The sequence below is a fragment of the Phoxinus phoxinus genome (genome assembly GCF_949152265.1).
Source record: "Phoxinus phoxinus genome assembly, chromosome: 20".
Lineage (NCBI taxonomy): Eukaryota > Metazoa > Chordata > Actinopteri > Cypriniformes > Leuciscidae > Phoxinus > Phoxinus phoxinus.
In genome coordinates, this window is record NC_136895.1 from 27,813,897 (window position 1) to 27,950,558 (window position 136,662).

General features: G+C 38.7%; 4 protein-coding genes and 1 long non-coding RNA gene across 32 annotated transcripts; 3 read left to right on the top strand and 2 right to left on the bottom strand.

The window, feature by feature from the left end:
- Nucleotides 1-875: 875 nt before the first annotated feature.
- LOC306988010 (CD276 antigen homolog) lies at nt 876-6,900 on the top strand. Its single transcript, XM_079592708.1, has 4 exons — nt 876-1,076; nt 5,244-5,284; nt 6,111-6,437; nt 6,624-6,900. Exons 1-4 carry the CDS (start codon nt 988-990, stop codon nt 6,749-6,751), a joined length of 585 nt encoding a protein of 194 aa, XP_079448834.1. The 5' UTR covers nt 876-987; the 3' UTR covers nt 6,752-6,900.
- A 140-nt stretch (nt 6,901-7,040) lies between these two features.
- LOC306987968 (myosin IXB) lies at nt 7,041-64,676 on the bottom strand. Of its 27 annotated transcripts, none has more exons than XM_079592621.1 (44): nt 64,332-64,676; nt 51,073-51,969; nt 40,700-40,794; nt 33,160-33,222; nt 31,545-31,644; nt 31,058-31,158; nt 29,449-29,578; nt 28,146-28,235; nt 27,961-28,077; nt 27,086-27,220; nt 26,893-27,014; nt 26,677-26,818; nt 25,361-25,556; nt 25,001-25,076; nt 24,044-24,136; nt 23,173-23,286; nt 22,117-22,156; nt 21,493-21,609; nt 20,900-20,980; nt 20,616-20,726; nt 20,385-20,504; nt 20,136-20,285; nt 19,886-20,043; nt 18,732-19,790; nt 18,571-18,634; nt 18,224-18,349; nt 17,428-17,546; nt 16,722-16,828; nt 16,462-16,640; nt 14,653-14,760; nt 14,077-14,247; nt 13,908-13,949; nt 13,714-13,825; nt 13,559-13,632; nt 11,757-11,949; nt 11,479-11,607; nt 11,295-11,400; nt 11,078-11,209; nt 10,866-10,989; nt 10,603-10,650; nt 9,115-9,230; nt 8,907-9,034; nt 8,740-8,801; nt 7,041-8,180 (listed from the first exon to the last, which is right to left on the bottom strand). In XM_079592621.1, the coding sequence occupies exons 2-43, from the start codon at nt 51,907-51,909 to the stop codon at nt 8,743-8,745; spliced, it is 6,384 nt and encodes a 2,127-aa protein (XP_079448747.1). In that variant the 5' UTR covers nt 51,910-51,969; nt 64,332-64,676; the 3' UTR covers nt 7,041-8,180; nt 8,740-8,742. The 27 variants fall into 27 exon arrangements, 24 of the variants coding, with proteins under 24 accessions (XP_079448747.1, XP_079448757.1, XP_079448765.1 ...); XR_013795294.1 differs by having other exon boundaries at nt 7,043-8,180; nt 8,895-9,034; XM_079592620.1 differs by having other exon boundaries at nt 7,061-8,301.
- Nucleotides 64,677-69,918: 5,242 nt separating this feature from the next.
- s1pr4 (sphingosine-1-phosphate receptor 4) lies at nt 69,919-73,055 on the top strand. The gene is made up of 2 exons (XM_079592685.1): nt 69,919-69,992; nt 71,356-73,055. The coding sequence occupies exon 2, from the start codon at nt 71,488-71,490 to the stop codon at nt 72,655-72,657; it is 1,170 nt and encodes a 389-aa protein (XP_079448811.1). The 5' UTR covers nt 69,919-69,992; nt 71,356-71,487; the 3' UTR covers nt 72,658-73,055.
- Nucleotides 73,056-103,410: 30,355 nt separating this feature from the next.
- Nucleotides 103,411-105,095, bottom strand: LOC306988014. Of its 2 annotated transcripts, XR_013795301.1 has the most exons (5): nt 104,995-105,095; nt 104,528-104,610; nt 104,250-104,310; nt 103,875-103,980; nt 103,411-103,534 (listed from the first exon to the last, which is right to left on the bottom strand). It is a non-coding gene; the product is annotated as an uncharacterized lncRNA (long non-coding RNA). The 2 variants fall into 2 exon arrangements; XR_013795302.1 differs by lacking the exon at nt 104,995-105,095 and having other exon boundaries at nt 104,528-104,664.
- A 17,652-nt stretch (nt 105,096-122,747) lies between these two features.
- LOC306987982 (GTPase IMAP family member 8-like) lies at nt 122,748-134,264 on the top strand. The gene is made up of 5 exons (XM_079592663.1): nt 122,748-122,850; nt 127,821-128,411; nt 128,798-129,355; nt 129,986-131,954; nt 132,453-134,264. Exons 2-4 carry the CDS (start codon nt 127,835-127,837, stop codon nt 130,591-130,593), a joined length of 1,743 nt encoding a protein of 580 aa, XP_079448789.1. The 5' UTR covers nt 122,748-122,850; nt 127,821-127,834; the 3' UTR covers nt 130,594-131,954; nt 132,453-134,264.
- Nucleotides 134,265-136,662: the final 2,398 nt, after the last annotated feature.

Sequence of the window (136,662 nt, forward strand, 5' to 3'; positions counted from 1 at the left end):
GCATATATTTGCATATGATTACATATGAGATCTCTTGTTTCTGCATCATCTGCGCATGTGTTCTGGTCAGGAGATTACTTTTTCAGAAGATGTGTAATAGCGCCCCCTATCCATCAATGGCAAAAAATCCATAAATGGCAGGGAAAGAGTTAATAGTAAATGGTATTTTCCCAGCTTTTTCTGCATATTTCCCCCCTTTTATTTTTTTATATATAAAGTATTAAATGAAGTCATGACATGAGACATCAAATGTGCTTTGATCTTTTTACATATAAGAAGTCTTTGTACCATTAAAACATCATGCAGGTTTCTTATAGACAAAGCGTTTATTTAATCAAGCAAAAAGTTATAAATCCAATAAACTGCACTTGTTCAATATTTCCATGCTTCTTATGATTGTAATTTTTTTTTAAATCTATATAAATATAGTCTACAACCTTTTAGTTGTACAGCTTTGTAAATTGTATTTTTTTAATATGTAATTCAATATAGCCTATATATAGACCATATTACTGAACACATTGGTAAAGTCAATATTTTTTTTTATCATTTATCATTTAAAATTCGTATTTTTTTATGCATTGAAATTAGTAAACAAATATGATTGTAAGAAAAAAATGTAAATGAAATTCAGAAACTTTTGAGAAGAGCAAATCAACTTTCAAACACATTTATGATGATTTATGAAGTTATTTAATGCAAATAGTGTTAATTATAGGTTTGATTGAGTATATTAGGATAAATGTTGTTATTTAGCTGATGTTTACCTATTCAGTTTGCTGTAACTTACTTGACTGTATGTTTGTTTGGGTCAACCGTTGAATCACTTACCGGTAGCCTACTTTAAAAACGTTTGTTTTCAAATGTAAAAAATTACTCCAGGGGGCGGGGTTTGACGTCATCCCCGCACCTGTGCGAATCACCTGCTACTAAAGGCGGTGCAACATTCATGACTTTAACTTTTACAGAGAAGGCGGCTTTTTTAAAATGAGTTTTTACCAGAGATGCAGTATGACTATGTTATTAGCGGCTAATTCTGAGAATATCCCTCACACACAGTACAACAAGTACCGACGGTAAGACTGCTTTCTCAACTTAAACTGCACGATGTAGAGTTAAATATCATCATTCCTTTTCAGTGTACAATGTATTTAGATTTGGAAGGGTATTTAGGCGTGTGATATTGAATGAATGTTTCAGTTATGTTTTAAAGTGCAATGTGTGATAGAATGACCCTTTTATAATGTTGTTGTATGTAGGCTAAATGTGCAATATAATGTTTTTTAAAGAAACAACTCTATTCATAGGGACATTTTTGAATGAAATAAGTCAAAAGTATGTTTCATGGCCTGTTTCAATTCAACACTCGTTGAAAATTAACGAATGTGCATAACAATCCAACCGTCTCCATTGACTTTGCATTGCGAGAGGCTGCCTCCTCGTCATTTATGGCTAATAACAAAAGACAGAAAATGCCTAAAAGCTGCTGTGTGACAGTACAGCAAACAAGCAAACAAAAGCGTCTGTCTTTTGTTAGAAGCAAGAAATGACAAGGAGGCAGCCTTCATTCATGCACATTCATTCATTCCATTGAACAAAATAGCTGTCAGTCAGTAACTAACTTGCTTGGACCAAGCAGCCAATCAAGTTTCCCCTCAGCTAGGCTACACCTCTGGGCTACACCCAAAATAGGCGGTAGGCCTTTTTTAAAAATGTTGCCAGTGTTGCCAGATTGGGGGTTCCCGGGCTTTTTTTGATCGGGTCGGTCCGGAAAAAAAATGCATTTAGCGAGTGGACAAAAATTGGGCTGGTCTTTAAAAATAAAACGCAGCTGTTTTTTCTTCGCTTTTATGTTTAGTCATGTAGGCTACTTTAATAGATAGCCATGGGCGTCAGTTTGGTTTGAAATGTGCTGGGGACAGAGACGCATTCGGAAGTGCATTTTCAGAAGTGCTGGGTACAATGACGCATTCATTTTTTTTTTATCTTTCGCTTAGGTCATGTTTTGAAAGACGATGTCCTGAAGCTTACTAATGTAAGCTCTGCAAGCTACTAGCAGTGGCGGCGTTTCACAAAAACCTAGTATGGCATTCCGTCTGGCAGAGGCGGCAATTGCCTGGGACCCCGCATTTTAAGGGGCCCCCGAGGGCTGATCATTTAAACAATCAGAAATATTAATATAAAGACGCAGCAACATCAGTGGGGCCCCTCGCTACTGCTTTTACCCTTTTCAAACTGGTGCAGCGCTTATACTCGCAGGAGGTAGAAAATGCATGATTTGATTTGTTAAACATGAAAAGGACTTATCCGTCTGGCATGGCAGCTCGCTCTAACTTTAACCTAGATAAATGTTCGCTATTAGCCTATATGGATATTAGGTGCATATCCAAAGTGTGTGTGCGGAGTGTGCGCGCACTGCATGGCACGCGTCGGAGCGAACACTTGCATTTTCCTAGAGGAAACAACTTTAAATACTCAATATTTTTTGAGGTCCAAAAGGAATAACGCATCAGTCGCAAGTAGCCTTCTTTTATTTGGGTAAACTCACAATTACAAGAAAACGTTGTGCTTTTGTAAAATAAAATAAAACAAACAGGGCGCGCTATAGCCTAATTATCTCCATGGCGTGAACTGGAGCGCGTCTCAATAATGAACTGAAATACAGTGTATAGCCTCAAAAACGTGATGAATATTTCTATATAAAGCTCGAAATATCCACTTTTAAACGAAAAAATTTGAATCGAAAGCAAATACCGGCTGATTAGGCTGTAGGCCTAGTCCATATGAAAGGTGCATTTCTCTCTAAAGGCGCATCCACTTACAGCAGAGATGTATATAGATATGTTTGGAGCCGACACTGATTTAGAAATATATATTTTATTAATAAACAATAAAAATGCCTCATTATTTTTCAGACATATATCATTAGCCTGCTTTTGCGGCAAGATTTATGCATGCGCTTGAGCGCGGATTAGGCTATATTCCTCCATGCACTCAGTATTTAATCAGAAATTAATATAAACGTGAGAAAAAAATAAAACGAGCTCCACAGAACATAAAATATTAATTTTATTAATCATTTTATTTAGTTCGCATTTATGAGGAAAAAACAATGTTACGGACGTGACCGCTCTGAAATCGGCACTAAAAGATGCTTTAAAACTTTCACAGACCTCAATCAGAAAGCACAAAGCCTTTCTTTAAAGTGAATTTCGTTTTGTATTAATTGTATCTTAATTTTAATCAATGTTTCATCAACCAATTGCCTGGATTTAATAAATAATAAGTAACGCAGATAATAGCCTAGATATCACGACGACACGGAGGCGCCCTGCGCATGAACTGGAGCTCGTCTCATAAATGAACCGAAACTCAGCACAGCCTATGCCTCATAGACCTGAGAAATATATATATTATCTACAGAACGCTTTAAATCATACTTTTTAAACATAACAATTCAAAACGAAAGAAAACTATGTAATCCGTATGAAATGTGCATTTCTCTCTGCCGCGTTCATCGTCAACTTCATCTTTGCAGCGACACAGAAAACACTTGTTTATTAATAAAAATGTCTCCTTGCTATATTTGACATATTCAGATTACTTTTGCCAGTTCTTTGTGGCAGCTTTTAGGTGCTTTATTGGCAGCGCCACCCTTATGGTGCGTTCACACCATATGTTACATGAACGGGTCACCACTGCATCAGCACCGAATTTCTTTTTATTTTATTTTTAAATCCCCCAAAAAATCGTGATACGAAGCGAATCGTGGGTTTGGTGTATCGTTAAAGCCCTACTAGCAACCCTAAAAAGTGGTGGGTACAAAATGACTCATGACGAAATCTGGTGGGTACGCGTCCCCCCCGTCCCCCCCGAAATCGACGCCTATGTAGATAGCCTACGAACAGTGGTGTAGTCTACGTGATACGCAGGTATACGCCGTATACCCACTAGGAAATGCCAAGTATTTCCGTATACCCACTAAAAAAAGCTTGAGGATACGTAACAACTTCATTTTGTGACAGAACGTTCACCCTTTTATTCATAAATTCACCGCGTCTGTGTTTGCAATGGACACAGATCAAATCGCGGAATCCACTCGCACTGTATTAAAGCAGAACGTCACGGAATTTGGTCATTTTTTTTAATGAATAAATCAAAAGTAGGGCTGTACAATGAATCAAATCGCGACTAGTGTCTGTGAATATTAAAAACTCAAAGAGACTGCAGTTCTTCAACGCGTCTCTGGGAATGAGCGCTCAATGTGTGCTCTACTACACACACACACTGAAGCGCGCGTGACTTCGCGCTCGTGGTGTTTTCAGCGCTTCACTGTAGCTATGAGGACATGATGTAGGCTACACATGTGAACTTCATCACAGAGCTGCTATGAGAGTCACTTCATGACAATTTCACCATTTCATTTGATAAAACTATCGTCATTCATTCGTAGCCTATCATACACACACAGAAACTGTAATGTCTTTACGACAACCTGTCAGAATAAAAGTTCGATATAAACTCAAAGAAATTATGAAAGAAATTGCACAGTAAAATGTTCTGTAAAATGATAATAATAATTAAATCTATTACAACTTATTTTAAAAAGGAATATCACACAAATTTTCATACATGTTTTAATTTAAACAGTAAACTTGCCAAAACAATAACACCATTTTCTTTCAAAAGCACCATTTCTAAAAGTAAATTTGTTTTTGTGCCTATAATGTTTTTTTATTTATTATTAGTATTGTCAGCTGATAAAACCTGTGCTTCAGGGACCATATTCATATAACATCTAAGGCTAAATGTAGCTCTTAACTGGCTGAGATAAATGGTGATTAACAATAAACAGTAGAAAACCAGTCCAGTCTCCTCCGCTGTAAATGTCATTGGCTGTTAAAGTCTTGTGTTGCTTATAATAAATTGACATGTTGATAACACTTAGTCTCATAATGCTCTCAATTACATGTCGTTGCATACTGTATGCATTAGTGAGTGTGGTGGTGCTTATGGGGTGATGAGACAGGTTAGGCGGGGGGGGGGGGGGGGGGGGGGGGGGGGGGGTCACAGTATACTCACTACAAAAAACTAGACTACACCACTGCCTACGAACACGTGTAAATAAAGCATCACAGATACTGGAGCTCGCCCATCCAATCTGGCAACAATCATATCGTTGATTTTTGGACTTGACGTTGCTCAGCATAATTGTTATTAAAATGTTCCCTCTTGATTTTCAGATGTTATTTCATCTATCTGTTGGTTCTGTTGATAGATACAGGTAAGAACAGAGCAAATACTGTAAGCCTAGTTGCCCATTTGTAAAATAAAAATAAAAAATATATATAGGCTATATATATTATTATTTTTTACTTTTTAAAATTGTTTTATTTGTGGATCTTTATTTATTTGTAAATTAGATTTTTTTTGTGTGAATCCTTACATTTATTTGTGAATCTCAATCTATTTATTTGGAATAATGCAACATTTCAAACCTCAGAAAATAGCTGTCTCAACATTAACCTCTTTGGGTAAAATAAGTCATTTTAATAATAGTAGTACTAGGAATTTAAGATAGAACAGATTAGGATAGACAGGCAGATGATAGATGAGAAAGACAGATGCCATAAGAAAGATGGATGACAAAGGTGACTAAATATATGACATAAGATAGACGACTTGATGTATATAGATGAGAAATGTAGATGACAAAAGATATATATTAGATAGATGAATTCAATGAAACATTTGCAATGGGTTTGTAGAAGCTGTCTTTATGCATGTTTGGCATAGTTTGTTGCATTTACACTGTTCTGACCAGCAGAGGTCGCCAGAGTGTGGAGATTCGAACGCTTCGAAACATTGAATCATTTTGAAAAACATTTCCAGCATGATTTAAAAAGTTCCAAAGAACATTTTACATTTCAATGATCTGACTGTACAAAGTCACGGATCAATGCAGATTTTTAAGCAACACTTGATTTCGGATCTAGAAATTCTGAAATAATTGTAATATAAAATATTTGAGAAAAAACTCAGATATTTAATGTGGTTTCAGACTTTTGGACCTTACTGTATAATAATAGTGAACGATTAATGTTTTCTAGCCTCTCTGCATCCGGTAGTTGAAGGCGTTGAAGGAGGCTCTGTTGTTTTGTCGTGCAGTCCCAGAAGCATTGCATTTGAAGAAAAACACCTGACAGTCTACTGGAGACACAACGACAACAGGAATGTATACGATATTATCCATGGAAAAGTTTCAGTTAAGGAACAAGACCCAGCGTACAAGAACAGAGCAGAAGTTTTACCTGAAGAGCTCAAGAAGGGCCAGATCGTTCTCAAACTCACCGATCTTCAGCTCTCCGATGGAGGAACGTACATCTGCTTCGTTCCAGATGTGGGATTAGATCACAGTACACAACTGCTGGTCAAAGGTGTGTTGTAATGCCGGCTAATTTAATACATTTGGAGTTTCTTTGTGATTGCAATCTAAAGAGTTGGTATAAATAGTCAAACATGTTGAACAAGATTGTTTTGCATGCCAAACATTTTGCTCTATTAGCAAAATATCTAATAGTTTTCAAAGAGTTTAATTTTACTCCTAATTTTTGCCTTCACAGAACAGCCAGTAATTGAACACAGAGCAGCTCAAGTAAGAAGCCATGGCACAGAAACAAGCCTGGGAACAACTCTGCAACTCCTGCTTTTACCTGCATTCATTCTGCATTTGATTCTGCCCGTTCTGTAGTTCCATTGATGTTTATATTTGACGTGTTTAAATGTTGTTTATAGATTTGCTTTACTACTTTTTTTTTACACTACACAAATGAAAAGTGTTTTTTTACATTTACTCAGGCATTTTTGAATAAAACACTACAGCTTTAAATAATGAATTAATGGTTTTTGTGTTCATTAATTTAAGGTTCTGTGTTCATTCATTGAAAGGTGATAATTAGGAATATCGATTATAAAGAACAGGCAGAGAATGACAGATGGTCAGTGATGCCTCTGGAGTAAAAATGAAGCCACAAAGAATTATGGGAAAGACACACAAGTTTGCGGCCAGTACAAATTGTATTGTAAGAAAATAATTAGTTTCATTTCTCCAATAAATGCGTAAAACATCACTGAGGACTCAAAAACAGCGATACTAATAGGCACATACGGTCCACATGACGCAAAACAATTGACATCATAAACATCCAGCCGGCATTCGTTCCATACTTTTCAATCATGACAACATTCAACAGCAGACGTATCGCTTGACTTTAGTATTAAACATAATGGCTTGGCCACTAACTGTATTTAGTCCTACACAAAGCTATTCTGAATAGACATCCACGCAGATCCAAAGTGTCATATCGCTTATCAGAATAAAAAAAAGAAAAAAAAAGAAGAGTTCGCGTTATTATGGGAAATGGCATTCTGGTCCAAGAGGAAAGTGTCTAGTGCTGCATCTTTCCCCCTAAAGTCAAAACTTGTCCATTGAGTGTTTGTGCAGAACTTTAAGGAGAATCTACAGCTTAAAAGTCTTTTAAGATGAACCAAACATCAAGGTGATAATCCTCATGGTTGAATTAATTTTTCCTGTTCGTTAAGGACACAAAAAGGTGCAGGACTGTTTTTTCTTGATGCTAAAAAGTAAAATAAAATTAAAAAAAATCAAGCAACAAACATTGACATGTCAATGCCTGTATGCAGCACAAATCTGAGTCTTAAAAAAAAGTCTCTTAAAATCCAATATATTATTAGTATGGAAAAGTGCTAGGTGAGACAATTCTCTTTATCAGTCACTATGACCGTGGCAAAGCAGTCGCCTCCAATGGCGTCAACCAATCGAAACGTTCTTTCGAGAGCAGGCAAGCTTTGCAACTCAAACAGTGTCGTTTACGAAAGCAAGGTCCGGGTCGGAGAATCGTCGGGAGGAGGTCTGGAGCTCCTGTGTGCTGGAGGTGTCTGAGGACCCGGTTGAGGACGGGAAGAGGAGATCTGCTCCTGCTGTGATGTAGAGGGACTGGATGCTGTCTTTGCGACGGCCGGGTTGCTCGCGCCGCGGGACGAGGGTGAGCGACAGGGATTTTCGGGGAGGGAGAGACCGTACAGTCGGGTGGCACAGGACTCCTGGGGGAAGTTTGACCGTTCCCGGGATGATAGGGTGGCGACGCTGGAGCTGAAGCCTGGGAGAAGACAGTGAAGGAAGAGAGGAGCTGTCAGCCCGTGTGCTGCCTCCCTGGGCCAGGACGACAGACTTAGGAAGGCAAGCTGGCTTGGATAATCTTGGCACTACCATTGGTTGTCCTACAATAGGGAGACAGAACCAATCAACCCCAAAGCAGGAGAAAACCCAATGCAGAACCCAAGACATGCCACCAACAGTCATAAAAGAAGACAACATGCAGTGTCTCATTCACCATACACCCTTTCTAAATGTTATAATCATTTGTTAACAAACAAGTATTCATTACTTCAATGAGCTTATTGTTTCTGCATTCAATTATTACATTATTCACCCTTTTAGCTAACTGTGATTTTGTATATGTACATTTCTGAAATACATAACTTAGACAGGTACCTCTGATAACAGTCACTCGAAATTGTAATGTGGACTCATGCATTTTCTGTAAAGTTGCTTTGAAATGATGTGTGAAAAGGGCTATACAAATAAACGTGAATTGAATCCCGTCACCGCAAACATGCACATAACACCGAAACACTTGGGTTAGAAGAGATCACAACCTGCTACAGAGTGGATGGCACCGCCACCCTCTTTAAATGCGCCAGGAACATCCCGTCCAGACCTGCGCTACACACAACAGGGACAGGACCCACACATGGGTGACTACTGCAGAGGAGAGGAAAGGAGATTGGTCCGAAACGGAGGGAGTCTGTACCTTAATACTGACCTTCCGTGTCCGAACAAACTGCTCGCTCGTCCAGTAGACTCTCAGAGCTGACGGACGCCTCCGAGTCCAGGTTCTCTTGGTCAGAACCGGGCTGGTCTAGTTCAGGAAGCCTGCAGGCGATGTCCTCTCTGAAAGACAAACACCACTCAAGAGTCATGCAATCCGTCTCGAATGATCCAAGTGGTCTTGTGAGATTTCTTCTACATACTTTTCTTGCTTGATGGACTTGATCCGTTCCATCAGGCTTCGCTCAGCTTCCGCGTCTGAATCCAGGGTCTCGTTCTCAGGTACAACGCGAAGGTCGGAAGCTGGCTTCTCCCGAACCTAGAGTCCAAATAGATCGCTAATTTAATGAGATTTACATGAAAGATTCTTCCCTCATTGCCACAAAAAGGGAAACACCGAAAGGAGGTTCTTCAGTGAAAGGTCTACAGTACTAAATCATAGGAATCTATTATGTTCCCGTTCAGTTAGTCTATGGCCCTGTTTACACCTTATATTAAGATGCGTTTTGGTGGATCGGATCACAAGTAGACACATACCCTTTTACACCTGGTGTTTTAATCCGTCTCTTTTGTCCACTTTCAACCACTTCTGTCCTGATTTCTTCAAGGGGAGAGTCTATGGGCGTGTAAATGTATGGGCTTTTTCAGATCTTTCGATCTAATGTACAAAATAAGCTTGCACAATTTACATATGAACGCAAAAGGAGTTAGTAGAGCAGCAACTTTTGTTTCTGCTTTGAGAGCCGCAAGACCAGCCGAACGCTGTGAGTGTGTTCGAAATCAGGAATGGTGAGAAAACATTGTGCTCGGTACGTTGTTCGTCTTCAAATCAAACTTGGGTCTTCAGTCGACAAAGTTTAAACCCTTTCTGGCTAGCGCGAATTCCATAATGTTTACGCATTAGATCAGTAGGCGGAGATTAGACGGTCTTTTGTGGCTGTTCGAATGCATTTAACCACATGAGCCTTTACACTACGAAAGCAGTCCGATCTAATGTGCTTTTTGACTACCTCTGGAAGTGGTGGAAATGGACAAGCTAAAAATGTTTTCGACCCCGTATACACCTGTACACCCGCTTACACCTGTCCACTTGTGATCGAATTGACGAAATTGCTTTAGGTTTTTAAGTGTGGCACAACCATCCCTTTTGAAGTGGAAATGAAGAGTGCTAGAGATGTTTCATAAAAGTAAGTCTGGAAGAAGGAAAGGTTCAACCGTTTGGATGGATGTTAAAGGAACTAAATACAAGTCAAGTCTGGAAGTTTCCATGGCATGAGATGCAAAGGTTTGTAGGAATCAAAAACAAAAGAAAGCCTAACAGTCAAACTTTACAACTTATTTGTCTTCATGCTGTTTACTATTAATGTTGAAGAAAATGTTTAATTAAACAAAAATTGCCTGTTGCCTAGTATACAAACGGCATGGGTATTGCTTAAGAGCATGGGTATTGCTTAATATTCAGCTCAACTGATTTCACATAACTTTGTAATTCATGCCATTCACTGCAGTGACCACCCAAAACCAGCACACTACACCCACACCCTCTTGAATGTCTACAGGTCTAAAGTGACACTAACACATGCAGTGGGTTTAGTTAGTATTAGTAGGGTATGACTTCTGCGCTGCATGCACACTGGATGCATGAACATGCCACACTACTGGGGTTCACAATACCACAGGGGCATACGTACCGCCACTTCTTTGTAAGGAGTGATAAATCTGAGAGGTAAATGCCAGCACTACAGAGACATTAAAAAAAAGAGAAGCAAAAAAATTGTTGCGACAGTTACTCTCTGTTGGTGCCTTATGGAAGGTTGCGGACTGTTGGGGAAAGTAGTTGTTCAGGGGGGGGAATATGGGGATTTTTCACAGGCATCTAGAAACAAACCACTTCCAAATAATGGCGAAATGCATTCTGCTAAACGTCAGGTAAGGCAAGGTAAGTCAAGTTTACCGTGTTTTGTCTTTTTAGCTTGAGCTGATTGACAGCCAATGCCTCAGCGTATTCCAGGTGCTCGATCTCCTCCATTTTAACGTTGTATCTCCGGATCTGTTCGTGAAGTATCATCTCCACACAACTGAGGATTGTAAAGATTCAGTCTTGAGACTTCACTTTAAAACAACAGATTCTTTTGAAGGACACACTATAACTTGCAGTGTTCTTACGTGGTGGTTTTGGCAACATCCTTCATGCTCATGAGCGGGTCGGCGCTGTCCGGACAGCGGAGAATGCAGGGGGCAAAAACAATGGCCAGGGAGTTTGGCGTCATCCGATTGCTCTTCTCCTCCTTCGCAACCCTGAAATCAAACCAGAGCATTAACACGTGACTGCTGCATGGTTTTCTACACACAGCGTTTGTGTACGGAATAAACTCATCTGTACCTGACAAGGTGGAAAATGAGTCTCTCTAAGGTGTTGAAGTTTGCTGTTGGAAGCTGTTCTAAAACTCTGTAAATGGCTTGCAATTGCTCTAGCTTCTCAGGCAGTTCTATGAAAGACAACAAAAGCGTTATAGCAAGCCTGAGGGATACCATAAGGGCGAGAGAAAGGTGTCATGGGGACCAACCTATGGCACGGAGGAAGTCATTGTAGTGGGTGAAGGTCATGAGAGGTTCGGGCAACTCCCTTAGCCACTGTTTGACCAAGCCAGTGACCGCATGGATGGGGTAATCCTCCAGACAAACATTCTCTGGGCCTTCACAAGTCATTAAACAAAGTTATCAAAGTGGGCAGAGTTAGCTACTAAACCTCATGCCAACAGTCAAAAGTCTGGCTATGTGAGACTACAAAGAGGTCGTCTTCCCAATGTGCCATTGAGTTCTAGTAATATCCATGATGACTCACCTGCTTCCAACAGCTGGTGTAGCTCCTTCATGCGATTGGCTGAGCCGGACTTCCTATAAATGCCCTCTGTGTACAGGCCGTTCATTTCCACGTGTTCCATCATTATCTCCAGAACCACTGGCACAGGGGTCTTGTTATTGACCAGGTGGCACACGCGCACACCAAAGTGTTGTGATCCAGACTCATCATCACACTAGACCCAGAGCACACAAAGATCAACAAGACGCTAAAATGTGACCCGCCACGGAAAGTAAGGACACAAGTCGGCAGCACAACTTTTGAGCAAAATGAGAAAGAAGCGTTTTTTTTTTCAAAACTGGTGATTTTCGCTTTTTTGCAGAATCTGTTAGTTGAGATCACGAAGAAGCCTCTCCATGTTTTAGATATCAATATTGGTATATTTAAAATCGTACATTTTTAGGTTGAAATCGGCTTGTTTTGTGAGATTCTAGCTCGCAGTAGGGGCGTGTCATTGTCTGTGTGTATTTCCATACTGGATAAGCCGGCTTTTGTTTCTTTTGTTATTGCCCCCGCGCCCTCCAAGGGAACAGCGTGGTAGGGCTGGGCGATATAATATTGATAGAAAAAATATATATTGATATATTTTTTAAATGGGATATGGAATTAGACCATATCGCATCGATATAGTTCAAAGTTGCGCTGTGATCCTTGCTGCAAGCTGCTGCATGCTTTTGTAGCAGTCTGCGTCTCAACAGCCCAGTGTACAACGCGACAAATACTCACATTAAATGTTTACGCAGAGGAACAGGACACTGCAGTTCTCAAAAGTTCATTATTTGCATGTGCTTTAAAGCCTTGCCGTTTAAACATGTCATTCGCTGCTGAAGCGCTGTTCTAATGCGCTTTTCTGCGCGCAAACAGCCGACGCGCGCATGCACTAAAAGCCTGTCTAACAGCGCCTGGATACTGGACTAAGTTATCTTTCAAGTCTTTTTGAGCGAATACTGTCAAATACACTCAAGGTTTACATAAAGAAAGTTGGTTATGTCTAAATTGAGAGAAATCTGCGTGTCATATTATGCGTACATATTAGACGCGTTGCTTTCAGGTCTTAAAGAGACAGTAGCTCTAATAGTAAACATGCAGCCACTTGTCCTTAAAGGGATTGTTCACCCAAAAATAAACATTTTGTCATTCTTTACTCACTCTAATGTTGTTCCAAACCTGTATTTATTTATTTCTTGTGCTGAACACAAAAGAAGATATTTGGAAGAATGTGGGTAACCAGACAGTTGCTGGTCCCTATTGACTTCCATAGGAAATACATATAGAAGTCACTGGGGAACATCAACTGTTTGGTTACCCACATTCTTCCAAATAACTTCAACAGAATAAAGAAACATATTCAGGTTTAAAACAACTTGAGAGAGTAAATGATGACAATTAACTAAACATTTGGGGAGAACTATACATTTAATGTTAATAAAACAACATGTGTTTTACAGCTTTACAGGGGGAGCTTTACAGGGGGTATGGCTTATCTAAATGAGATGTAAATGAGCCCTATTGTCACTCCCAGCAGCAGAGAGAGGTGAGAACTGCTCAATCTTTAGAGGCAGATTTCTCCACTTTTAATTTTTTTGAGTGCCTACCTTCAAATGGCCACAACTTCTCCAAATATTATCAGATTACCATGTGTTACACATCGATGGAAAGCTTGGAGACTACACTTTCAGAATCTGTGAATAACTCAAAATGCTCCAGAACCGACTTGTGTCCCTACTTTCCGTGACCGGTCACAAATAACAGCTTCTCCAAAACGCTTAGGATTGGATTCTTACCTTCTTGGAGGAGAATGTAGAGCAATCTATGACGATTTTACTAATGCACTTCTTATGGCAAACCATTTTGCAATCTGAAAAAAAAAATTGTTCGTCATCAATATCGTCAGCCCGATTGAAGGTGAATCAATAGGGTACATATCAGAGATACTCACAACTGCACATGTAGGCCTTCTCCATACCCCAGATGTATGAGGGGCACTGATCACAAGACTGCATGATATTGACTTGGTAGTTTGTAAACACATGGTCCAATGGATTCTCCAACTAATTCCAGACAAAATGTTTACATTTATTCACATTGCAGAGTCAGTCTGAGAGAATTGATGGTTGGATAAAAAATACTTACGCTTTTAACCTTCTTCCTTCTCATCTTACGACCTTTGGGGGGCTAAGAGGAATTTTTCCCAAGGGAAGTTAAAAAGTTAGCATGTATTCTAGTTATCAACACTAATAACTGTTATTTAAATCGGATAATGAAAGTCTTGAGGGCTAATGGGGGATGCATGAACTTTCACCTTGGCTGGTTCGGCCTCTTCTTTTTTGATCTCCGCTCTGATGAAGCCGTCCAGAACTGACTGGAAGAGATTGACCACCAGCGGTACCTCACCCTTCTGCTTTTCTCCAGCCAGACTGATCACTTTATTCTGGTAGCAATTCATCAAACCCTTATACCCGATTTGTGATTTCTGTAGATGCATGAAGAAGAAATAAATAACTAGATGTTTAAGTATTCTGAATATAAGTTGTGTTTGCCCATGCAACGCTCGGATGATGTAGGCAATTTCCAGGGCTTTGCTTTCTGGTTGCAAAGATGCTTTTGTGCACATTGCTGTTAGCATAATGTGAGCAGTTTCTTGCAAGCCCAAGTCAAAAGATCTCAAGTCCCTCTATCAATGAAAATATCATTAAGACATGCAATAAGATTAAGACATATCTTTCATGTCCATTGTACAAATGGTTTGTTATATTCCTAAGTTTAAAACTCAATGATTTGAGCAAACTTGTAATGAGCAATAATAATGACTGACAGGATGTAGAGTATGTGGTCTACTGCAGTTTTGGGTTGTGTTGGTTGCATTAGCTCTACTCACAGAGATTGAGTACATCCCCTTGATGTTTTCTCTAAACTCCACAGTGGCTGTAATGAAGATGTGCTCTGTTCCTGAGAGCTGTTTTCCCCGTGAGCGCAGGTCATTCACCTACACCGCAAGAGGGAAAGAACAAGTCTGAGTGGATGCAAAGTCTGTCAGAAATTGTAAATATTATAAACAGTTTTTTTCTTGTTAACACTCTTCAATCACTGCAATAACCATACAATCAATCAAAACTTTTATTACAGACTCAAGGTCCAAATCTTACCCACAACAATACATAAATACACATCCATAAATGCACATGCATACCTACACATATATATATATAAAAAAAAGAAAAAAAGAAAGAAAAAGAGAATCATTGTTCTACCAGGAGACAATTATACCAGTGTTTCCACATACAGGATTGGTAGCGTATAGTACTTAGCCGTATGTTAGTTAAGCCCATTATTATTTTATTTTGTGACCTCAGCCGGCACATAAATTTAAACATTAGGTTTCTTAAAAGAGCATGAAAGGTCTTCACTCTTGCAACCACAAACATCTCACTTGCACTACACCATCTTGGTCTTGTGAGTAACATTCTCATTACGTCATATGCTACTTTCAATTTTAAAAGACTTGCTTTTCTATAATTTGACCACAAGTGCGCAGTATATATATGGCAAGCCGTTTTAGCTTTTATTCATTTCCAGGATATGAATTCTTGATATCAACAATTACATTTTCACTAGTTAAAATGATAGTTATTGATATCAGGAATTAGATTTATACTAGTAACAATGGCAATTTTTGATATCAGGAATTACATTTCCACTAGTAAAAATGCGAATTTTTGATATCAACAATTACATTTTACTAGTTAAAATGTTAATTCTAGATATCAATAATTGAATTTTTGATATCAAGAATTTAATTCTTGATATCTGTAATTGTATTTTCACTAGTGAAATGTCACCCTAGGCTGCCATTCAAAATCAATTGTTGATATCAAGAATTGATTTCTTACTAGTTGAAATTCCAATTTCACATATCAGAAATACAATTCTTACTAGTAAAAACCTTTATTTTTGATATCAATAATTCAGTTGTCACTAGTTGAGATGTCTATTCCTGATATCAACAATTGAATTGCTACTAGTAACAATGTTCATTTTTGATATCAATAATTCCATTTTCACTAGTGACAATGTTAATTTCTGATATCATGAATGTGATTGTTACTAGTAAGAAAGCCATTTTAGATATCTGAAATAATATTGATATCAGAAATACATTTTCAGATATCAAAAATGAAAAATGTTACTAGTAGCAATTCAATTGTTGATATCAAGAATAGACACTTCAACTAGTGACAATTGAATTATTGATATCAATAATTGGCATTTTTACTAGTAACAATGTAATTATTGATATCAAGAATTACATTTTTACTAGTAAGAAATCAATTCTTGATATCAACAATTGATTTTGAATGGCAGCCTATGGTGACATTTCACTAGTGAAAATACAATTACAGATATCAACAATTAAATTGTTGATAAGAACAATTACATTTTTTATATCAACAATTGCAATTTTGATATCAAGAATTCAATTGTTGATATCAAAAATGTAATAGTTGATATCAAGAATTCATATCCTGGAAATGAATAAAAGCTAAAACGGCTTGCCATAGTATATAACGGTGTGCAATATGCTTTGAACAGAGATATCTTTACACCAGCCGTACATGCCCTACATTTACGTAAGAGAATATTAGCTTGTGCCAATCAAACATCTTGCAGTCATATCCGTTCTTCATACCTGATTGCCCAGGAACTCATCGAGGTTGCGTAGCTCATTCGTGTTGGTGATCACACGGTTTAGCGAGGCGTTCCACTGCTCAGAGGCCCGAGTCGTCGAGTGACTGATCATGATGCTGGGCGTCCGACCTAATCGGCCCGCATAAGTCTTTGAATTGTGTGAGCGTGATGGAGAAGTGGCTATGAAAAAGAACAATAGAATGAATGAAGGAAGAATACATTGATCTAAATGAATCACCATGTTATCTTTGCATTACGCACCTTCTCTTTGATCCAAAAAGGAAGCCATGCTCAGGTCTCCATCTTCTGGGGTTTGAGCTTCTTTATGCGGACGCTTCTTCAGGATCTTTCTGAAAAACCCTGTTGTCCTATGGAACAAAAAAAATATCATTTCATAAAGTTAGCCGTTACAAGGCTTTGGATTGTATTAATAAACACCCTGGGAGGTCCCGTTAGGCAAGGGATTTGACACAAAACACAAGAAATCACACACCTCTGCACAAAGTAAGGAATTTTAGGAATCTCCCCATCTCATAGCAGATGCCTTGCATCCATATAAAGGAGTATGTAACCTATGCCAGGAGTCAGACAAATGACTACCACTGATGTGAGCCAGTGGCCTTGTTTTCCCATGAGTTCAAATGAGTCAGATTTCCTGTGTGACCATGGTCTACTACTGATAAGAGTATACATTTGGGTTGGGTCAATTATCTCTTTATTTTGAGTCGTGCAAATAAAGCAACAGCCTGACATGTGTTGCAAATATGTGAAAAAAAGTTTCTAGCTATGCTCAGTTTCACGCATTTGAAATGTGTCAAAATGTAGGTCATAACACAATGCAAGTACATTATCAAGGGATGCTCTAGAGGACGCTAGAATAAACCGTTCTCTTCTACAGTCTGATTTGTCTTGAAGAAACAGTTTGAAAAGAATAAAATGTAGTTAATACTGGTAGGTAGGACAGTACCTCTCTGGGGTCGATGGCTGGAGAGGCGATACTTCTTGCAGGCTTTGGCTGTCGTGAACTTTTTCCTTCAACGTGTTGGCCTTTGTTCTATCCGGACCAGCACCAGTGCTGGACTGTGTCTACACCAAAATTAATGAGCACAGTAAATGTATTAGTTTAATGCAGCACAGTCTAGTGTACAGTAACAACCGTTTTTGCTGATTAGATAATGGCATAATGGGCAGTCTATAAAGGTTCCTTCTTCCTGTGTAGATAACACCTTAAAGGAAGTTAAAGTGTAAATGCATCCCTTTATTTATCCCAAACCGAGGAATTACAAAGTGATTATTTACTTAGAAAAAAAAAAAAGAATCAAGAATGGAGTTTTGAAAGACACAATATGGGAAAGATAGAAGAAATAATAAAGTAAACCAAAGTCTAAATGTTCTGCCATTACTAGTTGAGGTTTTAGTCTGTTATCCCATAAGCCCAGTTGCAAAACCCACTGAGCTGTCAGAATAAAAACTGCAGTGCAATGTGTTTTATTCAATAAGAGCAAGCTCTACTGTGTTGGCAGTTTCACAATAGGTCGCTCATTTAAATCTGACAGTACAGCACTTCGAATGCTGTGTCCTAAAAACTCTGCCTATTTGATAACAGACTAAAGGTCTTCAGGATCATTTGTTTTATTTATGTCAGTGTAGCAAAAGTTCAAGATATCTGCAATCCCTCCCATGATTCCAAGCGCTTAATCCACAAGCAACCAGCACACCACAGCTCCCTGGACGGCATCTAATATCAGGCTGCAATACAACACCTCAAATTGACTCATAGGGGGCAAAGGAATAGGCCAGTACTCTGCATCCTCCATTTCAACACTTTTAATGGGCAAACATATACGTGCAAGGGCGAGCCGCGGCCTGCGTCTTGGACGAGCTTTTCCCTAAATCAGCCAGAGAAGCATAATCACTCAAATTTAAGTGATTGTTTCATTTATAATCCTAAATAACCACAGCAGCAGTAAAAACAGCAGATTTCATGGTTGAAAACAGACAAATTAGCCGCTATGGGAAGCTTGCAGTGAAACTTAATTTCAAGGCACAGAATCAATATATCCCTTCATGTTTACCATTGTATTAACCAGCTGAATCAAGTAAACGTTACCTGTGATGAGCCAGCTGAACCTATTTTGGATACATCATCTAGTGACATAGAGATCCCGCGATTCCTGGTAAAGTTTGGAAAACCAGATGGAAATATATTGTTAGACTCATAATAGGAGATGGAGAAAAGTATAAAAGGTAGAAGAACATAAGAAGCCATACTGGAGACATTTGACGTTCCTCTCCTCCAGACTGCGGGGTCCTGCCATGAGGTTTTCTGGCTGAGTGTTGCTTCTCGATGGCTCCTTTCTCCTGTTGGCCTCTTCTTTGACAAGAGCAGATTGAGCAGCGATGGCCAGGTCGCTGTAGCCATTTCTTCCAGGCCCAGAAGTAGGGATATCTAAGGGTAAGGTGGAGGGTCGAACAAGTTCAGGTGGAACATCTTTAGCGTCCTTTTTGCTCTTGTCCCCTTTCCAAGCCACAAAGGTGTACTGATCCAACTCTTTGCTGTCGGACCGCTCCTTCAACTTGCCCTCTGCTTTTCCAGGACTCTCTAGAGTTATGCTCTTGAAAGGAGTATCGTCTTTCCCAGCCGAAGCCGCCCGCTCACTTTCTCTCTGGCTGTGCTCTAGGCCACGTTGTCTCCTCAGCTCCCGTTTTTCCTGACTTCTGGATACTGGTAGTTTGGAAAGCGGAGGAGCTCTGTTTTGGATCTGTCCAGTCTGGGTTTCGGGAGACATGGGTTTACCTTGTGTCCTTTCATCTCTGGGAAGTGCGGATGCTTCTTTCTCAGGTTGCTTCTGTTGCTCCTTGACATCAAGGGGAGGACCAGCCTCCACTTGAGGGATCTTCTCAGAATTATTTAGCTTTTTTGGGACAGAAACATCATCAACATGGGCCCTGCCCTTACCTTCAATCTCAACATCCACAGGAGCATTATTGTGCTCCAGCACTAGTGTCTTCTCATCACCAGGCTGCTTGCCTGATGTTGGAACGGTTGGTGGTTGTAGTGGCGTCTTCTCCTGCCGCTCAGCCTCCAAAGCAAGCCGGGCTTCCCTTTCCTCTTGCTCTTTCTGTCTTCTAACCGCTTCCTCTTCCTCTCTGGCTTTCCTGGCTGTCTCTTCTTCCTCTTTGAGTCGCCTGGCTGCCTCCTCAACTTCTTTAGCTCGCCTAGCGGCCTCTTCTGCTTCCTTGGCTCGTCGAGCTGCTTCCTCTTCCTCTTTTCTCCTCCGAGCTTCTTCTTCCTCTTGCTTCCTTTTCTCTTCCTTTAGGAAGTAGTACCTAACCAGATCAAATCCAAAACTTACTGAATCATGTTCAATAATCTAAAAATATGTATTAAGGTGATTTCATGTTGACTTGTGTGAGGTCTATACCGTTTGCGAGCAGATTGCCCCCTTGCAAGTGCCTGTATCTTTGTGATGGAGGCTCGTGTTTTTCGATATTCAGCTCTTTGTTTGGAACCTCGCCATGCTGTCTGGATCATAACCACGGCTTGGTAGAACTTCTCTTTGCGGAACCTACGCCATGAGCGCTGCAGAAAAGGTCAATCAAATATTAGACATGACTAGATTGCCAAACAAGACAACTGCAAGAATACTACCCAAACACAAGGTTTGGATTTACCTGGATCACGATGGCTGCCTCTCTCATTCTAATAAAGTCCATCCTCTCAATTTTGCCTCTAAACCAGCGCTGCAAGAAAATAATTTTGTGCATGACATCCTTGTGCAGGATGTCCTGAAGCTTTTGCCTTTCAAGCTCTTTGAGATACACCTGTAGAAGTGGAACAATACCAGACATAATAGTTAAGAGTCAATAACTAGAGACATTGTCATTTAAAACTTTTTAGGGAACCCAGAAAAAAAATGTAACCTTGGTTTTTCCAATCTGGCAGGTAGTGTGGTCAAAGCCAAGCTTGTGCAACAGAGATGATATTTCCTCCAGAGACGTAGCGTTCTTTGGCAGCAATACACGAAATTGCTCAGTAAACTCCTGTAATGTAGAAAAGTAGCTTTGCTTTTTCAGACAAACCATGTTACACATTTAGTTTAACTTGTAGGGTTAGGGCTTCTTTCAAATCACTAGGTCAAATCTATGCATTACCTGAAAGGTGTATTTGGCTCCATAACCCGACCGTCTGATGCGCACTGTTTCCAACATGCCTGTGTACCGCAGTTGCTGCACAATGAGCGCCTCATCAAAACACATTTCCCTCTGAATGTGAAATATAAAATAACAGACAAAATAACTTTAGTTAAAAGAGACAGATCTCATATTAAATAATTTCTAAAGACTAATGAGCATAGATGAACATTTTAAATTAAGACCAGGATTGTGTATTGTCAAATTGACAAATTGATTAGTGAACAAGGATGTGTTATTTGCACCTTCTCAGCATTGGAGCGGAGGCATCGAATGAAGAATGGTTCTGCCTTCCCCAGCGTTTCCAGAAGCTTACTTAGAGATGTCTACACGATAGAGAGATTTCACAATATAGAGAGGAAGACCAAAAGAGAACCACACATGAGGCCTTCAGCCTATTACATCCATTGGATAATAATATTCTAAGCATCCTCTGATGCTAGAAATGTAAGACCTTCTTTTTAAAGCTGTTCCAAAACATAGTGAGATTTCTGTTATTCCTTTCGGTCTACTGCCCTACATAAGCAGCTGTTTTTTTATTCTGTCACACCAATAGCACGTGGCATGTTTGTTAGCATCTCGCTAAGCTAACAGCATGTTACACGAAGCATAAAAATACATAGGAAAAATATTATTTGAATTCATATTTGTTTGCTATGTAGACTGAACAGTTGTACTGATCATTTTTCAGCACTGAATGACATATGTTTACGCACAAGCTTGGTGCTTATGATGCATTTCAATGCTACCTCCACTAGGTTTTATAAGAGCATTTGTTTTTAGGCAGAACCACCAAGCTTGGCATGAACAGCCAGGCTAATCTAATATCGTTTTTTACTTGAAACTGGGCGCTGATGCTGGGAGGACGTTTCTTCTTGTGGAGATGAAGCAAAGACTTGGTGGTGCGGTCATGGAGGCCCACTATGAACTTCAGCGAACGAGAGTCCAACAGGCTCTGCTCAAACACACAAAAACAGAAAGTGAATTTCTCTCACACAGAGACTTTCTTTTGCCACATGAGTGCCATGGGAACATGACGGCATGGAAACTCTCATTCCAGACAGAGCCTAAGCTGTAGAGTCTTCAAAACATTTACCCTACACAGCACATGTGACGGAAAGTCATAAACAATCAAATGGTGCTGGAAATGAGAATGTACCAGCTGGGCTGCAAATGCTCACAGGTTAAAGGTGCTGTAAGTGTTTTTTTGAAGGGCCACACACACAAATTGTCTATGCAGGACAAAAGCATTATCAAAGGAGCTCCCTATCTTGTATATAAAGCAGTTTGCAGAGTAGACTATGTTTTTCTGCTTGCATACTGATGTTTTTGATACATTGACGTTACTCTAAGTCTGGCTGAAGTTATCAAACCAGCAGAAATTACTTGACTGTCAAAACAAAACATAGACTTTGTTATTTTAAATATGCACAGTTTGATCAATTCAGAAAGCGATGTATACCTTGGGAATGAGTTGCTTGGTCTTGGTGTTCTTGTTTTTCCTGTAAGGAGGAAGAGGAAGGTTGATGGTTTGTTGAGATAAGAAGTGAATGGATACAACGTGTTAGTAGAGTGAGTCATGCTTATGCTTGTGCGACATGAGTAACACACTTGAGAAGCTCTGATGGAGCATTTGACGAAGAAGAATGTGTAAGATTTGTTTACGCAATGGTGTGGAATATGCCGGGTCCACATTTGAGCCCAATCAGTTGTCTAACATCCCCATTGAAATGAAAGGATTCACAGTGTTCTTGGATGCTAAATCTGGCATGTAGACAGAGGAAGATGCAAGATTTGTTGCAATGGTGTGGGTCCACATTCCAGCACTTGAGTTTGTCAACCATCTCCATTGAAATCCATGGATTCATAGTTTTCTCTATGGTTAAATCTAGCATGTAGACGACATAGCAGCAAAGATCGTTTCAACGGAGATAGGAACGTCACGGGAGGGAGGAATGTTGAACCTAATCTACGGGAGAGGCATTCCCTCTTTAGGGTGGACGACAGCTAGGATGTAAAAGGTTTAGCATTCAAGTGTTCAAGTCGATGTCTGTGGTCTTTGTAAGCAGTGATTCTGCAGCTTTCCACACCTCATAAAACATTACAGACTTAATGGGTGGGTCTCGAGAACCAATAAGCTCATGCAGCATGTTAGCATGTGGATTCCATTCCAAACTAGAGTTAATGAAGATCACACTGCTTTCAGCTCATAAACTCTGCATTCCTCTTAAATACACCGCTAGGGAGCCATCTAAAAAAATAATTGAAATACTTGTTAGATGGGTATTAATAGAGCAGGGTTAAAGGGTGGTTTGAGTTACGCAGTAAATCTCTAGGTTAGCTGACAAGTAATGCTGCAGATTTGGGAAAGTTTGGGAGCAGGGGCTGTTTTGCGAAGATTTCTCACAACTAAGCTTAGCAGAGAGCCAAAAGCATTGGCTTCAATGCCAAGGCATGAAGGGTCGGCAAGGTGGACCCATCCATTCCATGCCAGAGAGGAGTCAGTGGTCAAACTCACTGGAGGACGTGACGCGGGAACCGTAGACGACCCCAGGACTGAAGCAGCTTACGTGGATCTTCCCCATCCAACTGCAAGTCCTTAATGGAGTTGATGATTTGGGCATGCATGTCCCTGATTCAGCCCGGTGGAAAGGTGTGAGAGTGGGGGGAGGAGACAGAGGGAGTAGGTAAGATTGGCGGGGAAAGGTAAGTACAGGAACCCAACACCAATGTTGTTAACAGACTTCAGGGAAAGCAAACGCCCTCCACCACACACAAAAAAAAAGGAACCCATAATGTGGACATGAACAAACGCAGGCAAGTGTGTTAAATTTGAAATTAAAAGACCCTTAATTTGGTGAACTGTCCCTTTAAGCTTCAGTGGTGATTCCATGCTGTTGTTACTCTGGTTTTGACCTGACGGGGTGTTAAATGGGGGTCGGCACCCCATTCAGCGAAGGCCTGGATTCATGCACTGGTTCACTTACCCCACGGATCAGAACAACAGGAGGTCAAACAGGTAGGATTGGCACTGGGGGCTGGGGACGCACTTCTAACAGCTCTTCCACAAACCAGGATGTGAACCCGCTTCTATAAAGGGCATTTTATTGTTTCCTTCCCACTTTGGAGCACTTAGAGGTAATAAACCTCACTAGGTCCCAACAGGGATTTATGAGAGTATGCTGTGGATTGCGCATTGCTTTGAACAAACCAGGTTAAATACAAACTCTGGCTTGGCCTTTGCTCACGTAGATAAAGAACAGCTTGCATAGTTAGTTTCTGGATTCTGCGAATGTGGTATTTGAGTTTGCTCACAATACCGGAAACCCAGCCTTCCCAAGCCGCCAAACTCTCCGTCTGACCTCAATGTTCTGCTTAAGTCCACTTACTTCTTACTCTCATAACTAGAAAAGATGTCCTCAAAAGCCTCTAGAGGGCGCTCCTCTGAATGATCAAAGGAGAAATCAAGCATAGGAGCATGGCTGTAGAAAATAAACACCACACACACAGTCACTCGAGGGCCGACGCCACCAGCAGGTGCCGATCTATGACCAGCTTTGTTGCCCATACGGGTTAAACTTTAGTGAAACTGATCACAGGTCAGTAACTGAGGGGAAACCCTTGACATACACCAGAGGAAAAGACCAGGGACATTGCAGGGATATACTTGATAATTCTCACAAAATATCTGTTAAGAACATGTTATATTTCATCCAAAAAGAAAAAGTAAGGGATTTGCATTTTGCATAAATTATACAGACGTGATCACCATTATTGTGGTCATGACATTTTAATGAAAAGTAAAATGTGAACTTTTTTAATGAAAAGTAACGCGTCCCACCCAACTTTCATTGGTGTCAATTAAAATAACATTAAATTGTCTGTCATTTACGGTGATTAGCATGAAATAATTGATACAGTGGTATTTAAATATATAAAATCTTTAAAGTGTAGTGTCGATTGTGTTTTTTTTTTTTTGTAAAATGAAAAGCTTTCAAATTATTTCTTCATGCAAAATATAATGTCCTATTTTTGTTCTTTTGATTTTGAGATGAAATATGAACTGGACGTGTTTTTGTGACATTCACGCAATATATACTGTGTTATATTGTGTAGTTGCATTAATACTCAAGACCAAAAAAATAGGACGAAGTGTATGAGATTACAGTGAGAATCGGCCTGCAATGTGCCTTTGTGGAGAGACCGTGGTCACATGATCACCTGCCGCACAAAGGCAACGAAAGGACAGGAAGAGATCAAGTTCCTCACAATACCCCCCCCCCCCTCCCCCCTCCCCCCTCCCCCCCTCTCTCTTTTAGTCACACCAGCCTGAGTCCAAAGCTTACCGATACATCCTCTCAATGGGCACGTTGGATCTCTGCAGCTCTCCTAGAGGAACTCTGGAGTTTGGTCTGACCACACCTGTACACATTCACACACACACACACACAGACAAACACAAACAGAGTTGACGACGTTATTTCAACATGCGACGAGACACCCCACCCAAAATGTCTTGCAAACATCCTTACTCATTTATTTGTATTATCCCTTCCTAGTTTAATCATTCCGAAATCCTTCTAAATATGACTGTTTGCGTCACCAGGCAGCTTTCTCACATGCAGGCTATAAATAACCTTCTTAGACCCTGAGAATCCAAAGTTTGGGGCTAATCTGAAACTAATCCATAATGCTTTGTGGGTTACCCGCAGTTTTGGCTGCCCAGCGGCGTCCGGCCTCGTTGAAGGCGGCCAGTGCGCGGACGCTGGCACGGAGGATCCCCCATCGGAACATGGCCACCGGGTCCATCCCGATCAGCTGCCGGACATACGCTCGGTCACTGCTCCGCAGGAGAGCCACGATATCCGGACGCATGTGATCCGTGTTCTTCTCACGGAAATCCTGTCGCAGACAATATACACGATGAACGTTAGCAGAGTCATTCTATGAAACTGGTGTTAATATTTATTGGTTAAAACAATAATAGATTAAAAGATAATAAAAGCAATTTTATTTTTATTAGCATTTATACATTTATTAATCAATCATTTTACTAGGTGTCATTTTGATAAGACATTTTGTAAATATTAACAATTTTATTTTGTTGCCAGATTTAAAAAAAAAATCAATTAAACTATTAAATGTTAGTATTAATACATATTAATATGAATAAATACTTTGATAAAATGAATACCCCGTTATACTTTAATGACACATAGTACAATTATAAACTGTTAAAGGCATTTTGTATATATTATATACAAATATACACACAATACAGCTTTAACAAATAATAATTTTACTATGTGTCATTAAAGAAAGAAAAAAACAAATTTATATGAATAGTTGTTAAAGTTATAATAGGAAGCATTTTATTATATTTATTCATATCAATATTTAACCAATTAATGAAAATAAATTTGTTTTTAACAGATATTAAATGTCTTTAATGACACACAGCAAAATTAGTAATTGTTAAAGTTGTAATAAAAAGTATTAAAATTTTACTGTGTGTCATTAAAGGCATTTGGTAAAGATCAAGAAAGTATTCTCATTATTATTATTAAATTTTTTTTTTAATTAAATACCAATTATTATATATTCTAATTTTTTTTTTTGATATAGTACACATAGTACAATTATTAATTATTAAAGCCATTATTTGTACATACATTTAGAATAATACATTATACAATATATTTTTTTTATTTATATATAACAACTTTTTTAATTGTTCATGTAATACTTAGTATATTAATACTTTTTATTATATAGTAAAATTAAATGACCATATTTTGATATAGTAAAATTATAACTTGTAAACCATTTTTATTGTGTATACTAATATTTAGTATATTACATTTTTTTAGGCCAAATAATGAAAAAACATTTTTTTATGTTTACAAAATGCCTTTAATGAGACAAAGTAAAAAATATTAATTGTTAAAGGCATTTTGTACATTTGATTTTAACTTTAAATTAATTTCATGCATGATATAGTCTTCTCCTCAGTCGCCGTTACCTTAATCTGGTATTTGACCTTCCCAGCGAAATGGAGGATGACGAAAGCAGGCTCCATCACTGGCGTCGCCACAAAGTATTGGTTCTGCTGGTGCTGCTGTTTGAACTTGGCCAGCAAGGTTTTATCAGTGGCGTGAGGAAAGCTACAAAGAAAAAGAGTTATAAATACACTTTGGCAACGCTGAGCAAATGACCAGCGAGAGATGAATGCTCGTACTTGCTCTCCTCGTCCAGTAAATAGAGGAGTCCAGTGGGCTTCTTGCTGATGAGGTGAATACATCCCACGTTATCGGTGTAGTCGATGTTGTGCCAGGTGATGCCCTCGGACTGATACTCCTCCTGCCGGGGGAGCAAACGCACGTCACACACAGATCGCCACTGGAGGACGAGGCTGCGAAACCCGCACTGACCTGTTCAAGTTTAAAGATGTGCTGGTTGAAGTAATACTGAAGCTGCTCGTTGGCGTAGTTGATGCAGAATTGTTCAAAGCTGTTGGTCTCAAAGTCTTCGAAGCCGAAGATATCAAGCACACCGATAGACAAGCACTGAAAAACAACATGAGACCTTGAATTCAACACTGCGTACGTTTACATGCAACCAAACAATCCGTTAGTAACCGGATTGACGACTCAATGGGACTGAAAAACATCGATCCGATTGAGCTCGATCTGAATAACAAAGGTTTTTACAGAAGGATTTGTTCATATATCATTCATATTCTGATTTATACAACATTTTATACCTAAAAACAGTACTGTGTACTGTTGGATTTTGTATGTGTGAATGGATACAAAATGGATTTTGTATGTGTGATAAAAAGAGATATCCAAAATCCCCTCTGTAAAAACTTTTGACTCTAATATGGTAACAAAATGAAACAAGCATTTTGACTCTGGCTTTATCCCATGTTCAAATCTCTCTTCTGGAAATGTATGCAAATTAGCGCATATTTAATGAGATAATACCTAATTTGCATATTTAAACAAATATTCTAAAAATGTGTAATACAAAAGATATTTGTTTTTAAGATATGTCATTTTTGTTTCCTATTCATCTGGGGTGTCTCCCCTTAAAACTAATAAAGAACCAATGTAGGAGAATGGTTATATCTGGAAACTCTGTATATTTGTGCATGTAAAAAAAACAAAAAAACAATCCCGATATGAAGCTTGTGACATAAACGCGCACATCAACCCGATCACATGTTTAGCGCTCATATACAATACATTCAGATTCATCAATCAGAATGAATTCAGTCAACAGCTGTGCATGTAAAGCATCTCACCGAGACAGACTCCTCCATGTCTTTCTTGTTGAGCAGCGCGTGATTGATCCGCAGGACGATCCAGTCGAACAGGGCGCTGTACAGGGACTTGGCCATGGAGTCCCGCGCCGTGATCGCCTGGAGGAACGACACTGGTTTAGCTAGTGAACATCTGGCAGATGTGTGAGTGTTTGGTGCTCGCGTACCTCGCTGTGGCTGTAGGGCAGAATCAGCTTGTCGTTTACAGTCACCGTTTTCCTCTTGGTCAGAGCCTCCACCAACAGCTCCTCCTTCACCTGCAGACAAACACACACGAGAACGCTTGAGGAACGACACACTACAGAGAGCACGACACACACGTGACCAGATAACCACAGGAATGAAGGAAGAAATTTTTTTCTGTAAAAAATATTTAATAATAATTAATTATAATGGAAAATATTTATGAAATTATGTATAAAATAATAATAGAAAATATTATTAAAAAAATACATAAAATAAAAATAATATTTATATTTAAATAAAAAATAAACAAAAAAATGAATATATTAGTATATATTACTATAGCAATAATGCTATTGTAATGTAAAACATTTATTATTTAATAATCATTATTATTCCAATAATACAATATTATTATTCTTATTCAAACTCTTTTTGTTAATATTTAATTTATTTTATTATTGGAAATATACAAATTTAACTCAATTAATAAATATATTAATACTATAATGATACTATTGTACTGTATACTAATAGAAAACATTATTTATAAAATGATGTATACAAAGCTAAAATAATTTATAAAATATATAAAATATTTACAACAAAAATATAATTTATTAAAATTACAAAAAAAGAAAAAAGGAATGTATTAGTATATATTACTATTGCAATAATATTATTTGTACAATAATACTATTGTACACAATGTATTCATAATTATTATTATATAAAATACTAATTGTTAATGTTATTCATTTTATTATTTGAATTATGAAAATAGATTAAGAACGATTAATATCGCAATCATATATTTATTGAACTGTAAATTTAAAAAAAATTGCACTTATTTTATTGTACAGAGCAACAATAAAAATAAAATGTAATATTTATGGCAGTATAGAGCTTTTATTTGGTGTAAAACCGCGAGGAGACCTTAAAGCGTCTCTTTCGTTGACAACAAATCTATAAACAATTCTCATTACAAATTTGGGAAAGAATCCATGCATTAAATACATGTATATTAAATGCATTTGAAAACACAGCAATTTCTTTTCTCCCTGGATTTACACAATTCACTTTGGTCATACTTCCGGTCAAAACAAAAAAAATCTGCATAAAAAAGGAGAAAGAAAGAAAGAAAGAAAGAAAGAAAGAAAGAAAGAAAGAAAGAAAGAAAGAAAGAAAGAAAGAAAGAAAGAAAGAAAGAAAGAAAGAAAGAAAGAAAGAAAGAAAGAAAGAAAGAAAGAAAGAAAGATAGATTGTACGTTGGAAAAGCACACACACCTTGAGCAGGTCTGAGAGAGTGGACAGCACCTCCGGAGGCCCGACGTCAAGCCCTTCCTCTCTGCCCGACGACTTCTGACTGTACGTCACGTTACCCAGGTACAAGATGGCCGACAGCACCGAGAATATCCTACAAGGAACGCAACAACCAACCAAAGCTCTCAGAGACGAGTCTACAAACACATTTGTTTTTGTTTTTTGGTTGCTCTTAACAATTTTTTGCTTAAAGGATTAGTTCACTTTCAAAAACTTTTTTGCTGATCATTTACCCCATGTCTTCCAAAGTGTCCATGTCTGTCTTTCTTCAGTTGAAAAGAAATTACATTTCTTGAGGAAAACATTCCAGGATTTTTCTCCATATAATGGACTTCAATGGCAACCAACGGTTTGAAGGTCCAAATGACCGTCTCAATCATAGTCTCAATGCAGCTTCAAAGTCTCGACACGATCCCAGTCGAGGAATAAGAGTCTTATCTAGCGAAACCATCGGTCATTTTCTAAATTTTTTTAAATAATTATATACTTTTTAACCACAAATGCCCGTCTTGTACCATCTCTGAGCCACGCATTACGTCATCACGTTGGAAAGATCACGCAAGACGTGTTTACAAAGCGAACGGGCAAAGACTAATACACGTACCAATAATGATATGCACACGTGAGGACGATTTTAAACAATAAACTGACACATTCAACACACAAACACTGGGTCGGTACTTCCGACTACGTCTTGCGTGAGCTTTCCAACATGATGACGTAATACGAGCCGCATCTCAGAGATGGTACAAGACGGGCATTTGTGGTTAAAAAGTATATAATTTCTATTTTTTTAAATGAAAATGACCGATGGTTTCGCTAGATAAGACTCTTATTCCTCGACTGGGATCGTGTCGAGACTTTGAAGCTGCATTGAGACCTATGAGTGAGACTCACATTTGGACCTTCAAACCGTTGGTTGCCATTGAAGTCCATTATGTGGAGAAAAATCCTGGAATGTTTTCCTCAAGAAACGTAATTTCTTTTCGACTGAAGAAAGACAGACATGGACATCTTGGATGACATGGGGGGTGAGTAAATGATAAACTAATCCTTTAATTTCTGTGTATTTTTATTACTATTGTTGAACAGCACTTTGGTCTTTTTAAATGTGCTCAAGAAATAATCCAACTTAAAGGAACCGTATGTAAGATTGTGGCCAAAACTGGTACTGCAATCACTTTTAAATTACTGTAGAGCGGTGTATCCCCCCTGACTCGAGGTTGCCAGATAGGCTGCTATTGTTTTTATCCGACTAGAGTTAGAGCAGACTAGAGCAGAGCTGGCAACCCGGATGCCGAAACACTACTGACTTCGTGATTGGTAGATAGGTGGAGGGTGGCGCTTCAGGCCAAAACACAACATGACAACATCAACATCAGCTGAGGACAGCAACTTCACTTTTAAATGACAATATCCTGGCCGGACTGTTGTCAGTGATATAAGTGTTTGAAATTAACATGATTTCTTAATGTCTACTGACATATCAGGGCCATGTTATGATTAATTGCAATACATTTCTTACATACGGTTCCTTTAAACTCGAGCCTGTCAGGTGTGACGGGAGACTCACTGTGTTTTGGTGGCGGGCAGGAAGCCCACCATCTCCATGGCCTGCTGCAGTCGCTCGAAGTCGTGCCGGAGGTCATCCGCATCTTCGATCGCGAAGTTTTGCTGCAAGTGGAAGAGCAAGTGGATGCTAATGTAGGCTAAGTGGATGCTAATGTGGGCTAAGTGGATGCTAATGTGGGCTAAGTGGATGCTAATGTGGGCTAAGTGGATGCTAATGTGGGCTAAGTGGATGCTAATGTGGGCTAAGTGGATGCTAATGTGGGCTAAGTGGATGCTAATGTGGGCTAAGTGGATGCTAATGTGGGCTAAGTGGATGCTAATGTGGGCTAAGTGGATGCTAATGTGGGCTAAGTGGATGCTAATGTGGGCTAAGTGGATGCTAATGTGGGCTAAGTGGATGCTAATGTGGGCTAAGTGGATGCTAATGTAGGCTAATTGGATGTTGTGTATTTGAACAGCGGTCCTGAGGGACTTTAAATGAGCCTCACCTGTTTGAGGTAGAAGTATTCTTCAGGCTGCAGGAGTTTGAACTCTCGCCGCTCGTCCTCCGACGCGCCCACCAGCAGATAGTAAAACACGTGGTAGTTCCTGCGCGAAGAGGAAACGCCAATGAACAACAGTCAATCCGGCACTTTGAAAAGCTAGTTAGCAACAAGCTGCTAACCAAAGGAAGCTAACGAGACTGAAGCTACTGAAGGAGATGAGAGGACCAATTCATGAACCGTACCGTTCACTGTAGAGAATCACAATGCTACGTGCTACTCCTAGCTTGTTACTGAAAAAGCTGGTTTACTGTACATTATTGTAGAACCAGCTGCTCTATATTAATTTTGAAGGAGATTAAATCTTGTTTTTGGAACCATTCATTTACATGAACTATTTGAATGATTATATGAATATGAATTATTTATACTGATGTAAATTAGTGCTGTCAAACAGATTAAATCGCATCTAACATAAAAGTTAAAAAAAAGAAAAAAAAAGTGTGTATACCGTACATATATACACACAGATTATATATTTACAAACTTTTATGTTAGATGCGATTAATTAATTAGACAAAAAAGGACCCCCCCCCACCAAAAAAAAAAACGTTTTATTTTAATTTGAAGGATGTGATGTTTTAACTAATTTACATTTACCATTTGAATAAATCAATCAATTAATTCACAAACTATAGTACCACTTATGTTGAATTAAATGAAAATACTCATTGAGTTTTTTTTATTACCTCAATTTATGTATTAAAGTGTATCAATATATACAATTTGAAGAAGTTGATATCTTGTTTTTTTTTTGGACCGAATCAATGAATTATTATAACATGGTCATATTAATTTATCATGGATATATTTATTCACAAACATTACATTTCAAGGGAGGTGATATCTTGCTTTTTGGACCAAATCATTTACATTATAAAATCTAATTAATCAATTCATAAAAGACGGTCATATTTAATTATACAGATTTTTATTCAAAACCTGTATTTATTTATTTTAAAAAAAAAAGTGTTAACATATATTTAATTTATTTAAATGTATTCATATTTTACTTATTTATTTATTACATTTGAAAGAGGTGATACCTTGTTTTTGGATCACACTCATTTACACGAACCATTTAAATAATTTTGTTTTATTATAATACAGTTTGTACCCCAAAATATAATACATTTATGTTATTCAATTGATATATTCAATGTATTTATACATTGAATCTGAAAGTGACATCTTGTTTTTGGACCAATTTTTTTCACCTAAACCGTCCGAATGAATGAATGAATGGGTTCACTAAGGGAAAGCCAAAAGCAAGTTAGCTTGTTACTCAGAAAGATATTTTACAATATTTTGGAAACATCTGAGCTTGAAAAATGTTGCCAAGTTTGTAGCGTCACTATTTTTAGCCCTACCAGTGAGTGCAGGGTCTGTTTTTCGAGTTCTGCAACCTGATTATCTTCCACAGCGATCTGATAATAATGAGGTTAGCGCTGCAGAAATGAGTGTGTGAGCGATGGCTCGACAGATACACACACTCCTCTGTGGGAACCATCTGTCTCTAAACCAAGCCTGGTGTGTTTCGTAGTGAACTAGAAGCGTTTACCTCTCGTTCTTCTCTCTGGAGACCAAGCGGGATTTCTCCAGCAGATATTTCTCAACCACAGCCCTGAAACACAACGAGAAACATTACAAACGTCAGATGCCAGCAGCTCTTTGTCATAAATCTGGCCTTCAGAAGCACACAGATGTCAATCAAAGCGCCAGATGGCCTAAACAAAACTCTCAATGCAGAGCAACAGTGAACGCCCACTTTATCCCCATTCATTTTCATCAAAAAGATATCCGATAAAACGTTCTGAGACTTGAACAAAACCATCCAGATCTGGGATGAATCCAATACTACAAACTTTGATTTGAAACAAAAGACTGTGTGCTAGTGTCTAGTGTCCACTTAATGACCGTCATCCAATGAAGTAGTCCCCAGTGCACTGGGCCGGAGAACAATAGTGCCACTGAGAGCATCCGTACGGCTTTATTGACGTCTCTCAGCCTCTCTATAGAGCAGCGCGAGTAAAGTACCGCCATCAGGGGGTAGTTATAGGAGCTAGTCAGCAGGGGTGACGGCGTAACTCGCCGCTTTACTACCGTAGTACGATGCATCATTCATTGCAGAAATCAACTAGCCCGTCACGCCTGTTTCCCGAAACCATATGTCGTAAATTGGTTGTTCAACCACGTTGGTTACTGATGTAATGAAGCCGTTTGAGATTTAATTAATGCTAGATGTTGAAGCAATAAGCCCCGCGTCGTTGTGCCTAACAACGCCACTTAGCTGTTCTAAATCCACTGTAAAACACGGCTCCAAGGGGCTTATTGCTTTTATAAAACGGCTACTCCATAAAAATGTTCATTTTAATATTTATTTATTCATAAAATAAACACCAGCAACAACGTTATAAGACATTTATTCCTCCGCCAAGCAATGTAGTTTCAAAGAGGTTGCTAAGCAACACATGCAGCAATAAAGAGTCACAAACGGCAGTTGTGCAGTAACACTAATGTAATGCGGACACAGGTGTGTGTTTGTGTAACACTAATGTAATGCGGACACAGGTGTGTGTTTGTGTAACACTAATGTAATGCGGTCACAGATGTGTGTTTGTGTAACACTAATGTAATGCGGTCACAGATGTGTGTTTGTGTAACACTAATGTAATGCGGTCACAGGTGTGTGTTTGTGTAACACTAATGTAATGCGGACACAGGTGTGTGTTTGTGTAACACTAATGTAATGCGGACACAGGTGTGTGTTTGTGTAACACTAATGTAATGCAGACACAGGTGTGTGTTTGTGTAACACTAATGTAATGCAGTCACAGATGTGTGTTTGTGTAACACTAATGTAATGCAGACACAGGTGTGTGTTTGTGTAACACTAATGTAATGCGGACACAGGTGTGTGTTTGTGTAACACTAATGTGTGTGTGTTTGTGTAACACTAATGTAATGCGGACACAGATGTGTGTTTGTGTAACACTAATGTGTGTGTGTTTGTGTAACACTAATGTAATGCGGACACAGGTGTGTGTTTGTGTAACACTAATGTAATGCGGACACAGGTGTGTGTTTGTGTAACACTAATGTAATGCGGACACAGGTGTGTGTTTGTGTAACACTAATGTGTGTGTGTTTGTGTAACACTAATGTAATGCGGACACAGATGTGTGTTTGTGTAACACTAATGTGTGTGTGTTTGTGTAACACTAATGTAATGCGGACACAGATGTGTGTTTGTGTAACACTAATGTGTGTGTGTTTGTGTAACACTAATGTAATGCGGACACAGGTGTGTGTTTGTGTAACACTAATGTGTGTGTGTTTGTGTAACACTAATGTAATGCGGTCACAGGAGTGTGTTTGTGTAACACTAATGTGTGTGTGTGTGTTTGTGTAACACTAATGTAATGCGGTCACAGATGTGTGTATGTGTAACACTAATGTGTGTGTGTTTGTGTAACACTAATGTAATGCGGTCACAGATGTGTGTATGTGTAACACTAATGTGTGTGTGTTTGTGTAACACTAATGTAATGCGGTCACAGGAGTGTGTATGTGTAACACTAATGTGTGTGTGTTTGTGTAACACTAATGTAATGCGGTCACAGGAGTGTGTTTGTGTAACACTAATGTGTGTGTGTGTTTGTGTAACACTAATGTAATGCGGTCACAGGAGTGTGTTTGTGTAACACTAATGTGTGTGTGTTTGTGTAACACTAATGTAATGCGGTCACAGGAGTGTGTTTGTGTAACACTAATGTGTGTGTGTGTTTGTGTAACACTAATGTAATGCGGTCACAGATGTGTGTATGTGTAACACTAATGTGTGTGTGTTTGTGTAACACTAATGTAATGCGGTCACAGATGTGTGTTTGTGTAACACTAATGTGTGTGTGTTTGTGTAACACTAATGTAATGCGGTCACAGGAGTGTGTTTGTGTAACACTAATGTGTGTGTGTGTGTTTGTGTAACACTAATGTAATGCGGTCACAGATGTGTGTATGTGTAACACTAATGTGTGTGTGTTTGTGTAACACTAATGTAATGCGGTCACAGATGTGTGTATGTGTAACACTAATGTGTGTGTGTTTGTGTAACACTAATGTAATGCGGTCACAGGAGTGTGTATGTGTAACACTAATGTGTGTGTGTTTGTGTAACACTAATGTAATGCGGTCACAGGAGTGTGTTTGTTTAACACTAATGTAATGCGGTCACAGATGTGTGTTTGTGTAATAAACTTTTATTTAAATAAACTAAATAAACCAAACATTTTGTTCAAGACAAATCATAAAAATTGGTGTTCTTAATTCAAAACATTAAAATTATATTCATTATAAAAACATTATGTGTCATGAATATATTTATAACACTAATGTAATGTAATGTAACACTAATGTAATGCGGTCACAGGAGTGTGTTTGTGTAACACTAATGTAATGCGGTCACAGATGTGTGTATGTGTAACACTAATGTGTGTGTGTTTGTGTAACACTAATGTAATGCGGTCACAGGAGTGTGTTTGTGTAACACTAATGTGTGTGTGTGTTTGTTTAACACTTATGTAATGCGGTCACAGATGTGTGTATGTGTAACACTAATGTGTGTGTGTTTGTGTAACACTAATGTAATGCGGTCACAGGAGTGTGTTTGTGTAACACTAATGTGTGTGTGTGTTTGTTTAACACTAATGTAATGCGGTCACAGATGTGTGTATGTGTAACACTAATGTGTGTGTGTTTGTGTAACACTAATGTAATGCGGTCACAGGAGTGTGTTTGTGTAACACTAATGTGTGTGTGTTTGTGTAACACTAATGTAATGCGGTCACAGGAGTGTGTTTGTGTAACACTAATGTGTGTGTGTTTGTGTAACACTAATGTAATGCGGTCACAGGAGTGTGTTTGTGTAACACTAATGTGTGTGTGTTTGTGTAACACTAATGTGTGTGTGTTTGTTTAACACTAATGTAATGCGGTCACAGGAGTGTGTTTGTGTAACACTAATGTGTGTGTGTTTGTGTAACACTAATGTAATGCGGTCACAGATGTGTGTATGTGTAACACTAATGTGTGTGTGTTTGTGTAACACTAATGTAATGCGGTCACAGATGTGTGTATGTGTAACACTAATGTGTGTGTGTGTTTGTGTAACACTAATGTAATGCGGACACAGGTGTGTGTTTGTGTAACACTAATGTGTGTGTGTTTGTGTAACACTAATGTAATGCGGACACAGATGTGTGTTTGTGTAACACTAATGTGTGTGTGTTTGTGTAACACTAATGTAATGCGGTCACAGGAGTGTGTTTGTGTAACACTAATGTGTGTGTGTTTGTGTAACACTAATGTAATGCGGTCACAGATGTGTGTTTGTGTAACACTAATGTAATGCGGTCACAGATGTGTGTATGTGTAACACTAATGTGTGTGTGTGTTTGTGTAACACTAATGTAATGCGGACACAGGTGTGTGTTTGTGTAACACTAATGTGTGTGTGTTTGTGTAACACTAATGTAATGCGGTCACAGATGTGTGTTTGTGTAACACTAATGTGTGTGTGTTTGTGTAACACTAATGTAATGCGGTCACAGGTGTGTGTTTGTGTAACACTAATGTGTGTGTGTTTGTGTAACACTAATGTAATGCGGTCACAGATGTTTGTTTGTGTAACACTAATGTGTGTGTGTTTGTGTAACACTAATGTAATGCGGACACAGGAGTGTGTTTGTGTAACACTAATGTAATGCGGACACAGGAGTGTGTTTGTGTAACACTAATGTAATGCGGTCACAGGTGTGTGTTTGTGTAACACTAATGTAATGCGGTCACAGGTGTGTGTTTGTGTAACACTAATGTAATGCGGACACAGGAGTGTGTTTGTGTAACACTAATGTAATGCGGTCACAGGTGTGTGTTTGTGTAACACTAATGTAATGCGGTCACAGATGTGTGTTTGTGTAACACTAATGTAATGCGGTCACAGATGTGTGTATGTGTAACACTAATGTGTGTGTGTTTGTGTAACACTAATGTAATGCGGTCACAGGTGTGTGTTTGTGTAACACTAATGTAATGCGGTCACAGATGTGTGTGTGTGTAACACTAATGTGTGTGTGTTTGTGTAACACTAATGTAATGCGGTCACAGATCTGTGTTTGTGTAACACTAATGTGTGTGTGTTTGTGTAACACTAATGTAATGCGGTCACAGATGTGTGTATGTGTAACACTAATGTGTGTGTGTTTGTGTAACACTAATGTAATGCGGACACAGATGTGTGTTTGTGTAACACTAATGTGTGTGTGTTTGTGTAACACTAATGTAATGCGGTCACAGGAGTGTGTTTGTGTAACACTAATGTGTGTGTGTTTGTGTAACACTAATGTAATGCGGTCACAGATGTTTGTTTGTGTAACACTAATGTGTGTGTGTTTGTGTAACACTAATGTAATGCGGACACAGGAGTGTGTTTGTGTAACACTAATGTAATGCGGTCACAGGTGTGTGTTTGTGTAACACTAATGTAATGCGGACACAGGAGTGTGTTTGTGTAACACTAATGTAATGCGGTCACAGGTGTGTGTTTGTGTAACACTAATGTAATGCGGACACAGGAGTGTGTTTGTGTAACACTAATGTAATGCGGTCACAGGTGTGTGTTTGTGTAACACTAATGTAATGCGGTCACAGGTGTGTGTTTGTGTAACACTAATGTAATGCGGTCACAGGTGTGTGTTTGTGTAACACTAATGTAATGCGGACACAGGAGTGTGTTTGTGTAACACTAATGTAATGCGGTCACAGGTGTGTGTTTGTGTAACACTAATGTAATGCGGTCAGGTGTGTGTTTGTGTAACACTAATGTAATGCGGACACAGGAGTGTGTTTGTGTAACACTAATGTAATGCGGACACAGGTGTGTGTTTGTGTAACACTAATGTAATGCGGACACAGGAGTGTGTTTGTGTAACACTAATGTAATGCGGTCACAGATGTGTGTTTGTGTAACACTAATGTAATGCGGTCACAGATGTGTGTTTGTGTAACACTAATGTAATGCGGTCACAGATGTGTGTTTGTGTAACACTAATGTAATGCGGTCACAGATGTGTGTTTGTGTAACACTAATGTAATGCGGTCACAGGTGTGTGTTTGTGTAACACTAATGTAATGCGGTCACAGATGTGTGTTTGTGTAACACTAATGTAATGCGGTCACAGGTGTGTGTTTGTGTAACACTAATGTAATGCGGTCACAGATGTGTGTATGTGTAACACTAATGTGTGTGTGTTTGTGTAACACTAATGTAATGCGGTCACAGGTGTGTGTTTGTGTAACACTAATGTAATGCGGTCACAGATGTGTGTATGTGTAACACTAATGTGTGTGTGTTTGTGTAACACTAATGTAATGCGGTCACAGATGTGTGTATGTGTAACACTAATGTGTGTGTGTTTGTGTAACACTAATGTAATGCGGTCACAGATGTGTGTATGTGTAACACTAATGTGTGTGTGTTTGTGTAACATTAATGTAATGCGGTCACAGGTGTGTGTTTTTTGAGTAATTTACAACGGCTTTGAACGCGGCTCAACCAATCAGAATCAATGACCGGAACTATCCGTTTTAAATTTGCTATAAATTACGGCATCTGAGGACTATTGGCAATTTTTCTCAGTTATTTCGATTTATTTCCAGATTCAATCATAGACTCGTTCTTACGTACTAGAGCTCGTTCACACATGCGCACTCTTCAAAAACAGTAAAAACTGTAAATCTCTTGACAAACTGAAAGATATAAATGACATTTGTATTTTTTGACATTTTATGTGTTATGAATAAAAGATATAGATTGTACTGTACGTCAGCTTGCTTATTTGACTCAAGATAAGGATTTATCTGAAGAGACTGCTTCTAACCACATGTTGAGATCTGTCGCTCACACACACAACCGTGCGATGCGGTTTGTGAATGTTCGTTGTAATGCTGGTTTCTGGAAACACACACTCGCTGAACTGCTGATAACGACAGAGCTTGTGACCATATTTGGCTAGCGATGCTTTCGGGAAACACACCCGTTTAAACACGCCGTCTGCCGGAGTTTCGCATACTTTATGCCAATCACTTACACACGTACATCTCTGTTCACAGATAATGTAAACCGTTGAGAGATAAAACACGTGTGTATCAGTGTATTGGATCCGTGCATACGCTCTTAAAGTGACAGCAGCCTAATATTCCTGCTGATGTCTATGTTTTTATCAAAATTATTTTCTATTTATTTATTATTTACTGTATACAACACATTTATTCTTTAATTTATATATATATATATATATATATATATATATATAGATAGATAGATAGATAGATAGATAGATAGATAGATAGATAGATAGAAACATAATTATATATTATATTTATATATTATATTTTATTAATATTCATTCAATTAATTATTTCTTTATTACCTGGACATGTTTTAATGAAACTCACCAACTTTTTTTTTATTGTGCTATTTTTTGTGTATTTTAGTTACACTGCACAAGGGCTAAACTCACCTGGAGGTAAATATTAAACTGGTCAAGTCAATGGAAATGTATATAATTATATTTTAAATTAAATGTATTTATTTATTACTACATTGAGTTGTTTTTTATTGCATTTATTATAAAATTGTATATATTATGATTATTTATATGTAACATTTATTCATATGAATATGAACATGAACTCGTCTGTAAATCGGTTCAATATAAACCCGGTCATGTGACTCGCTAGACACCAAAAAGTGCGACTACGAAGAAACCGTATAAAAAGAAAACTAGTTCTTGGAACTGGAGTCCGTTGCCCAGAGTGAACAATCGAGCACAACATCTCTGCCGAGGAGGAACCGTGTCTGATCCACTGGTTCCTTAATTGTGTTTATACAGCGTCCGCCAGAGTGAAGGAGGAAGTGATGTGTACGGCTGGTGTGTGACGTCAGGGTGTGTGTGAGGGAACAGCAGATGATAAGAGCTTCAAAGCCAAGGGTCAGTTTCTGCAGGACACATGAAATGAAAGTGAACTGAAGGCTCGCTCACCCGCGCACCACTCCGCTCTCGAGGTAGTTGACCTGGATGAACTTTCCGAACCGGCTGGAGTTGTTGTTGTGGGCGGTCTTTGCGTTTCCAAATGCCTGTTGAGAGAGAGAGAGAAAAAAAACTGATTTTGTAAAATTATACTTTTTTGTTTTGCTTATTTTACTGGAAGATATGCGGACGGTTGTGGTCAGAATGAATGGCACCCCATGATCAAAAATAAATCTGCATCGTTTATCCTTTTGATCTTTCATTCAAAAATGAGCAAAAATCTAATTTTTCATTGAAGTAAAATAATTGAAAGTGCGGGCGAAATCACGTTCTGAATAAAAAAAATTATAATAAATAAAATAACAAATTATCAGATTTATCAGGGGTGTCAATCATTCTGGCCACAGCTGTATATGCATTATTTTTCAAATGCGAAAACAAAATTACATTTTGCAGGTAAATTTATAAACTTTAAATAAACCAAACATTTTGTTCAAGACAAATCATAAAAATTGGTGTTCTTAATTCAAAACAATAAAATTATATTCATTATAAAAACATTATTATAATCATTACAATTTTGTATAATAATATAATGTATTATTATGATCAATTATTAACAATGATAAATAGAAACTTTAAAACTTATATTATTGAACCATTATTATTAATTCTAATCATTATCACTATTATTCTGTAAACAATACTTATTTTTACTATAAAAAAATAGAACATCTAATAAATAGATTTAAAAACTATTTATTTAAAAGAAAATATTATTACCACTATTTTATTATTATCTTTAAATTACTTTTAATAAGAAAACTAAAGTGTTATATTATTATTATTACTATACATAATCATAATAATTATTCTTATTACAAATTATTATGAATAAAAATACAAATCAATATTAAGAGAAATATACTATTTCAACACCAATATAAATGTATTATTAATAAAAACAATTATGACTATAATTATTTGAATAATAACAACAATAATAATTCTTAATGCAATTAACAATTATTAATAATTTGCAATTTTATTATAAATTATAAAATAAATTATTATAAAAAATTGCAATGTTGTTATAAAATTAGAATACATGTCATAAATTTTTTTAAATAAAAAACAAAAACCACATGTAAAAATATATATTTAAACAGTCGATAAAGACAAGAGGAACATGATTTAATCATAAATAAGATAAAATCATGTTTTAGATGCAATATATTTGCAAATATTCTTTATTTGCGTGAAGCGTCTGATAATGTGCTGCGACTCTTGATGTTATCATGGCCTGTAAAGTCACATGACCTCACTCACAGTCACATGACCTCGCTCACAGTCACACCTCGGCTGTGTGAAACGCTGTGATTAACGCGTCTGTGGCGAGGAAGAGCCGCGGGCCGATGCCAACCCCAGCCCGAGGAACAGTGCTCGCCCAGATCGCCCAACAAAAGCCCCGTCCCATCTGTGCATGCTAAAGAGAGAGGCTTTGTGCCAGACACCAGTGGAACACACACGGGGGAGGGGACGGGCTCGAACCTAATTAAGATTCCCTGCAGTCGACCTGTGACCCCTTTCACCAAACACACCACTCCATATGTATAGTGTAGCCAATCAGGGCGGCGGAACTGCCACGAATTAGCATTCTGTCACTGTTTACTTGCTCTCATGGGGAACACAACACAAGAGACTTCATGCACTCTTTTCTAACAACAGCTTAAAGCCAGTCAAGCTCCAGAAAGCATCAACAGTTGTCCATCTGACCGATAGCTTTCCAATAAAGCCATTTTCCTTCCAGCGAATACACTCCGATGTCAAATTTGTGATGCTTTATTATTGGCGCCTAAATATAGTGTCTATGTCATACAGTATATAGTGTGCATCATCTCATATGGACTAGATTATGATGCTTTAACGGTTTTATTATTATTATTATTTTTTGGAGTTTGACAGAGTTGGTTAATATAAACTGTTGAAGTATTGACAAGAACGATATGAAGACTTCTCAAATGAAAAAAATAAAATAAATTAATAGAGTAAATAAATAGGCTAATAATAGCTAAATATATACAAATGAACCAAGTAAATAAATACAAATCAGTAAATAACTACATTTATTTAAATATAAACAAACTTATAATAAATCCATAAAAAATATTAAATTAAATATATATATATATATATAGTAAATACATATAAATAAAGACTAAGGAAATAAATATAAATAAATACCAAGTAAATACAAATAAATACCTAAATACATACAAATAAACCAATAATTAAATAAATGTAAATCAGTGAATTAATAATAACTTAATAAAAAAAGAACATCCATAAATAAGTAGCCTAAAAAAAGAATAACAATGTGAATAAAATAAGTAAAAAAATAAATAACCAAGTAAATTAAAATAAATAAACAAACAATGACTAAGTAAATGTATAAAGAACTATGTAAATAAAAACCAAGTAAATAAATAATGACTAAGTAAATGAAAAATAAAAATACAACTAAAAAATAAAAGAAGTTACTAAGTAATTAAAAATAAATGATCTAATTATCTATATATCTTTAAGGTTCTCAAGATAACATAATTTTTTTTGGGACATATTCATGCAGTAGTTCACGAGAAGAAAAATCACAAGATTCATTGAAAAAAACCCAGAAGTGAAAGAGTTTCCCGCAGTCAGTTGACAGTGGATTTGACAGCCGCTAGATAAACAACGCAACACACTTCACTCATGCAGTTCAGATTGAAACATGTCTCCACACACTCGCTGTGATTGGCTGAGGGACTCCGGGGGAATGAGGAAATTCAACACGACGAGAAGAGCGTTTCTCTGAGTGTCGCAACACAACAGCAAACATGCGGAGTGCGTTTTTCTGCCCGACATGGGAAAGGAAATAAAAAGCGGTAGGGGAGAAGACAGAAACTGCCGTCCTGTCTGGACTGGTTCTTATTCCTGCTGATATTTGGGAGTCAGCAGCAGATCTCCACGGCAAAGCCGCAAGCCTCTCGTTCCGTGCAGAAACTACAACTTCAACAACAATAAATACCAGCAGGACCGAACACACCACTAACAGAACAACAACAGCTTCAGCATGTGCCACTGCCTCACCCTCACCTGCTGTACATGAGCTCTGGGAACCGGAAGTAGAGCGGGGGGGGGGGGGGGGGGGGGGGGGGGGTGAATATTATTTATATAATATAAATATTATATTAATACAAACAACATTTATATTTATAACAATACAATTAATAATGAATATATAAATATAACTTATTGTTTATTATTTACATATACACATACACATTGTTTGTTTACATATAATCAATAATTAAATAATTATTATATAATAATAATGATTTAATATAACTTAATACATATTAACTGATTATTTATACTGTATACATGCAATGCAAGTATAATATGTATTACAAATTAGCCCATTTATATTAGATATTATAAAATGTATATTAATTTATAATAATAAAAATGTATATTTAAATATATACATGCATACAGTGCTATGCATAAGTTTAGACACCCACGCTAAAGTTGCCTAAAAATAGGAATAAAAAATATATAATATTTTGGAAATTGATCTTAATGCCTTAATTTTAAAAATGAGGAAAACTCCAACCTTTAAGGACACCAATTTAGTTTGTGAATGAATAATGCATCGTAAATAAATAGAGACATTTTTTTAATTAAGGCATTAAGATCAATTTCCAAAAGATGATTTTTTTATTCCTCTTTTTAGGCAACTTTAGCATGGGTGTGTTCACTTATTCTAGGCACTGTATATAATAAAAATAAACAAATGCATATAAATATAAAATAAAATATATTATATAGTATAGTATAATATAATGTATTATTAAATTATTATACAAATAACTAATTAAATATCTAAAACAAATATTATATTATAATAAATAATAATAAATATTATTATTATATTAATTTTATAGTAATAGCCTATTATTAATTTATACTTCTAATAATATATAAATTATATAATTAAATTTTATATATATATATAATTACATTTTATATATATATATATATATTTTTTTATTTTTTTATATACACACACCAACAAACACACCATATAAATATCTATTTGTTGGCTACAGCATACATCCTAAATCTAAAATATATATTTTATATACATTTAGAGATCACAAAACAACTTTATAACTTTGTATAACTCATTATTCCAATAACAAATTATTCCTTCATACATGTATGGCTGCCAGAACTGCACGTTCACCCGTCTCTGGTTTGACGGCCACTGAAATCTAAGTCATCCAAATCAACAAAGGCCCTATTCTCAGAGAGATTTTCACAAAAAGGCCAGCAGAATCCTATTACTCACAAATCACACTATGGGACACTCACATGACTGTTAAATATAGCAGCTTCTCCTTTTATTCCCGGAGCAATGAGATCGTCCAAATATCAGGCCAAGACAATCTCGCCGTCTCAAATAAACTGTATGACTTCACTCTTGTTTCTGCCTCTTCAGCATTAGCACAAGACGACTCCGGATGGTTTTGTTCAGTGTTGTCATGATACAGTGTTAGCTGGTGACGGCGTGTGCGAGCGCTAATTGAGATCACGGACACAATGGCATATAAACAAACGTCCTTCAAGCAGAACGAGGCATCAATTCATTAGCTCACAATAACAAACAATCCACTTCTGTACATTTTCTAACTCCAAGTACTAGGAAAAGAGAGCGTGATGCTTGTCCTAGCATTAGCGCCGATTAGCTATACCTTTAAGGAATGAAAAAGGGATTTCCTCAAGAAAAATAGTCTTTAAAATGGTGTGCAGATGGGGCAAATCACACAAACAAGACTTGAATTCAGACTTTTGGTGTTTGACTATACAGTATTAAGCCCTTTAGATCTTTAAATGAACAGACGCTTATTTACAGCAACCTGAAAATTGTAGACAATTGAGATCTTAGGCCTCCAATGAGCCTTTAATGACAGAATGGACTCTTGGGCGATTTCACTTTACAAACTTTTCCACATGTCGACATCCCCCGTGTCTTGTTACAGTTGTTCTACCAAAAATAGCTCAGACCATCTCATAAGCCAAAGTCCACACAGGACTAACACAAAGCCCAGAGATAAACAATGGCCACAAAATAGCAATTACTGCTTCCTGAGGAACAATATGCTGACTCTAAACACCCAGTGCGCAGATCGGCCAATGAGGGAGTCAAGTCTCTACAGCTAGCACTTCCTGTTGCAAAAAAAAAAACAAAAAAAAAAAAACTACTTCCTGTTGAGGTGATCAGCCAAAGGGAACTTCCTGTCTGTGGGCTGCAGAAGCATTACTTCAGAGAGGACTCATATTAGCATTACCTGTGAACGAAACCCTCACCGTTCTCGGCAATGCATGAAAAACAGAAAGCAGGAGAGTTTGCAGAGACGTCCTGTTGAACAGCAAAAAAAAAAAAGCAGTCCTTTGCAGGGTCTGTGGCAAAAAAACCTCTCCTGTTATCTGATACCCAATGACGTAATGCACTAAAAGCCACTTGGATCTGGATTGGAAGAAAACCACATTTTTGGCTTGATTGATTCCAAACGGTTTTCCTGCAGGGCATTTCAAGAGGAATGTGACTCATAAATAGGTCACTCACCGTAGATACTTCTTTCTAGTATTTAGTACGCATGCAATGATGCGAAGGTCAAATATGCATTCGAACAAAGCAATACGGTTGTAGGAGGAGATTACGAAAGAGTGCAGCTCCGGTGAGAAGGCAAGCCAAACCGGTCGGACGTGCTGGTCAACGACAATAGATGCCAAAGATCTCTGTTTACATCATAAAAATATGCATGTAGAAGCGGAGACAATAATGTGCACCAGCTTTAAAAAGGACTGCAAAATTACAGTTTATGTTGCGTCACAGTCCATGAATTAGCTTGTAATACAGTTTGAAGACAAAACTATTTGCTACTTGGGTGAGGCTTTTTAGTAGGCAACAATAATGGTTTCCATATACACCTATTTTTATGTGCATTTTGAAATATCGCATGAAAAAACGCTGGATGGAAACGCTAAGATAAGCTTGATTTCTAAAAATCCACATAAAAAAAAAAAAATGCATATATCCGATAAGAAAACAAGCGCATAAACTATGATTGAAACACATTTACTGAATAAATTCCACAATGCGCATCAAAAAAGTCATGTGACTTTGTGTAACGGCATAACTGGGCTAACCAGCAGACTGAACTCATTGCACAGCATCTGAAATGCATAAGCAAAGTCTGTCAAAGTGGTTTAGTAGTACAATTGCCTTCCAGAAATGTCTTACACGACTGCATTCCCAAAAAGAAGGCATCCACCTCCGAAAGCAAGATCACTTTATTGCGTTTCGTCTGCACGCTCTAAGGCGCAGGAAATTATAAACTGAATTATTATATATAGTGGCTTATCCTACTGCAGCAACTTCAATTTTTCTTAGAGATATTTATTAAAGTGATATGTATTTTGTAGTTTGTTTTGGATGAACCAGAAATTTTGACAATGGTTCCAGTCTCGACTTTTTGACTATTTTAGAATTGCCCATGACCGCTTTATAATGGGAGTCTATGGCCATGCACAAACATGTCCTTAAAACAACCCTTAACGTTCGTTTTCAAAACTGTGCAGCTCACCGAGTGGTTAGTGGTGTTCGTTAATGTTCCAAAACAAGTAGCGTAGCGAAATACAGTTTCTGTCGTGTTTTATTTGGCATTTTGTAAAATCCCATTGATTTCCGTTGGAGGACTCATTGCTCATTGAGATTACTGTCCTACCGGAAACGGAAAGGGGGCTGTTTACATTTGGTTGTAGTCTTTTATGGTCTTTCCATCAAGTGGTCGGGAGTGTGCCAACGCTTTAGGCTCAAATAGCGAGCGGAAGTTTATACGCGGTTGTGAGGCATCTGAAAAAATAGTTCCGCTATAGAAAAATAAACGGATTGAAATCATACATTGCGCCGATATATTTGTTTTTAATCATCAACGAACACCACTAACCACTCGGTAAGTTGCACAGTTTTGAAAACGAATATTAACGGTTGTTTTAAGGACATGTTTGTTCATGGCCATAGACTCCCATTATAAAGCGGTCATGGGCAATTCTAAAATGGTCAAAAAGTCGAGACAGGAAACATTGTCAAAATGTCTTTGTCCACCACTTGTTCATCCAAAATAAACTACAAAATACACTCAGTGTTAAATACCGGAATTATCCTTTAAGCGACTTTGTTCTCTTCGGCCCATTGGATGGAAACTGTGCTTTTTTCGCAAATGTGATATTCCAGTTTTGCGCATTTGTTAAATTCGCAACTTTGAACGGAATACATGGCTAATTAGAATGAGTTACCGATTCCACAGTTGGTAGAAGAAAACTTGACCATTTACTAACTGAGACTAATATGCTGACGGTGGTACCATGCGGTCCAAAAGGTTAGAAATGGGAGTGCAACCAAGCTTAGAGGATTTATCCGTTCAAGTGACACGTGGAAGGCTGAACTAGAAGGAACTTTGCATTGACCCACATATGGTAACATTTCTCTCTAATACATTGGAAAGAATAATAAGTGGAATATTGTGTCCTTTTTTAACAAATCAGCACCAATTGATAGTCTTGGAAGAGACAAACGAACTTCATAAGACCATAAAAGGCAGAGAAACCTCAAGGAGATCTGATTCTGATCATTGAAAACGTCTGGATGGAGCTTTGTTCTGGTCTCGATGTTCAATTGACCAGTTTCACAGGCTGCTTCTCACCACAAGTGAAGACGCAGGAATATTTGGTTATGAAGCCTCAAGACACGTCTGCCAAAGGGACAATGACTATGCTGACTGCGGGGAAATGACTTCTAGTTTTCAAAAACCACAAAGACTGAGGCAAGCGTCAACACAAAATCTGCCCCTTTCATCTCTTCCAGGACTTGCTACGCGAGTGAACTTTGCTCTGATATAAGGGGGCTGAGATAAGAAACAACACCAAACGACTGATTTCTCATGATATCATGTGTACAGAAAATTTTCTGAAGTACAAAGAAGAGATGTGAATCTGGAAAGCCACATGGGTTGGTTTTGTACCTAATAAATTGCCTGATAGATCACACGCAAGTGTGAAATCTGGATAGGGCTGCACAATCCAATATATTGAAATATTGCAAATGTACATATATACATAACGCAATGACTTACAATAAATACATGATTTTAATACTTCAAAATATTACGAAAAGTATAAGTTTTAGGTCAACGCAGAAAGCAGAGAATAGACTGGATACATGACTGTTACATATATGCGTGACATGCTTCATGTTATTAGGCTCAATAAGCAAAGTAGTTGCGTGCACAGAAAGCCGCCTCTCGGACAGCGTGTAATCCGAATTTCAGATCTCTTCCACAGCTTATATGAAAATACACACAAAATTGTCAAAATGCCCATCTAGGGGAGTATGTAAACAGTCAGTTGTCTCAAGTCAAGTAAACAGTTGAGAAAGAAAGCGTGTATGTAACAATATATTGGATCCATGCAGCTCTTAAAGTAACAGCAGAGCACCTTAATAAATCTGCTTCCATCTGTGTGCTTAATGTTAATCAAACAACAAAAGACAGAGAAAATCACTCACTGCTCTTGACTGAATAACTTTTGTATCTTCAATAAGAATCAGCGTATATTAAAAGATTATATTAAAATAAATTTCTGTGGTTAAGTTAACCTAATATAGGCCTACCTGAAACCCTAAACCTGCTGGCTTACTTTTGACATTAAAATTAGGGCTACACTTATTTATGTAGCTAATACTACAATAAAACACTGTTGTTCAATTTCGGAAATTGCAGGGATCCTTCTCACAAAAAGAATGTGAAAGACGTATGTTGGTTATTTAATTTTCTTTTTTTAAATATATTCAAGTATAATTTACAAACTTAAAGCATTATCATATAGCAACATCGAACATTGCATCATTTAACGTGTTGTCGCATATTGCATTTTTCTTCAATATCATACAGACCTAAATCTGGAGATTCCAATTTTCCAATAATCTGAATAAAGAATAAAGTAAAATTTCATAATATCACTCTAGCCTTTCTCCAAATGCACTCTTGCGAGCAAAACAAAAGGGTTACCACTACCATAAACCGCCAGGAGATCAGGGATGAGGAAGGGGTTCTGCTGAAATTTAGCAGAAATAACTGAATGTGCTTGAACAGGTTTATGGGATCAAGCAATAATTTTGCAGAAAGAGACATAAAACAACAAGGACTGCATGAGACACGGCCCCCTGAGGAAAGCCTCTAGATGTAGGTTTACCGGTACTGTAACATGATATATGAAAGTACAGCAAGTTGCGACCCCACGTTTCAAGCACAGGCTTGTGGGAAAGTACTCTGTAAATAACTGATCTAAAGAGCTACAGTTTACAGTGAAGACTGAGAGACCTGTGGGTAAGCTGTCATTATGGTTGTTACAAAGTATTGTTCTAAGTAGAGTGCTTTTCCAGAGCCTATAATTCCAACCAAAAAAACATTTTGTAGAAACAAGTCTCCAAGGATTCAAAATCATGCACAAAATGAATACAAATCGTACACAAACACCCAACTTTGGCAATCAAATTAAGATATCTTACATGTCACTAGCATTTTTAGGCGTTGACAAGTTCTAAGGTTGACAACTACAAACCCCAAACTCATCAACTGACTTCCTTTTTCTTCACCCTTTTAATACCTTACAACAAAACATGTGAAAGTTTTTAAAACTCAAGAGGCTTGAGCTTAGAGTCTGCACAGAGTGAAATGCAAGAAGACCTTTAGAAACAGTTTTTAACCATCCCACATCCCTAAGTCCTCAAACAAATCTTCTGATCCCCAATTTAATAATTGTAGGCCTGCCTTGCGAATGTTCAACATACCGAGCTTTTCAAAACCCTACAATTTCAACCAAAGAGATATTTTGTGGAATTGAGTCTCCAAGGGTTCGAAGTCATGCATACATCTAATGCATAATGCTTAAATAAAGATAAAATACTACACAAAAAAACATATTTGATTGACAATCAAATATGTGGTTCTTAAATGCTATTATTATTTGTGGCGGTTGACAAGGTTGATAAACCCACCAATTGACTTCTTTTACCCTTCAAATACACTAGAACATAACATCTGATAGGTTTCAAAACTCTCGAGACTAAAGCTCAGAATCTGTCCAAGAGGAAGTTGGTACTTCCTACTATCCCATGTCCCAGTAAGTCCTTAAACGAATCTACGGATCCAGATTTCCCTTATGAATGTTGTGAAACATGCAACCAAACCCCGTTCATATCTAGGTGTTGATAATCTTACCTCAAGCACAGGTCCTGCACCCAAGATGGTTCGTTCCACGCCGCTTGCGTAACCCTTCTGACTGAGGGCCGTCAAGCAGTGAATGAGGAAGTTAGTGCTTTGCGTTTTGCCCGATCCACTCTCTCCTGAGATAACGATACACTGGTTGACGTGCTTGCGCAACATGGCATAGTAGGCCACATCGGCAATAGCGAAAATATGGGGTTCCAGCTTGCCCAACTGGTGGTTCTCGTACATTTTGACATATTTGGGGTTGTAAATGGGCAAGAACTTAAAGGGGTTGATGGCAACGAGAATGCTGCCTGCGTACGTGTAGATCTTCTTCTTTTGAAAGCGATTGCGAAGGTTATCCAAGATGGTGTCCTCACTGAGGACCGGAAGGTTGCAGAGGTCCTCGAAATCCTCCTGCTTTGGTGGGAGGAAACCCCGAGCAACCAGTCTCTTGGCCTCCTGCTCATTTGCCACGGCAGGCAGGTGCACATAGCGGATGGAGCCATCATGGTTTCGCTCCTGCAGGAGAAAGTAAAACCCCTCGTTCCGAGAATGTTGTTCCTGGGCTTTCCTCGGCCAGAGAAGGACCCTGTGCACTGGAAGATCGGTCGATTCCAGCACCCACTCCTCCCCGCCACACTCCTTCACCTCCGCCAAGACATATCGCTTGCTGGCGTCCAGTCCGAGGACCGCTGCCACATCTTGGATGACGGTAGCTGCGGTGGCCTCCTTGGTGACACTGACAGTACAGCACGACGCCGTCTCTCGAGCCAGTCGGGGGTATATCTGAAGTTCGTAGGCCTTTCCATCTTGGCTAGTCGTCCCATCGCCATCTTTGACACTCATTCTGACTCAGGACGAGCCCCTTCAGCATTACGTACTGCCTTCGCAACCACCATCTAGCACCTGGAAAAGAGGATGCAAGGAATTAGGCCTGCGACTAACAATTAACATGAGTCATGAATCAATTATTTCTACGATTAAGCATTCTGCAAAATAATCACTTTACTTCGAGTACATAAAACATACAAACATGTTTACAGTAAAATAAGCAACAGACTGGCATTAAAACACCTATCAACTACGTTGAATCATTGCAGAACACCCTGTGGCCATTTTTCAAATCTATATTTTTTAGTGCCGTCGAATTGATTAATCACATCTAACATATTAAAAGTCTGTAAATATATACAGTTTGTGTGTGTCTATAACCCCCATTTACAAACTTTTATGTTATTTGTGATTAAATCGCAATTATTCGATTTGACGGCAGGCACTTTGTTCCAAGAAATGTACAGATGTTCACTACAGATAAGCAACATTTATTGACGAAGGTTGTCCTTGACAGCACACAGAGCCAACCAACCAACAATGTCATTTGTCAACAACCATTTAAAGTGATTTTATTGATTAGTTATTGCAGTCCTACATTATGTACTGGCCTACTTTTGTTTCTTTCTATTAACCTTCTACTTTCTGCTTTGAAACAAGTTCCAGCAAGTCTCATTTATCTCGATTAGATCAATCATTTGTAAACAAGAGCTTCTGGATTTAATTAAACGGAGATAAGGTGCCATTGCCATTATTTGGATGAACCTATCGCCCCATCCTTTATTTGTCAGGCCTGCAGCTCTTCATCTGACCTGATTATTCATGGAGTCTGACTCAGACTAAACAGCTCCTTTATTTAATCTCCCTAAAGCGTGTCCCTGCAATAAACTCTGATCACAAGTGGAAATTGTATCCGTGTAGCAAAGAGTCTCACAGGAAACTGTGGTCACGGTTATAGTCTGTGTGTTGCCGTGAATCTGCCCCCTCATCCTAGCTAGCAATACACAGCACATCTCTATAAATATACAGTACAAAGCCACAGCTGCTTCATCATAGGAGTCAATATCATCATAGCAAATGCATCCGTGCATAGCAACATAAAGTGGTATCTATGTCAAATAAGACGATGTGAAATCAAAATGGACACCATTTAGCCTACTTTCTTATTGCACACATTGCAATACATTTTCCTCTTTTCATATGGAAATGGAAATCAAATCTCCATGGAAATCAAGTCCTGTTCGGCATTCACTCAGAAATAAGTCACATTACAGAAGTGCAATGTTTTGCGAATGCTTTACAAGGAGCCCTAACAGGCCACATGCTCCCAAAGGCTTCTTGAAGAACCAAAATCTGAACTACCAATCTAAGCTTATCCAACGCCATTTATTTAATTTTCAGATTACTGAATTTTGGCTTGGCTGAGTCATTTCTATGCGGCGGAACAAACGATGCAGAACACTGTACGCTTGTTCTAACTGTAAATTTACGGATACAAGTTATTTCCTGGTTAGACGAGAGCCAAGTGTCTTTAACAGCTGTCACCTTGTATTGAGCAAAATTAAGTTACTCTGGAAAATCCTTGCGAATGAATGGATGTATTTTCTGAAGGCTTGTCATAGTGGTGCATCCACTGAGCCTAACATTTTTTATCTAAGATCAAATCAAACCATGAGGGGGTCAATAAACTAGTCCAATGTGTGCTTTTTTATTCGTTATATTTCCTAAGTTTGGTAAAGTAAATGAAAAAAATTCTGGTAAAAATTTGCTGGTAAACAATGGCTAAATGTAAATCTAAATGTCTGTAAAATAAACAGTGGAACTGTCTAAACTTTTCCAGCCTGGTTTCTCAGATGGGTGAAAGTAGGCCATCCTCCTAACTTGGCTGTTGACCATAACCAGAATCAATAAAACTCCAAGGCATGCATAAAGTCTGCGACCACAAAAACAGCATCATCATTACGGCTCATTTTGAGCTGGTCTGAAATAGAAAAGCCAAGCCAGGTTAACTCTTCTCAAAGCATGCAACACCATCAAGGGAAAGAGTAGAGTTAATATATCTCTGTCATGTTTCAGAGAAAGTTGATAACTTATAAACTTTAAAGGCAGCCTTACTGTGAGCTACGACGTTGTTAATCGATAGCATTTGCTTTTGAAGCTTTTAGCCTGCATTAATTCATCTTAGTTTTAAAATAATCTTGTTTAACAGTGGATTTCGTGTTGAAAAACTGCTCTAACATTATTTCCATTTTGTGCCATATAGCTTGCAAAAAAGTATTTTTGTCTTGATTTTCAGTTCAAATATCTAAAGAGTCCTTAAAACTAAATAAATTAACTTTAGAAGCAAGTATAATGACTAGTTTTCTTTTCATAGATTGTCTCTTTAATACGAGTGCATTTTGGAAGATTTTTTCACTTCTTTTAAATATAAACAGGCTAAAAACAAGTGAAAAAAATCTGTGGAAAACAACCTACACTTATTTTCATAATTCAAACTATGAAAGCCAAGTCTTAATCTCTTATGCAGTGTTGCTTCTGAAGTAAATATATCTTATCCCAAAGATTTGTAGATATTTGAACAAGTCAAAAAAGATAAATCAAAAACTTAGGTCAAGAGCTTGTAGCAAAGCCAAATGACTTGAAATCATTGACATGGTTGAGAACAAGGGAAAAAAATGGCAAGACAAAGTCACTGGCGAACAGTAAAAATCATCACCAAAGCGTTACTTGTTTTCAAAGGATCACCAGGATCATCCCTCGAACGGTTTTCTCAGAGGAAGCTCAACTGACTGGCACGAAAACAAAAGTTTTGGCCTCTTTTCAGGAGGGCAGCGGGAGAGATTTGTGATTCGCCAGAAGGGTCGATTCTTCAGCTCCTCACGTTTCGGCCTCCTTCAACACTTCCTACGGATAGAGATACATGCAAGTTGGCCGAGCTCCCGGGAGAGGGAAAAGAGAGAAAAACCCATGAGGTAAATCAGTCACAGGTTCTTTATGGAGCACAGATGCAGCCGGAGACGTTCTGAATGAAAAGGTCCGTTGAAGAGGAATGTGCGGCTGAACCAGAAACAGGGCTTTTGTTTTAATATCACCTCCATTTAGGAAGCAAGTCTTTTAGCAGATGCGTGGGCAGGGGAAAGACACAGGCTTCCCTACGGACGACGGTCTCGTCTGGGGGACGTTTCCTTCTGGTTCGGGCCTACGCTGAATGATTTTCAATCAGACAGACAGAATATGCAAAAAGTCGAGAGCACCCACGTCTCTAGATATGACTCAAATCGCTTCTTCAGTGCAAGTCTGGGATTTTTTTTTGTTTGTTTTGGTGCTAAAAAGTAACACTGACTCTGAACAGAGTGACTTACAGTAACTAAGGTGCAACTTTTTTTCTCTCCAGAAAATACGATACAGATTTTATGCAGTTCATGTATTATCTGAAAATCAAATCAATGATCTTGGCGTTGCAAGTTCTTGTGTACAAGTTTTCAATCTCAAATATGACAGTAATAGTAGAAACAATAGTAAAAGTGAGTGACACAACAAAAGGGCCAAATGTGCACTATTTCCTTCTTTTTTGCCGCTGAAAAGACATGGAGAGGGTTATTTTTCCAGCTGACCTTATGGCATATGCATTAGCAGGATTTTTCCTTACAGACGCACAATTTATGGGAGGAGAGTATTTAAATGCATCATACAAGGTGATTTACTAAGGTTTGCGCCAGTCAATTTACTGGTATTTGCACCGTTATTTAATGCCCAAAAGAGCATATTTTAAACCAGACACTAATTTGCGCTGATCATTTTGGAAATGTTGTGTCTGTGTTCTGTAATTTCCACGTCTTTAGTAGATCAAGCGCAGAACTTCCCAATCCCAACGGCTTTTTTGGGAATGCGCTCTCTCATTAATTTGCCCTGTTTGGTAAAACTGGGCCTAAAATCAAATGAAGAAATACAAATCTAAAAAGCCCATTTTAGCCCAGATAATGCTTCAGTTTAATGAAAGCAAGCTCATGTAATGTAAAGAGGCAGTAGTGGGTCAAGAAACGCCTCCAACTCCTGAGAGAAATCAACTCCAGTCTGAGTGGAGCTCAATAAAACATCAGCAGTAGTTTCCACAGCGGGACACAATCTCAGCGGCCTGGACCTCCTGCAGACGCACATGTGCTCCAGCTTTAGTTTCACCGTCCTATCCCACCGCAGGAACAAGCACTTACTGGAGACAAAGAAACCCTACGATCTCGAAAAGCACCAGATATCCAGAAAGTGGATACAGTGATACAAATCACTCTTTGATAAAGCTTTAAACTACAGTTTTATTGACTCTGATGTAACTTGAGCTAGAGTTATACACGATTGCACAACCAAAATTACGAATGCTTGGATACTTACATGCAGTATTTATTACACATGATTTATCAGTTCACATCATCATTATTGTTTTAAGTTCATGTGTCTCGTAAAATTGAATCAGAAAAACTTCCCTTCTCTCTTGCAGGATTTATTTTCTTCTCTGGTGATGAGGGCTTTTTGTTCTTGTTCAGGTTTCTTCAATAGAGAAGAAAAGAATTGCAACTTCTGTTTCATGCCGACTTTATTAAAAGGTAATTTTTGTGCATTTTTACCAATTAAAATTGCATTTTTTAAATTTCATGTCCTCCATATACTTCAACTGTTTGCCATTGGTCAGTCAAACAAATTAGTGCAATATAAGAACGTATTTAAACCTCAAACTAGAACTTGAAACTTAATGTTAAGGGGCGGGACATTTCCCAAACACGATCGAAACACTTGACCAATCACAACACACTGCTCCAGCCGACCAATCAGAGCATAGTGTGCTTTTCAGAAGGAGGGGCTACATAGAGACAGGAACTAAACAGAGCGTTACTGAGAGGAACTGCAACAAAGGAGAATATGGGGAAAAATAATGAACATTCAAGCATGTTAACCTGATCTAGCAGAGCACAAAAAGTCTCTGCACAAAAATTGCAACGTGTTCTAAAAAAGAAAGAAATCTCACACTTCTTCTTTCTTTTGAGATGTAAATGACTCAATTACTCTTTGTGCTGCAGAGTAGTTGCTCAGATACAATGACTGTTTTGAATGTTATCAAATCATGCCGTATCCGATCGACACGTGCGCTCTGTGCCATTTGCATGCAAACAGTGTGCTGGACGTGCCTGAGAAAACACGGGCCTCTCAAGCGCTCCAGGGCAAAAACACTGCATACAATACTGACAAAAAAAAGGGCAGATACTTAATGAGGAGCAGCCAGATATACAGACTCCATATGAACCGGCATGACGTCAAACCGAGATAAGCTTACATTTTTGATCCTAAAGGTCACCTCTGTCCGAGGGGAATTGCTGATTATGATCCAAAGAAAGCAGAACGTGCATCTCATGTGAAAAACCGTGGAAGAGGTGGAAAGAGAGTCAAGGAATAGCGCATATAAACTCGAGGCGAACATGAGCCTGTTTGTTCCATCTTTAAGATGCATTTAAATAACTGAAGTTGTTTCTGGGCTCTACTAGAACAGGTTTTCCTGCTTGAATGTTGATTATTTTCCTCATATTCTCCATTGTTGCGGCTCCTCTCTTCCCAGTCTGTCAGTAACGCTCTGTTTACTTCCTGTCTCTATGAAGCCCCTCCTTCTGAAAAGCACACTGTGCTCTGATTGGTCGGCTGGAGCAGTGTGTTGTGATTGGTTGAGCTCTTTGTGTTTGGGAAATGTCCCGCCCCGTTACCATAACCACCAGTTTTACACAATGCTAACTAACTCAACCAGGCCCCGCCCCTTTATTCTGCGCATGAATCATTTAAATTAGGAATATTTTGACTTGTTCGTTCCCGGAAGAAACTCAAGACTACAATGGAGGCGTTTCAGGAGTTCAGAAACACTGATATAGAGATTAACACCCTTTGGAGTGGCTTTTTCATGCTCAAACAGTAACATTACACACTGAAGAAAGCTGAACATGGAAAAAAGCAGAATAGATCTTAAATAATTGCTTAATGCAATTGAATTTTAAAGTCTTAAATCTACAGAAAACACAAGTATGCATGCATTTTGCAGCTAAACACTCAACCTAAAGTACAGGTCAATGCTGTTTTCGACAAGAACACCAATTAGCCTTTAAAAAGTGGTCAAACAGAAGCCGAAGCTGCATCATGTCTTGTGCTTCGCTCTGAAAACATCTTGAAGACATTAACTGCTCCTCCTAAATCTCCTGATATTACGGCCCCAGACTCCGTTTGGCTCTTTAAGTGCTTTCCAATCACTGAATGTTTCTGTTGGTCGGGCGCTCGCAGTCATTACACGAGCTCTGGGATTAGCTGGCATATCCAGAAGGAATGTCACGTCACCGGCAGCCTCGCCTCGATGACTTACTTTTGCCTGTGTGGCGTTCAGCACGAGAACCCGACTAAAGAAGACCCCAAAATGCTCGTTTTCACTGAGGTTGAGGGTTGATGTTTTGTCCTCGGCTGCACAAAGATCAAGAAACTATTAAACATAAAAACAATTTACTTATAATATCGGGGTCGGTACGATTTTTTGATTCTTTATACGAATTTTTAAAGAGGTCTGTTATGCTCAGCTAGTCAAAAATGCTGTAAGAACAGTAATATTGTAAAATATTATTACAACGTAAAATAACTGTTTTCTATCGTAATATATTGTAAAATGTAATTTATTCCTGTGATGCAAAGCTGAATTTTCAGTATCATTACTCCAGTGTCACAAGATCCTTCAGAAATCATTATAATATGATGATTTGCTGCTCAAAGAAAAGAAAAATCAAAATTCATTTCAAAAATTCATTCATAAATTATCCTCAATGTTGAAAACAGATGTGCAGCTTCATATTTTTGTGGAAACCTTTAAACATTTTCCGTTGGATAAAAAAAAAAAAAAAAGCATTAATAGAAAGTTCAACAGCACTTATTTGAAATATAAATCTTTGGTAACATTATAAATGTCTTTACTGTCAGTTTTGATTGATGTAATACATCCATGCTGATGAATAAACTTACTAATACTACTAAAAATAAACTCTCATGACCCCAAACTTTAGGGGTCTTATTTTATCCCCCCAAAATTAAAAAGCCTATTTAAGGACCATATAAATAAATAAATAAATATATATATTATTATTATTGTGCATTGCATCATACACATTTAGCCCAAAATGTTTTGTTAACATTATGAAAAAAGCACTTATTGTGACAGATTTAAATCAACAAAATATCCAATGTAACAAGTACCATCATGAATATTTGCAATTTCGCGTTACAATGTAAATAATACATTGTATTAGTAAGAAGATACGGATGTATTAAGAAAAAGAATAGTATTTTAACCTGGCTACAACAATAATAATAACATAGCCTACATTATAAATGTTTGAATTTGGGGGAAATGCGCATAACTGACATGAAAATAATGTCACAATGGAAAACTTTGTCTTTAACACAACATATTTTCGTTTGATTTATTTTATGACCGTTCACACACGAGGTCACCGTGTTAATCGATGGCCCATTTCGCGGGCTTAACCTCCTGCGGCGTGTTTACATCAAATGACGAGGAGAATGGAGCAATGTCTGCCCGTTTACTAAACAAACGGCGTCGATAATCAAGCACAAGTCAACAGAAATCTCACAGCTGTGTGTCGACGCTAACAGCCACGGTTAATGAGCTCTACTCGACTGAGGGGGTGTTTTATGAAGTCTCTGGCTCTCAAACCTCTCCGGCCACTTTCCACTCAGACACACGCTTCCTGCATGAGATCAATACACAGTCCAACATCAAAACCACATCATTACCAACCCGCTGACACCAGCGGAAAAGGAGACTCCCATTCATCTCCGGGACAGTAGAGCACACACACATTGTCTCTCTGACGAAAGGGTACACAATAAACGCTCGTTTTTCAGCTGACCTAAACAGTCAGAAATGTCAGGCTGACGCTGTTTTGAAGGGGTTAATGCAACAGAGACCGAATGTGTGTCGGCTAGACTCATTTCTGCATGTGCTCTATAATTAGGGTTATTTATAAACTTGGAATGGACGATGATAAACTGCATGCAAGACCGTCCAAGCTTTAACAATTTCCGTCCGCTTCTACCACGTGTGCGTCATCTCGCGTGCGCACCGCAAAGTTTGCTCGGTTTGCTTGAAGCTTGAAAGCTTTTATCTCTCCTTCTCAACCCCCCTCCAAAACCCGACACACCCATAATGCATTGCTGTCAGGCCACTTTGGGGCAACTTCTAGATTAAAAGCCTGTCTTTACCACAGTGAAGCAGATGAGTGACCGGACCACGATGGATGTTTCTCTAAATTAGGGAAGCATTCCACTGCCATCTGCAAGTCTTGCAGATTCTCGAGAGGAAGAGGGCTTCTTTGTGAACCTCATGGAGAAAATGGATCTAATTCTTGCCATCTGCTCGTCAATACTCATTACTGGGCTTGTTATGGTGGATGCATATGAAGCCACTAGTTTATCTAATCACCAATGGCTTCATAATATTCATGCATTACAGAAAAAATAAAATAAAACTAATATAATGTAGGGCTGGGTGTTATTGAATTGGATGTTCACATAGTTTGCATGCAAGTAAACATATAAAACAAGATAATTAATATAGCAATACTTTGATTTTTGCAGCCAAATACGCAGCCAAAATGTTCAATCCTTCCTTATCTCACAACTAGAGAGAATTATAAAGTAGTTTTAATAAACTTTGGTAGCTAGTAGGCCTATGTTAAGATACATTTCTGTGAGGAATTTTTTATAAAGGTTTTAGTGAAAATATAAGCATTCTAGAAAATATACTGTGGTTCGTATATGCAAAAAATTTATATAAATGAAATGGTTAAATATTCTTAAAAAAAAAAAAAAAAAAATGCTGAGATTGTACTTTAAAATGATGATAAGTTGAAGACAAACGCTAATATATATATATATATATTTATTTAAAAATATTTACCGGCTGAAATCTTGCTTTTTTAGGCTACATCGTAAAAGTTTAAGTAAATTTATAGGCCTACAGATAATACTGTAGTTGTTATATTAGTGCATGCAAATTAAATGAATAAATAAACATAATTAGTCAGTTTGTTAATTTAGTAAAAAAAGGTGCCTTTTTTTGCAACAACTGTGTTTAAAAAGCATGACTCCTTTGGTTGATGAAAAAAAAAAACTTTAAATTTAAGCCATTTTAGAGCAAAATACAACTACTGAGTAATATATTAAATATTCAAGGCTGAAAAATATTGTGATATTTGAACAGACATACTGCCCAGCCCTACTTCCAGGTCTCTCATTCAGTGGTTCCCTTTCAATACGTCAGCGCACATATGGTGCAACAAAAAAAGCTTTGTGGGCCGCCCTCTCAACTTCACAATAACCCTTTAAAATAGAGACTGGAAAAAAAAGAAAGAGTGAGAAAGAGTAAATAGGGCAGGGACACCCAGCCGTCTAACACTCCTGGCAACCTGAATTTCCTATGACTACGTCTACATTCATCGGCAAGCATCAACTTCCTGTTCACGTCTCAGTCACTGAAGAGTTTCTCAATATGAACCCACCCCCTCCATTGTGCTAAATCATTAAAGTCGACACAAAACAAAGGTGCGGTTATCGGCTGATGTAGATCCTCTCAAAATGGCAAAATATTAGCCAGTATTTTGGGGTTAATATAAAGAGAAACATATTTTTATTTGGAGTGACATGCACATATTAGTATTGGCAAAAGTACAGACTTCGGTACCAAGTCGGTTCTGAAATTTGAAAATGTGACGATACCAGCATTTCCCTCTAGCATTTTGAGCGCTGTTGAACGGATTCTTAAACACCTATGATTGTTGTGTTCACACGCTCAATATATATATGTCTCTGATTGGCCATTGTGTTCAGGCACGCTTGCATATGTGATTGGCTACAATGATCAACGCTTCAAAAACGTGTTACTGAGCGCTGACACAGATACACACAGGAGCGTTTGAAAGCAGGCCTCATTGAAGCATTGATCATTGTACCCAATCACAGACATATATGTTGAGTGCATGAACGCAATGGCCAATCAGAGACATATGTTGAGCGCGTGAACGCAATGGCCAATCACAGACATATATGTTGAGCGCGTGAACGCAATGGCCAATCACAGACATATATGTTGAGCGCGTGAACGCAATGGCCAATCACAGACATATGTTGAGCGCGTGAACGCAATAGCCAATCACAGACATATATGTTGAGTTTGTGAACGCAATGGCCATTTACAGACATATATGTTGAGTTTGTGAACGCAATGGCCAATCACAGACATATATGTTGAGCGCGTGAACGCAATGGCCAATCACAGACATATGTTGAGTGTGTGAACGCAATGGCCATTTACAGACATATATGTTGAGTTTGTGAACGCAATGGCCAATCACAGACATATATGTTGAGTTTGTGAACGCAATGGCCAATCACAGACATATATGTTGAGTTTGTGAACGCAATGGCCAATCACAGACAAATATGTTGAGTTTGTGAACGCAATGGCCAATCACAGACATATGTTGAGTGTGTGAATGCAATGGCCAATCACAGACATATGTTGAGTTCATGAACGCAATGGCCAATCACAGACATATGTTGAGTTCGTGAACGCAATGGCCAATCACAGACATAAGTTGAGTTTGTGAACGCAATGGCCAATCACAGACATAAGTTGAGTTCGTGAACGCAATGGCCAATCACAGACATAAGTTGAGCGTGTGAACGCAATGGCCAATCACAGACATATGTTGAGTTCGTGAACGCAATGGCCAATCACAGACATATGTTGAGTTTGTGAACGCAATGGCCAATCACAGACATATACTGAGTGTGTGAACGCAATGGCCAATCAGAGACATATGTTGAGTGCATGAACACAATGGCCAATCAGAGACACGGGTAGGTTGAGTGTGTGAACGCAATGGCCAATCACAGACATATGTTGAGTTTGTGAACGCAATGGCCAATCACAGACATATGTTGAGTTCGTGAACGCAATGGCCAATCAGAGACATATGTTGAGTGCATGAACACAATGGCCAATCAGAGACACAGGTAGGTTGAGTGTGTGAACGCAATGGCCAATCACAGACATATGTTGAGTTTGTGAACGCAATGGCCAATCAGAGACGCATATGTTGAGCGTGTGAACGCAATGGCCAATCACAGACATATATGTTGAGCATGTGAACACAATGGCCAATCACAGACATATATGTTGAGCATGTGAACACAATGGCCAATCACAGACATATATGTTGAGCATGTGAACACAAAGGCCAATCAGAGGTGTTTAAGAATCCGTTCAATGGCGCTAAAAAGGCTAGAGGGAAATGCAGGCATCGTCACATTTTTTTAATTTCAGTACCGAACTGGTACCGAAGTCTGTACTTTTGACGCCACTAGCACAATATGAATTGTTCACAATAAGACCAGGAACGTGGATTTAAAAAGTACATTCTGATTTCATGATGTCTTCTATTATTGTTCAATTCTAAGACTCATACATTGAACATCTACATATCCTCGTTTGCTTTGAAGCAAGAGGCGTTTTCTCATGCTATATTCACAAACAAAAATAACACTAACACATGACACGCAAAAATGTATCTCACTTCCTGTCAAGTTTCTGTTCTTGGTGATGATGGGCTATTTCCATGGCTGTTCAACGCAGACAGTAGGAGGATAGTCAGAAGTCAGTCATAGTTGAAAAAAAGGCCAATCCTAAAGTCCAGACAGGGATGACCACCATCCAATTGGCTTTTCCAAAGACAATAATGATTTACAGGGCTGTGTATTGTAGTATTACTTTATGATGCTAATATGCAAACACTTGACTGTAAACTTAAATATGACCATAAATAGTATTAGCAACAAACCCCATTGTGAGTCAGAATTCTGACATATGAAAAACACAATGAAGCACAATGCAACAAGTAAGAGGTTCAACCAGAGATCCCAACAGGGTTTATATCCATTGAATTCATTCACGAAACACAGATTGTATGCATCATTGAGAAATATTAAACTAGAGTTCAGATTTATGTACAATGAACCACCACAACAAAGCGGGAAATCAAAGATTAAAGGTTACATTGTATCAATCTAACAAAGGCGCAATCCGGGAAGTTCGTTTTATTTCGAGCCCTTTCGCTGCGAACGTATACTTTTATCGTTCATTAATGTGCCTTTGAGTTACTTTCTACTTTAACCGCTATTTTTCCGAGAAAATATTTAAGTTACTTTCATCAGAAATGTCGCTTGGTGTTTTGAAACAAAAGCCTTTTCACTTCCAGCCACCCGGAAAGTTTCTGTTCGCCGCCGCCTCGGAGTCGAAAACGACGGACTCGAATAAATGAAATAATAAAAAAAGCCGGCAAACTTACCTTGATGTGTGCGTGTTGTGCTGAATGAAGCTTCTCATCTTTGATAAGTTAATAAATGTGGCTGCTCGTTTGTCTCCGTGTGTTTGTGTGTACGTGTATATGCGGCTCCTCCTCTTCATCCAGCAGGTCGCCTCTTCATCAATTTTTATCCAGACAGGTTTATTTCCACCCCAGAGATCTCTTTAAAAACATAACACAGAGATATGAGTCCGGAGAGGACACCCGGACATGGTGAATGCGATCTGAGAGCTTTGTGCTGTCGATCTAAAACACACAGCCAGGAAAACTTCTCGTGTGAACAGACGCTGAACTGCGACGCCTGGCGGATGAAAGGGAACTGCAGCCAGACACCAGGGTCGTTCCTTAATTTATTTGACCCTGTTGCTAACTTTTATTCGTTTATTTTCATTGAAAATATTACTTAGGCTTCTTTTTAATATTACTTAGGTAATTTTTTGCTTTACTTATTTTTACATTTCTAAATTGAACTCTGCAAGCGTTTGGCATTAAAAGGTATTTGTCATTCCAATAAAGAAACGTAAAAAGAAACTCCCATAGGCGCTTCTGTCTGTCTGGTAAAGGTGAGCAGAGAGCAAAGCCTTGTGGTTATATGTGAGAACTACAGCGTGTCTGAAAAAAATGAAATGTGATTACATTAAAGTACAGCTAGATGTCAGTAGAAATTCAGACACTGAACAATGTCTGTCTGTCCAGATGTTTAATGTTTGAAGGCATCTAAAGAAGAATGGCCTACATTTCAAGAGCTTTCTATCTCACTTTTTATTAGTGTATTGTTCATTTTAAATTGAATGTGTAAACTCTTATATTATTTGAGTTTGTTTCTTTGTCCAGATTCCAGCTCTGCTCACTTCAGACATTCGTCATCATGAGGTGCATGCTGGGATGCTTTTAAACCATATTGAATGAGAATTGAGGAACATGTGTGATGAGCACTTAATGTTACTTCTCCTTTGCATCCACTACAACATATGCATTTAAAATCATTTTGTTAAGAATTTCCTACGTCTTTACTTCAAGTTATCATGAACAACATAAGTGCATCCAAGCATCGGTTTCCATTATTCATGCATACAAAGATAAAACATCCATAAACACCTGTTCACACCAAGAACGGAAACCATAACAATAACTATTTAGCGTCCACACTAGCGGACGATATCGTTCTGTTTATTCTAATTTTTGACGTCACTTTGTAGGCCAACCCGGATGTTAGCGGCGCATGGGTTCCCTCGGTCGAAAAGCTATGCATTTTCCCCATAGACTTTTGGAAAATCGCCAAAAATAAGATCTGTGTTCAACAAAGAGTTGTGACCCTTACACGTTTTGTCTATCAAGATAATCTTTACAATTTAATCCAACATTTATACATTTTGAAGCCTAAATAAAGCCATCAGATATAAAATGCTAACGGTAGGCTATAAACGGACTACAGCACACCACTCTGACCATGGTCGCGGATCAACGTCATCATCAAGCTTCCTCAAACTTTATTTAAAAAACACGCTCGCTCATTATGATCTGCGCTCTGTATGAACCCTATGGTATGAACACTTATCCACTTTTTCATGAGAAATATTGCCCATTAGTTTTTTCCAAAAATGTTAGAAACTAATTTTGTTTATATGCGTGCCTCTGAGATTTTTTTTATCTTTTGTTAATGTTTTATTTATTCGTTTATTAGATTGTTAGTTTATATAAACCTTAATATTATTTTCTTTGTGATTAAGATTATTATGCCTGATCATTGTACCCCAAATACACTTTAATAAAGATTATCTTTCACTGTATTATGTTTGATTGTATGTTTGCACACCATTTGCTAATTCGCCAGAAAAAACAACACGCTTTTACCATCTCAGAAGCACTAACGTAAGCTATGGCCGTATCAATTTCCAATCTTATGTTCGACATTCGACGACTTGTGGTTGCATCTCAGGACAAAACAAAACACCATTGTCGAACAGTCTCTCCACAGAAATAACCCAGATAGCAAAATATACACGGGCCAGATCCGGTTTCTTTAAAGAACGTGAGGCTGAAACCATAGACAGTATATAAACTGGACACAGCGACCCCATAGGTTTCAACGGAGAAAAATGAAGTCAATTAGAAGCACTCACTTCCTGATGGCCAGGCGAACTGCGCAGGCTCAAACTGAGCTTGACGACGTAGATGTGACGTGAGCAACCTGTAGGTCTTCTAGTAGCTGTGCCGAGAGAAATCTGAATCATTCCCTTCCGAATCTCGCAGAGACGGAGAGCGTGAGCATTAGCTGTCCATGAGCTAGCAGCAAGAGCAACTTTATCACTCTCTATGGGCTTCTCCCTTGACTTTATGCCTCTACATCCTCCCGATTGCTTGCGAGCTTCTCCGCCGGTCTATACGGTAATTTCTCGACTTGTGCGACAGAGTCGCGCGGTTATGACGCAATCGTTAGCCTATTTTTACAAAACCGTCTTCTACGGGGCCATAACGTAAAAGATACAAGGTAATGGAGCCTTTTATACATTTTCGTGTTTCTTTAGAAATAAACAATGGACAAATGGAGTCTTTAAACGCCTCAGATGTAAAGTTATTCGCTGTCAAAGTGACGCCAAAATGAATGGGAGTCAATGTAATGCTAACAGCAGGTGGGGGTCCGCTAGCCAATGGCGGCGCCCGGGGATGCTTCAGTTTCCGGCGGATAGATTGTTGTCCTTTGGCTGTTGTCCCTTGTTGATGTTGTCCCTTGTTGATGTTGTCCCTTGTTGATGTTGTCCCTTGGCTGAAACGCGGGTTAGTAGTGAGAGATTTCCTGTTTGTCATGATGTCGTCTAAAGTCCCCGCCAAAGGATGTTGTCCCTTTTAGCAACTTGTTTTTTAGTCACAATAAAGTTTAAAAAATCACGAGCAGGTTATAACTGGTGTGTTTTATGTCATAGGTCAAAACGTGAAAATATTTAGAGGCTTTGTTAACCACAGACCTTATTTCAGGCGATTTAGCAAAAACCCATTCAAAAAACCCATAGACTTTAGGGCGAGGGAACCGGAAGTGCTAAAATGCTAACTCACTTCCGCGTTTTGGCCTACAAAGTGACGTCATAACTTTATGCTCTATACTCTATGCAGTTTTGTCGTCTGTCACTTTAAATGCCTGAGGGATAGTTCACCTGAATATGAAAATGTATTATTTACTCACCCTCATGTCGTTTATCTTCGGAACACAAATGAAGATGTTTTTAATGAGATCCAAGAGACAGCTTAACATCCATTGACAGCTTCGCAACTACCACTTTGACGCTTCAAAAAGTTTGTGAAACTAATCCATATGAATTGAGTGGTTTGATCCAAATTTTCTGAAGAGACATGATCACTTTATATGATTATTCTGCAAGAATCAATGAGGTTCATTCTCGTGTTACACAACACGTTTGAGCTTCAGCAAGAACCAATGAGGTTCATTCTCGTGTCACACAACACGTTTGAGCTTCAGCAAGAGCCAATGAGGTTCATTCTTATGTCACACAACACGTTTGAGCTTCAGCAAGAGCCAATGAGGTTCATTCTCGTGTTACACAACACGTTTGAGCTTCAGCAAGAGCCAATGAGGTTCATTCTCGTGTTACACAACACGTTTGAGCTTCAGCAAGAGCCAATGAGGTTCATTCTCGTGTTACACAACACGTTTGAGCTTCAGCAAGAGCCAATGAGGTTCATTCTTGTGTTACGCATCACGTTTGAGCATCAGCGAGAACCAATGAGGTTCATTCTTGTGTCACACAACACGTTTGAGCTTCTGCAAGACCCAATGAGGTTCATTCTCGTGTTACGCATCACGTTTGAGCATCAGCGAGAACCAATGAGGTTCATTCTCGTGTCTCACAACACGTTTGAGCTTCAGCGAGAACCAATGAGGTTCATTCTCGTGTCACACAACACGTTTGAGCTTCAGCGAGAACCAATGAGGTTCATTCTCGTGTTACGTAGCACGTTAATGTGGGCCTACCTGAAAACCAATGGTTTACATTGACATGACACTTACTTTTAAGTAGCTAATGCTACAATAAAACACTGCAGTTCACTTTCAGATGTTGTAGGGAGGTGTCTGCTTGAGTCTTTCCTGAAGCTGTAAACAACTCATTTATCACGCAGGTTCAGTTTCTGCTGACGTGATCATGTTTAATAGTGACACTCTTTTGCTTTTTGTGTGGCTTTCTCTGATAACACTTTTTTTATTTTCAGAGTGCGAGTGTCGCGAGGGCGTTGGCAACTGTGAAGGGTGTAGCTTCTTACCTCAGGATGTGGTAGTTTCAGAAGTCCCCCCTCCTTTATCTTACCCCAACATTTACTGGATTAGTAGAATACAAACATAAATTAAGAAAATGAACTGTGTTATTCTACTCCGATGTTTTAAAATTGTTTTGGAGGACTGCAAAGAAATTATGCATAGATAAAAAAAAGGACTAAATCAGTTCATTTCCACTCTGGATCAGCCATACGTAAATGCAGAAAACTGTAGTTTCTACTTTACAAACAGTTTACAGGTGATTTAAATGTATGTATAAAACATTATGAAGATTGTAATGGATGATCGCACATCCAAAATATTTATGATTGGCAAGCATTTTCAGTATTGGAAACATTTAGGAAAAAACAACTACATTTGTTGATTGTGGAGATGATTTGGTTTGGTTTTTGGTGATGAGGTTTGTAAGTGTGTGTGTGTGTGTGTGTGTGTGTGTGTGTGTGTGTGTGTGTGTGTGTGTGTGTGTGTGTGTGTGTGTGTGTGTGTGTGTGTGTGAGTGTGTGTGTGTGTGTGTGTGTGTGTGTGTGTGTGTGTGTGTGTGTGTGTGTGTTTCCACCCAGCTGGATGAGGTGAACTGAAAACAGTAAGGGAGGAGGCCACTTTTACTAGGTCATCAGGGCTTCCTGTTTGCTGACTGGCTTCTGAGAAATGTCAGTTAAAGCAACTTGAAAACTGTTGTAAGGATATTCGTGTAGCATCTGTGTATTTAAAGGGTCTTGCAAAATGTTTTCATTACTGCAACACGTGCTGACTAAACTGGCACAATGGCTTCCTGTAGTAGTGCTAAATCATTGCTGTCCATTTATTGCAAATATAATATTGTAAATTGCTTAATAAGTGGAAACCATTATGTTATATATATATATATATATATATATATATATGTATATATATATATATGTATATATATATATATATATATATATATATATATATATATATATATACATACATACATACATATATGTATATATATTTTTGTATATAATTTGATTTATTTCTTTATTATATTTCACTTTGTTTTTGCAGGCTGTGCAAACAGTGTTCACACAGAGGACAAATCTTCCCCAACATGTACAATATTCTTTACCAAATCGTATTGCATAAAGTGCAACTTGATTTTTCTCAGGGTAAACCACGATTTGCCCATATTCTGGGAAGATGTTACAATGTGCATTTTAGAAACAATGTAGAAACTGATCATTTTTTTAGCTTTCTCCATTGGGTGTGTCAAAAGTCTGCAAGAAAGCTTCCTTCCTTGTTACTGCATGGTATATAATCGTTCAGAGACCCAGCGCTCGAGCTTTCTGCACCAGAGCATGGCTCAATATCAATTACACCAGCATCACTAAGAGGTGAGTTAAGATGCACTAGCAAAATGCCCTTGGTTTTTATTTAAATGTCTTTAAAAAAATAACATATGCATATATATTCATTTAGGAATGTCTTTTATGAACTATATAGTAGTATTTTGAACATAAATGTTTTGCATTTATATTATTGAGATTTAAACCTGTTATTATATTGTATTTTAACATGAACCATGTAATTATTCCATTTAAATGACACATTAAAACGATTTATTTGTTTATTGATTGATTGATTTATTGCACGTGTTGGCTCTTTAAACACGCCACGCTGAAATACCCTCTTAACCACAAGTGCAGTAGTGAAACTAGAGATATTTAAATGTACTGTACACATGGCGAGATGAAATTAGGTCAAGCTCATGATGCGTTTACTCCTAAAATAAAACTTTTAGAACTAAAGAACATTAAATATATATATATATTTACAACAGTTTAATTATTCTTTACTATTCTCATCGCTATTTTGTATTTTGTGGGTCGGTGGTGTAATCTGGCGGTTACAAATCTGGCAACTGAAACAGGGACCGCAAATAGCAATTTCTGAGATGACACCCTTGTGCGCTTGAGCAAGACGCTTAGTGCGGGAATGTCCCCGTAATGTGAATTTTCATAATCACATGGCATCATGTTAGTAGGGTAGCTTGGTAAAATGAGCATTTCACAGCCATCACCTTTAGGTTGATGATGATTTTCAAGATGTGTTCCTGGATTGACAAAATCATACACTCTTAAAAATAAAGATGATTTTTTTGGCATCTATGGTTCCATGAAGAACCTTTAACATCTATGGAAACTTTCCATTGCATTAAGTGGAAACATGTTCTTTAGATCATTAAAGTTCTTCACAGTAAGACGGTTTTTTTTAAAGAACGTACACTGAAAGGAACCCAAAATGGTTCTTCTATGGCAAAAACTCACTTTTTGAACCTTTATTTTTAAGAGTGTTGAACCTTTCCATTGCACAAGACGTTCTTAGAAACGTAGAAAAGGGTTCTTAAGATTATTAAAATGTTCTTCTTCACACTAAGAAGAAAATGCTTCTTTAAAAAACTGTGCACTGAAAGGATCTTTGGGGAACCCAGCGTTTTTTTTCTATGTGTTCAAACCGTGTTTTTGAGACTGTCTCTGGTTCACTGCAGTTTTAAGGAGAAAACACTCAGCAATGATGTTGACTTATGAATCTTGTGGTTTATGGTTTGTTTTAAAGTGTATTAAAAACACCACATAGACATATAAACAACCTTAAAAGCTTGATTTCACATTTAAACTTTTGAACTTTTGGTATTTATTCAGTTCATGAACCTACTAAAAATCAATTAACTTTGTCTAACAAACTGTTTTCCATCAGGTTATTCCGAGAGGGAAAGGATAATCGGGACGTATTCCCAAGGAGCCGGAGTCTGATTGCCTGGAGTCCGATTGCATCGACGACCGAATCGACCCCAGCGAGACTCAACTCCACGCTCCTGCCGTTCACACCATGGATGTCCTGCGATCTTTCAGCTCCGCCTCTTCCTGTCCAGACGTCTACAACTGGACCAGCAACAGCCTGATCCTGGGGCACTACAACTTCACCGGGCGCCTCCAGCACCGCAAGCCCTCGAAGAGCAGCGTCAGCGTCATCACCGTCCTGTTCCTGATCTTCAGCGTCTTCATCATCCTGGAGAACCTCATGGTGCTGCTAGCGGTGCTGTTCCGCGTACGCCTGCGTCATCGCTGGATATTCATCTGCATCGCCAACATCGCGCTGAGCGACCTCTTGACGGGATCCGCCTATGTGGTCAACATCTGCATGTCCGGCGATCGCACTTTCAAGCTAAGCCCAGTTCTGTGGTTGTTCCGTGAAGGACTTCTATTTGTGGCGTTAGCGGCCTCCATATTCAGCCTGCTCTTGATCGCCGTGGAGCGCTACGCCACTATGATGAAGCCCGTCCACCAGAAAACCGCCACGAAAACTTACCGAATCTACATAATGGTGTTGCTGTGCTGGATCACAGCGTTGATAATCGGCTTCCTTCCGCTGATGGGCTGGAACTGCGTTTGCGACCTGAGAAGTTGCTCCACACTTCTCCCGCTCTACTCCAAGAGCTACATCTTGTTCGCCCTGGTCATCTTCTTCATGATCCTGCTCACAATCGGCGCACTGTATTTTGCGATCTACTGCCACGTCCGCAGTAGCACCGAGACAATATCGCCACGCAGCCGCAAGCGTTCGCTGCGCCTCCTGAAGGCTGTGATCTCGATCGTGGGAGTCTTCATGGTGTGTTGGGGACCGTTGTTCATCCTCCTGTTGGTGGACTTCTTCTGCTACTCTCGCAACTGCAGCACGCTCTTCAATCCCGAATGGGTCATCGCCCTAGCCGTGCTCAACTCCGCCATGAATCCGCTCATTTACTCGTTCGGCAGCCTGGAGCTACGCAAAGCCATCGCGACGCTCCTGTGCTGCTGCTGTCTGAAGATGGGACTGTGCAACCCCAAGACCTTCATGACCCAGGAGACCTCCAGCACCTCGGGGAGCCGACACAGCAGTTTGCGCAACAGCTTCAGCAAGGTGCGAAACCTGAGCACCAGCCCTCCGCCCGAACTGAAGAACGTCAAGAAAACACGCCTCAGCTCCACCACTTCTTGTTTATCTGCATCAAGCGGTTAGTCTGCGGGGGGGGGGGCAGGTGTGCTTCTCCTTCGCCACAGGAACTGCACCTCCTCAAACTCACCGTGATTGTGTGGCTTTCACTTTCTGCGGGTTAAACGTCAGCTGGTGTGATGGTCAAAACATGCAGAAAGGACTTTAAGAGTGAGCAGCTGTGCAACAAAAACATTCAAAACAAACCAAAAAAATGCAACTTAAGTAATACATTTGAGCTGAATGCAAAGCAAAGCAATCAGACCTGTAAGATTCTCAAAAACAAACTGCCTTTCATTGTTGTTTCATGTAAAAGTAATATAAATATTGTAATTTAAGTATTAAAAAGTATATTTTCATATTCTACTTAAAGTGAAATGTGTATATTTTTGCACGTAAAGGAAATAAAAATGCATTGAATGCTATTTGTCCTGCAATATTTCTTGAAGATTCTCAGTCAATATCATTCATTGAACACAAGAGGGAGACGAGACAATACACAGCCTTCTTCAATGCAGCATTCTTCAGGATTGCAAAGGGCATTTTCATTTCAAACACTTCAAACTAAGCTTATTTGTTCATAATAATAATAACAATAATAATGCATACAATGTTACACACACAATACTATTCAGATACCCAGTGGTTTAGGTTTAGAGGACCAAACTTTAGGACTCTGGATGGATACATTCAGATCCACATTTTGAAATCCACCCAAGCATTCAAGAATATATAAAAAAAAACATTGAAGTGTGCATGGGAAACCACAGCCCTCCTAAAATAACATGACAGCCCATCTTAAAACCATCTGGACGATCCAGACAGCAATTGGAAGAATGCACAGTGGACGGAAGACATTAATATGGCCAGATAATATATTTAAAAGATGTAACCTACATGTTAACAGGAAAAAAAGCATTTTACCTGTAGTAGTTTATTTAAATACTTGAGGAAAATATACATACCGGTATACATTAGCACATACTTGAAGTGTGTTTGTGATGAATTGATGGAAACAAAAGTTTACTAAAATGCACTTGTACACAAAGTCAAGCATTATAGCCATAAAGGCCTGTTCATACCATGGACGACAACTGTAACTAATTTTTCTATTTTCTTTTTTTTTTCTATTTTAAGTATATAGTAGGCTACACATTTTAGATTTATGTGTTTGAAAGGCCCTTTAATCCAGAGCGACCTACGTTACCTTCCAGGTACACGTTTTATGAGTTCTTGATAAAGGATGATTATTCTTGCTAAAAATGTCTGCCACATGTACAACTATAACAATGATGACACAGAGCAGACGTATCATTAGAAACACTTTCATTACGTTTGTTTTTCCAGCTGATAAAAAAAAAAAAAAAAAGTGTCCCATTTTACATTTCTGGGTTTCTCAAAAGTGGAAGTCGTCATTGTTGGGTAAAATTCTGTAACGGTGAATGAGAGATTAAATATATATTTTCCTGTTCCCATTTGCTCAAATAGCAACAACAAAAAACTACACAACAGTGTTTTCACAACTTTCAAAAAGAGGACAAAAATAGAGAGATTGATAAGAGAAAAATATGTAAATTTGATCGTGGCTTCAGCCGCTGTATTAGAAAAACCCTCACAGCAGCGTTAACTGTTTTTTTGTTTTGTTTTTTTATCGGACACAAAGGTAATATAATAAAAAGTATAGTGTCATAAATGTACATACATAAAAAAATAAAAAAAAGTAAAAATCTGTACTATTTACGATGCTAATGACCGTTCAAACGCGTCATGGGTCCATTGAGAGCCAATCAGAATCCACCGGACTTCCGTAGCGCGCGCTTTTAATAAACAAAATTGTCCGTCGGTGTCGACGCAATATAGTCATCGTTCTGGGTGTGTGAAGTCTGTGAACTGACCAAAAAATGCCACCGCAAACGGATTAGTTTAGTTTACGACTGCATGACGTCTTGAAGGAAACATTGATTTATGTTCTCCTCATTAAAGAGGGCACGAAGGGTTAAGGGCGGTTGCGTGCAGACATACGTGATTACCGCGCGTCGCCTCCAGGTGTTCTGCAGACAGATAATGACGACCAAGTCCTCAGATAGGGTTTCTTCTGCACATTTGTAGCTGGTTAGCGTCGATTCAAACCAGTCACAGTCCATGCAAACGAATTCAACATTTCAGTTAACTAACAATTCAGAGCAGAAATAAAGGCAAACACGACGTTCTCATTGTCTAGTACCTCATTTAATTAAGAGAAACATGTTGTTTTAATATTTGTGTGTAAAAAAAAAAAAAAAAAACATCTCCATAAATCAGAATCGATTTGATAACACTTTCCTGGCTTATTATTGTGATTTGCATATAATTTCACAGTGCGATATTTGGCTCTGGGCAACACAACTATGATTCTTCCCTTTAGGACAAGAGTCTGCCAAACAAGAAATTAAGCATGTGTTTATCCTTATTCAGTTGCTTCATGATTAAACTTGCTTGTGAGATCCTCAAGGATAAAATGAACCCAGTTGTTGCCTGAGAAAACGTCTGCAAATGCAATAAACAGCGTTGCATGCTGATTGGAGGACAGGAAAACATGTTGCATGGTGATTGGAGGACAGGAAAACATGCTGCATGCTGATTGGAGGACAGGAAAACATGCTGCATGCTGATTGGAGGACAGGAAAACATGCTGCATGCTGATTGGAGGACAGGAAAACATGCTGCATGCTGATTGGAAGGGAGTGAGGGGTACTGCTTGTTGATTGGAGGATTGTAGCACATACTGCATGCTGATTGGAGGACTGTTCATCTGTGGCATGAGGACCTCACAGGCATTCATTTGGTGTCAACATGTCTTTAAATTGTATTTTAATAAATACATTACAACCACTTACATTCAGCACAGATGTGAAATCCTTTTCCGCATGCGCTGGATCGTGACCCCGAAGGATCTACGGACGGTTTCTTCACACGGCTTTGCTGCTTTATTGCACAGCTGGTCTTGTTCAAGTTAAACCAATTATAAAGCGCACAGCTCTGGTCTGGACCGCAAACACACTGACTACATGGTGGCGGAGGGAACAAAACAATATCAAACATCTTAAGGAGGCCACGTCACGAAATCTGGTCAGTCTCTGAGCGCATGATAAAAGGCCTCTGACATTGCTGTGAAACTAAAATAAGAGGCTTTCTGCTTTCATCCCCGCAGCTCCTTCAAACCGATGCATTTATGACCTATAATTGTTTCTGAGTAGCACAAATCTTTCCAAGTAGCTGTCGATGCTGCGGACTGAGGAGAACGGTTGAAGACCACAAGACCTGCCATATGGAAAATATCCTATATATATAGATGCTATATGACAGATCAATCAAATCGTGCAGCATTTTTTACTATGTAGTAGTTTTTGACACCCTAGCAACTAACAGTAAACCACTTAGAAAACCATAGTAACAACATAACAACAGTATAAAAAGCATGGACGCATATACAGTAGCAACATGCTAAAACTATTCAGAACATCCTAGCAACTTCATGGCAATGTTCTAAATGTCTCAGAATTCCCATGCAACTTCATAACAACATGTTAAAAACTCAGAACAACCTACCAACTGCATAGCAACATGTCAAAAATCACTCCGAACATCCTAGCAACTTGTACTAAACCACTTAGAACACCCTAACCACATAGCAACATCCTTAAACTATTTTGAACACCTTAGTAACAGCATAGCAGTGTGCTGTAAACCACTCAGAACACCCTAGCAACCACATAGCAACATGTTAAAATCACTCAGAACACCCTAGTAACTGCATAGCAAGCAACATTCTAAAAGGTGCTCTGAACACCCTAGTAACTGCATAGCAACATTCTAAAAGGTGCTCAGAACACCCAAGCAACTGCATAGCAACATTCAAAAAGGTGTTCAGAACACCCTAGCAACTGTACAGCAACATTCTAAAAAGTATTCCGAACACCATAGGAACTGCATAGCAACATTCAAAAAAAGTATTCCGAACACCCTAGCAACTGCATAGCAACATTCTAAAAGGTGTTCAGAACACCCAAGCAACTGTACAGCAACATTCTAAAAAGTATTCCAAACACACTAGCAACTGCATAGTAACATTCTAAAAGGTGTTCAGAACACCCTAGCAACTGCATAGCAACATTCAAAAAAAGTATTCCGAACACCCTAGCAACTGCATAGTAACATTCTAAAAGGTGTTCAGAACACCCTAGCAACTGCAAAGCAACGCCATGAAAACACATTTTCAATGTACAAATCTAGCATACCTTAAAGAATTTTAGTATGTCTAAGAAAGAGGAAAATTCAACAAGCATCATATTTTTAAATATTTCAACTTTTTTATTTATAGGCTATATACAGTATACAGCATTTCTCCAGTTGTAATCTTTCCCCTAGCCTACAGAAGCAGCTCTACTAAGATTCAAAAAAAGAAAAGCCAAAGCTATGCTGCAGAAAGTTAACAGTCTGAGGTAGATTTATGATCCACCTGAAGCCTTCCATTTTTTATATGCATAAATGGATATGACAGCGTGACCTAAATTAAGTCTCTTGCCGTAATTAATTTTCACTATCTTTGACACCGTCAAACACGCAGAGACGCTGCGGGCCTTTTTGAAGCACGCCGAATATGAGGTAAAACCTGAAACATCTTGATATCGTGCGTTCCCATGGCCATGCTTGTGCTGGGAACAGAACACAAAGCTGAAAATATGGATATGGCTTTAATCAGAATGCAGAAACTCCATTATCCTCAATGCCTTGACTTCTAATGGTTAACCATTTATATTTTATTAAGGTCAGTTTGCTCGGAAAACATGTTTTATATTCACTGATGACAGATGTTGATATACCAAGTTGATGAGAAACACATTTCATGCTGATTGGATAGGAGTAAAGGACACTAAATGCTGATTGGAGGAGAGTAAATAACACTAAATGCTGATTGGAGGGTACTGAAGCAGGCTGCATTCTGATTGGAGGAGAGTAAATAACACTAAATGCTGATTGGAGGGTACTGAAGCACACAGCATGCTAATAGGATAGAGTAAAGGACACTGCATGCTGATTGGAGGGTCCTGAAGTACTCTGCATTCTGATTGGAGGAGAGTAAAGCAGTGTCGTTTAGGACTTCACTCCTGTTCCTGCTGAACTGAGCCAGCACTCAATCAGCACACTGATACCAGTTTAGCAGGCACAAGAGTGCACAGCCCTCAATCGTTCCCTCAAAACCACACCATCGCAATTATACAAATGATCCGAGAGGATTTGTCTGGACAATTTGCAGGGATGGTCATGATACCACGCCTTGTTTGAAAAGACTCTGACCCCAATTTGCAGTTAATTATAGGTTTCAAAGTGCAGTTACCGCAGCTGGCAAGAGCCCAAAACCTACACACCTGCAAGTCTGTTCCCATCCTGTTTTCAAAAAAACGAATGACTGGTCTGCGATCTCCCTAGGGTCTTTAAATACTTGAATGCTTTATATATATATATATATATATATATATATGCATATTTTACATCTCCATCATAATACATTAGATTATTTTGTTCGTAATGCTTCATGGGATTGTAGTTCTTTCGCTCTCTAAAGCCGTTAAAGTTCACACTATTGTACCTTTGCGTTTTTGTCTAATTTTCAAAAACTTTTTTTTTTTGCGTCAAAACAAACTTTGAAATTTTGTTATTCGTATCTGATTGACTGGGTTCGTGCCTTATAACTCTTTAAGACTCTTAAAGGATTAGTTCACTTTTAAAATGAAAATTCTGTCATATATTTAGAAGAATGTCAGTAACCAGACAGTTCCCATTGACTTCCATAGTATATTTTTTCAAGTCAATGGGAACCAGAAACTGTTTGGTTACTGACATTCTTCTAAATATCTTCCTTTTTGTTCAGCAGAGGAAAGAAATTCATACAGGTTTGAAACAACTTAAGGGTGAGTATATGATGACAGAATTTTCATTTTAAAAGTGAGCTAATCCTTTAAATATCCCTGTGAGAAAACTGAATTGATGAAAAAAAATACTACCGCTGAAACTATTGAACTCTACAAACAACCAAAATGTATAGGCCTAAATGATCATCAATGCTGCACAAATAACCAGCATACAAGGCTGCATTTATGAAAACTATAACAAATAGAGCAGAACTTAGTCCATCAAAGTGGCGGATAATGATTTTGTTGTAGCGCAACGGCTGCCCCTGCTTTCCTGGAACATCTACACCGTTCTGCTTTTTCATGACTGGAGTGAATCTACTAACGTGCAATAACTGGTCTAAATGGACTTCCATTGTGTTCGACAAAGTGGTCAGAACCTGCTCTGTGAAATGAAAGGCTTAAACGTTTGCCTCATCCATCCCAGCTAACAGTATTCAAACCACGGGTCTAAGAGCTTAACCCGCCTCACTGGCGTGCGTGTCCTAACTGGTTTCACATTTACTGGCATCCCACCCTTCATTACGCCCAGTCTCACTTTGATGCCAGAGCAAGTAGGTGGACGTCACCTGACCATAGATCATACAGTTCACTTCAGGCACTGAACTTAGCCACTGTGAACAGTTTTCTTGAGGGATCAATGCTCACCAATTAGCTAAGCTCTGCGCCTTGAGCAAGTGATGACCTGATGGACCAGCTGGAGATGGGAAGGGTGCGACCGAACGAGGCGTTATAGCCAGAAACAAGATGTACCTTGGGTAATTATACCCGCTTAGTCATTGTGACTTTGCAACGCAAGCTTTGAATAAAAAATGCAATGTCTTCCATGCTTACAGCTATTGTGAATTTCCCATAAACACACACCTATTTTAATGACCGTTGATACCAAGATATCAATGTTTGGCGTAGTGTGGCTCAGTTAGAACATGTTGTTTAAAGTTGTGACTAAACCGCCTGACTCTAAAAAGCATTGACTGCCGTTAAAATATAGTTTTATACATAAAATAAAACAGTCACCAGCTGTTGTAATGCCAGTCAGCAGTATTTAATTCAGGATTTTTCAGCCAATCATAACATACCGTCTAATAACAGTCCTAACTAGGGTTTGCATCTCCATTTTATATTAAACTTGCCAGATGCCCTTTTGCCTTCGCCGATATTCCAGTAAGCCATTATCTGTCATTCCTGAGGAAACATGATATTTCCAGAGCGATGAGTCACTGTTTGTGTTATTGAGTCTGAAAAACATACCAAGCACTTGCACTCATATGAACTAAATGCCAAAGAGGTTCAATAAGCAAAGTCTGAATTTCAATATGTTGCAGCAAGCGGCACGTCAAAAAAAAAAGAGTTTTACATTTTCTGAAGTGGCGTTTGTCCAGGAAAAACTCACCAGCAATGATGGTAGCTGTAACGATTACTGGATTATTGTCCACACCAACGCACATTAACAGTCTGTTTATAAGCGCATGCTGCAGTTTTGTCATCTGCCACTTTAATTTCACAAGCTCTTTAAAGCAGGATGGATTCTGATTGGCTGTCAATGTTTTCATCATTCATCAATTGGGAAAAATAACTTTCTGAAAGTGATTTCAATGGCAAAGTTCCTCTGTGCCATAATCCGTATAGTTGTGGTGTGAAATCTGTTAATCTTTCAAATTTAGATAGATTTTCTTTTTAAAATTTACTATTAAAGTTATTGTGCTTGGTGTGGATGGGCCTTATCTTGGACGGGGGTTTTTTTGTGCTAATTTTTGCGCAAAATCAAGTACGTAAGTAATGTTTCTTAGAAAAGTAATCTACCAAAGTTCAATTCTCAGTCAAGAGTTTTTGTTTAAATCACGAATCCCAGGAGCCCCTAAAGGGACATGGTGATGGAAAAAAATATGAGGAAAAAATCATAAATCTCTCACAAATATTTTGAGTTCCCCCTTGAAACTTTGCATTAACTCAAAATATGTTTGCGTTCTCCTGAGAATATTTGCGTTTACTCACAAAACGTTTGAGTTCTTTGCGAGTGAATGCAAAGCTTTACTGGGGAGCGCAAAAGTTTTGCGAGGGAATGCAACATTTCTCGCGGGAACGCAAAGCTTTTGGGAGAGAATGCAATTGCATTGAAATATCATTTTTCCTCCCATCTCAAATCACCATGTACCTTTAGGGGCTCTCCAAGTATGAGCATTAGTAAAAATAGTCATTTTTGGTCAAAAATCGTTTCCAAGGTGGAGCTAGTACATTTTGATGAATGATAAAACCAGCACAATAAAAGCAGGACCGTGCATTATGAAAGTAAATAGGGTCAGTGTTGACGTTAAGCCACATGCACACAAGAGCCCTGACCGTATAATTCACACAAATCTCTGTGGTTCTTTGTCTGCTGTTATAGGATCTCTAAAATTCCCCCGGTCAGGTTGGCGGTGTAGGTGGGGCACCTGAAGAACTGTGCAGGGGTGGAAATCCCTGGCAATGTGATTTTCAATTCTGTTTATCCACCAAATCACGGTGCCAGGAACCCTCCCCACCACAGCTGCAACTGTAGATCCAAGAGCTTTACAGCTGCGGTCCAGCTGCGTCCCAGGACTGCCCGTACCCTATGGGGAGAGAAGGAGAGATCGTCAGCTTATCCAAACCAGCTCGGCGTTGTGGGGTTTGGCCCCGGGCGGCGGTGTAAATCACTCTACTGAACATCATTAACACTCTCAGGGAAGCTATTTTAAAAATGTAGTTTCAAAGGCAAGCTTCTAATAAAATGTTTTGACGTTACAAAAAGTTTCTGTTTGTCCCACCAATTGCAGATGAAGTGAGTGTTCAGGAAACCTGTTCGAAAAAAGTCATTATTTAGCAATTTCATTGGATGCCGCTAGTTACGAAATATTGTCGCTTAAGCTTAAGTAAACTTTACAGTGAAGAAACAAATTTGAAAATGTTGTTTGCTAGATGAGAAACTAAATTTAAGCTATGAGGATAATTATGAGACTATATAATTAAAAAGTTTATAAATAAATGTTAAAAAAAAGATTGTCCAGCACAAAAACAATTAGTTACGTCATCAAACTTGAACACATAAACACTAAATAAAGCCTATAAAACACTGAATCAAAAACAGCAGTGTGAAACGAAAGATTTATTTTGCTATAAAAGTTTCATCACATCAATTTCATCACAGACTGTAAATGTGTTTGTAATTTTTACGGGTAAAGATAAACAGTAAAAACATATTCATTTGTTTTCTGCAATTTACCAGTGAATGTACCTTATACAGTCAAAAAAAGTTAAATGGTTAAGTATTTTTGTCTTGTTATCCAGCTAAAACTTTTCTTAAGCAGGAAACCTGGCTCAAACCTGGTGCGGTGCATCTATGCATAGCCTAATTTTTGGATCTAAACGTTTCTGCAAACCTTCAGCTAGTCTAATTATATTATACAACTTTTTTATGATATATTACATTATATTATAAAAGTATTAAATGACTTAAAAAAATGCAGTGTGCAAGTTTTTAAACTACCTTTATGACACCTTTTTGTAGGGCTGTAAACGATTAATCGCGAATAATCAAATCCAAAATAAAAGTTTGTGTTTATATAATATATGTGTGTGTATTGTGTATAATTATTTTGTATATATAAATACACACACATGCATGTATATATTTGAGAAATATTTGCATTTATATACTGCACATATATTTTTATATGATTTATATTATATATAAATAGAACTATTTTATATATAATTTTTAAAAAAAAAATTAAATACACACATGCATGTGTGTGTATTTATATATACAAAATCATTATACACAATACACACACATATATTATATAAACAAACTTTTATTTTGGATTCGATTAATCGCGATTAATCGTTTGCAGCCCCACCTTTTTGTGATAATTGGAGCATGACAGACACGAACCGTCATTCAAAAGAGTCAGATTTAGCGCTTCAAAATGTCTAATTTAATGGTATTTAATGGGATACAACGACATGAGAGTGTTTTCATTAACTATTCCTTTAAAGTAGAGCTGCTTTTCGAAACTTGCAGATTCAGCATATTAAATGGGGAAAAGGGGAGTACAGTCTGAAAAACACAGTACTTAAACCTAGGATGTAGTAATCGAATTCTAGATATAAATCTTCTTGTTTAGCTGATAGACATCGACTGCGTGAGAAGAATCCAACATGATTAAACAGCAGATGTTCCCGTGCAGACGCCACAGATTCAGCTGCCCAGTCAAAGTTCATCGTTTCAAAGCGTTTGGTAGAGAAAAAAAATTAGCTTGTGTTTTGAATGGCTCAAGACGAGAGAGAGCTGCAAACAGCTACCGGACAAATTTGTTCCCAGAATCCTATTTTAAGGGCCGAGTGAATTTAACTAACAGTTTTTTCTCTTCTTTTCCCCTCTTATGGACTGAAATTCCCTCAACAATATAAAACGAGGGGAAGAAAAGAGTTTGCTTCGGTGCTGTACAAAATGTCTCAAGTCCTTTCATGGAGCTAATCGGAACAGAATGATCCATTAGATTTGGACATTTCAGACTGGAGGACGGGAGACCCGGATTTCAAAGCCATGACCACAGCTACTTTTCATGCTGCAGGAAAAATGTGATGTATTATTGTTGTTTCCACAGCATTCCTGGGCCACCCTCATATAGTGATCTCATAATGGCACGATTGTGCTCCTGTCTGATACAGTTTTGCTGAGGGACAAGAAGATATTTTTGCTGAATATATTTCAGACTGATATTGTAAAAAAGGCATGAATTTTCCAGCTGATCTCAGATTTTTCCATAAGCTACATTATATATCACCTCAGCTATGTTACATGCATCACTACGTCATATTTTAAGCAAACGCAATAGTGTTGGTGTACACTGGGTTTACGGTGTAGCAAGAGTCTGCAACTGTCCAGCTTTCTCCAGGAAATTGCTAAAGGGGTTGAGGGTATGTGTCAGTGTGCTGTGAATAAAACACCATGGTGCCACATTTTTCCAGCCGAGGAAAATGGATGTTAACACCTAGTCTTTGCTGTTCCCGCACTTAATCATGAATACCGAATGGCTGTCTATATTAAAAACGACATTAAACCAGTGACTGAAAAGAGGAAAACAGAAGCCAGAAGTTTTACTTCTCTGCTTTTGAAATATGGGAATTTTCTCGTTGCCAAATACATTTCAAAAGTTCACTGTAAAGGACTGAGAGTGACATGTTTTACTTCGCAACACATCAAACAGAGATTGCAGCATAACTGAGCACTACATTTAAAAAGTGAGGTGTTAAAGGGACAAAACACATACAAATTACAATTCTGTCATCATTTACTCCCCCTCAAGTTGTTCCAAACCTGTATGAGTTTCTTTCTTCTGCCAAACACAAAAGAAGATATTTTGAAGAATGTTGGCAACCAAACAGTTGATGGGCCCCATTGACTTCCATTGTATTTTTATTTTTTTTACCTACTATGGAAGTCAATGGGGTCCATCAACTGTTTGGTTGCCAACATTCTTCAAAATATCTTCTTTTGTGTTTGGCAGAAGAAAGAAATTCATAAAGGTTTGGAACAACTTGACGGTGAGTAAATTATGACACTTTTTAAAGGGTAACTAAACACTAAACCAACTTTTTTTAGTTAATGATCTGTAAGAATGGAGCTTCATAAATGCTGTTCATTGATTCGAGTACTTTTTTTAACATTTGAGTATAAAGTGTTTTATTTTTCAAATATATGGTGTAAAAACGTCTGAGTGCTGCCCTCTTCAGGTTAAACGGAATCTCCTGAAGCAGGGGTACTCTCTGACGTAGGGTACTCTGTGACGCTCCTCTGCCACGCCCCTGGTATAAAAGCATCTGGTTCCGTCAAAACCACTGTAGCGAGTCAGGAGTTGGAAATTGGAATTACGAGTATTGAAAACGATCAGGATCTAGTTAGCATAGCATTTATATAGTTATTTAGATTATTTCCTGTAGCCTAGGTAGTTATTTAGCATAGTTGTTAGTGTTGTTAGAAGCATAGTTAGTTAGTAGCATAGTATTGCATCAGTTAGAATAGTGTAGATTTTTAGCATTAGTTTTGTCTGTGTCTAGTACAGTGGTTAGGCTGGTATAGGTGTAGTGTTGCCGGTTGCAACAGCAGTGCTGGACTGCATAACTTTCCCCCAGACTTGGAAATTAGCGCCAGTGTTTACATGCACTTGTGTCCCAAACGCTGCTCTTCCTGCATGGACTCCACAACCGCCGGCGCGTTTTGCTGGATATTTTTTTTCACATAGCGGCAAAATATGCTTAACGGAGGTCAATAGTAATAATAATCCACTCAGATACTGGCCCCATTCTCTCTTGCGCGGCTGCTTCGCTAGCATCGTCGGATGCCGATCGCGATGCGGGAGTTAATGCGATGCGACACCGCAGTTCCTCGACTTCAAATGACCGCTCTGTTGCAAAGCTACTTTCGTCACTCCAGTCACTCTCTATCTTAGCGAGTCTGACAGCAGCTGTCAATCACTGCGTCACTGCGGGTCTGTCAATCACGCGCTCAGCCCCGCCCTCGGTTCGTCCGTTGGGGTCTGCCCACTTTTCCAGCATTTTTCAAATATTGCCAGTGGGTGGAGTCAGGCTCTGACCAGGGGTTTAGTTACCCTTTAAGTAATAAAAGTAAACAGAAGCACAGAATAGAACACATATTAATCAAATACGGCATTGCATTTGCATTCATTGGTGAAGTACATTTTGCATGAGGAAGCAACGAAGCAGGAATTTTGTTTCACTTTTTGGGGAATTTCCTTATTCTTATTAAAGGAATAGTTTTCCCAAACATGAAAACCCTTGTGTCGTTCCAAACCCATGAGCTATTATGTTGAAGCTGGACAACTATAAACATAGCGATCATTTCATAAAGATGCTTTAAAATTTTCACTTTTGTGTTCCACAGGAAAAAATCACAACATACGGGTTTAGAATGGCATGAAGCGACGCAAGTAAATGATAGGTCTTGAATTTTGGGTGAACTATCCCTTTAAGTCAATACTCCAAAGATTGACTGCGCCACACAGCTCATGGCCGGACTGGTTCTGCTCCGGCGAGCAGCCATGCAGGAAAAGGTCAAAGAAAATCTCTGAGACTGATTGGATAATGGCTGCATGGCCTCATGTTTGGAAGCCGTTAAGACTAAATCATCTGCGGTAGAAATGTCAGATTCTAAAAACATTTCTGTAGGGTTGGTACAAGACTTTTCCAATGCCTTCTACCAAATCATATCATGGAGAACAAAATCTACACACATCAAAAAAACGTGGGGGCAATATTCACTGAAACCTTATGTTATGACATGAAATGAAGAGGAAATATTTCTGCATTACTTCTAGGTCACTAATAAACAGCAAGTAAATGATTGACATTTATCACGTGACTCTTTGTACAGAGGGCCGAAGAGGCTCAAGATGCTCTTTGGATCGTGTCAAAACCAGAATATTAAAACATTCATGTTCATTTTCCAGTTCAACTTTTAACTCAATTTGTTATGCTGACAATTGAAAGTTTATATTAAATTAGAAACGCAATTTACTATTGGTCTCAGAAATTTGGATCCCACCCCGCCGTGTTTTTACACTAATGTGAAACACGTTTTTGCACGTAATATTGCATTGCATCCATAAATGACACACATGGAAGCATTTTACTAAATTCACTAACCAGTCTGCTAATATTTCATCCTCATGAGAGGTCACAGACTCGGTGATTGTACAATAAACACCATTTAACTGTAATTTCCTTTGAAGTGCACATGACGGAGACCGCCGCAATGCACATTAAACACTAGAACGTGATGACATGGGCCGACTTTGATCTTGTCAATGAAGAAAATCCATCTTTCCGAACATACAACGTGTCTCAAATTACTAGCATTTCACTTCTGTGACGTATTTCTCATTGCAAGCTGATCATCACATTATTTTCCTTCTTGTGTGCATTGACCTGTAGATACAAATTGTTACTTCTATCTCTGATCAATATAGCAGTCCCTCATTTCATTACACAGCATGGGCACGGGACGTTTTGTAATAAGTGGGCAATATTTTTCAGTAGAAGGGACATAAAACAAATGAATCTAGCACGGAAGTTAAAATTAAAGGATTTAGTGGAGACCTGCTGTCTCACAAGGTGTCCGGAGCACTAAAAATGTCAAACCTGAAGCCAATGCATTATAGGCCCACGTCTCCACGTGTGTGAGCTTGTACTTCACCACCCACAGGAGAACTTTCCAGAGGGTCTGTTTACGGCATGCTTGTAAAGTAAAAATGCAGCAGTCTGGCCTATCAAAATCCTTTCATGATGTGGTTTGAATTTGTCTGGCCGCCTGGTTCAATCATTCCAACCGCATCCCATTCATGAATGACGGAGTTTGAAAAGATGCACAATTTCCTTTTACAGCTTCCAAACTTTCCAAATGGGTTGTTAACACACTCTCGTACACATTAAATATTTATCAGGGTTCCTGCAGTTGCACCTTGTTCAATACAGAAACTATTCAATCCTAATGCAAAGTTGGCTGCATAGGTTTATGTTTGCCCTGAGTGTCTGACGAAGCAAAAAAACTTATTGATCTGCTTTGAAATGTTTCACTTTCATTTTAGCTTAAACTAAACTTAAAACTGTGAAAATGATCATAGATCTTTACACTTAAAATGAAAACCCAACAAACTTTGCTACATTATAGACAGGCAGGGAGAAAGACAGACATACATACATAAAGTATACTACAACATACATATCAACAACTTCATTACAAAAAAATGAACCAAAAAGTCATCAAGCACATGCACAATATGGAGACAAAATGCCACTTACCGCTTTAAATCATGAATTGTGACCGTAGGGTTCACATGAGGATGTTGGAACTGAAGTGAAGTGAACCTCACCAGATCATGTCATTTCACATCGAACTCCGACGAGAATTTACCAATTCTACTATGGCGAAGGTTTGCCTCTTACTATTCATGATCCATGTATTAGCCATTTGACGAATACCAAGCGACGTCAGAAAAGCGTAATTAATAATTAAAGTCGAAGCATTTTCTATAGGAAGGTCAGCAGGCGACGTCAGAATAATTTAACTAATGTTTATAAGAGATTCATTTGCCATTGGAAGGCTGACAGCTACGTCATCGTGATCTAATTCATATTCAAATGAGAAACCGTTGCCTTTAAGGACTAGCGTTTCGCGCGCTGCCTTTCTTGAGGTAAGGGAGGTATTAACGTCGAATTTACAGCTAAAACTATGACTAAAACGGGATGAGTTTGTTCCAAGACCACATGGATGCTGTCAATCCATCATCTGAGAGAGAAAAAAAAGCGGGGAGGGAGAGATAGACTGAGACATGTCTAATTATTGTCCCAGAGGATCCTCTCGGTCCATTTATGAATCACCTCAGCGCGTTTTTCTCCAGCTCCGGAGAATTCTTCACCATGGCAATAACATTAGCCTTTAGCCAGAGGAGGAAAGCTTTTAGTGCTTATGCTTCTCTCTCTCTCTCTCTCTCTCTCTCTCTCTCTCTCTCTCTCTCTCTCTCTCTCTCTCTCTCTCTCTCTCTCTCTGCCCCCTCTTTTTGGCCTCGATCTGACTGTTTTTTTCCTTCAAGGAAAAGTTCACCCATAAATGAAAATTATGTAATTAATTATTCATCCTCGTGTCCTTCCATAGCCTACATGGATGTTGTTAATTTTTTTAGCGTGGAACACAGTAAAATAAAATATATTATTATATAATATTCAAAGCAAGAGCCAAATGATGTAATAAAAACTTTCACAGAACAAATCAACAGTAATACTGGAGTGAGTAAATAAAGACTAAACATTTATTTATTTTTAGGCTATACACTATCCCATAAAGGAACACTGCATATTCTGTCATCTAATCAGAATGTGTGCAAACTTTTTGAGCTACTAGAGTAAAAATGTTGGTTTTATTCGCATCACATTTTAATGCTCAAATATTTTTCTGGCAGCGATGGAAAAAATCCTCATGTTCCAGATCAAAATGTTCGATGACCAGCAATTTCTGACCAGAGTCGTCGTTCTTTCCTTTCTAAATTTACTGGCAGAAGATCTCAAGAACACTCAAAAAACGATCTGAGCTTAATAAGGAAGTGTTCACATAAACTGACAATTTAAACAGTCCCATCAGTCATCTTTCCGTAATGCTGCAGTGAAACCTCAGCTATGTTGGAAAGAAATAGCATTGAGTGATGTAAAGGCCATTTCAGATCTCTGTGATGATAACTATTAACTTACCAGTAAATGTCTAAACATTCAAATTTTGTGGCAACCAAACCTGAGATAACATTTTTTTCCAACATTTCTTTCAGATTGTCCACAAAAACCACTGTATGACATTTGCAGTGACATGGAGCGATGGAACTTTTGCTAGCCTTGGTTTGTTTGTTTTGCCGGCGTCTTTGCCAGCGTAGTTAAGAAGAAGTGTGGCTTGTTTTGGTCCGAGTGGGCAGTGGTTGTGCAGATGCCATGCCAGCCCGTCGCTCTGCTCGGAAGAAACGCCCACACACACACACACACACACGCAGTGCCGTGTAGACCGAGGCCTTGGCGGTATGTGGCAGATACCCAGAGCTGCAACCCACTCCAGTGCGCCAAGAAGAATCCCTCTGTTCATGAGGTGGACCATCACAACAGACTAAACAAGGGAAAAGGTCTTTCTCTTGTGTAACCTGAAAAGAATGAAAGGCTTCCCATGGCATAGACAGAACGTGAAATAACAAGAATTCTCTCTGATACAAGTTGCATGCAAGTTTTGACCTGATGATAACTTTGAAGTTGGTTGGAACATGCAGTCTAATTCATTGTGCATCACTCATTTCTACAGGCCTACACACATCTGCAAGGCTCCACCATGTGGTCAAGACGCATAATTGCTGCCAAACATAACACAACTGATTCCCTGAAATCTGTCCACAGAAGCACAACAGTCTAAGCTGCACTAGGATGGTTTTTCGATGTGTACAGGCTTTGTTATATTTTTATATAAAATATTATTATATTTTGTAAGGTTTTGTACATTTTTTGAATGAATATATCAATGTTAAAATGCTTCGTCCTGTCCCAGCTTGAATTGCAGAGACGTCAGAGCTGTGGTGCAGTGGATTGTGCACATAACCGGGACGTTTAAGTGCTCTTCGCTCACGGCGACCCCACACTCACTCACGATCTTATCAAATACAGTAAAAAAAAGCCCCAAAGCAGCAACTGTAAGTAACACATTCAACGGGTTATGTGTCTTAAATCTGCATGATTCTGCTTGTAAGGCAGCTAAGTCTAGCAAACAGCTTTGTCCTTGTTCCCTTTTTAAAATCTATGCACGTCCTTATCAGGGGTTTTGAGGCAATAATACAGAACATTACAGAATTACAGCACTAAACATTGTAAACTGACCACCTTACATCAAACTTGCAGAGAACTCTGGTCTCCTACTTTCTTCATTTTCTTATGTTGTCTATATTTTAATTGTATATTGTGAATGATGAGAGAGCCTGATTCTGAATGATCACATCTGTGGTTACATGCATCCTCTTGAGCAGATGAACATAAAATCCTAAAAGACTGCCTGCACTGGAGGCTCCAGACCACAGATGGGCCTCCACATCTGGCAGCCACCCCTGCGCTCACATCAAAGTCCGATCCTGGATGGGGAGGACAGGTGGCATGGTAATCCCGTTCGAAGAGGCCTGTGGACATCCAGACTTTAGTAGCATATGCAACTAGGGGTGGGAATCTTTTGGTACCTAACGATTAGATTCAAATAGATTTTTTGGGGGTCATGATTCGATTAGAAATCAAAATTTCGATTTTATATGTGCATAGGTTTGATTGTAGTTTACTGTTTTGTGTTACTTTTCTCATTTGACTGCGTTAGACAGTTAAATGGGTTAGAAGAAGAAAAAAACCTGAATTAAATGTGATTTTAAATTAAATTAATTTTGTTTTTCTTCACATTTTAGTCAACCCAATATCATAAAACATATGTCCTTTAAGAAGCAAATTACAAACAATAGGACAAATACATTAGAAAAAATATACAAATTAAATAAACTTTTCAGGTACAGTAGCATTGGTTTATTTAGCAAGAAATATTACCAGAATTGAATAATAAATTGTAAAAATAAAACACTGTATAGTCTTCACTGTATAAATTAAATATAAATTAATTCATATTAAAGATAAAAAAATGATTCAGTCAAAAGCAGTGATTTTTATTTTATTTTATTAACCCTTTATGCGCCAGAGGTTTTTTCCTAAAACGTTCGATTTTGACATCTTAATTTCAAAAGGCTATATCTTAAAAGTGATAAAAGATAGACTTTCTGTAAATTAGAGAAATATTAAGGATGACCCAAAGTTTATGTAGGGATTACATTTTCCCATCTAATTTGCATATTGATAGCCAACGAAATTTGACACCCTATTTGACAAAATCGGCCGTTTTATTCAGTGCCGCATCTTGTCGAGTACACTCGACCGTGGCGCCTAGAGGGTTAACATTAATGAAACGGATGGCAACAGTTGCCGACTTTTGGGGACTTTAGCTTATTCACCGTATCCCCCAGAGTTAGATAAGTCCATACATACACTTTTCATCTCCGTGCGTGCCATCTTCTCACAGCCATCTTCTAACCGTATACATACTGGGAACTATATTCCCAGAAGGCGAAGCACTGCTACTTCTGCGGAGTGATAAGCGCAACACTGAGCAAACTCTCGTCTCCTCACCACAGGCTTCTCAGGCACTGCGAGCAAATCACTCCGCAGAAGTAGCAGTGCTTCGCCTTCTGAGAATATAGTTCCCAGTATGTATACGGTCAGAAGATGGCTGTGTCTCATGTGATCTTGTTATTTGTACATGCTGTGACTATACAAATCACAACATGCAAATGTTGGAGAAAAATGTTAGCGTTATTTTGTCATTTATTGGGAGCAGTATGCTAGCTGGAGCCGTCTACCTCCAGTCTTTGTGCTAAGCTAGGCTAGCGGTGGGTGCGTCAGACAGAGTTACGGCATGCACGGAGATGAGAAGGGAATGTATGGACTTATCTAACTCTGGGGGATACTGTGAATAAGCTAAAGTCCCAAAAAGTCGCGTGTTCCTTTAAGAATGAATGCACGGATCTAATGTTACACATCCAATTTTCTCCCATTTGATTTCGTTTGCATAGGACATAACAGACTCTGTTTACATTGAATACTCCACAGTTCACGCAATGTGCATTTTGACATAATAGTGTGTGTAGCTGTGAAAGAGAACTGAATTTGAGATTGCATGGATGTGAGAGGCGGCACCTGTGCGCGTACTTCGGCTGTGTGTCCGTCAGCGCGAGCACCTCATTGAGTCCTTCACGGCTTATTGTGATTAACGTCAATAACTTTAAGTAACTTTAAAGGATTAGTTCACTTTCAAAAAAAATGTTTTGCTGATAATTTACTCACCTCCATGTCGTCCAAGATGTCCATGTCTTTCGTTCTTCAGTCGAAAAGATATTACGTTTTTTGAGGAAAACATTCCAGGATTTTTTAAAGAAAGAAAGACATGGACATCTGGGATGACATGGGGATGCGTAAATTATCAGCAAACATTTTTTTGAAAGTGAACTAATCCTTTAAGAAGTACTGCAAAGTTAAAGAAGTGCAACACTTAGAAAATTGATATTTGAAATTTGCGAATCGATGCAAATTGGAAGAAGATAGAATCGCGTTTCATGTATAAATAGATTTTTTCCCTCACCCCTATATGCAACACCCTTCAGTTCAGGATGGTGCAATGGTGGATCACATATTATCCTGACGCATGCCTCACCGCAGCTGATCTGAGATCATGGTTTTGCCTGTTCTGCTGGGTGGCGTGTACTTCAAACCTCCTCCGCCTTTAAGAGCGCGCTTGACGTGAACAATTCATCATCTCTCCCTCACCGCTCCATCATTCACACAGGCAATCCATCAAGACCAGACGCTGAGACAAGGCAGGGCAGAACAGAGCCGCTCTGAATGAGACGGTAATGCTGTCTGCAGCCATTGCTCAAGGGAAACGCTTGACGTTACCACTTTAAGAGTAGTGTTGCAGTTTTAACACGGATGTAGATTATATCTCGATTACAGCCTTGTCCTCTAAACACTAGACTGGATGCACAGACAAATTTGTTAGATGTTTAGGAAAGCACTTCCCTGCTTTGTTAACAGCCTGACCTTTACGAGACCTTTAAACTAGACGTTAATCTAGACTTGCTTATTATATCCACAAGAGCACCATTTATTCATAGTTTGTAAACACGGACGGCGATCTGGCAACCGGGCTCTTTTTTCATCACTTGTGGCGATGTTGTTTCTTCATTTCCTGCGTAGAGCCTTCCAGATTTGTGTCTGGATCACTGACAGCATATCAACAATGTACAAACACTTCCTGATGTCTCCAAATCCTCAGGTAGTCCAGAACTCATGGCCACTTAATTAGGATCTGATGGTGTGATTTAAATAAGGTATTTAACTCTTTGTTGCCCTGGAGCTAAAAGGATCAAGATCCTCTCCATCTCTGGTATTTGTATGAATTTGGTTTAAATCACAGTTAATATGAGCCAACACTTTTAAAATTACCTTGAAGACAAAAGAAAACCTTGGCTTGAAGACAATAATATCTTCATGCACATCTTGCCATGATTCATAACTGAATCACAAACAGATGCAAGAAGTATTCCAGTCCTACTTTTTCTCTGATGAAACATGAAAATACAAACCTTGGACTCTGGGATGTGTGCTATTCAAACTATAATGGACTAATCGGTTATGCAAATACTGCAAAAAGTGATGGTCTTTGATTCAATCACTTACTGATTTGTTTCTTTCTCTTTTTGTAGAACGAGACTGGCATACAACTATGCGCCCTTTTATTCAGTCAATGTTGGCCAGCACGAACAAACACAAAATATTCAAATGAACAAAACACCTAACATAAGTGCAGCTCTGATAAAACTTATTGTGACACTATTACGTGTCAACAGGGTTATTTAAGTGGAATATCACTTTTGCAGAAGTGGCCTGTTTTATCAGTGTTTTCTTCTGAAAAGTGATGTGAAACAAACGTCTTACTCATTGTTGATGATATTGCGTTCCCTTTACTACTACGCAAGACAAATATGTGTTCGCAGCAGCCTGATTAAATCAGAACAGTTTTGATGCATCATAATACATCTGTGTCATGCACACAAAGTTCGAATTTATAGCGTGTCTTCTGTTTGTCGCTCTAAAGGTCATACACTGATTTAATGTCAGGCCTGAAGCGTTTTAATATTAAAAGGCAGACCATAGACATCACGTCCTGCTCTTTTAGAGTAAATGGCTTCTTTCAGAGCCATTGTGGGAGTTTAATTGCAGCATATTAAATATGTTTTTATTACAGTAACTGCCGAGCCCACACACATACCTCTGACTTGCTGCAATCTGTTTTGATGCTTGGCCAGTGCTTTCCTTGCTAAAAAAATGAACTTCTAAGAACATTTAGTTAATGTTACCATTAAGTTATGAAACATTTATTTTGGAATGTTCTCTCTTTAAATGTAAAAAAAAAATGTTTATTATTATTGTTGGTTTCACAAACGTTAGCGGAAAAATTAACAGATTGTGTAAATTTGCAAACATCGAACATTACTTTTGAATGTTCTCTGAACGTCCTGAAACAAGTGTGTATTAACGTTTAAAAAAATGTTAGATTAACGATGTATAAATAACGTTTTGCGAATGTTATGAAAGACCAGGTAATTTTACAGTTTATTACTGTAGTTCAACACATTTCAACAGTTCTGGTTCCCTGCTAGCTGGGTAATCACATTAGATTACTTGTGTTATGTTGCGGGTCAATTTGACCCGTTTCGATTTTCTAGTTGTTGGAAATACTGGTTAACCTATGTTTTTTTCTTGATATTTTGTGACTTTTTCTCATTTATCATCATGAACATGCATGCAAAGTTTGAACATGCTGATGTGTTTTGACATATACAAACAAAATTACTATTACGTTCGTGTCAATTTGACCCTCATAGGCAGCTATTCAAAAGAAACTGTACAGACACAAAATAAAAACATTTATTTTATGTATGACAGGACACTTCAACTCCAGTTCTAAAGTAAAAGTGCTCTAACCCTAACCAAACAGCACCGTGTGTGAAGTGCAAGAAATTCATATGCAGAAAACACACACTTGCTCTGTGCTCATCATGTCAGAAGTAACTTCTTGACTTTATGAAATGAGTCTACAAAACAAAAGATTGAGCCAACTTAGGAAAAGTAAACATTATTTTCATTATACAGCTAAATTTAATTGTTCAGTTATGATGTTCTAAGCATTAAATGTAAAAAAAAATAAAAAAAAATGAAAACGTAAAAAAAACACACAAAAAAAACGGGCCCGCGGCCATTATATATTTTAAACAGTAATATCCTATAATAAACCTAAACCAATCTTGACAAACTATATGTCATTTGAAGTCTTAAAATCTCTAGTTTTCATTTGTGGTGACTGATTTTTAAAATACATTACAGAGGAGCCGTAATTTATCAATTTGCAACAATAATATTTTCATACTCCTAAGGCGTGTTCAGGCCTTTATTTTGAAATCGTGATGAACGTGAAAAATCATGAAAGAATGGTAGAAATCTCAGTTTGTTTTCATGCCAAGAGTTCAAAAGATAGCATCCATTCAATTGTTTTAGAAAAAAAGGTCTGAAAATGTTTTAAATATAAATAAAAAAATTATAGATTTACCATTTGTGATTCACCATTCGTGGCAGCGAGCTATAATGCACATACGTGTTCTTTTTGTGTTTCTTAGAGGTTGAATTCATTTAAAAATCTGCCAAACTTCCAACACTACTTCTGAATAGGATTTCTACTTCATAAATTGTATGAAAATTGTAAAAATAATGGTTCAGATCACTCAAACAACATATGGAAATAGGGGCGCCCTTATATGTGCAGTAATGTCAACTACTGGAGAAGTGTGGTACTGCGCCCAAACTAAATCTCTAGATATCAACCTAAAATTTTAAACACAACTTGTTCAGATTTTTGCCTTTGATTTTTTTTGCATTTTTAGAGTCCTCCAGGTTTTGAAAATATATATTTTATATAAAATATGAATAATTAAATTTTTAACGTTGTACATTTTCATAAACTCAAACTTCTATAACTTATTTTCTGTTTAACTTTCTTAATTTATTTCTCTTCTACAAAAATCTGCCACATGTCTTCTTAAAAACAAGACCAATCTTACATCTATACTCCAAAGCATTCTTGAATTACAACCATTTAAGTTAGGAATGTGCATCTTCATGTAGGCTATATTCAAAAAAAGGGGGGCGCTTGATAAGGAGCGCCCCCCTTTTTAATAATAATAATCAATAATAATCACATTTTGTCAAAACAAAACTGTTTTAAAAAATGGTTAAAAAACATTTTCATAAATCATATGTTCATATATATATATATATTTTTTTTTGCAATGATTGACAAATGTTGATATTAAAAGTTTACAATTTGTACCTGAATCTTTGCTGTTTTTCATAGTGTGATTTTTGAGGAATTGCATTTAATCCAATTAGGGTCAATTTGACCCGCTCCATAAAGTGTGTACACAGAAATCAAACAGTGCACAAGGGTTAAAGAGAAGAAAAAACAAAACAAGAAGTGCAACCGTTGTTTCAAAAGAGCTTTGGTCAGCCACATAATTGCAGCATCACAATAAAAAGACAACACGTTCAACGTGAAACGGGGTCATTAGGTATATACAGGCCTAATGTAATATATTTTTCGAATGCACAATTTATACAATTCTGCAAATCGCCATTTATCTAACCAAACTATAATGGCGAACAAGATATTAGACTCTTACAAGGGAGAGACTTTTAGCAACATTTGCATTTCCAAAACATTTGGAAACCCATCAAGCACTTTCGAGACAATATCGTATGCACCACTTCGCAATATTTTCCCAGACAGAACATTACCGCTGCTCTGCAAAGCCCTCAGAACAATAACCAGACAGTTTGCAAGCTGTCAAACACGAGATCGTGTGCTCGACGGAGGAAGGAGGACTGTAAAGAGTTCAGGCCAACCTCCTGGACCCGATGAAATTGATCTGCTCTGCTAATGGACGACACACATCTCCCCGGTTTAAGGAAAGGCTAGACGGGATGTTGGACATGCTCTGTGCGTATGGGTCAGAGGAGGCACTGAGACAAAAGTGGCACTTTCATTTGGAGTCCAAACTCTAAATATCAGATAAAGGGTGCCGTCCGTCCCTGCCTCCGTGGCTTTCAGAGAGCCAGAGCGCGTCTGAAATGGGATATGAAGAGATGAGCCACGTGAGTCTCTCCTGAATGCGTTAATGCAACTTAATGGAAACGCTGGCTCCTCCAGGACTACTCCGTCCATTAGCTGTGACTGCGCTGCTTTTCCAGACCATCAGAACTCAAGCCAAACTGGACAGCTCTGTTGACGTTTTATGTTATGTTTACGTCCATGTGTTTATTACCCAGAACAAGTGCACGTCTATAGGCAACCTATTCACCAGTGGGTTGAACACACAAACACAAACAGGTGGGAAATTTATAGCTATTTAGCTGGTCATTACGTAGATAAGTGTTGAAAAAAGAAAAAGAAAAAAAATAGTCAGCATTTTAGTGCACCAGTGTCTCTAGTAAGACCAAAAAGCCTGTTAAGCGCAGAGCGCCTCCTGCTGGAGAGGAAAAACATTCACAGACTGTGATGACGTGCATCTAGTTATTAACATCCTATAACTATCAACATTTATGAGAATTTTATGTACATTCATAACACTATATATAAAAAAACATTTAAAAAAACATACAAAAATCGCTACACTGTAAAACCCAACAAGTTAAGCTAACTCATTTCATTTGAGGAAACTGATTACCTCAATTCAATTAAGTTTATAAAAAACAATAGTTATGAGTACTCTGAACTTATTTTAATCGAGTCCACTAAAACATTGATATTTCTTAATACACAATTGAACTTTACACTGCATTTAAATACTTTATATAGCTGAAACTTCACTATATTGAGTAAAAACAGTGAAATGACAAACTTTAAATGAACTCAGAGCACTTGCAGTTCCTGCTAGCTCACAATTATCGCTGCTATACGTGTTTCTAACACGGCTGCTGAGGGAGTTACGTGGATTTGACTTCTTTCTCTCTTCTAACCGTAATCAATCTCTCAATCCCTATTTTGCTAAGTCGTGGAAACTCTGGAAACCTGGAAGTGTGAAAAGAGCTCATATGGTGAAACAAGCTCATTGCATTAATGTATGTTATTCAGTGCATTTATATAAAATAAATATTTAGTTTATGCCAGAAAATCTTTAAGATGTACAAAAATGTTATGTAATAATTATTTAAAAATATAAAAAGTAATGTTTCCAGTGGTATAAGAAGTAGAATGAGATTGATAATCATGTAAACATTGACAAATAATGTATTAAATTATGTTTTAATGATGTAAAGCTGTGTGTTTTCCTCCAGGAGGCGCTCAACGTCATACATGTAATAAAACATTGGAGAGGCTCTTGAAACTCTGAGTAAGAAATCATGATGGGAACTCCGGCTGTTTTTAGGCAATCGGATCATTTGGCTTTCGGCTCCCAAGCGGTTCTTCATTAAGTAAAACTTCTGGCTTTTTAAATTCTGTCACATTTAGTAATGTTTGGCATGTGATTGATATGTATGCACATAGGCTACTTCAAAGCGGCACCCCCCTTTTTTTAGACTTTCCGAACTTAAATGGTTGTAATTCAAGAAGACATTTGGCAGATTTTTGTAGAAGTGAAATAAATTAAGAAAGTTAAACAGAAAAAAGTTATAGAAGTTTCAGTTTATGAAAATGTAATTATTCATATTTTATATAAAATATATATTTTCAAAACCTGGACTCTAAAAATGCAAAAATCTGAACAAGTTGTGTTTCAAATTTTAGGTTTATATCTAAAAAAATCAGCTTTCAGTGAGATTTAGTTTGGGCGCAGTACCACACTTCTCCACTAGTTGACATTACTGCCCATATAAGGGCGCCTCCATTTCCATATGTGGTTTGAGTGATCTGAACCATTATTTTTACAATTTTCATACAATTTATGAAGTAGACATCCTATTCAGAAGTAGTGTTGGAAGTCTGGCAGATTTTGAAATGAATTCAACCTCTAAGAAACACAAAAAGATCACGTTTGTGCATTATAGCTCGCTGCCACATCACTAATGCTGAATCTATTATTATTTTATTTATATTCAAAACATTTTCAGACCTTTCTTTCTAAAATAATTGAATGAATGCTATCTTTTGAACTCTTGGCATGAAAACAAACTGAGGTTTCTACTATTCTTTCATGATTTTTCATGTTCATCACTATTTCAAAATAAAGGTCTGAACACGCCTTAGGAGTATGAAAATATTCTTGTTGCAAATTGATAAATTAATTTATTTTGAAAATCAGTCACCAAATATGTAAACCCCATATTAGGCTAATGTAAAACTATCAAACACTATTACACATGTATTGAACATTTTATTTATATACACAGGTTTCTTGTATAACAATACCGGATGCGCGCGCATCCAAGAGGCAAGACCGCTATATGTTATGCCGAGTTCTGTAAAAGAACATTGTAATTAACGTAGATTTCGCATTGTTTGTAAATTCTTGTTGACTCAATAATAAACTGCAATTTCAGAGTTGGATCTGTTTGCTTGTGTTTCATTTGCATATTAATATAACATTATGTAAAAGTTAGTTAGTTGACTAGTATGAAATTGTTCAACTAAGTTTGCGAATCATAAAAACCTGACATACCCTATGCATTTAGGTTAGTTTACAGCACAACAGCTCCGCGTCATCTCTGCTTCTGCTAGATATAGCCGTAAAGACGGTTGCTTTCTGCCTCTTAGATGCGCGCGCATCTATGTGATGACGTTGCACAGAAACCCGTGTATAGAACTATTCAAAATAAAACTATTCCAAGCAAACCACACTTAAAACAGAACACATTTATGAGGTTGTTAAAGGTTGTTAGTACCTGCTCGATATGATAGTTTTACTTTACAAATGTAAACAGCTAGACTCTAGTTTCCAGTCGGTGTATAATGTCCTTCCAAGCACAGCCAACCTGCATTGCTGGAGTTTAGCCAATACCCCAGCACGCCCACTGTACCTGGCAAGAGGATCCTTACAGCACATCTGGAGCTGCTGCCCAAAAGCCTTGGAAGAGGGCAGGTAAGGGTAGTGCCATGGCCAGGTGCTGAAGGCACTAGCTGACACCATCTGCATCGCAATCCAACAGAGCAAACATCAGCTCCCAGTAAGGCACAACATTGCCTTTGTGGAGCCCAGGGCCTCAACTGGGCTGCTAGCTTCAGCTTGTGATTGCCAGTTGAAGGTTTACCAAGGGATGCCGCTGAAGTTTCCGGAAAACATTGCAATGAAGGCACTCAGGCCAGATTTGATCTTAAGGGGAGATACTACAGGTGAATAGGGTACAATTTTAAAATAATAGATATCACCATGAAACTTCCTCAGTTGATTACTTACACAAGTTCATAAAAAAAATGTATTTTTAATAATGAAATTTGTATGTTTAATAATGCAAATTAGGCATTATCTCATTAAATATGCGCAATTTTGCATATATTTTCGGTAGATAGATCTGAACATATGATAAAGCAAGGTGCAAAACTCTTTTTTCATTTTGATTACACACAAGATGCAAAAAAAGATGTTCAGAGGGATTTCAGGATATATGCTTTCATTACCTACACTGTAAAAAAAAATTCCGTAAAAAAACGGAGAATGTACTGGCAGAAAATTACCAGGACATTTTCCGTTAAATTACGGACAGTTCCTTCACCTATAAAACGGAAAATTCTGTATATTAACAGTACATTTTCCGTACTATTAACGGATAATCCTTACACAGAAATTTCTATATTTATAGAAATTTTATAGCATATATTTTGGTAGCAAATAATTCAAGAACCATATATACAAATTGAACATGGTTTATTTTTGTACAAATATTCATGAAAACATTCTTAAATGCATTCAATGAGTAAAGATATAAACATATATATGACAAATGAAACAATGTACAAAGACCCATTAAAAAGTGCTTGTATTGTGGAATAAGTTTAGACATTAAACAAACAAGAGACAGAATTAAAAAAAGAAAACATGAGCAGGTACTTGCACAATATTGGTGTTGCACCAAATAGCTCACAAAATTCTTTGAAAAAAAAAAACTTAATTACCTGTGAAAGTCAAGATTCAAAACATTTTCAAAGGCAATACAATACAAATACAATACAGAAAGAAAGAAACAAAAACAAATGGAATATGAATACAGGTCTTCTGCTTTTATCATTAAGACAGCTTCATACTTAGTCAATAGTAGAGTGAAATGTTAGTGTTAATGCCATTTTTCTGTAAGAGAACACCATATTCCTTAGTTCACCCAAAAATTAAAATTCTCATTAATTACTCACGCTCATGTTGTTCCACACCCCACAAGACTTCCATTCGTCTCCATAACAAAAATTAAGATCTTTTTGAGGAAATCTGAGAGATTTCTGTCCCTCCATTGACATCTTACGCAACTACCAATTTCAAGGTTCAGAAAGGTATACAGAGATAAATGTAATCTATGTGACTCCAGTGGTTTAACCTCAAATTTATGAAGTGGCACAAATGTTTTGTGTAAAGAAGAAAAATAGACATCTTTTCTCACAAAATATAGATCGCTGACACGCGATCACAAGAGCGCCACAATGCATGCGTGCTGCTGACCCAGCAGGGTGAGAATGCATGGGTGAGAACACAAGCCACTGAGATGCTCATGTGAATGTATCAAAATATTGTGACAAAAGACAATTTGTTTTGTTTTTCTACACACAAAGCATTTGCATCGCTTTTTTGGGGGGTTTAAACCAATGAAAATAGATTACACAGTGTTCTAACTACACGCAACACACGATAAAAGGTATATTTTCCATGTCAATCAGAGTTTTTGTCCTAACCAGTGACACGTGACGATTCTATTTTAGAAACGGTTTCCATTTTTCTGCGACATTGCAGCTGGAACACTACAAAAAAAAACTGTCAACTCATTGTGAACAAACAAGTGTATTCTATGACAAAGATTGTTTCAGTCACTCAGTTGTTTAAATGGTGTAATATTTATTAATTTGTGTACTTATGTAATGTACTTATCAATTTCATTGTGACTGCTGTGCCAAGAGAACCTGTCCACACTGTTCTGATTGGCTGTGGTTTTTAATTGTTTTTGTCGCTTTACATGGTCACGACGCATTCGGTGTGGACAGAAAAATAACAATCTGGTTAGGACACCGTGTTACTTTAATGATGTCTTTACTACCTTTCTGGAGCTTGAAAGTGGTAGTTGCGTAAGCTGTCAACAGAGGAAGAGAAAGCTCTCAGGTTTCATTAAAAAATCTTAATTTTTGTTCTGAAGATGAACTAAAGTCTTGCAGGGTTGGAACATCAGCAGGGTGAGTAATAAATTACATTATTTTAATTTTGGAGTGAACAACTTGCGTGAAAAACTTTCCTTCTTCGGTATGTTCAGTTAAAGGTCCATTTTGAGATTTGACAAAAACTTAAAGGGATAGTTCACTTTGAAATACAATTTTGGTATGTTTTATCTTACCTGAAGTGCATCCAAGATGTCGGTGTCTTTGTCTCCGCAGTAGTTTAAATTGATATTTTTAGGTCAAGCCGTTCTTGTCTGTCAGTCATATAATGCAGGTCTATAGGCACTGTCTCTAAAAGCATGCAGAGAAAAGTCCAAATTACACAATTCCCCATCGTAAGTGCACATTGATGGCCTAAGACACGAAACAAGCTGTTTGTGTGATAAAACTAACAGTATTTATATCGTTTTTATCTCTTTTACACAACATTGTCCAAGTGATCTGTTTACTTAGTCTGCGTAAGCGCCGTAGAGCGCCGGAAGTGGTCTCTCGCGCGTGTACGTCACTCATTGTTTACACCAGAACCTATGCACAGAACAGAGATTGTAGGTAGGACGGCTAATAAAAATGGTACTAGTTTGCGCCTATCCGGGATGTTTAAACTGATGTAAAAAAATACATTTACGCAAGCTCGCGCAAACTCATCCGGGAGACCACTTCCGGAGCATTCCAGCGCTTACGCAGACTAAGTAAACAGATCACTTGGACGTTGTTGTGTCAGAGATAAAAATTATATAAATACTGTTCATTTTATCACACAAATCGCTTGTTTCGTGTCTTAGGCCATCAATGTGCACTTACGATGGGGAATTTTTTAATTTGGACTTTTCTCTGCATGCTATTAGAGACATCTCTGAATGCTTTTGGAGACAGTGCCTATATACCTGCATTATATGACTAACAGACAAGAACGGTTTGACCTAAATTTATCAAAATTTAAACTACTGTGGAGACAAAGACACCTACATCTTAGATGCACTTCAGGTAAGATAAAACACTGGTTCCCAAACCTGTCCTGAAGGACCCACAACACTGCACGTTTTCTTTGTCTCCCTAATCAAACACACCTAATTACACTCATCAGCTCATTAACCCATGTGATAATGAGCTGATGAGTTGAATCAGGTGTGTTTGATTAGGGAGACAAAGAAAACGTGCAGTGTTGCGGGTCTTTCAGGACAGGTTTGGGAACCACTGAGCTAAAACATACCAAAATTTAATTTCTGTGAACTATCCCTTTAAACTTTACATGGATTTTCAGTTGTTCATACAGGAACTTCAGCAGTCTTGGAGGAATGTGTAGACGTTTGGTTTCCTTCATCTCAGCCTTTTCGACCTTCATTCAGGATTTCTGCACAGGAAAGTTGCATATGAAGAAAAAAAAAATGTTTTTAGCTACACACGAAATTAAATGAAGGAAATTGAACTACAAAGTATCATGCAGACCAGGTTGAGGTTGAAAAACAATCGTACAGTATTTTACGTTCGTTAAATTATCAAATGCCATCCCTAATTCTTTAAAATTCAAACACTTTATTAAATGCTAAGACTTCTGTTTACAGTGGACTCCAATTGCATGTTATGTTAGCTTGTCTGCTCAACTATACCTTATATGTTTCATTATTTTCAATTATAAACAGTAACACAACAACATGCTCTATAAATAATTTCATTAAAAATGTGTTGCTTACCTTTATGAACTCCAGGATAAGTGCCATTTTGTAGCTCACTGCCTCAATAGGGTAGGTGATGTGGTCAATAACTTATTGAATGACAGCAATCCTGAAATCCAATCACCTTAAACAAATAAGATATTACAAAAAATGAAAAACATTACACGACCACTTCAGAAAAACCACTCCAAAAACAGTTGTTTAAATCTTCCTGATACAATGTTTTTCTACTGACCTATAAGCGTAAAAATCTTTGAAGGGGGTAACAGTTATTCAGCAACCAACTTTTTCTATAAACATTTTTCCTCAGACTTTAAATTTAAATGTTTTGCCAATATTGAGTACTCATAATGATTAATAATAATAAAAATACTAATAAAACAAAATACAAACCCATAAGCATGCAGGGTGGTGCTTGGGATGCACAGTAACTTAACGTTACATCAGCAAAGTCCTGTAAATAGATAAGAAAACAACAGAAACTATGAAACAAACTATAATAAAGTATAATAGCAGTCATGTTAAATGTAAATTATTCTGTCAAGGTCATTATTAGGGGTTTAAAGTCATATAATATGTGTCGTGTGTGTATAACGTTAATGTCTGTGTGTCGTCTAAAACAAAAACAAGACAATAAAAAAAAGTCTAACGTAAACATAACATTAACGTACCTCATTTTGCAGAAAATGTGGTGTTTTCCTTGATCCAGCTGTACTGCATCTTCACACACAGTCTTCACGTTGTATCTTCATGCCTTTTAAAAAAAAGTCTTGAATGGCCTTTCCTTTTCTCGACGATTCATCAGGTAGCTTTTGTTTGAAGCCATTAAACTGCTTCAAAAACACGAGTAACTTTACTGCCCTTCATCCTGGTTAACGGGTGCGCTCGGCACGAAATAAACTGCATCACCGACTAAATAAAAGCCAATAAACCAGTTAGAACGAGGACACTATAACACATACAACCAGGGGAACTTTCACGAGTGTGAAATAAAATATTTCAATGTGTGACGATAAAGCATAACATGATAAACACGACGGCTCCGACATTCATTTGCCTAACAAGCCGGATGGCAACTAAATAACGTTACGTAAACAGCTTATTTGACATTTAGCTAAATATAATTTTAGTTTTTTACCACAGAAGTGTCAGAATAACTTCCACACATCCGAAATCCGACTTTAAAAAGCAACTTTGGCCGCGGTCATCTGCGTGTGTAATGGCGGTTGCGTCTCAAACTTTTCGCGCCGATCAGGTTCTAGTTCCCACAATGCAACGCGTAATTCAAAATACGGGTAAAAGTCCTGTAAAAGACAAATACGGAAAATTCCTTCAAATTAATATGGTATATTGTACCGTATTTTTACGGAATTTTTTTACAGTGTAGGAAATCAAAATATACTGTCCATAGCCTTAAAAAAATTATTTTCGCCATATTGTTTATATTAAAATGTCACATAAATCAGGCCAGGAATTATTTATTAACAAATCCCTCTGAACAAATCTTCAGAATACTGCTAAGTGTGTAACTGGAGAGTTTGGTGTACAGGTGCTACATAGAGATGTTTATACTGGAGAATGACAAAAAACTAATTTTGAGAAAAAGGCATTTAAAGATTTGTAAATGTAAAAATTCATACTTTTTTAGTGGAAACAACTATTTACAGACACAATGTCTCATCAAATCATTAGCAACAACAATACAAACCACCTAAATCACATAAACACAGCATTTATGGCCTTTAACTGAACAGAAAAGCAGTCAAAAACACATATCTAAATATCAGAGCGCGTCACGTGATGCATCTAAACCAATCACGTTGTCAGAAATTGACATCTCAGCCAATGAGATTTCGCTTTTACAGTTAAATGTCCATTGTACTTTCACAATTGGTAGCTAATAAAAAGGAAATGACCATATTTGGATCTGACAGCATTGTAAAGGAGAGAGAGCTTCACAGCGGTGTGTGAGATTAAAGGAAGCAGAGAGAGATCGCGGAGCAGCACGTTGATTCAGAACGCCAACTTTTGTTGAATTTCTGTGAAATCTACAGACGCAAATAGAAAGGTGTAGTAAAATAAAGACCTAAATGTGTATTTTGGACTTTTTTTTCACCACAAGTCTGAAAGAAGACATGTTCTTGAAGACAAATAGCCAGATAGCCAAATAGACCAGTGAAAAAAAAACGATGTTTTTGCCTGCCGTGTCTCGCCTTAAGATCTGACTGTTCCAAGCAAGTGATACCTTGGTAAGATGGGATATGGGAGGCCCATGAGCGCAAGAAGGGTATCTCGAATTGGCAGAGGAATGTAGAAGGTATGGGAAGGCCCACTGCAAACCCATTGAGGGAGGCTGCAGGGACTTGGCAAGACAGTCTCTACTCCGGACACGCAGTCTCCTTGGTATTAGAGGGTTGCAGGAAAGAAGAGCCACCAAGAACATCAAGGTGGCTGTGGATCAAGAGAGGTGATTCACGGGTAAGTGCGCTACTTTGACACAAGCCGGGGACTGATCACCCCATTGATCAAGGTCTTCAGGATCACCAGAAACTAAAGGTTTGTGGGCAGGTTGGAGCTTCACTCCGCAGGACGTTGGTCCTCCACGACCAGGACTGGACACCATTGTTGTAAGTGATCAATCTAGCAGTCATTCTGGATCTCTGAATCTCAGATCTGGCTCTCGAGGACCACTGCCCTGCTGACTTTAGCACCAAACCTGGTCCAACACATCTGAACACGCTAATCAAGCTATTTTGGTTTACTGACTAGAAAGTCACAAGCAGATGAGTTTGATCATGTGTGGACATAAGTTCAAGAGTTAATATCTCCTAAAACACTGATTAGTCAATAATCAACGCGCGATGGGTTATGGGCAATACCGTTAGAGTGTGCATCGATCTGCACTTCGGATTCTGACCGGAAATAGTAGACCATCTGGGTATCTTTGGAACACTTATTTCAACATACTACGATTTGGGACGTACTTCTACTTTCGAATACTATTTAGGACGGATAGTATGCGAATTGGGACGCAGTGAGAAACGGCCCTAGCCTTATAGTAAGCTGGTAAGCTATGGTCCGTCAATTGGAAAAGTTTCCGGGAAACCAACACACCACACATTGCCCCTTATACATATGCAATCGTCATTCATGAAGAAAACAACAGACAGGAAGAAACAAAAACAGGAAATAATACCAGCACAGCATTATAGGAAATGGAGTCAAGAACTTCATATTATTAGAAATCAAGATACAACTTGATAACCTTAATCCAATTTCCATTCTTGCATAACACACTGACATAAATTAAATATAAATATGTAAAGGTGCTACACAGTTCCATAAACTGTTGTGTCCAAAAAGAGAAATTCTGTTCACAATTTAAAATAAATGCCAAGTTTGTGAAGAAATTATTTGGTGAGAAAGCAAACGACACTCCAGCTGAACTAGTCGAGTACAAGGTATAATAATTGCTCCTTGGACAGAGGAAAACTCAGTTGTCCTGCAGGCTTCTCGGCTTAGTTGCTTTGTTCAATTCAAGTGTAATTCTGATTTCTGTAACTCTGACTCCTGAGCTTCTTTTGCAAGAAAGAGAAGACAATTCCCCACAACAATAACTATTCAGTGTGAGCCACTAGATGGAGGAGTTGCTCCTCAGATGAGACCAGAGACAAATCACACTAGAGATTTAAAGACTTTATCGTTCCCTGATGCAGGAAATTGAGCACTGATATGTTGTGTTTATGAATTTCACTGTGATCTCAAAGTATATTATAATGTGTCCCAAATCAGTGATTTCTCATGTTAAAAGAAAAGCTGGGGAAGTTATCTGTTTAATATTGTGGATAGAAAATGTTATGGCAATTCATTTAACTTTATGTAATGTATGTGCTTGCATGACAACAGTCAATAGTTTAGTGGAAAATTACTGTGTCCAAATGTGAGTTGAAGATGTCTTCGCAACAAAATGTGTCACGTGTCTCGACATCCTGCCGTTTCTTAGAAACAGTTCCTGGGTCTCGAGAATAAGAGATGTTTTTGTCTCCTTGTATGGTATCGAACTTCTTTCTGAATGAACATAACAGGAACACAGCAGACTGAGGTTTGAGTGATGTATAAAAAGGCGGGGTTGCCATTTGCAGCAGAAAACTCTGATGTCTGTGTGTGAATGGCCTTCTTGCAAGAATAAAGTACTTCAAAGGCAAGAAGGTTTGGTTTTCATTGTAGTCTGACCACTAAGTAGATCATTTCCGCAACAAACAAAAAAACAAAAACAAAATGAATGTGCTAATATAGTAATGTAAATATTTAGAATTGTTTCAAATAATTTTGTAAAACTGTATATGTGGTGCACTGCTGAACTCTTTCAAATGTATATAAAGTTAGTATTCCTCCAGGAGGCGCTCAACATAATAAATGTAATAAAACATGGAGAGACTCTTGAACCTCAGAGTGAGAAACTTTTTTGTATCTAAATTGTGATTTTTTAAAATCTGACACTGCCCAGATAGCAAGCACATTTGGGCCGATTCCGGCTGAAATGCGTCACTGTCGGTATCGGTGAACCAGAGGTGGACAAAGTACACAACTTCCTTACTTGAGTAAAAGTACAGATACTACTGGTCAAATATTACTCCGTTACAAGTAAAGACCGATTTTTACTTAAGTACAGAAGTACTCATATTTAAAAGTACTTAAGTATAAAAGTAAATCTCAATGCATTCTTTTTTTTTATTGTTGTTGCAATGTTGCATGTAATACTTACAGTACCTTATGCCTCTGAATGTATGCCTGCCTACCCTCATATCAATATCACATTTATTTCTAGAACACAGTTCCAGTCGTGGGATTGAATAAGTCACTCAATAACGTCCACAATGGTTTCGGACACCCAAATGGCTGTTCCCAGTTTTTTGGCTTTTAGTATGAATATGTTAGCCTTGTTATCTATAAGCTAGTGTGCTCCAAAACAATGACAAAATTTGCATTTAGAAGACCAAACCCAACGTTGAAAATGAAAATCAGGTTGATGTCAGAATCCAATGCCAGATTGACGTTAATCTCCAACGTTGGACAGACGTTGTAATTGTGGTTGAAAATCGGGTTGACGTCAGAAACCAACATCAGTCGAGCTCTGACGTCAACCTGACTTTCATTTCTAACCAAAATAAAAACCCTGCAACCAAAATCATCCCTGACGTTACTACTTTCTACTCAAGGACCTTGAGAAATATAGTGGAGTAAAAAGTACGATTTTTGTCTTTCAAATGTAGTAAAGTTAAAGTAAAAAGTTTCCAGAAAAAATTATACTCAAGTAAAGAACAGATACTCAAAAACCGTGCCGTTCGCGCATAACACATCCGGCTGACTGATGGCTTTTTCTGTATGGATCAGCCTTGGCTGAAAGCAATGGTACTGGTGTCAGGTCCATACTCTGTGTAGTCCCGAGTTCATTTTGTCACAAGCGCGCCACTACTAGAATTAAGGAACTCAGCCGCCTGAAAAAAGGTTTTGGCGGTTAATTTAAATCCTGAGGAAGATCCTGCAGACATAGACCATCGTTTTCGAGAGGAATCATTCAGCTGAAAAAACTAGTAAGTAATTGATTTCATGTAATATTCGAATTTTTGGGGATTTTGATTTCGTGGTTTTCATAAGCTGTAAGCCATAATCATCAGAATTATAACAAATATAGGCTTGAAATATCTCATGAAAGGCATCTCATTCTCATTTGCACTTCAGTGGGCCTTTAAGTGTAATATAATTTTTTGTCCTGTTTATGCTGCTGTAAAGCCTAAAGTTCCCCTTGGGGATACATAAAATTGTTTCTCATATTAAGTGTTGTTTTTACTGTGCTTCTACTACAAATACCACTTTGGAACTAATTGTACTTCTTGATATGAATATGATTAACTGATTGAAGGTCAATAGTACATTATAGGGCTGTAACGATTAATCGCGATTAATCGAAATCCAAAATAAAAGTTTGTGTTTACTACATAAATGTGTGTGTATTGTGTATAATTATTTTGTATATATAAATACACACACATGCATGTATATATTTAATAAAAACGAGTTATTTATATATAAAATAGTTATATTTATATATAATATAAATCATATAAAAATATATATGCAGTATATAAATGCAAATATTTCTCAAATATATACATGCATGTGTGTGTATTTATATATACAAAATAATTATACACAATACACACACATATATTATGTAAACACAAACTTTTAATTTGGATTTCGATTAATCGCGATTAATCGTTACAGCCCTAGTACGTCACGTGACAGACTGTGTTTAATCACCCTAGTTTCACGAGCTCACACGTACATGAAATCAGATGTAGGGTAACACTTTATTTCGCTAGTCCACTTTAGACATTCTAATACACTCCATGTCAACTAACTGTCATTAAAGTGTTAGTAGACTGTCGGCCTAATATCTGCTAACACTTTATTTTGTTGGTCCCCCAACAGATATTCTACTAACTATAAGTAACTTGGCAACTATTCTCCTAACCCTAACCTAACAGTCTACTGACAGTCTACTACAGTCTACTAATACTCTAATGAGAGTTAGTTGATATGTAGTTGAAAAGTTACTTATAGTTAGTAGAATGTTTAAAGTGGACTATCGAAATAAAGTGTAACCAGATGTAGTAATTTATGCGTATTTGGAGTGCTATCCTGGAGAGGGTTCTGAGCTCGGAATTTGGCCTGAACCCAGAGTACTCCCCCCAAAAAACAAGTAAGTGCAGGACAGCAATCGTAAAACTATGTGAAATTAAGGCTGATTTATACTTCTGCGTCGGGTGTACGCCGTAGTGTACGTCATAGGCTATGCACGTAGGCGACGCCTTCGTGAGAATTTATACTTCTGCGTTTATGTCTGCGTTGCTCTGCAGTTACATCGTCGAAGCGCTAGTTGGCGGGGGCGGGTTTTAATGTTCCACTGTGTATAGATTCCTCGTGGCTGTTTTGATTTGGCTACTACAAGCAATGGCGATTGAAAGATAGCGGATCATGTTGGAGCTGGAGCTTATCGAGTTGGAAAAACAGTCAATTTTAGTGAAATTTCGGAATTTACAGAACTTCTGAATTTAAAAATGGCGGGCGGTGCAGAAGAACACGCCGGAAACACGTAGGAGGAAACGCAATGCTACCAAGCCGACCAATCACAGATCTTGCGGTCCGCGTCGTCGCGACCATAGACAGTATATAAACTGGACACAGCGACCCCATAGGTTTCAACGGAGAGAAGTGAAGTCAATTAGAAGCACTCACTTCCTGATCGCAAGGCGAACTGCGCAGGCTCAAACTGAGCTTGACGACGTAGATGTGACGTGAGCAACCTGTAGGTCTTCTAGTAGCTGTGCCGAGGGAAATCTGAATCATTCCCTTCCGAATCTCGCAGAGACGGAGAGTGTGAGCATTAGCTGTCCACGAGCTAGCAGCGGGAGCAACTTTATCACTCTCTATGGGCTTCTCCCTTCACTTTATGCCTCCACGTCCTCCCGATTGCTTGCGAGCTTCTCTGCCTGTCCATACGGTAATTTCTCGACTTGTGCGACAGAGTCGCGCGGTTATGACGCAATCGTTAGCCTATTTTTACAAAACCTGATTCTAAGGGGCCATAACGTTAGATACAAGGTAATGGAGCCTTTTATACATTTTCGTGTTTCTTTAGAAATAAACAATGGACAAACGGTGTCTTTAAACGCCTCAGATGTAAAGTTATTCGCTGTCAAAGTGACGCCAAAATGAATGGAAGTCAATGGAATGCTAACAGCAGGTGGGGGTCCGCTAGCCAATGGCGGCGCCCGGGGATGCTTCAATGTCTTCCGGAACACTGCCCCCCTGGTCGCGACGTGTAGTTACATTTTTGAGGAGGTGCGCGTCAGGGTACGGCGAAGGGTACGGCGTATGGTACACGTCTATGCGTATGCTACGCCGTACCTACTGCGCGCACCCGACGCAGAAGTATAAATTGGCCTTTACCCCCCAAAAAAGTGAAGGGCACGAGAAGGTATTTGAAAAGAACGAGCTTGACCGTTCGACCGGGAGATCATCGGATGGGTAAGCCCCGCCAGCAGTTGAAGCTCTCAGCGAACAGGGAGCCCAGACGGCGACACGAGCACAGACGTCCGATGACGACTTAAGCCTGTTGTATGCTTCTGCGTCAACTCCACGCCGTAGCTACGCCGTCACTCCTACGGCGTCGTGGCCGTTTTATGGTTCTGCGTCGGGTTGTGTTGCATCGCGGTGCATTTCACCGCGAGAAAGCTAGGGGGACGGTATCACAACCCTTGTGGTCTGCGTCGCCTCGACGCGTAGTTACAATTTTTTGGAGGTGCACGTCGAGCTACGGCGGAGGGGGCGGAGAGGGGTTCGCGTCGACGCAGAAGGGTCTGCGGGGGTACGCCGTCGATTCGACGCAGAAGCATAAAACAGGCTTAAGTCGGGCAGGCTCATGCTATTAGAACGAGAGGGCTCGACAGGCGCTTTGGAAGGGGGACTGAGCCCGGCCCACGAACGAGGAGCCCTCATTGCGTGTGAACGGGGGAGCCTGCAATTGTTTGTAAAAAAACATTGAAGCGTGAATACGCTAACTTCTTGACTGACGGGGCATTCCGTTCGGCGTTGGTATTCCATTGTGTGCTGGAATTCTGGTGTGATCTGGCTGGATCGGCTATCTTTGCACTGGATGCCTAGTCACTCTGAACGCGATGTACTGGCTGTAGAGGGTGGAGGCATTCTTGAAATTTTGCTTGAGCTCTCCCTTTTGGCGGGGTGTAACCTCTCAAACCTGCATTGCAGACATTCAAGACAATTCAAGACAATTCAAGACATTCAAGACATTCAAGACAATTCAAGACAATTCAAGACAATTCAAGACAATTCTCCCATTCCCTCTCTCTCTCATGCTGAGATCCCCCAAAATTCCATTATCTTTGCCTATCTGGTAGTGTTGAGAACCATTTTTTTTCTTATTGAAAATAAATAGTCTAAACATACAATAAAGAATATGAAAGGTACATGTTTTATTTTTACTTTAGGTGAAACATATTGTTTTGTCAGTTGTTTCATTCCATTAATAGGTCTACATTTTAGTGCAGTATGAATGAAAAACTAAAAATCAATAGCCTATTGTAAACAGGACTTAACGCGGACACAAACAGTTTTCTTACTTTTAAACCAACCAGGGACACCAACAACCTCTGCCACTTTGCGCCATGCGTCAGTTTTCATTGTTGTGTCTCTGTATGAATAAAGGGATGTGTAACAGAGAACGGGGAATGAAGACACGGCGGCGATCAATTTATCCTTTATGCTGCCGCTGACCAAGTTATCAGGAGAAAGACTGGTTGTTTATACATTTATATGTGCATTAATTAACTAATGATTGTGTACAAAATTCCCCGCCTCACGCATGCGCGAGTCGAACTTGTTCAGACTTGTCTGATGTATGCGCAAAAGTTCAGTCGGCAGCATCCAGTACACGGAGTTATCCTGGCATTGTTTATCAATAATTCTTCTTTGTGTGGTATTGCCGTGCGTTCATAACTACGTAAGTAAAAATATTTAAAGTCATTGTAGATGTTTTTCAGAGAGTGTTAGAGCGTGATTCAGTTTATTTTCCTCAGAAATGTTATTGTGTCAACATAATTTACATACAATCGGCGGTGCAATGCTCACATATTCAACGAGTCATCCTGTTATATTTCTCAACGATGTTTATTGAAGGGAGTTGTGGTCATGTGTTGATTAAAAATATGTATACAATGTCTTATCGGCATATGTTACAATAGCGCACGAGAGTGCTAGAGCAGCGCACACACTTTTGTAATCTGACACCTCTTGTTAGCCGTAGCAGCGGCAGCCCGGTCTGTTTAATGTAGCTGCATTTAGAGTATATATATTTCAATAAGCGCTACTTTGCTATCACTTCATACAACTTTAACTTCTCCATGTATATTTATACAGGCATTATCTGTGTATATTCTGTCATGCCATATTATAATTTATATTTATCATTCTTAATTTGTTCTCTCACAGAAGCCACTTTGATGTATATCCACGCAAACCTGTATACAACTTACAATTGTATGGCCTAATAAATATCTAGAATGGACACGTTCACTCTGGAGTAGCTGCAGTTCTTTCTAACCGAAGAATTAGACCAGTTGAGTCCCAACCATCGCACTGAGCGCAGAATATCCCACAAATTGGTCCTTCGAGCCGGATCGGGACATCAGCTGCGTTATGGCTACATCCAGAGATTACTACGAGGGAGAACAAGTGCCAGATCCTCATCCAAGTCGTACCCGGCGGGTACCCACCTACTTGGAGGATTATGTGCTTGATTATCCACTTCCACGTCATGTTCATTCTTTACCAGCAGAGGTCGCTGCAGGAATATCCCATACAAGCCAGGATCCTGATAGGGGTTATATTACTCCTGCTCCCAGGGACAGAAACTTCGAAAGTGAAGAGCTGCATCACTTAAAAGCCCGATGGAAGGATTTAAGTAGCGAGATGAGAGAGATTCAAATCAGAATGGACAGTGCGAAACAGGCATCTTTTGCATTTAAATCTCCTGTTTACGAACACTATGGGAGTCTTCCTCACGTTGAACTCAGTAACACTAGATTAGAACCCCCTGTGACTGTAGCATCATCACTACAATATGAGGAAACACTTTATCACGAGCCCTCCATGCAACTGCAGTCACAACCAATCATGCATCCACCTAATATAGCTCGTGTATCTTCCCTGCCTGGGCCACAGCCTCAGAGATCATTTGCAGAACTCCGACGAATAGACTCATGGCCCCCCACGGCTGCTCAGCCTGTTCAGCCGGCCTATCCTCAAGTACCAGCCCGCATACAGCCACTGCCTCCATCAGCTGCTGCACCTCCAGCACATTCTTATGTGCAACCCCAACGTCAGCCAGTTGCTGTACCATCTGCACCAGCTTCACTGCAGCCACAGTACCAGCATATAGCGCCAGCTCCAGTTCAGCCTGTACCAGCGCAACCAGCGATGCATTCTCAACGCCTTTATCAACCACTGTCTCTGCCTCCACCTCATGGGCCTGGATTACAACCGCAGTATTATTATCCTGTCAATCCTATGGCACCTGGGCTGGTGGAAATGGCCATTGCATCTTCCTATGGCATACCCAAACCAAAATTGACAGTCTTCTCCTCAGGGAAAGAGAGTGATTTTCTTATGCTCAAGAAAGGACTAGACAGCATCCTTGGCCCACACAGGCATTTAACAGAGGACTATAAATACCAAGTGCTTCTGGATCATCTACGTTTGCCTGCTGCTTACCAGGTAGCTAAGAGTTGTGTCAACTGCCCATTTCCCTACACCAGTGCCATGCAGGCTCTTGAACAGAGATACGGTCAACCAAGACAGTTAATTCAGAGCGAGCTGAGAGCTATCCTCAATGCACCAGTTATTCGACCAGGTGATGCGCAGGGATTTGAGGACTTGGCGGCAGCTGTTAACACACTGGTGGGCATGTTGAACACGATGGATGGACCCTCTAGGTACGAACTGCAGTGTGGCTCCCACGTTGACACTCTACTGACTAAACTGCCTGTCAGCTACAGAGACTCATTCATAGAGTACTGTCTCAACAAGCACATCATTATGAGCGGCAGTTCCAGGACTTACACACTGCCAGAATTTGCTGAGTGGCTAGAAAGGAAAGCACAGGCCATTCAAATATCTAGGCGTGTAACAGGGCCAGCGCATACAGAGCCCTTTCGGCGAGAGCAGAAACCTCTTTCTTATCCCAAAGCTAAGGCAGCCACAATTCTCACAGGTAGTGAACAACGTAAAGTCATCAATTGGCCCTCCAGCTCCCTCACAGACACTAAAATGGCAGCTACAGCTAAAAAACAAGATCGTTTTAAGCCATTTTGTCCCTACTGCAACAACCATGAGCATTATCTCAATGCCTGTGCAGCCTTTGGCAAGTTGAGACACACCGAAAGAGGAATCTGGATTAAAGAGCAAAATAAATGCTGGAGGTGTGGACGCGGTCACAAACAGGACAGCTGTACGCTCAAGAAAGCTTGCTCTACATGTGGAGGACTTCACCTGCCTGTTCTGCATGAAGTTGCAGTTGCTGCGGAAACCCAAAGCATACTCACAGTGAGCGCAGCCACTTCTCAAGTTTACTTAGACCAGGCCAGTCATTCAGGCAGAGTGATGTTGAAAGTTGTCCCAGTAAGACTTCGCAGCGGTAAAAGGTTCATGGACACACATGCTGTGTTAGATGATGGTTCGGAAAGAACAATTATCCTGCCAGCAGCAGTCAAACAGCTGGGCTTGAAAGGATCAGAAGAAACTTTGACTCTCAGAACAATAAGACAAGACCTTGTTCAGCTAAGAGGAAATGCAGTCTCCTTTGAGGTATCTGCGATATCACACCCAAATGTGAAACATCAGATCCAAAGGGCATTCACAGCTGAAGAGCTCAACCTGGCTGAACAGTCTTGCCCCGCTAATTTACTGAAACGAAGATATGGTCACTTAAGGGACATTCAGCTGAAAAGTTTCTCTAAAGTGCAGCCTTTGCTACTCATAGGATCAGATTATCCACAGCTGATCACACCAAACTGCCCAATCCGTATGGGACCGATAGGTAGCCCTGTAGCGGTACGCACACTGCTTGGCTGGGCAGTTCAAGGACCAACAACCTTTCTCCAGCAACCCTCAAATGTAAGCTCATGCCTCCACACCACATTCCTTCCTCCTACTCAAGAGTTACGTCAACATGTTGAACGGTTGTGGCAGCTTGACCTACTGCCACAGAGAAATGAGAAAGAAGTAGTCCGCTCCAGACAAGATAAAGCTGCACTGGCAATGTTGGAGGAGAAAACGGTGCATGTTACAGTTGATGGTGCAACCCGCTACGCTACCCCATTACTTCATAAGCGAGACGCGGCTACACTACACTCATCACCAAACGCTGTCATGGCTCTTTTAAGAGCTACAGAACGTCGCCTTGTTAATAATCCGGACCTGGCAAACGTGTATGGCAAAGAGATACACAAGCTGGAGGAGGCAGGTTATGCAGTTCGAATAACCAACTCAGAAGCTGTCAATTCCGTTAATTCATGGTACGTTCCTCATCACATTGTGCTCCACAATGACAAAGCCCGGGTAGTCTTTAATTGCTCTTTCACCTACAATCAAATGAACCTAAATGATAATTTACTCCCTGGTCCCACTCTTGGTTCACCACTGATGGGAGTCCTGCTCAGGTTCCGAGAGTATGCCGTTGCGATAAGTGGAGACATACGAGCTATGTTTCACCAAATCAGGCTGTTACCTGAAGACCAGCCCCTGCTCCGCTTTCTCTGGAGAGACATGGAAAGAGATCGCAACCCAGACATCTATGAATGGCGGGTGTTACCGTTTGGGACCACCTGTAGTCCATGCTGCGCTACTTATGCCCTCCAGAGACATGTCAGAGACAACACCGAGGGCAATGAAGATGTAGTTGAGTCTGTCCAGCAGTCTTTCTATGTGGACAATTGCTTACAATCTCTTCAGTCTCAGCATCAGGCTAAGAAACTCGTTGACAAAATGAGAGCATTATTAGCAGCTGGTGGTTTTGACATAAGGCAATGGGCTAGCAATGTTCCTAATGTGATTGCACATCTACCCGCCGAAGCCAAATCAGTAGACTGCGAGCGGTGGCTTTCTTCAAACAAAACTGATCCACAAGAGTCGACTCTCGGCCTAGTGTGGCACTGTTCCCAGGACACTTTAGGTTATAAACACAGGCCTGTGTCAACAAGTGGGGAAACCTCAATGAGAGATGTCTATCGCATCCTGGCAAGCCAATATGACCCACTAGGTTACATCATTCCGTTCACCACAAGGGCCAAAATCATGGTGCAATCACTATGGAAGAGGGTTGGAGGTTGGGATGAACCTCTGCCAGCTGACCTCTTCTCAGAATGGCACGCTTGGGAAGAAGAGCTTCCTAACCTATAGAGAATAACAATGCCTAGGTGTTACACACCAGCATGCAACAACACGTCCTCCATTATCGATGTACATGTCTTCTGTGATGCCTCGGAGAAGGCATATGGCTCTGTAGCCTACTTACGGGTGGAAACGGGTGATGACATCCAAATTGCATTCATCATGGCGAGGTCACGGGTGGCACCCAAGAAGCAACTCTCCATTCCTCGCCTTGAACTCTGCGCGGCATTGTCTGGTGCTCAGCTGGCCAAAACACTGAACACAGAACTTACACTTAACCTCAGACAGACAATCATGTGGTCTGATTCAACAACCGTACTACACTGGATACAGTCTGAGTCATGTAACTACAAAGTGTTTGTTGGCACGCGAATCGCAGAGATTCAAGACCTCGTTGGATACGAGAACTGGAAATATGTGGACTCGAATAACAACCCAGCCGACGATATAACGCGGGGTAAGACCCTCATAGATCTGTCCCACACCTGCAGATGGAATCAAGGTCCAAAATTTCTGCACCAATCTCCAGACCACTGGCCAATCCATCCTGCAGTGCCAGTAGAAGATTTAGAAGAACTCCGTAAATCCGCATTCTGCGGTAATGTCACAGTCAGTCATGCCTCTTTTGATGTAGATAACTGCGAATCATGGGACGACCTCATCAGGACCACATATCAGTCTCTGCATGGTTCGGCAGCACCCCCTATGTCTGCCGAAGAACGCATAGAGACTGAAACTGCTGTACTCAGACGTGCACAGACTGAAAGTTTCCTAAGGAAGTGCATGCCCTTAAAGCCAATAAATCTGTGCATTCAAACAGTCGATTATACTCCCTTGCTCCAACTTTGGATCCTCACCTTAATCTGATAAGAGTGGGTGGTAGATTACGCAAAGCTGCAACACTGCCAGAGGATGCACTTCACCCTATTGTGTTGGCACCAGAACACCCCATAACAAAACTGCTAATTCAAGACTTTGACAACCGCCTGATGCACGCAGGTCCAGAAAGAGTCTTCGCAGAGCTAAGACGAACCTATTGGGTTCTTAGAGGCCGCCAGATGGTAAAAAAGTGCCAGAGACGATGCGCTGAATGTAGGAAATGGCGTGGCAAGCCCATTGTACCTAAAATGGCGGACCTGCCTGCTTCCCGTCTGAGAATTAACCAACCTCCATTCTGGTCCACGGGAGTTGATTGCTTTGGTCCCTATGTAATCAAAATTGGCAGACGGCAAGAAAAGAGATGGGGCATAATATTTAAATGTCTCACTACAAGATGCATACATCTCGACTTGTTATGCAGCATGGACGCAGATTCCTTTTTACTAGCCCTCAGACGCTTCATAGCAAGGAGAGGAAAGCCCTTTGAGATCATCTGCGACAGAGGCACCAACTTCAGAGGGGGAGAGCGTGAGCTCTCTGAAGCCTTTGCCGAAATGGAACCATCACTCCAAGAGCAACTAGCCAAACAAAAAATTTCCTTCCAATTCAACCCACCTCACGCACCTCACTTCGGAGGAGTGTGGGAGAGGGAAATTAAATCAGTCAAGACTGCCCTCCAAGTTGTTCTGAAAGATCACACTGTCTCGGAGGAAGTCCTTACTACAGTATTGATCGAAGTGGAAGGCATTGTAAATTCAAAACCCCTGGGGTACGTGTCATCTGATATAGCAGATCCTGACCCTATTACCCCCAATTTGCTGCTTATGGGGCGGCGGGACGCTTCCCTACCTCAGGCTGTGTATGGACCCAGCAATCTACTTGGACGGCGTCGCTACAGACACAGCCAAGTGATCGCCGATCACTTTTGGACACAGTTCCTCAGAGACTATCTACCCAGTCTTCAGCTTCGACAGAAATGGCAGAACAGCACACCAAATCTAGCAGTCGACCAGGTTGTATTGATTATGGACTTTCAACTTCCCAGAGCACAATGGCCTGTCGGTAGGGTGACCCGACTCCTACCAAGCGATGATGGTGCAATAAGAGCCGTCGAAGTGGACATCAAGGGCAATACATATGTCCGCCCTGTTGCTAAACTCATTGTGTTGCCTGAAATGCCTAAAGTTTAGTTTGTAACACCGGTAGTTAAGCTGGGACATTTTGTGGATTTACAAATTTCCTGTGTAAATTTGTGGGGCGGCTGTACAAAATTCCCCGCCTCACGCATGCGCGAGTCGAACTTGTTCAGACTTGTCTGATGTATGCGCAAAAGTTCAGTCGGCAGCATCCAGTACACGGAGTTATCCTGGCATTGTTTATCAATAATTCTTCTTTGTGTGGTATTGCCGTGCGTTCATAACTACGTAAGTAAAAATATTTAAAGTCATTGTAGATGTTTTTCAGAGAGTGTTAGAGCGTGATTCAGTTTATTTTCCTCAGAAATGTTATTGTGTCAACATAATTTACATACAATCGGCGGTGCAATGCTCACATATTCAACGAGTCATCCTGTTATATTTCTCAACGATGTTTATTGAAGGGAGTTGTGGTCATGTGTTGATTAAAAATATGTATACAATGTCTTATCGGCATATGTTACAATAGCGCACGAGAGTGCTAGAGCAGCGCACACACTTTTGTAATCTGACACCTCTTGTTAGCCGTAGCAGCGGCAGCCCGGTCTGTTTAATGTAGCTGCATTTAGAGTATATATATTTCAATAAGCGCTACTTTGCTATCACTTCATACAACTTTAACTTCTCCATGTATATTTATACAGGCATTATCTGTGTATATTCTGTCATGCCATATTATAATTTATATTTATCATTCTTAATTTGTTCTCTCACAGAAGCCACTTTGATGTATATCCACGCAAACCTGTATACAACTTACAATTGTATGGCCTAATAAATATCTAGAATGGACACGTTCACTCTGGAGTAGCTGCAGTTCTTTCTAACCGAAGAATTAGACCAGTTGAGTCCCAACCATCGCACTGAGCGCAGAATATCCCACAGATTGCTTTGAAGAAATTATCAATAAAGTAAACAGTCATGATTTCCCAGTCCGAGAAAAAGTGTATTATATGTTTGGGTAAACTTAAATACATTTCCATAGCCCATTTAATACAATGACAGTTTAATACAGTTTCGTTCTCCCATTCAACGCATATTGAAAGCATGCAAAGTGCATTTAATGTAGGCCATGACTTTTTAAATGTCACGTGATTTCATCTCAGTAATCCACCTCAGGAAACATATGTCAAAATCTTGCCTTGCTTTTCACACCGATTGGCTGTCGACCTGCTTGCGTCTTTCGCTTGATATAGACCTGCATAAAGACCTGCCCACCCTTTTTGGAGCGCTCGGTTTCTCAGGTCCGCTGTCAATCCCAAAATGAGTTTAAAAAATATGCAAATTGTGCCGGACTTTATTCTGAATTTAGTGCGTAAATAATTTTTGTTCAGATGCTTTACAGTTGTTTTATATATATATATAGGCTATATATATATATATATATATAGGGGAGAGCGGGGCACAACCTAACGCGGGGCTAAATGTAACACGGACCTTTTACGTAGTTACTCAGGGTCACGCGGGTTGTGTTTACGATCTTTTTCTCTCGCTGCCAGAAGACGGTCTCCCGTGGATTTGTGAAAATTTTTGGTAATATTTTGTGAAGATACGGGACAAAGAGTGTTTTGACACCATGTTAGTATTTTTTTTCATCATACGTATTTTTCTGTTTCTGAGTTGTGTGTGTACGTCACCAAATCTAACTTTATATTGCCTTAATCACTGTCTTGTTGGTTAAAACATGGCACCATGTTGAAACATGTCAGCAACTCCTAGCAACTGTTAGCTAGGTTTAAAATATTTTTTACACAGCGGGGTTAGTTGTAACACAGTGTTACAACTAAGCCGCCAAGTGTTCACAATATTGTAGGCTATGGGATTTGTTTACTATATTGATCACTTGTTTATTTATTAAAAATATTGCCTGTTTTCATGTAATAAACACTTTAAAATGTGATTTTAAGCTTGTTTTTATTATTATTACTGTTACTATTAATAATAATAATAATTTTGCATGCAAAACTGTGCAGCCCTTTCCTATATCTCTATCCATGATATTGATCCATAATAGAAGGATGATTGGATGAGGGATGGATGTATGGATATCTATCTATACAGATGTACAAACAATATCAAACTATACAGATAAAATAGTACTGAATTATGTGTGTTTCACACAAGTGTTACAACTAACCCCTCTGTCTGTTACAACTAACCCCGCATATGGGGTAAGTTGTAACATTTGCACTTCTGTCACTTTCAGTGCAACTGTACGAAAATGGAAGGTCCTAGAAAAAAACTTTAAGTGTTCATTTGTAGCAGAGATGTGTATGTTTCTTGTGTAAAAAAAATTATTAATCTAACCTAATTATTTTTTAAATAATTGAGCCAAAACCAAAATGCGTTAGGTTGTGCCCCGCTCTCCCCTATATATATATATATAAGGGGGTGCGTGCGTGCGTGCGTGTGTGTGTTAAATATTTCATTTTGGATGTGTTCATTGTGATATATTGGCAGGGTTTATAAAAGTTTGTAAAATTTACAGGATCTTTGCTTGGGGCATTTGGAAACAAAGCTTGTCTATTTCGGAATGTGTGTGTTGAAAAAACATAGAGTAAACACACTCGCAAAAGACACCCCCCAAAGCGAGGCGTTATAGCGTTGCCAGCGGCACTGAGCGGAGTTGCAGACTCGCACTGACAGAATGGGTTGAGCGACAAAGTCGCTGCTGGTGTGAAAGGCTAGTCAAGATCAAGAAATAAAAAAAACGTAAAAGCAAAGTTACATTTTAACTTGTAGAACAAGTCAAATTTGCTCCGCCTTTCAACATTTTTAAACTCATAAAATGTGAAATCGAAAGTAATCTCAGAACATCTGTCAAGTCTTTAATCAGCACTGCAGGCTCCAGCATTTTCACTTGTATCTCGAAGTGCATTTACGGACGGGTAAGGATAACAACTTTCTTTGTGATATTAAGTAGTGGAGACAGTTAAATTAACACCAACAGCGACTGAGCCGAACTGGGTTTAATAAGTGTATCCATAGTTCTCTTCACTGGCGTTTATTCCTAGTTGAAGTAAAAAAGTATAGGCCTACACTGAATTATATAAATGAGTCCAGGCCCGGAGTGGGTAATCGGGAGAATCGGGAGAATTCCCGGTGGGCCGCTTCACTTTTGGGCCGGTCGATCTTTTTTTTTTTTTTACATTTGTCACGTTAGTTACAATATTAGGCTACACACGTTCCGCATTCGGACACCGCAGCGCGCAGCCTCTGCATGGGTTGTTCCACGTGAGGCAGTTCTCCCCTCCCCTCCCCTATAGTTGGTTGGGTCCATAGCGCGTCTTTTCCAAAACGTTTTCTCAGGTACCGATAGCTGGGCCGGCCCTACCGTAACGGTACGCGTCAGGGAGTATGGATGGGATGAAGAGGCCAGGAGGGGCTGAAAAAGCCAGGTTGAAAAAAAGAAAGGCATTGGAGGAGGATGCTGCCAAATGTGCCAAGCTTACAGATTTATTTTCAAGAGGACAAACACAAGTGGCAAGCAGGTAAAGAGAGATAGGCCTAGCAATAGCGCTGCAACGTAATTATTCGGCTAATAGGCTACCGTTGTATCGTTGTCAACCTATTGTAACGCTTTTGTTTAAATAAAAGGGGCCGGATTGCTTGCCCAAATGGTTGTAGTCAGCTGTAAGCAAAGACGCACGTAAGAAGAATGATATTCCACAGTGGTGATTTATTATCAGCGTCGTCGTCGACCCCACGCACACATGGGCAGTTTGCAAAACACTACTAACAACAACTGCGTTACTTATTAGAAATAAAAGCAGGATAAGGACATCAGAAATAATAAACGAGCTTGCACGCATACATGCGATGTTCACAGCTCGCGCTCCTCATAACGACTGCCCACTCTGAGAGAGGGATCAACAGGGTGCGTTGCACCTTAAAGGCGCAGTACCTAATTCTACTTGTTACACTATTCACAAGCAAAATATAAAATTTAATTAAAATATTAGCCTTTTTGTATCACTCAATACATGTCATGGCGATTCATAGACTTTGCAAATATTATGCAATTTAATATTGATAACAAAACTCATGCTTGATCTGTGTATGCAGTAAAATGACCTCTTAATTATTGTTGCTATCTGAGCAGCAGAACTGTAACATTAGTTCAATATGCCGCTTTGTGGAAGAGTGGGATACATTTCAAATGCTTTCTTTCTATCTTTCTTTCTGCTTTTGTTAATTTATCAACCTATTCTTCTGGAATAGTGGAATATTTTTTGTTAACTTCTTCTGTGAATTATTATTTAACCTTTACATTATTTGTTGAACCATGGTATTAATACAAACTACACAATTGTAAGAGCTGAACTGTTGCTTCATTTATCCAATTTGGAAAAAATGCTAATTTGAATTCCACCATGGAAAAGTGGGCCGGTCTTGGGCCTGAATCTCCCGGGCTGAAAAGTGGCCCCACTCCGGCCCTGAATGAGTCTAATTTATTGCGTTACAGTGTGCAAACGGAGTTGGGTCAAATAAAGTGCATTTGGTGTCCTCGTCATCGGTCAGTCATGATAAACATAATGCAAAATAATGCAATTCTGAGGTTTTATTATAAATGGCCAAACATTTACACACATACGTACAAGTGAACAAACAGAATGCGTTTCGGAAACCCTTTCTACACGCATCAACACAGAATAGAATCGAAAGCAAACAGGCGACAGTAGGCTACAGATGAGGCGCCCGTTATGTTTCTCACTTAATGAAGTGAAGTTATGAATTTTGGATTATCACATAAAAGAATGCTGGATGGAAACTCTAAGATGCACATAAACATAAACGCATGTGCTCAATTGAGGCAGATTTTTTTTTATCCAATAAGACATGCGCATGAAATATGATGGAAACTCATTTACCACATAGCTGTAGGCTACATGTGAAAAAAAAAAAAAAAAAAAAAAAAAAAAAAAAAAACACCTCAAATGTGTTTGCCTCAACAGAGGATGGGATTGGATAACTGTAGGCTACTCATTGGAATCATCATAAAGTGTTGGTTGTTACATTGGCGTATTTCCCCAATTGTTTTCAATGGGAGCGCCGCGTTTTTAGGCGCTGAGCGTATTTTTCACGCTGAAGCGCTGAGCGCTCGGTGTTTTTCACCGGGTAAAACCAGAGCCATAGAGAGAGAGAGAGTTGCGATAACGGAAGTTCTAAATGTTGTCACGTGATTTGCGTAGACCTCAGATAGTTCCAGGAAGTTCAATATAAGTTCAATATAAGTTCATAAGTTCAATATATAGTTCCGCCGATTCAAATCGATGGAGTTAGAGAGCAGAACTGTGATTTTTGGTAGTTTGTCAATATGCATTGATTTACAATATGTAGCTATATAATACACTGATATGTGAATGTAGGCTATGTGTATGTAGTTAAAGCAATGTTGTTTTAAAATATAAAAATCTGCTAATATTTAATGTTTAGTCAAGTCAAATCAACAGATTGTAGATTGTGACAGATTGTATCAAAGCAGCTTCACAGTAAAAACCATGCAAATAACACAACAAAGTTTGTTTCTACACACACACACACACACACACACACACACACACACACACACACACACACACACACACACACACACACACACACACACACACACACACACACACACACACACACTTTCCTTTTAACATAATTTGACAAATTCATCACTTTAATCTATAAAATCTATTTAGTTTAAATCAATTTTTAGTACATTTAAATAATACATATTTTATCATATTTTATCTTAAACCCCCAAAAATGTCAGCTTGTGCAACTGTCCGCACAAATGAACAGTCTAAAAACTTTTTAAAATGGTGTCTTGAGAATAATCAATTAAAAAACGAAATTCTATGGCATCATTTTAACCTTTCATATAAACAAATTGTATAAATTTCAGTAGTTTTAAAGCTGTTGAGATAATTTAAAAACTTATGTCCAGAAATGTGCATGTCAGGGTGGCACAACTGCAAACATGGCTCTTTTATTATTGTAATTACAGTATACATGATAATGTATCGTCCAGAGGAGCCTTAATGATCGTGGCAGAGTGAAAAGTTTTTAGATCTCAAATACTGGTAAAAACTGCTTTCAAGTATGTGTAGGTTGGTACACTTTCCATGTCAGGTGAATTTAAACACTTAGAAATGTTTACAACAGAAACTTGTTTAAATACATTGTTCTCAAAAATATACATTAGGCTACATCAGTTTTGAAAAGATTTTTAAAAAACGCCTTTGTGAAGCTTTATTTGTCAATTACTTATATGGGCTATATATATATATAGGCTATGGAGAGAGAGACTTTTGCACTGATTTAGCACAATGGGATTTATAAATGTCTAAAAAAAAAATGCACGTCAAGCATGTTGTCGGTTCTTTCCTCTATGTTATTCTTGTAATGTCCGACAAAGAGAGAATGCTCAAGTCAGCAAAAGTCTTGCAAAATCCAAGGAGCTGAGACTGAAGAGGGTACAGCGTCAGTGCAGGAGTCTTCAGGGTCCAGATCGTGTGTGCTTCTTGTGTTGAAAGAGATAAAGGAGACAAAAACGGGACAAATTATATACAGTAGGCTATATAATTTATAAGTCAAGTATGATTAGTTTTTTTTTAACGGCTTGGTGCTTTTAAGCATTGTTTTTAAATCTTACTTATAAACTTCCATCTCCCTTTCCCGTCAATCCAAAAATCAGCTGAGCTGAAACACAGGCTAATATAGACAGGCAATAGTCAACAGAAACACTGCCTAAAAAACTCCACCCTTGGAGAGTAACAATAACACAATGGAGTTGTCTTAACTCTCTCTCTATATATGGCTCTGGGTGAAACGCAGCGCTCATCACTGTCACTTTTTACCCAGCCGTCCAATCACAGTGGAGGAGGGGCGGGATGTTCTAGATCAAGCAACAGCTTTGGTGGACAAGCGGCCTAAATTAAAATAGAGAGAAAAATGTATTTGGGCCATAACTACAAATTTGCTCACAGTCCCATGCCACTTCTCATGTGAGCTATGAGAAGGAAGTGTATGATATTGATGACATCTCCACAGCTCTTTTCTGACTTCAAACTGAGAGTGCTACTAGCCTACTACTGACTCTGTGTTACACAACACTCCCTAGTCTAATATATGTGTAGACAGACTCAAGTTGCAAACACTCCAGGTGTAGAAGCAGTCACTCATGTAAATGAAGAACTTTATTAATGTATGGCTAGCAATACATAGGTTAGTCTCTACATATGTTCAGTAAAGCTGCAGTGTAACAGAACTTTCAAGAATGAAATCAGCCTGGCAACAGCTGACCACACACTATATTTTCTTGCTACAGTTGCTTTTATGAATTTATGAATTACAAATATATTAGACCACCACTTAATGTAAGTTTCAGCTGCCCTAAACTAAGAGTATTGGTGATTACCAAAATATATTTGTTTTGTTTAATCCACCAGTACGTGTAATCTCTTTAGTCACAGTAGTATTTATAATGCTAAAATATATTATTGTATACATGAATTTTCGAATTTGTTTAACAAGAACAGGAAAAAATAGTAAAGCACTTTATTATTATATTTCTTTTAAATTCAGATGTCACAGTTATTTACTTGTGGTCCTTAATAGAAGCATAAGTTACAATGGTTGAATGTTACACTTCACTTATATTAAATATAAGCACTTTATATTTAAACATTTAATTTATTGTATAGGTAATTTTTTACTTTTTGCTTTTACTTTGTACTTTAATCCTAATTATAAATTATTTGTAAAAAGCACCATAGATGTGTACTGTAAGTGTAAATCTGATAACTAATAACTTGTTTTTCATGTGTTTTTTCCTTTTACTTCATGTTATTTTATTTATTTATAGGCTACGAAATAAAAATGGAGATGACAAAAATGCTGTCAAATCTGCGTCTGAATTTGTTCTTGCTGGGAAAAACTGGAGTTGGGAAAAGTACATCAGGAAACACAATACTGGGACAAGAAGCTTTCACATCAGAGAAAATTTCAGTCACTCAAGATTTTGCTGGTGAAGACGGCGATGTTTGTAAATTACCGATCACTGTTTATGACACACCGGGATTTTCTGGTACAGAGAGTGAGGAAGAGCTGAATAAATATGAAGAGTTTCTGCAGAAAAGTGAGTCAGGCCTCTGTGCGTATCTCATGGTTCTCCAGTCTGACAGATTCACTGAAAAAGATCAAGAAGCTGTGGAGAAGATTGAGAAGATACTGGGAGAAAAACGCATGCAGAATGCCTGGATTCTCTTCACTGGAGAAGATCAACTCAACAATGAAAACAAGAGCATAAATCAACTCATTACGGAGACTGAAACCTTGAAGAAACTCATTCAGAAATATGAGGGCAGATTCCACAGTTTCAACAACAAGACGAATGAACCAAGTGCTCAAGTCAATTCTCTGATATCTAAAGTTTTCATGAGGAACATGGAGAATCGTAAGTTTATTTTGACTATTTAAAGGGAATATTTTAATAGCCATGCATAATATTATTAATGTAGGAATTGAGATTCCTTACTTATTAATAAATTAATTCATTAATTTATCATTATGGCCACAATATCTGTTTGCCAAAAGAGATTATAGTACCAACCAACAAAGGAAAACCTTTCAGGACAAGAAAATGTGATATGTATATTTTTTAGGTTTATAATAGCAGTGATATTGCCTGATATTATCTGCCTGTGTAATTGGTATTTACTGTATGTTAACTGTAAGATATAGTCATACACATTTAACATAATATTCATGCCAATTCATGGACATTCATATATCTCTACCCCTTTTACATTTATCCATCTCCATCTTCTTCTTTTTTTTCAGTACCGAAAAAACCAAAGCAAAGAATTCAAATCAACATCCAGGATATTCCTGTCGATAGACGTTCATCCAGACAGATTGTTCTTCTGGGTAAAAGTGGTGTTGGGAAGAGTGCTGCTGGAAACACAATACTGGGACAGAAAAAATTTACATCTCAGAGGAGTGCGAGTTCAGTAACCCGTGATTGTTCGGTGGAACATGCTGATGTGTTAGGCAGATCTGTGTCTGTAGTTGATACTCCTGGATTCTTTGACACTTCTATCCCAACTGAAGACTTAATAATGGAGGTAGCAAAAAGTGTTTTTAAATCCAGTCCTGGACCGCACGCTTTTCTCATTGTTCTCAGAGTAATTGATAGATTCACTGAACAGGAGCAGCAGATTCCTCAGCTCATTGAGATGTTGTTTGGTCAGGAGGTGTTAAAATACTCCATCATTCTCTTCACTAATGGAGATCAGTTAGAAGGAGAGACCATAGAGCAACTCGTTACTAAGAACAACAAATTAAGTCGTCTAGTTGATCAGTGTGGAGGCAGATATCACGTGTTAGACAATAAGGCCGGTGACACACTGGATGCGTGGCGTGAGCGTCTCAGCTGCGTGGCGTGTCCGTTTTTATTTCGGCTCCCATGTTAACAGGTTAGAGCTTGCAGACTGCCTGCGTGAGACGCGCGTCTCAGGCGCGGCACGAGCCGCGCGGAAAACGCGTGCATGCTAGAAATAGAACCGACGCCTATTTTTCACGCGACACGCAAGCGTGTTGGAAGCGTTTCCAGGCAAAATTGAATAGGAAAATATGTTTATATGTCATTTTGTACACAATTACATATTAATTAATGACATTTTAATGTTTGAAAGTCTATAGGTTGACATAAATTCAGATATAAATGTAATTTAAAAAAAAAAAAAATTATATCGATTTTCAAATATTGCAGCTGTCAAACATAGTCTATTTTTGAAAATCTGATTTTGGAAGGTGTAGGTGTGTGAAAAAAGTTTAAACTGTTGTCGTGAAGCCTGGTCTGTCGGTGGCATCCCTCTGTCACCTACAGCAGCAGCAGCGCGCCAGCGCCGCGTCAGGCACGCTTCTGGTGTGTAAAGACACAGAAAACGCGACGCATCCGCCACGCAGCTGACACGCAACAGAAACGCCACGCTCACGCCACGCATCCAGTGTGTCACCGGCCTAAAGATCAGAATAACAGAGAGCAGGTGAACGATCTACTGCAGAAGATTGACACAATGATAGAGGAGAATGGAGGAGGACACTACAGTAATCAGATGTATGAAGATGCTCAGAGATTCAAACGAGAGGAAGAAGAACAGAGACAGAGAGATGAAGAGGAGAGAAAACAACAAGAGAAGAATCTAAGTAAAGAGGAGATTGCGAGAGTGGTAAAGGAAACAGAGGAGAGAGTCAGAGCAGAGTTAGAAGCTCAGAGCCAAAATGGATTTGAAAAGTTTTTTTCCGAGTACAAGAGTTATTTTCAAATGGCAGCTTTTGTTGTTGGTGGACTGGCTGTTGGAGCATTGCTTTTAACTGGTGTTGGAGCTGGTGTTGGAGCTGGTATTGGAGCTGCTGTAACAGCTGTTAGTGCTGGAGGAGCTACTTTTACAGGTTCTGTTGCTGGAGCTACTCTTTCAGCTTGTATTGGTGCAGCGGCTTCTACCGGAGCTGTTGCTGCTGGAGCTATTGGTAGCGGAGCTAGTACTGGAGCTCTTATTGGAGCAGGTGTTGGAGCCATCACTGGAGCTGTTGGTGGAGTTGTTCTTGGAGTTGCTAATAGTAAAGCCAGTTGAGCTATCACCAGTACGTTTACATGCACCCTCATAATGCGATTATAGTGGGATTTTGGCAATATTGCATTGTAACAGGTAAAGCAAACCCAGCATTGCGATGTTCATCACGGCGCCGAATGATTTCCAGTAGACACCGTCCATCATTTTTATTTTATTTTATTTGATGTGAGTAGATTAAAACAATGTATGCCGGTAACATTGTATGCCTATCTGAGTGTGGAATGACCATACTTATTAGCGAATAATCAGAATAATGAAAATTGCATGTAAACTGGAGTGAAGAGTTCTGCTCGTGTCATCTGCTGGTGTTGATATTCAATCTCTGGATGGTATTGATATGAGTATAAGTGACCATAGACTTGTTACTTTTGACATGAATGTCATGTCTCCACGAGCCATCTCTAAGCGCATTATTAAATTTTGTAACATCAAGCACATAGATTTCACTCTCTTTTCTACTTCTCTCTCTGGGCTTCCCATTACTAATTCCGTTGAGCACTATAATTCCATGCTATCTGCACTTTTGGATGAGTCTGCACCTCTGCATGAACGGGTTGTCACATTTAGGAAATCCTGTCCATGGTATACCCCTGAGTTGCGTTTAAATGAAAGCTGCTGGAAGGCAATTAGAACGGAAGTACAAGAAATCTGACCTGACGGTACACCAATCTCTCTACACTCAACATCAGGCTGCCTACCATTCTGCTCTAAATACTGCACGTAAAACCTATCATCATTGGGAATGCTGCAACAAATTCCAAATCTTTATTTAAGACTGTTGATAATCTTCTCAAACCAACTAAGGCCATTGTTCACTCCTCGGTTGACCAGTGTAATAAGTTTCTACATTATTTCACTGGAAAGATTGAGGACATATACAGCTCCTTAATCTCTAATACCCCAGTTGAGCCAGTTGATACTCAGCCTTTACATCCCCCGAAATGTACCTTTCGATTTTATTACAAGTACAGTTAAGTCTATGAATTCAACCACCAGTATTTTAGATCCGGTTCCCTGTTCAGTTATTACGAACTGCCTTGCATCAATCTGCCCTCATATGACTTCCATCGTGAATTTATCGTTGAGTTCTGGAATTATTCCTCCAGAATTAAAAATAGCTGCCATTACACCAGTCCCTAAGAAGCCTGGTTGTGATGTCTCTGATTTGTCCAATTACAGGCCTATTTCTAATCTTCCATTCTTGGCTAAAGTTCTGGAGCGTGTTGTGGCTGTTCAGTTAAATCATCACTTAACACTGAACAGTCTTCTTGAACCTTTTCAATCTGGGTTCAGAAAAGGGCATAGTACTGAGACAGCTTTAGTGAGGGTCGTAAATGATCTTCTTATTGCGGCAGATTCTGGTGCATGCTAGCCTGGCTAACGCCAGACCCAATTCTCGTTGAGACTTGGGTCTGGGAACCACATGTGCATTTTCTCGTATTTGAGGCGTGGTTTACGAATGCCCGGCGCCGTTTATTGGGTGCTAAGAATGTCTATCAAATGCGCCTGTACTGTACGTAGCTCATAGCCAATCGTTTCCATTATACCAGACGACGTATGTAGAGACGCCAAAAGCTGCTCTTTTTTCAAAATAAACTTGCGTTCTAAACTACTTAGAACAATATCTAAGGCTGCATCAAAAGGTAGCTTTGCGTGAATCGCGTCTGCTGCCATGTTGAATCCATAGATATAAACAAACTGCTTAGTTGTGTCGCATGTCGTCATCGTCTTGCTGCTCCCTCCCCGTTCTGTGATTGGTTCCCTAAACGAGGCGAAAATCTGGTCCATGGTCTCCAGACTGCCTTTCAGCGTGAATAAAATCGCGCTGCGCAAAGGCAGTATGGGGAAACCCAGGCTAGGTGCATGCAGTATTCTGGTCTTATTAGACCTTAGTGCTGCCTTCGACACTCTGTCACTCTTTGTTGCTGGACAGGCTGGAAAATTGGCTGGGTCTTTCTGGAGTAGTTTTTAGTTGGTTTCGGTCTTATTTAACGAATCGTGCCCAGTTTGTAAGCTTGGGTAACCTTAAATCTGATACCGTGCCTATTCGACAGGGAGTTCCTCAGGGTTCAGTGTTGGGTCCAATTTTATTTAACATTTACATGCTTCCACGTGGGCAGATCATCAGAAAACATGGCCTTGGGTATCACTGTTATGCGGATGATACGCAGATTTACATCACTACTAGTCCTGATGTACATTGCTCATTAACAGCTTTGCATAGTTGTCTAGCAGAGATTAGCATATGGATGCAAAATAACTTCCTGAAACTGAACGGCTCCAAAACAGAATTGATGCAGATTGGTACAGTGGCGGCTGCTCGTAAGGCTGAGCAGATAAATGTGATTATTGACTCTAGCATGGTAATTCCCACTTCACAGATGCGTAATCTTGGTGTAATTTTTGATCCACAGTTAATATTTGAACTGAAGCACATATAAAACACATATCTAAAACTGCTTTTTACCATCTGAGAAATGTGGCTCGACTTAGACCTTTTCTCTCCTTTGCAGACTCAGAAAGGCTCATACATGCCTTCATTACAACTAGGTTAGACTATTGTAATGCCTTGTTCTCTGGCCTTCCAGCTAAATCATTGAGCAGGCTACAGTACATTCAAAACTCTGCCGCCCGGGTGCTCACTCGTACCTCTCCTCGTGAACATATTACACCGGTGCAAGGCACGATATGGGACTGCACCAGTGTATCTTTGTGATCTCATTAGCCCTTATACTCCATCACGTTCTCTCCGTTCATCTAACTCTCTTCTACTGCATCAGCCTGTGTGTAAGCTTAAGACCATGGGGGAAAGAGCCTTCTCACACAAAGCCCCCAAGCTATGGAATCTGCTCCCTCCGATAATTAGAAATGCACCAACGTTGGGACACTTCAAAAGGTCGACTAAGACACATTTGTTTAAGGCTGCTTTTCCTTAATTGTTTTATCATCCTTGTTGTTTCTGTTTATTTTACTGTACGCACTTTGGGTTTAAGAAAAGTGCATTACAAATAAAATGTATTATTATTATTATCTAAACATCCTAATGTAAGCGATTAAGACCTTACTCTGATTATTAGAAGTAATCGCATTATTGGTGTAATCGTAATCAATGTTGGCACTCTAGTCTTTGATCAGAACTTGTTTAATCAGTGATTTTATAGATACACATGTATGGAATAAAAAAAATATCTAAATATGATTTGAATTTCACTTTAGTTTACTTTCTAGTTTGTTGTAGCTTTGATTTCTTATTGTGATACAAAAAGAACAGATTTTAACTGATCAGCCTTTCTGAAAAGCATCTTGTGTGTTTTATTTGAGAGGTGACTGAAGGTCTGGTCCACATCATGAGTGTAGTGACAGTCTTTTACGCATCCAGAGGTGAATCTCTGTTGCTCCTTCTTGATGATATATTCTTTGATTTCCTCTATATGTCTTAAACATTTGTACTTGTTTTACTAATCTGTATAATCATTTGTTTTATCTGTTCTTATATTTTAGCTTGATCTGTTGTGTAATCAGAAAGAGAATAGTTTGCTGAAATTCTATGTAATCATGTAGATAATAACTGAACTGCAAAAGTAAGACATGAGTTGTCAGTTTAATGGCCATACAATTGTGAAGGCATACCAACTACAATTATTCAATAAAGATCCTCCTTTTTATTATCATCACTGTGTGTCCTGCTTCTCTTCTCTGCCTTTACTCTGTTACAGAAATCATCTACGTAGTGGTCAGACTGCAATGAAAACCAAACCCTCTTGCCTTTGACATACTTTATTCTTGCCAGAAGGTTTCTGCACGATCCCCGCTGAGGAATAGGGTCTTATGCAATCTGCTGTTTTTGTAAGTCATCTGTAGTGTTTTAGCAAGCGTATAAACACCAAATTCTTTCAAAACATTCCCTTCCCTTGTACGCCATCTTGTAACACGGATGACTGATGTTTTTCAGAATAATATTCACCACTGACCAACTCTCATGGGGCCCTCCTGCCTTAGTGGAAAAAAGTATATTTTATTGTATTTTAAATAGGGCTATTAATCGCCATTAATCACATCCGAAATAAAAGTTTGTGTTTACATAATACATGTGCTGTGTGTGTATATATATATATATATATATATGTGTGTGTGTGTGTGTGTGTGTGTGTGTATACATATATATATAAATACACACATATGCTTGTATATATTTAAGAAATATTTGCATGTATATACTGTATATAGATTTATATATAATTTATATTATATATAAATATTTTATATATAAATAACACATTTTTCTTAAATATATATACATGCACCTGTATGTATTTATACACTCTAAAAAATGCTGGGTTGTTTCAACCCAATTTTGGGTAAAATGTGGGAGGGTCCTAGAGGTCAGTGTACATCTAAATTTGATGTTACTAGCGTCAGCTATTGATGAATAGAAGCATGTGTAACAATGTGTCCCTTATTTGGCAATGTGCACCGAAAATAAGAAAGGGGACCTTGAGGCGAGTATAAAGGTGGCCCAGCTCGTCCTGCTTTCTCTCACTCACTCTACAACGTAACTTCTGTGCGGTGACTCGGCCTTCTTGCAAGAATAAATACTTTTTAAAAGACAATTGGATTCAGAGTGTCTCTTACGCAGTGATGATGGTTCAATAGAAATTGTTGCCACAAGACTATGCACCTGTATGAAGAGGGAAAACTAAAACTGTCTTCAATTGACAATGAAAACTTGCATTAATTTTTTTTTTTTTTTAATGTAATATAAAATTACAGTGCGAAGTTTATTATTATAGTTTAAGATGTTTATTATTATAGTTTATCATTAATATTTGGATTGCTAAATAACAGTGGCAAATCTCCATACTTTGACTATAACAAAGACATGTCTATAGAGCAAAACGGGTAATCACAATCAGTTATAGATGCACACTATTCCTCACAAATGAAAGTTATTTCTTCTGATCCCGGTGCAAGTCTCTCATTCGCCTTTCTGCTGAATCATATCAGTGATTGACAGGTTTGCTAAGCCCCGCCTTTCCAAGACAATGTTACAACTGCCAATCTACACAATAACAGAAGGCTGATGAAGGACAATGAAAGTAGATGTGTATGCATCCTCTATTCCTTCACAGAAATGAGTGCGTGCCATGATGTAAAACAATATGTAAAAATGAAGCCTCAAAGATTAAAAGATATTTCCATTTGCTATCAAATAGGACATTTATTGTGGAGGCAAATATGTTTGCCATAGCATTTCTTGTTGAACATTGGTTCTAAAAGCCAAATATGTGTCAAGTTCATAAAATGAAAGATGACATTAATTGTGTTACATCAATGGAGGATAGGTGAGGATGAAAGCACAGCATAAGTTTATTAAAAAAATCAGTATTGCTCCAGTTTAAGATGCCCTTCTGGAGATCACAATGGACTTTCTTGTTCCACAGTACATAAAAACACATTGTTATATCTCCAATACATTATCAATCATATATTCTGAATATTTTAAAAACACAAAACAACGTTAATACAATCCAACAACTGACAGACATATCAGAATTACAAATGAAATCAGAAATAAAGAATTACCTGGTCAAACATATTCACACAGAAAACGAAGATTCAAAAAAAGTGTCATTTCAACAGTTATGGATTTCTTCAAAATAAAACATACAAAAATCAAATGTAATTCATGAATGTCTTTTTGATGACGAGAAATTAAAAAAGGAAATTTAGAAAATGTCTGTTGCAGAAATCAGATTTTTTTTTTCATGTTGAAGTTGCAAAAAATCTGAAGAGATTAGAGTCATTGCAACATTTTAACCTAAAATGAAGTGTGAAAACTGTCACTGTATTGCTGCAAAAGCTCCGGCCGCTCCAGCTAATCCTGCTAATGCTGTAACAGGAAGTTCATTTCCTGCTATAATGTGACCAATCACAGCTCCGGCTGATAAACCACACACAACTCCTCCAGTCTTCAGCAATAACTGTCTAACAGCGCTGGGACGCTCATGAGAAAATGAACGGATCACCTGACTCTTCAACATCAATCTCCAGAGATTCCCTATCAAAACT

Excerpts from the sequence above, each read along its gene's own strand:
- LOC306988010 (XM_079592708.1), top strand. The coding sequence starts at position 988 with ATGAGTTTTTACCAGAGATGCAGTATGACTATGTTATTAGCGGCTAAT. Across the intron at positions 1,077-5,243 it reads CAGTACAACAAGTACCGACG|ATGTTATTTCATCTATCTGT; the intron begins GTAAGACTGCTT and ends CTTGATTTTCAG. Across the intron at positions 5,285-6,110 it reads GGTTCTGTTGATAGATACAG|CCTCTCTGCATCCGGTAGTT; the intron begins GTAAGAACAGAG and ends AATGTTTTCTAG.
- LOC306987968 (XM_079592617.1), bottom strand. The coding sequence starts at position 51,909 with ATGAGTGTCAAAGATGGCGATGGGACGACTAGCCAAGATGGAAAGGCC. Across the intron at positions 24,137-25,000 it reads CCCATTGAGAGGATGTATCG|CCATGCTCCTATGCTTGATT; the intron begins GTAAGCTTTGGA and ends TATTTTCTACAG. Across the intron at positions 13,950-14,076 it reads AAGAGGCCGAACCAGCCAAG|CCCCCCAAAGGTCGTAAGAT; the intron begins GTGAAAGTTCAT and ends AATTCCTCTTAG.
- s1pr4 (XM_079592685.1), top strand. The coding sequence starts at position 71,488 with ATGGATGTCCTGCGATCTTTCAGCTCCGCCTCTTCCTGTCCAGACGTC.
- LOC306987982 (XM_079592663.1), top strand. The coding sequence starts at position 127,835 with ATGGAGATGACAAAAATGCTGTCAAATCTGCGTCTGAATTTGTTCTTG. Across the intron at positions 128,412-128,797 it reads CATGAGGAACATGGAGAATC|TACCGAAAAAACCAAAGCAA; the intron begins GTAAGTTTATTT and ends CTTTTTTTTCAG. Across the intron at positions 129,356-129,985 it reads CGTGTTAGACAATAAGGCCG|ATCAGAATAACAGAGAGCAG; the intron begins GTGACACACTGG and ends ACCGGCCTAAAG.